Source organism: Phaseolus vulgaris, unplaced genomic scaffold (assembly GCF_000499845.2).
Source record: "Phaseolus vulgaris cultivar G19833 unplaced genomic scaffold, P. vulgaris v2.0 scaffold_15, whole genome shotgun sequence".
NCBI classification, from domain to species: Eukaryota; Viridiplantae; Streptophyta; class Magnoliopsida; order Fabales; family Fabaceae; genus Phaseolus; species Phaseolus vulgaris.
Genome location: NW_027174084.1, coordinates 581,034 through 712,450, shown reverse-complemented (window position 1 = coordinate 712,450; position 131,417 = coordinate 581,034). Strand labels below are relative to the sequence as shown.

Below are 131,417 nucleotides of genomic sequence, written 5' to 3'. Positions count from 1 at the left end.
GGTCAATTCATGGTTTGTCATCATGAGTCGACCGATCACGTGTCATTGCGTGACCTTCTTATCATAATCGAGTGGTTGAGTTCCTGAACGAATCCCCGAGAACCGACCAATAGTGAAGATGTATGATTAAGTGAAAGAGTTTAACATATGAATGGGTGGTCACACGTGTGATGAAACATAAGCAAACAAAAGTAATTTAGAAATAGCAGTAAAGAGTGTTAACAAAATGAATTGGCCGTACGGTAGTCACATGGGAGCTTGAATACCCTGTGCTCTTGCTTCATGTTGGAACCTTGTCATCCATTCTTTTATTGGATTTCTTTCTTTAATTAATGGAACAGAACATTTCACTCACACTTCCTCATGCTCCTCTCAATTATTAATTACCACTATCTCAATAAATCATACACTATATCTTTCAAATATACGATTTGCCCTCTCTCTTGCACTTATCAAATTGACTTTCCATTCATCAAATTTAGGTACATGTACGTAATTTATTATTTGCTACAACAAGTTTTCCACTCAGAACCCTTCTTTTGTACTCACACCCTTCATTGGTAATCAATTATACATCATAATTCAATGTTCTTTGTCCTTTTCAATTCCATAGATCTTTATCATAAAACTTTTTATTCTTATCGGGTCTTTTGAATATTAAGGTTCCTTAGTTGTATGAAACTTAATGTACGGCAAGACACTGCACGAATGCGAATTTTTAAATGGGTCGTGTATGGTTGGTACCTTAAAAATGAGTAAATAATGTGGAGTGGCATGGCCCTGTTGATGATGAATTAGGTGGTTGATGGTGAATTAGTGATGGGTTGATTGTCAAAAGTGTAGGCTTTGTGGCAACATAAAAGATGTTGAGATGCAAAAGATGGCATATAAATATGGTTGAAACAGATGAAAGGGTAGACAAGTGGAGGACAACATCATTATGCTTCCTTTAACATTGAATTGACAATATCATTTTCATTTTTCAAATCTTCTACTCCAAACTCTGATCTTGAGATCAAAGATATTTACCCAAAGGAAACCACACGTATGAAACAAGTTATAAAGCATCAATTTTCTCTTTTTGTAGTTCAGTGATGAGGACTTGCACAATAACGTGGAATCGTGATTTGGGTAGAAGTTGGGTGATCTTCCGTTGGATAATATGCTTCATAACATCAACCACCAACTACTAAAAAAAAGGTTTAGAAATGAAAACAGGAATGTTTTAATCTAGCTCTAGTTGGTGGTTTCAGTTATTATTCCTACTCTATCCAAAATTTATTCTACTAACTCTTCAATCTTAGTCATAAAATTCAAATTTTTTGATATAATTTTCTTGTACGGGTCATAATAACTATGTTAGTCGAAAAAATAATTGAAATTCCGCATGTATAATGATATTGGATGTATTTTATCTTCTTCCTCACAAATACATCAACATAGCACCATGTTATCCTACAACTTCTAATATAATGTCTTATGTGTTTCGTCAAAATGAGGTTAGTTGAAATTCAGGTGGCTCCGAGTGGTCTTCATTCAAGCTCTAGTGATTCAGCTTGCAAGAAATGAGGGGAGCATCAAATGATGTGTATATAGTGAGTATTATGTCAATATATGAGTTAAGATTACTTCCTATATGAATGATCATCTATTTATAAGTTTTTATAGACTGACATTAATTTCTCTAAGTTTTAATGTGACATATTATATTATCGTCTAATAAAATTTGAATATCCTATATATAAATCTGAGTATTCTGTCATATAATTAGGACATTTATGAAATATAATAAAAAATATTACGTAAATAAATCAGAACATTTATATAATATAATCAAGAATATTGTAAAAGGAAATCAAAGTATTCAAGATTGGTTCTCATAATATATTTATCTAAATTAATGTTATTATATGATGATAATTTCATGGAGGTTGATCAATAAATAGTTTCATAAATCTTGATTATTTTTATTTCATCACGAATTTTTTCACCATTTAAATTGTAATGAAATACATCCCACTTGACTTTCATCCGTGTATATATATATATAAGAGATGAGATTATGATTACAAAGCAGATTATAACCACTCCTCATATATTTTGGTAGATGCTTTCTGGATTTTTAAGAACATATATATTGAAGGAATCCACCGATCGAATATTTTACAATTTGTAGCAAACGTGGTATGAGATCTGGGATAAACAGATATGGACTCAATAACTCCATTATCATACAAACCAATACTTTATGTACTAAGCTTTCTCGAATATGTTTGTTAGCATTCTGTAACATATTTTAGAAATACCCTTTCCAGAAAAATGAATTCAGAATATAGTTTGCACCTCTTACTATTATTTCGAATTGTGTTTCCAATACTTTTGAAAACACGAATCTAGAAGCCCATGTTTCTTTTTCTTAACACATTCCCAATTATGTCTTCAGGAAGCTTCACCATTTCAACTAACAGAACCATCTAAAGACAACCTTCTATACCTGAAACCACCTACCCCAAGCCTCAATGACTTGGACAAACCACCGTGACCTCCACCAACCCTTGCCGGAATAATCTCTTCCAAGGTTCAACAACCACCATAGAACAATGTCTCCATGGAGGAGAATGTTTAAAATAAAAGTCGGATGGACAAAACTAGAATTCCAAAAAATTATGGGGTGCAGTTAGAAATTAATAGGGTGCGGGAATAAATACTTTATTTTAAAATTAAATCAATAGTATGCAAGCTCAAACCCACAATACACCTAAGAACATTTCTTTGCGCACCCACGATTTCCACCTGCACCCTAATGGGGTTGGAAAAAAACCATTGTACCCTTAATTAAAAATAAATAAATAACCATATTTCCTTAGCCTTTTCATGTTTTTCATTTCTTTATTAGTCTGAAATGTGTTTTTTTTTTCTTTTGAAACTTATTCCAGATTACAGGAGGAAAGGTTGTTTCTTTCTGCAATAGCTTCTTGTGCCATTCCTATAATTTTTTGTGATAACCTATAGTTTTTAAAATACTAAAAATACCCTTTATTCTATTGATTTTTTGATTTTAGAATAGGTGATTTGAAAAAAATAAATTAGATTATAGAATTTAAAAAGTATTTTCATATTGTAAATACCATCTGAATTCTATAATTTATAATTAATTTCTTTTAAAAAAATTATAGATTATAGAATCTAGAAAGTTAAAAAAATACAATGAACTATAAAATCCATTTTTTTTAAGAATAAAATGGTCTTTTTGTTCAACGCCAGGAGAAGGCAATTGCTTTCTGCATCCAACACTTTTGAACCTGCACCCAACATAATTGCAAAAATTTCAAATATACCCTTTATTTTGGAAATAAAAATCCAGAATTAAAAATATTGCATTATGGAAAAGTAGATTCGGAAGAGATTATTGTGTTATGGATATAAAAATCCGGGAAAAAAAAAATCAAAATCTCATTATAGATAAAAAAAAATCAGAACTGAAAATAATACATTTCAAAATATTTATCCGGAAGAGATTATTGTGTTTCAGAAAAAGAAATCTGGAATGTAATTTTATATGTACTCCATTTGTTTAAGGGCATTTTTGTCTTTTCTCCTGTAATTGGGTGCAGTGATATGGTGCAGGAAACAATTGTCCCAGGAGAATATATGGAGGTACAATAAGAAAGAGTGATTGTAGAGTGGGGTTTTATTGGACAGAAAACATTACTTGGACTCAGGCCCAGCCCAATCAAAGAAACCTCTGGGTGTTGCTGAACGATGTAATAGAACTTTGACCAAAACAAGAAATCTGTGGGCGAAGACAATTTCCAGAAAACCTCCGATTAGGGCAAATTCACAATCCTTTCAATCTTTCTGCTGTTCCGCTCTTAATTCCTACACATTCCTATTTGGTAAGCTCCCAATTTTTCTCATAGCTCGCATCTATTATCACTTCGCTACCCTTTCATTCTCTGAATTTTTCATTTCTTTGATTGCCATAGCTATGTTTTGTTACGATCTGCCTCTTGATTACTCATTGTTTGTAACTAAGTTCGGTATTTGCTGTTATTCTGCCATATGTTTTGATTCTTAAACTGTTAATTTGATTTCTTTGATGTAATTGACATCTGAATTGAACAAGCTTGGTGGATGGATTGATTAATTAATCATTTCCCCTTTGAGATTGCACTGTTAGAGTGAAATTCCCCATTTATTCGCAGCTAAACACTAAATCAGAATTTTGGTGTGGTGTGTGTTGACTTAATTGAGTGAAGAGATTGCGTAATGGTGAAAGCATACAGACAGGAACACGTCTACAAGCACCCTTGGGAACGTGTAACTAGTGCATCTTGGCGCAAGTTTGCTGACCCAGAGAACAAACGCATATTATCCCATATTGTTGATGTTGACACATTGAACCATAGTCTTGACCCTTCATCAGGGAAGCTTTGCACAACTCGTGCCATCACGATCCATTGTCCTGGACCCTGGTTTGTCCGCAGAATTGTTGGTCAGGATATTTGCCACTGTGTGGAATCCACTGTAGTGGATGCACAGTCGCGCTCCATGCAATTAACCTCTCGGAATATTAGCCTCCAGAAGTTCATAGAAGTGGAAGAGAAGATCCGGTATGATCCGCACCCGGATAACCCGAGTGGTTGGACGGTTTGCCAGCAGGAGACTCGCATCCGGATTAAGCCATTGTCGGCCCTGGCATCCATGGCTGAAAAGGTGGAGCAGCGATGTGCTGAGAGGTTTCTTCAGAATAGTGTTAAGGGTAGAGAGGTAATGGAAAGGATATGTAAATATCTTGAGGCAGAATCTAGCAGCCTTGCTTTGTGATTCTGTCTTCTCTTTTCAATTTTGGGTTTCTGTAGTTTAACTTATTATATTTGTAAAACAACTGAGGGAACATTGCAAAATGAAAGGCAGGGAAGATGGTGAAGCTTGTATCTCGTCCCTGGGCTTTAAGAACTAAGAAGACTATTTAGATCTTCTCCAAATTTTGATCTGTCAAATAATTTTTTAAATTGTTGTAACATAACTTAAAGGATCATGCTGAATATCCTTTTATCTGAATCTTGATCAGTCCTTCAGAATGAGTTTGGGACCTAACTCTGTTATTTGTTTGTCACCTTTCCTTATTTTCTAAGGCACCTAGTCACAAGCCTTTGTTTTGTATCTATATCTTGACATAGAAGTGATTGTCGATAGATTTTCTTTCGGGCATGCCTATGATCGTGTTAATATTTTTTTTCTAACTTATTCTTATAATACTGACATCTAAGGTAACATTGTCATCACTTATATATTACAAATTAGTTTTAATTATAGATGATGTAGGATCTCAAATATTTTCAGCATGCAGAGACATGGACATCTGAGTTGGATAGATATTTTTGAGTAGTTTGACAGCGTTTGATAATGAATGATATAATTGGTCTAAATTTTTGTTATAATAAACTCTGATATTATATTAGAAATTAAGTTTAATTATAATTTATTCTTGCAAAATCAATTTGTAAGATGAGAATTGTCTATTCTTAATTACTGTAAACTGATCTTATATTTAGTATCTTTCTGAACTGATCTTATCTTTAGTATCTCGGTAACTAAATAATGTGTGAATGTGAAGCATAATGTACCCAAAAAAAAAGTACATGTTGTATGAAGCCTTGCCCTAATACTGAAGATTTTTTAGTACTTGTTTTCTAGCTTGATTTTATATCAGACACTTGCATGCTTGCCATTTCCAAATGTAGTAAAGCATTAGAAACATCAACAAAATTAAGGATTTCAAATTGAAACTAAAGGAAGTGTATGCTTTCTAGAGTCTTTGGGTATTTAGATAATCAACATTGTCCATGTCTCAGTTGAGTTTGATTTTTATTCAAAAGATATAAATATTGCACGAAATATTCCTTCCTCGTATTCATCCATGATGTTTAAAAATGCTCGACCATAAACATGCTTTGTGAGAGTAATTTGAATGGAATTGCTTCTTATTCGTTTGTTGTCCTTGACCTACTTTTTCTTATATCAGTAAAGAAACATATGTATATATAACAAGGATTTGAGAATCAATAGCGAAGACATGAATAGGCATGAGCTCATTATTGTATTGATGAACAAATATTAGATAAATAAAGCTAATTGTTATTTATAAATAAATATTGTAGAGGGAAAACGAAAATTGGGTTAAGTTGTGTAGCTATATTATATGGGATGAGTACAATATGGAGTAGGTGATGGAGTCTAAATTTATGGATTATGTATATTAAAATTTTCTTCTCATGGTTTTAAGTATAAGTCACCATGGTTAAAAAATGTTTTTACTTTCAGAGTGAGGTGTACCATTGTAGAAGAGATAAACACTTGATATGGAAATTATAAAGAATTATAGTGTGACTTAGAAGTCTCACATTTATTACAAATGAGCAAGATGAGTAATATATAAGATGAGTAATATATAAGAAATATCCATTAACATTTTGAATAAGAGGTGGTGTTTTGATTTATCATATAAGTTTGTTCAAGGCTTATTGATGTTCACTCTTTTTGATGTCTCCCCTTAGAGAACCAACCATCTTAAAACATTATGTCACTTGGTGAGTAAGTTTGACCAACAAACAATTTGAATCAAATAATGTATAATCAATAACTTTATAACTTTAAAGGATTTACTTAAGTAACCAATTTTAATGATTTATAACTTTAAAAAATCTAGTTCAACTATTATTAAAATGATTGAGTTTAATATTGTAAACTTAAAATGAGTAGCTGGATTAGTCAATTGAGGTCATTATAGTAAATAAGAATATAAGACAATGTTTAAATTATGTTATGTTAAGTTGTATTATAGTGTGATGTTTGCTTATATTTAAGTATAACTTGATGTGTAGTGTAGTTAAATATTTATGTTTTGCATTGTTTGATGTTATGGTTTGACATAACATAGCTGGATGCTTAAACTTAGTATACTTTTGATATTGTGACTTGATTGTTGAATTGTTGTAAAATTTGATGGTTACATTTGGTAAAACATAGTTCTTACCTTTTGAATTGATATATTGTAGTGTGTGATGCTTATATTAAGATAACTTAGTGTCTTTATTTATGTAGTTGAAGGCTTGTACCTAGTAAAATGTGATGTTTACCTTTTGAATATTCAAGCATAATAACTTGTTAATAAATTTTTTAAAGCAAGAGTCTAGTCCAAAAATTCTTAAGTTGTGGAGTTGAGCTAGAAATGCTTAAGACAAAAAGTTAAGGCTAGAGATGCTTCATGACTAAAGTCGAGCTAAAAATGATTAATGTATTAAGTCAAACTAAAGATGGTCAAAGTGTTGTCAGACATGAGACACTCAAGGTGTAGAGTGAACTTAAGGATGTTTGGGCTCAAAGTTAAGCTAAAAGATACTTGAAGAGTAATGTTGATTTAAAGATGCTCTAAGTTGAGCTAAATGTTATCAATGTATGTAGATGATGTAAATATTGTCTAAGCTTAAAGTCAAGTTAAATATGATCAAGGTATGGAGTAGATTCAAAGATGATCAAGATGAGCAATTGGACTAGAGATGTTCAAGGATTCGAGGGAGTGAAGGCTTGAGGTATGAAGGAGAGCTATGTTGCTTAAGGTATGAAGCCACACTAAAGATCCTTAAGAGGTTGGAGTTTATTTAAGATGGTTAAGAGTTGACAAATAAAGGTTAAACATCCAAGGATAAATAAATTGACAAGTTGTTAGATAGAAGTTGAAAAAAAAAAAGCATTGTCTATTTATGCAATTTGTTTAGATACTGAAAATACAAACACAAAGAAAAAAAAACTTATAATATAGAAAATGAATTAATTTGGTTTATCCACAAGAGTGTGAGAGATGTGTTAGAAGAACAAATTGTATGAAGCGTTACTTAACAAGAATGTGACTAAGCTCATATGGGTGGTTGAGACAAAAAAAACATAGTTATGCAATTTGTTTAAGTAAAGAAAATACAAATATAATAAAATAAAATTTATAATATAGCAAATAAATTGGTTTGGTTTGTCCATAAGGGTGTGAGATACATGTTAGAAGAAAAAATTGTATAAAAAGTTATTCCATATAAATGTGACTCAGCCCACATGGATGACAAAGACAAACTTGAAGAGAAAATTGCATTAGATATTCATTCATAAAGGTGTGTCTGAATCCTTCTCAGCTAAGACAAACTAATACAATACTACTATAAAATCAGTAAAGAAAAACTAATTTTAAAAACAAAAAGTAATTAATTACTTTATTAACTAAATTAAATATTATTTTATAAACTAAAAAATTATTGATATAAGCTATATAAGAAACTAGTACGAGACACCAAATCAATATTTTTAGTATAACAGTACAAGAAATTAAAATATAAAAAGGAAATGTTTTATTAGAAAAAAAGAAAAGTATAGTAATAACTAATGATTTTTTATATATATATATACTAGAAAAAACATATAATGCGCTAATTATTTAGTTTTTTATTTATTTAAAAAAATCATTTTAATCAAATATAAATAAATTGTTTTTTTGGTTTGGTTGAATTTTAATGTATAAAATTTTAATTGACTAAAATTTACACAAAAATATTTTATATTTTAATCAACTCAAATATACACATAAATCCTCATATTTCATTAATATATTTTCTATTATAAGGATAAAATTGTAAATTTATATTTTACACTTTTTAAAAAATTACAAATCAGCTACTAACTATCACATCACTTACACACTCCAATAAACTTTTCTCACAAATTTATTCTAAGACATCGCAATCCAAACGTACCAAACTTTCTTCTCAAATCTTCATATTTTCACTCTCTCACACCCTCACATTTCCACTTCACAATCCAAATAAAGCATAAGTGTAGAATGTACTAAAAAAGAAAATGACACCAAAAATTGGCATATATATTGAAGATACATCAATATAAAAATTATTTAAAAAATTCACTACATAATGTTGATAACAACTCACACAAGATTATACAAATATATAAAAATAATTGATGTGGTATAGATGGTGATTATATAGTTATAATTCATATTTATTTTTGTTCTATGTATAATCATGCTTGCATGTGAGCTAACAATTAAGAGATGAGATTGCCACACAAGGACAAAAATTCTAGATATTTTCTTCAATATTAATTTTCTCTTCTCCCTCTCCCAATATTAACTTTCTCTTCTCCTTATCCATGTTATCACTACAAGAAAATCATTACATAGAAATCAATTTTAGAGACAAAAGTAATTAATTTCTATATTGACTAAATTATATATTATTTTAGAGACTAAAATATTATTGGTATCTAAATTAGTTTCAATTATTGATGAATAGTTTTTAGATTAATATCTAATTAGTGACTAAAGTTTTAGCTACCAACTTTAGAGTTTAAATAATTAGTAGCTAAAATATTGGTAGTTAATTAGATACCAATTTAGAAATTATTTATCAATAATAGAAACTAATTTAGATACCAATAATTTTTTTAAGATAATATTTAATTTAGTGAATTTCTAAGATTGATTTTTATTTAATAATTTTCTAATAGATAGTGTTTAGGTAGTGTAAAAAATTAAAAATTTAAGATTTGGAAATATGTTGATATGAAATAATTTGAAGTCTCTACTCTTAAATAACATATTGAGTTATAAAAATAAAAAAAAAATAAAAATAAAAATACTTTTTATTTAAAAATATATAATATATTAATTAAAGTGTGAAATTTACCAAAATCTTATATTAAAAGTAATTTTTAAAAAAAAATTAATTAAATCACTTAAAACAAATCTCTTGCTCCACATGCATGCCCCCAATTAGCCCATATACACTATAACTAGTTTTGTTTGGATACAAATTTAAACACTAACTAGAATTGAGGCCTATAATTTTGACAAAATTTACTTGTACAACATCAACTTTATTCCATTGATATATAAGATTGTTTTTGCAATGGTCCTTAAAATCTTAATATTTATTACAATCTCATCATTGCACTAAAAAAATGTTTCAAGAAATTCATTTTAGTCCAATATCATTTGAAAAAGAAAGATAATTTATATACTCCTTTCTCATCTAATAATTTTAACAATATTATCTCTTCGATTTAAAGTGTGATAAAAAAATGAAATCCAAAATGTATATTATTGAAGGATATATGAATATATATATTTGTTGTGGCAGAAGAAGTTGGTTAGTTTGTAATAGTATGGAAGAAAAAAAGTTGATTTGATGAAGAATAGAAGAAGGAGTTAAGGTCTACAAGGTTCTATCACATCATTCTTTGTTAATCTGACAGCTTTGTGCTCATTGCGGATGTTGTGACAGATTGACGTTACACTGGACACCATGGATACATAACAAGAAAAGAATCACATAATTACTTATCATTTTCATCCACCCTTTTCACTGTTCTTCTGTTAAATACAAATCAAATAGATACAAATCTCTGCTGCCAATGCTCTTCATCTTCAAGTTCAACTGAAAAAAGAGAGAAAAGAAAGAGAGAATTTAGGCAGCAAAGGAGGAAAAAAAAGGGTTAATGAGGGAAATAGAATAGAGTGAAGTTGTGTGTAGGTAGCTACAATTCATTCACTGGATTTGTTGTACTTTGACATGACATATCAGAGAAACTCTGACCCAATTTCTATCATCTTAACAAAGCTGCCATCAACATCCAATGCATGCATTCCCTTTCATCTTCCACCTTTCAATTCCCAATGTTCAATATAAATGCTTCTCACTATTACTCAATCTTCTTCTTCTCTTTTAATTCATAATCCAACTTTTACTTTAATCACATTTAATTTAACTTCAACCAAACAAATATAACACTCATTATTTTTTATATTCAATTTTAAGTATCAAATTTTAGATACTATTTTAAAATTTAAATAATTAATAATTAAAATTTAAGTAATTAATTAAATATTAATTTAAAAATTATTTATTAATAAAAAAAACTTATTTGTATACTAATAATTTTTTTAATTTTAAAATAATATCTAATTTAATTACTATAAAAACTAATAATTTATTATTTTTAAAATTAGTTTCTATTTAATAATTTTGTAGAAATTAATGAAATTTAACCATGTTTATTTTTATTGTTAATTATTATATAAAAATATATTGTCCAACTGATAAGTAAATTATAATTCAATAAGGTTTGCCCCTTTTAATCAGAGAATTTTATGCTAATTTTCTCATAAAGTTGCATTATTATTTTTTTTGTTAAAATGTTTTTTTCCGGATAGGCGTAATTAATTTAAACCAAACCAGCCCGTTTCTGAGGTAGGTCAGGATTAAATTTTGATTTTTTAAAATATTTAAAACACTAAAAATTAATAATTTAAACCGATTAACAGACAATTTTTTTTATTTTATTTTATTTTAACATGCAGAAGACATAAGTTATTTACAATGTTTTAAGAGCTGTTCTTACTTTTTATAATTAAAATTTTATGTGAGTAAATTATGTAAGGTTTCTAGTACTTTCTTCAGTATTGTATTCATTTACATTCAAAATATAGTCCAATTTTAAAAATTTAAACGTGTCAATAAGTAAAAAAAATATGGTATATTATAAAATATTTTAATCATGAGACTTTAAATATATCAAAATAATATTAACAAAAACATTCACTAATTATATTAATGACTATATAATCGATTTTAGTTGTGTTTTTTCTTTCAATTTTGTATTTTTTTTCCATCTCAATTCTCAAATTTGTATTTTTTTCCATCACAAGTCTCAATTATAGTTAAGGAAAATAGTAGAGAAAAAAAAAAGAGAAAGAGAGAGAAAAGCAGACATTTTTTTGTTGAGAAGGTAATGATTTTGATGGAAATGATTATGGTGAGTGTAAACATAGTATTTGATCGGTCCATCATGGTGGACATAGCAAAAGGGAAATAGCAGCATCATATGAGTCATAAAGCTGATCTATGACAGACTCAAAAGCTTCCTTCAACTGCATTTGCACTTGTTTATATATAAAGATATAGTTACCATTCAAAAGCTAAACACAGTACCTGTAACATAGTTATGTTAGTTTTCAGAAACTTTTAATTACACGCGCTATAATAATAATACTTAGGTGTTGAATATTGGTCTACTTAAAACTGAAATTTAAACATGCATGCAATAAAGTGTATTCTTTTTAAGTATCAAGCAATAAATTTAGGTGGAAACTGACATGAGATTTTAACACGAGCATGTTCCCAAGAGAGAGAAAAGAAGGAAAAAACCAGAACCAAAATGAGAAAATGAGAAGTTACTGCAATCAAGATGAAGAAACAAGGAATTAAAGGAAAAAAGAGATAGGGAAGTGGAGAAGAAAGGAGAAGTGGTTAGTGGTGGCAGTCATAGTCAAGAATTAAATCCGTTGAAAACATGAGAATCCTCAATAGTCACACATCAACTATGAATTGAAACTAAAGATTCATTAACACTTTCTTGCTCAATTTCAGAGCCAGGTTCATCATCTTGATCAAGACAGTCGATTCCATAAGCTTTATGTCCATTCCCAAATGCCTTGATATGATCTTTAAGAGATCTTTTGTGCTTGAAGTCTGAGCCACAAGAGCAATACCATAGCTTCCCACAGTTCTTCTCGTGGGTCCTCCAATCACCCCTCACAGCAAATGCTTTGCAACATTTTCTACACATGAAGGGTTTGATTCCATGCTTTCTCTTGTAATGAGTTTGGAGGGTTCTGAAGTCTTTGAGTGGCTTTGCTCTTGGATGGTCAATGTTGTTCTTGCATCCAGCTGCACAACAATAGCAAGGGAGTCTAAGCATTGCAGTTGGTTGAGTTCCCCTTAGGGACTCTGGTCCCTTTCTGTATTGAGATCCATGCCCCCACATATGCATCTGTAGGTTAATTTTTGAACCAACATCATCATTCAAGACCAAATAGGTAAATAGTTGAAAAGGGGTGTGGGGAAGAATGAAAATCATTCACTCATTCACATTCACATGTAAACTATTTGGAACTATCGATAGAGTCCAAAAGCCTCACTGTGAAATCGCATTCCCTACAAACACTACCTTTGTTGCATTGCATGTAATTTTGTTAAGATTAAGAATTATTTTCCCAAAGGGGCCAAGATTTTGAGTCAGAAAGCCTAAGGATAACCAAGGACCCGCGTCTTTTTCAACATGTTTCAATACTTCTTAGTCACCTATGGTCTAGGAGTAAAGAAAAAAAGTGACAATGTAGGGCACCCTAATAAAGCACTAGCTCGGAAGCCCAACAAGGGAATATTGGACAGCTATTTTTGTTTATGTTTCTAGAGATGAAAATCAAAATTCACTCCATGCGTCTTGTACTAGAGTTATGTGAAATGAGAACTTAATTTATTCATGTTCTTTCACTTTATGTCACCTCATGTTGGTGTTATAACATTCTTCTATCTAACATATTTTTAGCTTAAGACTTAATAAGCCCTAGATATATCAATAGTTACTCCCTGCTGTTTTCTATTTAACACCAGTTAACACTTTGCAGGTCCACAAATATAGCCTTAAATAATACTGATATTTCATTGGAGAGGGATTTTTCCATTTTCTGTGTCTTGAGATAAAAATAAAGGACATGCAATAGTTGTTACAAAAACCCTAAATTTCACAATATACTTCAATGAATTGAAGACAATATAGATTATAGCTAGGTTAAAAATAAAGTGATGTTATAATAGTAAAAATTAGAAGAGCATATATATATATACAAATGGACATTTTCTTTTCAACAATTTTCCACAAAAGTAAAGATCTGGGAAAGTATGTGGTAGGATTGTAGGAGTAAGAGAAAAGTAATTAAAAGAAAGAAAGTCATTCTTTTTCTTTCTATCCATGAACCATCTTGAATTAATGGTTTCATGGTTTTAAATACCTGCATGTTGTTGTATCTGTTGAAGGTCTTGAAACAAAGGGGGCATGAGAACTGTGTTGGACCGATGAGAATTTGAGCAGGGGTAGGGATCCAATACTGACCCTTGTTAATTCTGGTAGGAGAATACTCAGAACCAACAGTGGCTTTTTCTTTGTCTGAGCATGTGTTTGAGGTTAAATCAGAGGAAGTGGTAGTGCTTGGAAGCCCTAAGTGCAAAGCCACCGTCACAGTCTCATCATCATCCAAAGAGCTATTATTACTAGACAACATGCTTAGTTCTATCTCCTTCTCTTTGTTGACTTTCATGACACTAAAGCAAGATTCAAGATCTTCACCTCTTGCAGGGCTTAGGTTAAGGAGAGGAAGTGCTTCTTTGGGGGGAGAGGATTGATGGGGAGTAAAAGAGATGCCACTTGGGAAGTTGTGATGATGATAAGTAGAAGGAAAGTAGAATGGAGGGTTGTTGGAGCAAGGTGATGAAGAAGAGGAGAAAATGAATGGAGAATTGAGGTCAAACCAGGCATTGAAGTCATTGGAGCAGTAGGGGTGAGTCATGATGAGAGGTGGGAAAGGAAGAGGAGTATGTGATCAAGTAAAAAGGATTAGGTTATTATTATAGCTAGAGAGAAGAGATATAAAGGGAAGGGTGTATGGTGGTGGAGTGGAGGGAGAGAGAGAAAGAGAGAGAGGTAGATAAATAAAGATAAGCAAAAGATAAGTTTGAGAGAGTTAAGAAATAATAAGCATAATGGAAGAGTGAGGTGAGAATGAAGAAGGAGTTAAAAGAGGTGTAGAAATCCAATGTTGGTAAAGCAGACCCAATAAAGTAAAGAAGGGGGAGACAAGAAATCACTTGCGAAGTGTGACATAACAAGGGGAAAAATAAATATAGAAAAGAGGTAGAGAGAGTGAGAAAAAGTGAGGTGCTAGATGATGAGATTACCTTGGGACTTGAAAGAACGTTTGCAAGAGAACAGTGAACAAAAAAAGGTTGCACAGATATCTCATAAAATAGTCTTTTGTATATAACATGTTCATTTCTGAAAGATAAATATGGTGACATAAACTCTACCTACCATTTCTCTAATCTGATAGTATGAAGATAAAGGGTTGAATGATTGTGTGAAGTGTGAAAAGAGAAGGAAGAAAAGCATTAATGAAGATGCGATGGAATTAATAATGAAGAATTAGTTGAGTTTAGTTGAATGGTGGGAAGGGAATTAAGAGTTGAGTGACAGAAGTGTTGGTTGTGAAGATGTTGGGAAACAAATAGTTTGGAGAAAAAGCAGCAAGTGCTTTGGGGTGCACGCTCTGGTCGGGTTTGGCTCATCTTAGGAGCAGAGAGACTCAGTCCGTGTCTCCGCTTCTGCTTTCACCTGTTACATGCAAACGTTCACTGTTGGATCTACCTCTCTTTCTCTTCTCCTCACATGTTTTCTTCAGTGCCATTTTCTTTGACTTAATTAAGAGAACAACAACAAACATTAACATTTGCTTTGGACTCACACAAACACTCAGACACAAATACTGTTAATGGTTAACTGCTATCACTGACCACCACCTTGTCACCCACATGATCGACACCCTTTTCTCTATTTTTTATACATATATAAGTATTATAAAAGATAATGTAACATATTGTATAAATATATAACTTTAGTACTTTTAGACAAAACTAAAACATATTCTCTTTTGAAATCAAACATATGTAGACTACATTATCCATTTTTAGTTGGTCTTTATATTGTACATATTTATTGTTTGGTACCACGTTAATGAAAACATTAACCTGGATAAGAAAGAGGATTGAAACTGATAATGAACAAAAAATTTCATTGAGTGAAAGACTTGGAATTTTTGTCACTGCTCATTTTTAATTACTTCTGGATTCCCTTTTGCAACTTTATTCTGATGAATATGCAGGCTTATATTTATTTGCATAAAGTAATCAAATTTTTTAATTATAAAGTAAAGTGGACGTACGACTAAAATCTCGTTATATTCTGAATTGATCAGGAATCACAGAGTGAATCTAAGCAATAACTTTCCCAGTAAAAAGTTCACCAAAAAGAAAGGTGAGAAATTATGGCAATAAGTTAATAAGAACTGTGTTTAAAATTTAGAAGACCAAATACTGATTTCAGGTGTTAAGGAAGAAGAAAAATATGTAATTAACTAGGAATGAATGGTTCAATTTTTTTGCCTTAAAAGAATGTTTGTTTGTTTTCACTTTTCTATTGGATGGTTAGCTTTCTCTCCATCTTTCAGTTATGCCTCTAGTTACTTTGCTTTAACAAGGTTGTTCCTTTCTCTCTCTCTATATTCATCATTGTTGGTGGTTTCAATCTTTTGATGTGTCTGTGTGTGTTCTTCCTCCATGGATCTTCTTTCTAGAGTGAGTAAATAATATAGTACTAATGTGGTAATTGATCTGATGGCTGCAGCACATACTTTGATGAGCTCCAATAATGCAGCATAGATAGCTAGCTGTACTATAGAGTCTCAAAATTGGTCTGACATATATAACCAAATAATTACCCTTAAAAGAACATTACTTCTTGGATTACATTACTGAGGGAAAATATTTGAATTTTTTTAATTTATGATGACTTTATTCCATATATGTTTCTTCATTTGAAAGGTCTCAAACTCATGTTCATTTCAAAGTTGCTTCTAAGGAATTTATAGGTTTATTGTTTCATGTGATCCCTATTACCATAAGGAGTGTGTGAATGGAATTGCATATTTTTCATAAATTGAGGTAATAGAAAAGGGCATTATGAGGTATATGTATGAGAATGGCTAGGCCATATGAACGACAATAAGTGAGTATGTTTGGCATATACTAGTTAATGATGCAGAAAGTTGTAGTACAACCTTCAATATTTTCTGAATAATGCATGATGGAACAACGTGGGGGCATGTCCCTATCATACTTGTCTGAAAAAAAAAATAGTTTGGGGTTGTTATCCACCTCATAAGAGGTACTTGCTTTGAGTTCCTACAAATTAAAGGACTTTGAGTTTGACTCTCATGCTGACTACCCCAGCCTTTAATTTTTTTTTTTTGGGAAGGAACGGTGAACCGACAAATAAATTAAATTAAATTGAAATTTCTTTTAGTGATATTTTTTATTTTTATCATATTAAAATCGCAAAAATAAGAAAAACACGAGATTGTTAGTCAATATTATTATTTTTTGATGTTAGCTATAAAGTAATCTTAAATTATTAAATAAATTATATAAATTAGTTATGCCCATTATAATCTTATTTTATTTTTAAATATTAAAAAAAATATCAAATTATACTTATTGTACGATAATAATTATTATATATTATTGTACGTAATTAATTTAATAACTATATAATCATATAATTAATGTAATAGTATAAGATAATTTGTAATTTATTTAACTAAAGATTGAAGTATAATATTCAAACCTTACTTTTCATTTAGTGAATTTTACTTGTGTAAATTTCAATAAATTTAAAATCAATAGTAAAAGGTGAGACTAACAATTTTGTTGTTAATATTTTTCTATCTTATACTCTATTAACTATCAATTTTTCGATGTTCATATTTAGTATACATTTTATTTTTTTTATAAATAAAAAAGTATCTAAGTTTTTACAAAAAATATAAAAATGTAAAACAATACAAGATATAAATGCATTTATATAGAACATAGAAATATTTTCTTTTGACAAAAAATAAATTTATCCTCTTCATTTAAAGAAAACAATAAGATTATTTATTTTATATTGTAAATAATATATGTAATTATGCATAATAGAATATACTCAATTATTTAATTTATATGCACTCTTTAATTTATATTATATTTTATATATATATATATATATATAATTATATATATATATATATATAATATACAACTGCAGTCCACTTTTATTTTCTTAGTTCCAAAATTGTTAATAAATGTCATACACCATGCATAATAAAAAAAATTGTCTCAATTTAATTAAGTGGTAGAGATAATTTGCTTTTAAAATTAAATTATTTCTTAAATAATAAATTTTAAATCTAATTCAACTTAAAAAAAATTACCTTGTACTTGAATTTTGCACAGATTTGTACTACTTTATACATTTATAATCTTTAGTGTCTCTAACCTTATTCTTATATAGAATAATTTTTAACTAAATTGAAACACTACTTATGAGATTAAAAATATATATTTTGAAGTAAGATGTTCATTTGTAATAACTCAAAACAGTTTCGAAAATTCAAAATAGTTTAAAATAATTCAATTTAGTTTACTTCACAGAAAACATATTGCACATATTGCAGCTTAGTTCCATTAGTTTAAATGATTATACAATTCAGTTCAACCATATCAAAATATTTTTAAAGTTCAGTTCAATTATAAAACAATTCAATTTAATTCAATAAAATGAGTTAAAATGAATTAAGCAATTAAGTTTATATATAAAAATCACACTTTAAAGAATGTGCCAGATAGATTAAAATTATTTCTCCAAACAAAATGGACGTGTAAGCTTATTCATACAATTCACTGTATAAAATAGTTGAGATTCTAACCCTAACTATTGTTAATTTATTATTTTCATCTAACAAAAAGTTGTGATGTTATTTACATTTTCTCTTTGTTTTGCTATTCTTTTATATGTATGTATACACTCTCGTATGATACTTAGTAAAGATTTTAGGTTTATATTTAAATTCAATCATCATAAAATGATAGTCATCTGACATGATTTAATATTATTATTTGTGGTGCATCAAATATCTTTAGCTAGTTAAATTTGAACCAAAAGTAAAATTATAAAAATTTAATGTTGATGGTATAAGAACAAATTATTCTAGTAAAAAGGTGATTTTAAGTTATTAATTTCAAGTATTGTCCTCTCAACTTAAAGATATGTCATATTTATAGGAGTTTTCCTTCCACTACAAGAAAATCATCAAATAGAAACCAATTTTTAGAAACCAAAATAATTAGTTGTAATGGTAACTACATTAGAAACCATTTTAGAAACTAAAACAAAAATTGGTTTCTAAATTAGTTTCTATTATTGTTAAATAGTTTTTAAATTGGTATCTAATTAGCACCCAAGGTTTTATCTACCAATTATTTAGTTTCTAAATTTAGTCTCTAAAACCTTGGTTGTTAATTAGAGACCAATTTAGAAAATATTTAACAATAATAGAAAACAATATAAACTAATTTAGAAACCAATTTTTGTTTTAGTTTCTAAAATGGTCTCTAATTTAGTTACTATTGCAACTAATTATTTTGGTCTCTAAAAATTGGTTTCTATTTCATGATTTTCTTATAGTGTTCTTAGTGTTCATTAAATAATTTTAAATATTGAAAAATGATTCAAGAGGCAAAAGGTGTAGGATACCAAAAAAAAATGAGTTTTGAAATCTAATAATTTAGTTGTTTTTCGAGTTTTCAAAATTTCAATAACAAAATTATCACTCTCACTAATCTCACTAGATCATCCAAAGAGAACCCTTTAACCAACATACTTATCACCTAAAAAACGACTTGTCGCTATTTAACACTTAGACTTTAAATTTTTCTAACACTTAACTTACTTTATTACGAGGTATCTCTTTTATAAGGTACTTAGTCAAACATGAACTGATATGTAACTTCAACACAATAAATAGTTTGTAAACCTCGAGTCAAATAGGATAAAATGGGCTTAAAAGATGTTCTACAAACCCTTTTATAAAATCCTAAAACTTCATATCCAAGAGTTTTCAAAATCATACCGTTACATAGCTTAAAACTTATATCTAGTGAAATGCTCATCCAGGTAACATTCTAGTTTACACATTGGATATTAAGAATTTTGAAACACCATTATCTTTCTTGAGTCATAATGTCATTTCAAATAGTTTAACATAAGGTTTAATTCCGATTAAAAAAATATTTAATATATTAAAGCTCATAACTTATGTGTTATTAAAAAAAATATCATTAAATAATTATTTTAAAAGAAAATTTACAAAGTAAAAGGTAAAAAATAAATATTTCTATGAAAAGGACCGAAAATGCTCTCCACACGACACCAAGTTTCGCGAGAGTAAAACTTTTTAACTATTGCCATTTATCCACGTGTCACTTTCTTGGGCTTACCTCATTGTCGGCTTTGGCCTATTAAGAATGATGCCGATAACACATTTTTCAGATCATTCAAATAGTCCTTTGTTTGTTGCTGTTTCTCATCCCATCTCATCTCTGCAACTCCAAACTCAATCAATCCATATTTTATTAACGGTTTTGCTCATCACTGTTCAATTAAAAGTCAAATATTTCAGTAAAAAAAACTACTTTAGGAATTTCTCATTAAATTGGTAATTAACAACTCAAAACTCCATTTAATTAATAATTGATGTAAGTCTTATCACAATTTGAGATGGAGAGGAAAATTAATCCAACTTATACATCAAGGAATAAACTCATTAAAGTTGGTTTAGTGATGAAAAAGTTAAAATAATTAGCATGCTTAGATTCAAACCTCAAGTCATTTAACACAGGAAAAATATTCATGAAGGAGTGGCTCGGTCAGATTCTTTTCTGTTCCATCCACAGATTCATAAAACCTGGTTAACATTTTGTTTCTCACTATTATATAACATTGGTTAGTTACTTGATAGAGTGCTGATAGTATCTAGTTCATGAACACTGGATTAAAATATAGTAGGGACATGTTAACTAGTGTTCTTAAAGCACTAAGCAAACAAAAATAGCACGATTCACTAGTTCTCTGTATTACTACCCTTTCAGTTTAATAAAATAGTTCCAGATTTCTTCAAAATAAAGTATACTATATTTTAAAACTATCATACTTAAGCTTTGCCTTCCAATTTTTGCATTTTATGTCTACATCTTGCGAAAACTCATAAACTCATATACTTTACGAATAATTCCAGGGTAAGAAATCTCCCAAAGTTTTGGAATGACTTTTTTTCCTCCACAATGCCCATTCACGTGTGCCAATTGGCAAGACAAACTTATTTTGCCACAAAGCAAGAAATAATCTGGAGTAGGATTTTAGAACGACAAGAGTAAAGATATAAATAGACAAGGCAAAAAACATGGACCTTCTTCTTAGGGTTCTATTAAATCAGTGGGTTGTATATCATGTGAAAAATCTAAAAATGTTATAAATTTATGAGTGTGAGATCTAAAAATCTATTAAGAAGTGGATTTTAAATTTAATTCAACTTTATAAAACTAGCTTATAAGGTTAAGTTTGCATTCACTTACCTACTATGAAATGTCATAATTTATAGTCAATGTGAGATCTCCAACACACCTCTCTCACGTCGAGACTACCAACTCGTGCATGAGACTATATATTATTAGTGATCCCAATAGTGAATGACCTAATAAACCCAACAAATAATCGATATAATAGACTCAAAATAATTATGATACCCTAATAAAACAAGGAAAACCATCTCCACTAAGCAACCGCTGAAAAATAGTATTGAAGTACTTCTAGACTATTTATTTTCTTTTCCCTCAATGTCAGTAGACGTTTCCACAGAAAACTTCGCTTTATAATATCTTTATTTGTAATGAGGTGGTCCAAATTTTATCTTGTCAATTAGGAAATCTTCACTCCAAAGTAAGTCACATTTTTTTCTAATACTTTTCTTCAATTCATCTTTTAAATCCTTTGTGTTTTGCTCAATTTCAACATGTGTAGCAGAAACGTTATTGACCAAAATTGACGAGTTTTTTGAATCTGGTGCCTTCTTAATCAAAAGAGTACAATCAAAAGTATCTCCATTGTCAAGATCCGAGAAACATTTTCCCTTAGTTTCTTCAATTCATTTTTTATGCAATATTTCGTCATGGTCTATATTTCTCATAAAAAAAAAAAAAGCACGGATGGATGATGTCATTCATGTCAACATACAATACAAGTTTATCATATTTCACTCCATTTGGGTTGCATGGCGGGTCTAAATCTTGCACCACCTTGGGATATTTGTTAGTCAACCATCTATACAACTTAGGCACCCTATAGCTATTACTTTGAGAAGGAAATCCTCAAGAATGAAATTTCATTGAGAAGGAAAGTTCTGAGGATTGACTTAGCAATGAAATTTAATTTCTCACTGCAACCCAGCAATTCATTGATCAGAAACTACTGGGAAAGTAATAGCTATGGGGGTGCCTACGTTCTATAGATGGTTGACTAACAAATGTCCCAAGTGGTGCAAGATGTAGACGCCGTCATGCAAGACCCAAATAGAGTGAAATATGATCAACTTGTATGTTGACATAATGCCATCATCCATCCGTGCCTTCCTTTTTTTTTAGGAGAAATATAGACCATGACTAAATATTGCATAAAAGATGAATTTAAGAAACTAATGGAAAATGTTTCTCGGATCTTGACAATGGAGATACTTCTAATTGTACTCTTCTGAGTAAGAAGGCACCAGATTCAAAAAACTCGTCAATTTTGGTCAATAACGTTTCTGCTACACATGTTGAAATTGAGCAAAACACAAAGGATTTAAAAGATGAATTGAAGAAAAGTATTAAAAAAAAATGTAACTTATATATGTTGACATGAATGCCATCATCCATCCTTGCTTTCACCCTGATGATCATAATAACAACGTTCCATCTCCAACTACCTTTGAAGATGTGTTCGGAAATGTGTTTGACTACATTGATCGACTTGTTGACACTGTTAAACCTCGCAGGCTCCTTTACATGGCTATTGATGGGGTTGCCCCACGTGCTAAAATGAACCAGCAGCGATCAAGACGTTTTCAAGCTGCTAAGGAAAATGAAATTCATGAAGCTGAGGAACAGAGGCTAAGGAAACAATTTGAAATGGAAGGGAAAAAAGTTATTCCTAAACAAGAAACCGAAGTAGCAAATTCCAATATTATAACACCAGGAACTGAGTTCATGCATGAACTTTCAAAGGCACTTAAAAGCTACATCTCTTCAAGGATAATTTGTAACTCATTATGAAAAGATATTATGGTAATTTGCTCGTATATCATATTAAAAAAAATAGATTTTAAGTTTAACTCAACATTATAGAACCAACTTATAAAATGAGATTAACATCCACTTATATATTATGAAATATCATAATTTGTAGTCGATATAAGATTTTCAACAGATCCATTCCCCCTGGTAACTACACATCAAATTAAAAAATGAGTCATTTAATCATAATAGATATAAGAACAACTCAAGGAGATCGAGACAGTTGAGAAATTTTTTAATCCAAAAAATGATACAGAAGTTTTTTCCGAATAAGAAAAAGGCCATGCAAGCTACAAAAGGATGGGGGGAGGGATTATATACAACGACCCAGAAGCAGCTAGTAGTAAATGTCTCCCGACATTTAATTTCTGTGCCCAACTCCAAAGTGAAACCTCCTCTCTTTCTTGTCGTTAAAGGCATATTCAAGGCGCAAAGGACCCAAAGGCGATTCCACACGGATGCCAAACCCATAGCCGTATCCGCTGCCAGGTTTCTTCCTTGCTCCAGCAGGGTCACCTAATATAATACCAAAACACCAAATATATGTCTTATTAATTAACAGCACGAACAATATCAGCATACATCTAGAGAAACTACCAACACGAAACAGTTGAAAACTCATGAACTGTTTAATTTTTGAAAAATGATGTTGTGGATATTGTCAATCAAAGGAGCCAAAGCACAACGATAAGCAAAGAAAAACTGTTCTGCTAGGTAAATGACTTCAGTCTTATGATTGTGTTGGTGTGCTTGGTTGTCTCCTTGACTGAGTTATATAACAGCCAACAAACTTCATAACATAGAACAAATTCCAAATTTATTAAGAAAGGTTTGATAGCTATGATCTTCATTATTCTCGTGAAAAACAAATAAGGAAGAACCAAATTAAAAAAAAAAAAAAGCAAAGAAAGAAACAAAATGAAAACCTACCAGGTACAGTTGGGCCTGATCCAAGATCAGTTCCATAGTCAGAAAATATAACACCTTCCACTGGCCCATACTGCAAACAGAAACACTAAAAGTGAGTGAAATTACAGGGACAAAAGCAATAAATTTTTCTATCATCCATTTAGATACATCACCATAACTATTTGCAAATTATGTGCGGCTGCATATTTAGTTTTGGGCTTAACCTGACCCGACAACCTATGGAAAGACCTCAAAGGGAGAGTAGACACAAAAACATGTTAGGTATCTAGTAAACTGTTAGGAATTAAGAAACTCTAGTCTAGCTGAAAAAGATTCAGTAATTTTATTGACTATACATGAACCTTGACCTTAATGGTATACAAAAACTCACAAAAAAGTTGAATACTAATTCTATGACAGACAAATTAATGGCTTAATAAAACACAACAGAAACTAAATAACAAATCCTCCCTTAAGCTGGATTTTCAACAAGACATTTAATTTAATCATACAAATTTATCATTCCCAATCTGCTTCTGAGCCTAAAGAAGGATTCCAACTTTAAAGGCTTAGTCATAATATCAGATATTTGCTCTTGGGAACTACAATGAATCAATTCGACAACTTCATCTTTGTTGAAGTCTCTATGAAAGTGAAAACTCATATTAATGTTTGCTCCTACCATGAGGCACAGGATTTTTAAACAGTTAAATGGATGAAATGTTATCATGATATACAGTTGTGGGCTTTTAGTTGAGGATGGCCAAGCTGTTCCAAGATTCTCCTTAGCCAAACACTTTTGACAGATACACGAAGCTACAGCTATAAACTCAGCTTCTGTGGTTGACAAAGTCACCAATAGTTGCTTCTTAGAAGACCAGGACACTGCACATTGAGGTACATTTCCAACCATTTACATCTCCTATATAGTCACTATCCGAGTAAGCTATCAGAGTACCTTCCTTTCCTCTTGTACATGTGACCCCAAATTCAGTCATACCTCTCAAATACTTGAAATTCCTCTTCACAGAAACCAGATGCATTTGGGTAGGTCTCTCCATATATCTGCTGACCAAGCATACAACAAACATCAAGTCTGATCTGGTTGCACTAAGGTACATCAAACTTCTGACCATTTACTTGTAGAAGGATGCATATACTGCCTCCCCATCTTCATCCTTTGAAAGTTTGCAACATGGTACTATAGGATTTGTCAGAGGTACTTTTCTCCCTGCAAAATCGTTCCAGACCCTCAACATTTTTTTTGACAGATGAAAAATCCACTCTGCATTTTGAGTTAATTCTATGCCAAGGAAACACTTCATCTTTGACACAATCTGTCATACCAAACTCCTCCTTCATATCAAACTCATACAACTTTCATTGTCGTATGATCATATCACTTATAAGCCTTAGACTTGTCACTCACTCCCAAGTTCACACAATTGATACTTTTGTCATCTAAATTCTTCCCTTGAGAATCTGGAGCATGAGCATAGGCAATACAGCCAAAGACTCTTAAGTGTTTTGACTGATGGCTTGATGCCACTGCATGCCTCCTCAAGTATGACCTTTTTCATTGCGAGTGTAGGAGTTCTATTGAGCACACAAATTGTCCATTTCAAACTTCTGGCCAAAACTGTTTATGACTCCTTTTTCAGGCAATAGATTTCTTACCAGTTCATGATAATTCTATTTCTGCACCTCTACCGGTTCTCAAACAATAAAGTTTCTAGAGTCCTTTTCAACCATAATCCTGAACTTCTTAAAGATATCAAATGCATCAGATTCTTCTGACATGAAATAAACCCAGGATTTCCTACTATAGTCATTGTCAGAATTGTGTAACTTTTGCATAGCTTCCCATCTGACCTGTATGGTAGGATTAGTCCTTACTTTTTCTAAATCTTTGATGTAATAAACTCCTATAAATGAATGGGTTAAGAGATGATACACACTCTTAAGCATTTTTAAATACTTTTATCTCAAGTTGGTATCAGAGTCTATCTCGCTCTGTTTGTCACTGTTCGATGAGTTCGCCACTGTATGCCACCATCCATCGCTGCCTTGCTCTCGGATGAGCACATGGATGCGTTCATTTCATTGAGTGATGCAAAAACTAGTAGTCATTGTCTGCCTCGCTGGCCAGCACAGATTTTTCGTCAAGCATCAGAACTAGAGTGCCTCTTACTAATATGGAACCCCCTCAGTCGGAACAACGGCGCTATCACTAGCTTCTCTTGTCCTTGTTCCAACCTCCTTTTCCACTGACTAGAGTTTGGTCCCCCCTTTCAGCACCCTGAAATTTCCTTTTTTATCCCTATGCTCTTTGTTTCTTATCTACAATGGCATCTGGACCTGTCCACTCATTTTCTAGGTTACCCACAATTACTTCAGATAAGCTTAATGGCAAAAACGAGTTGTCTTAGTCTACATCGGTTGAACTGTGATTTCTAACGAAACACCTACTTAATATATTTATGGAGACATTAGTCAAAATAGACCCAGCATATATTTAGAGTTAACAATTGGTAAATTGGGAGTAGTTGTTCAGAGTTTGATGTTGAGCAGTTTCTCCTAGTAATCTTTATGATTATAGAAAGTTTTCTCAGCGCAGCAGTTATCCCTAGTGAGGCTTATAGCTTCAATTATGTTTAATTCAAGGTAATTTCTCTCATTCTCAGGCATGTCTGGTCTAAAAAAACTACCGTTAGTTAAATAGAAATCATTGGAGGTGACAAGATCAGGTCAGTAAAAACAGGAGAAAAAAAATCCAATTGCCTGCTACAATTTGCAATGTTTAAATGACATCATATTCAACTTTTGGCAGATGAATAGGAATGAGGTTCTACAGAAATTTTTACAGAATATTCTATTTTCTGTTTTGCTTTTTGCCCATTTTTAACACCAGAAAATGACATCCTTCTTCTGTGTTTATACATAATACATACACACACATATATTAACACAATCAAATTCATACAATTATTTCAAATATTTTCCAGGCCATCTTCTATTAGTATTCTGAAAACATGTCACTCCAGTTCCCAGAAATTAAAACTCAGCAACAAATTTCAGATATGAAGTCATGAAAAATTAGGATAAGCACAATTCAGCCATAGGTGAACAAAAGATGCTTAACAAGATTGAGCAGGAAATGGCATGATAAATTTGAGTACCATGGGGAAAGAAATTTCTCCAGAGCCAACAACATATGATCGACCAGATCCCACACTACCTTCTTCATAGCCTCTCACACTGTTTGTTCCACCAATGGCAAAAGCTTCATAGGGAGGGAAATTTCCCACCACATGACCACCAGAGATACTACCAGTGAACCAATTAAAGTAGGTAAAACATAAGATTTTCTATATTGCTTTAATTTAGTGTAAACAAGGCATTCCTTTTACTTTCATTGACGAGGTTGGCTTGATGGTATGTATTTCATACCTTAAATGAAGGCGGGCAGGACCTATCTCAACACCTTTCCTAGCACGTGCATTCACCCTAGTGAAGGACAGCCATTCAGGTAAAAGAGGAAGTCCCTTTTCCATGTTAAGGACAAACTGCAAAACCAATCCTTGATAAGAAACATAGTATTAAATTTAAACAGAAGGACCTTAATCAATTCAGAGAATACCATAGAAGAGCCATGGTCGCCAGAACCAGTGTAAACAGTCTCAAGTTTAGCAAGCAACGTCTCATCATGAGTATTGCCACTACAAAGAAAGTTTGACAAAAGTTAGAAACAACCACACAAAGTCATGATAATCATACTGTCAGCATTACTTAGATTACAACCTTGCAGTAAGAGGACTGCTGAAGCAATCCTTAATGATAGGAATACCTTTCTCATCACGGACTCCAGCATGCTGAAATGATATAGAAATTTTGAATGGAAAAAAAATCAGTAGTATAAATAGATAGCGAATCTATATTACAGTAACATTTCATTTATGGCAGAGATAATCTGATTAGTGATTTCATAGTTTAACTAAACTAAACAAATCATCAATTTACAAGTGGTATTTAGAAAGCCAGAGTTGAAGGACTAAAATTATAAATAAAAAGATATCACACACGGAAAAGTTGTCAAAATTGTCAATGAAGCACCTGAAAAACAAGTCCTGCTGTTCCACTCCACTTTGGCCTGATTGGGCGACTAAACTCTATACCACCTGTGATGCGGCCAATGGTCAGGCTACCATTACCATCTGCATTACCATGAACAATGGTTCCGGGAGTTCTTGAATTCTAAAGTAAAATTATTTGAATATCAGAAAGTACAGTTTTTAACATTCAATCATCAAAAGTAGTCATTGTGTTCAGACAAATCAACCTACAGAAATTACCTGAATCATTATTGTTCGTGATGTTCGCCTATCATCTCCTTGAATCCAAGGGTCTGTGTAGTTTATACGATAGACCGAGTCAATCTGGCCCCTCTCTAAGGAAATATTGAGCTTCTGGTTTTTACCAAAAACATTCCGATGAGAATAGGCAAAGCTGCAATGGAATAAAATAGAATCGAATGGATCAGTAAAAGAGAATAAAGAAAACAACTAGTTGTAGTTGGACCATAAGTTAAATGAAATGTGAAAACATAAATTACAGCAAAAGAAAAAACATTATTGGGCTGACAATGGGGAAAACATACATAAGCACAGATAAGCCAAGATAAATTATCCAAAGTTATATCAACTAAATTTCAACCAAGCTTTATCCCAGGAACATTATGGATAGGACAGTGGTGTGCTTAGAGCTACAGCTACAAGTGGCATATTCACCACTTGCTCATACCATAAACACTGCATACCACTCAGTAGAGAGAGACAGCAGCAGAGGACCAGAGGTAAATAAACATTAAAACTTGGTTCCAAATGCACTAAAGTAAAAACTTGGCTATTAAATGGAGGAGGTAATACGATAGCAAGTCAAAGAATTAACTCATAACTTAGCTTGCACATAAGTATGAAATATACCTTCCAATAAGCCCTCTTAGTGGACCATTTGTAATCCTGCAAAAATAAATACCAAGTCAGATACTGAGATAAAGCAGCAACCAACAGAGTCAACCAGGCCCCTCTAATATTGGAAATAAAACCATCCATCTATCCGTTATGTGTAGTTATCACCAGCATGGAGCTGTACAAAAGACTGTATCGAGGGGGTCTAAAATATAAAAATCCATGGAATATTTATCTTCTCAAAATTAAAATTATGGGAGTTAACAGTATTACCAAGAATTTCATCAAACCTAAAGGAGGTAAGCTCGTAATGCCTGAAGACTAAAATCACTTACCCACTTGATATCCCACCACCAGCAGAAAATCCCCCACTTGGACGTTCCACCACATTCATCACCAAATCAACCTTCCCTGTATCTAGTGTGTGAAGACAAATAAAGGTGATTAAGTCAATTCTTCAATAATATATTTATTTTCCATTTGACAGCATTAGTTGAATATAGTGACAGAACATCAGTTCTCTGTTTTCGTTTTAGACATATTGACTTAATGTGTCACCTCTTCATTAACTGTAATTGTAAATCAGTCAACTGTGTTTATGATTGTTGAAACTGACAGATTGACTTCAGATAGGTTCTTGATCTCTGTACAATAAATATCAATTGTAAACTCAAACTCTAAACCTTAAATTCATTTACCTCATTTTCCAATATACAGAAAATTTCCCAAAATTCTCATTTTCTAGATATTCAACAAGGATCAGTAGGTATCATATATAAATAACACCTTACTGTCAAATGGCACTACATGAATAAAAAATATTAAGAAAAAAATTGGGACACTTGCAGAACCCTGCAACTTAAGAGTATTCCTTGTTAGGTCTAGTTAACTGTATAAAAAAGTAAAAAACTTATATTTGAAACTATTGAATGTTAGATAACCCCTGTAAGAAGTTTAATTATGATAGGTTAGTAACTCATTAGCTGTTAGATTGGTAAGTTAGTTTAGTTGGTTAAATTGTCTAAATAAGGCATCTTGCCTACAAAAATCAAGAGGGGGCAAGATACAGACCATCTTGTCATTTGTAAGAGAATTAGGGCCTTTGGCTTGGGAGGCGCAGTCCCTGAGGAACTGCTGACTGTTGATTGTGCTAGTGTTCTATTTTTTTTAGATTCGGAAGTTCAGCCCTATAATTTTGTAAAAGAATATACGTGATTTCTGTCTTAATAAAATCCTAGTTTCTTTCTTCATTTCTTTCTTTTTTGCCTTCTTCAGTTTTCATTAACTTAATTTGCTAGTTTCTCCCTAGGTTGGCATGAAACATTCTTCACTTTATTTTATAATCATTTACACGGAGTCAATTTTGGTAGGATAGAAAATGCTGAATAAAAAAAATTATAGCTTACTCAACAGCTTGGCTAGAACCTAAAACTGACATAATTTAACAGTTTATTTGCCATGACTTAAAGCCCATTCTTAGTATGCATACATTACCTTCTGGTTGGGGAATAATGCTAACATCTTCCATGATTCCCATAGTTAATACAGTTTCTACGTCTCTTTTTCCCTCAAGCATGCTGTAGACCTGACAATACAATGGATGATGCCAAAATCCTTGTTAATGAGGATGTGGATTGAAGGAGGCAGGTTTCCCGAAAGAGAAAAGGATACATCTGAAAATATCCCTTTGATGAGCTATGAACAATACTAGTGTTCAATTACCATCAAACAGACCAGAGAATATTGACAACCAAATTTGATAAAATAATGCCACACTCAACTTTCAAACTTACATAACAGAAATATTAAATCCTCATGCTTTATTTTGATTCACAGAAATAAATTCATATTACTACTTGATATAACTTTCAAAACACTAACTTAAAACTAAGAACCGTCATCAGCAGGAGTGGCTAGTGCTATATAAAGGAATTACCTGTCCCTTCTTTGTTGTTATTTGCCTAAGTATTGTTTCCGGCTTAGTCTTTCCCATAGTAATCTCACCTCTACAGATTGAAAACCAAGTTGGTAAAAAAAAAAACATCAGCATAAAACATAACAGAAGATTATGTTTGTCTTTTCATGAGTACTTTTGTTTGTCAATCAAATTGAAAGAAGGTGCTTACGTCTTCCTGTCAAGAAACCGTATGGAAATATTATTGACCTCAGCCTCTGATACTTGTAATCTAAGAATACCTCCAGATAGAATCTCAACAGCCGAAACCTAATGCAATGATCAAGAATGGAAAAGAGAAAGAAGACCATCCCCATTGAAACACTGGTTAGAGAAGGCAAGTGAAGTTGAATGATATAATATTTTGATAGTTACTGCAACATAGGCTACTAAAAATCTGAAACATGAATCCAAATTTTGGATTCCCACCGAACAGGAGCAATATATTATTAGCTGTGAAGTTTGACCAGAAGTTAAGGAGAATTTACCATGGCAAAAAGACCACGCTCCATGTACCAGTTATTAATGGAAGATATTGCTTCATCCAATCGTCTCAAATTAATAATCTTCCCTGCAAAATACAACATGTTAATTTGAATACAGTGAACGACAAACATGAGCTGCATGCACATGAGAAACAACTGCATGGATATGGAGAATGCAGAAAAAGTTACCATATCCATCTCGCATTGAGTTCTCTAGAAATTTAGCTGGAAGAACATTAGCTCCTTCACATACCAACCCTTGGAATTCTTGATTTGGTTCTACCTTATGCCACAAGAAATCACAACTAAGATTACAGAACTCAATACTTCAGACATGAATAAGCAACACTAGGATGCAAAATTCAATTCAAATAACATTAAGATCCTTATAAAATTTCGATTCCAATGCCTAACTGAAATTGTTAAACAGAAGACAACATGAGTTAAATACTAATTGGGCACTGTTACTCATACTCACATTGCATGTTGCAAACTTAAATTGTTGTAGGGTACATCAATTATCCGTGATATAGACATAAGCTAGTTGGGTCAAGTCACAATCAAATTGTAGTACTTGGACTGCTATGCAAGTAGAAAGAGTTGTGCTCTAGCTATCAGCTATAGCCATAGCTAGAGCTTTTGGCCTAATGGGAAGTTCTTGATCAAACAATTAGTATCAAAGCCAAGTTCAATTCTCAGTGGAACAATTGTTGAGGGGATGTCCTGTAGCATGGGAAGGGTGCGTAAAGTCATAATTGAATGGCTCATACGATCATGCTTACTAACATTACAGCACACAATTTTGCAGATTTAAACACACAACACTATAATGCGCAATTCTATTTGATACAAATTCCATTCCATTGCATAACCGCCATTGTACGACAGAAGAGAACGTGCCTGGAAGCTGACATACTAATTGGATACCATCACGCGTACTAACATTACAGCGGTCAATAGTGCTGCAGACTTAAATACATAAAAATAGAATGCGAAATTCTATGCAAAATCACTATAAACTCAATTCCAATGCCTAATTGTCATTATTCAACAAGAGAACACAGAACATACCTGAAACACTAGTCGGATACCATCTCGCGTATCAACCGCAACCGGCATGCATGACGAAAAATATCCACTGTTGATGATGCGATGCACATCCTCTTGTACCTCGCGCACTGTGAGAGCCGAGTTAGGTCTACAAGCCTTCAGAGCTTGCACCGCCTCCGCCTCGAGGTCCTTCCTCTCCATTTCCTCGCCGTCTTTGTTTCGAACCAGCACTTCGCTGATCAGCACTCTCTCCTCGTTCTGTCGAGCCTTCTGCTGCGCCTCCTCCGACAGAGACAGCGACGCCATACGCCGAATCGGACATGCTCTCTTCCTGTCGCCGGTCAAGGACAGAGTCGCGGAGCAGAGGAGCGAGGATTTTTGGAGGACGGAGCGAGTAAACTCGGTGGAGTGAGACGCGAACGAATTAACGAGTTGCGCAATCGAGTTTGTTGCGTTGGCGATGTGAGAATGCGCGGTTCGCATGGGACAGGTTGGGCGCTTGGACGGAAGAGGGATTTTGATTGCAGAGGAGACGACGCGGACGTCGTCGTTTCGAAGCATCGTCTTTAAAGGTGCAGTTTGGCTACGTGTTTCGTTGAAAAGGTGCAGTTTGAATCAGGAGTGAGTGAGAGAGTGAGTGTAGTGGAGTTCTTGCCTCGCCACGGCTAAAGCTTCCTCGAGCAGTCACACTGAACATCCGAAGAGGAGATCATTTTTCTTTGGGCCTTTCGATTCAGAATGGACAGGCCTGTCTGGGTAATTATACGGGCTGGGCTTTAAATTCTAACTGCAACCTACATTGGTCCTAACTTTCACTTTTTATCAACGGTTATGTTTATTTACTTAGTTTTTTTTATTTATATATTAAATAATGTCATTATTCATACACTTGTATTAACAATTGAAATTTGTTGTACATTATGAATAAAAAAAGTTCATTATCATCACTATTATGTTAAAAATCATTATATCTTAGTGTGAATTAACTTAACTAATGCGAGTGATTAATTATCCTTCTAAGTATTTCATTATTTACAAATTTTGTTTCCTACAAAAGAATGTCAATTATGAATAAATTTCAAAATACATATATATATGCAATATACATATATGGATAATTACTTGTGTGAATGTTTTGTGTTGGTATCTTTAATATATAATATGTTACCTTTAATGTATAATAACAAATAGTGTAAATAGAATATTTACATATACTTACATTTATGTGTCACACATAAACAAAATGAACAATACCTGATTTTTTAGATAACAATATCTTTATAAAGAACATTTTTTGTAAAATTTTCATCTTCTCTTCAAGTTGTCCTTTTTTTTTAAGAATTTTTGTTGAACCTTAAGAAACACATCTTGATAATGCAATATATAATTGACCATGAGGGGTACATATAATTGATCACATAAGAAACTTTCGTGTTGTACATGTTAACGTTGGCCTTGAGGGGTGTGTTTGGTAGTGATACAATCGACAAAGACGATGAACTCCTTAACGATGTGGTGTGAGAGTAATCAAAGTGATATTCATTGAGAATCATGGGATCATAACCTTCACCTGTGCAAAGCTCCAACAACGATCTTCATTGTTTTGTCTCTCGCTTTAGATTTTCTCTTTCTTACTCCCTTCTAAAAAAAACAGTAAAATTTAAAAAAGAATGAGAGAGAATAGATCAAAAACAAAAAAAAAATACACAAAATATTCAAATGTGTACTCGCATAATATTGACACGAAAACACATATAGGAATAATGAAAAAAGAGGAAAAAAAAGTGCATAAAGATAAGAAAGAACAAATTTGTAAAGAAAAGAAGAACAAATTTGCAAAGAAAAGAAAAACAAATTTGTAGAGAAAAGAGATGAGAAATGAGAGACGTAATGATATAAATAATATATAATCATAGTGTAACAAAGAAGGTGGGTAAAATGAATAAGAGAATATGCATACCGAAAAAGAATGAAAGTTCTTTTTGTTGAAAGCATGAAATGAAGAAGAAAGGGAGAAGAATGTGGTTTGAAGAAAAATGTTTGGTTGAATAAGTGAGAAGAGGAGTGACTCAAAACATTTTGAATTATGTTTACAAATACTCCATAATTCAAAATTTAAAATTCAAAATTCAAAAATTCAAAATTTAAAATTTATTTTTTAAAAATAAAAAGTCACAAAATGACATATATCTCCTCTCATATACTTTTAAAATAATAAAATAAAATATAGGTATAAAAATAAAAATAAAATAGAAGTTAAGACAGGAATCCTCTTTATAATATTTAAACATGTACGAAACTTTTTAAAATTAAAAAATTACTAAAATTTTAAAAATTATATGCACATAAATAAAATTATACAATTTTAAATACTAGAAAAATATTAAATATAAGTATATTAAAACTTAAAAAGATGAGTAAATATATATTTTAAAGTAAGCACGTGTTGTTTAGAAACTTTTGAAACCATTTGCATATATTACATTTTTCTCTCTCCGTAAATACTAATAATAATGAAGTAGCTATCTTAAAATTCATAAATACATTACAAAACATATTTATGAATATATAATTATTTAAAAATTATCAATCTTGCAGATGCAATACGTTCTTGATTGTCGATTAAAAGAAAAAAAAAACAGCAAACAGCATATGAGGGTATGCAGCGGAACAGTAAAGGAAACTTTGGATGCAAGGTTTACTCAAATTAAACGGTGAAAATGGATGTTAAACAGTGGAAAAGAAAATTGTGGAAACAAAAATAAACGGTAGAAGACAAAGAAAACAAAGAAAAACAATCAAGAACAAATGGAAACGGTGAGAAACACAAAGTTGAACAGAAAAAAAAATTGTGAAAACTTTGGCCGGATCTTGCTCTCATCCACATGATGTAATTCAAGTTTGATTGTTGATTGGAATGAAATGAGGTAGTGGAAAACTTTGGAAAAGGAGAAGAATCGAATAGAGTTGTTGAAGTTTGACAATGATAAATGAATGAAGGGAAGAAGATGTGACTAACCTTTCAAGATTCACTATTTCTTCTAAACTTACGGGCAAAGAGAGATTTGAGAGAGAATGAGATTTTTTTAATTCATAATACTTTATTCAATATATGTTAAATTTGAATTCAAAAGCTTTATGTAAGGTAGGTATTTGAAAGTAAGTGAGGGTAACTTGTTTTTTAAGCTACCATAACCCTAGTTAAGTAAGCTTAACTATGGTGATGTTTGGTAGTTTAAGGAGAAACATGTAAACATATATGTCCTCTTAAGATGGTTTAGAGATCGAGAATTTATAGAGGATCTTTAATTCATCTACAAAATACTAAAAATAATTAAATATATAAATTCTATACATGAGTATTCTACTATTTATACACATAGTTATTTTGACTTTATTCTTATGTCTGTTTGGATGATGCACTTTAATATTTTTGTTAAAATGACGTATAAGGTATTATATAAGTTTTGATAATGTTATATCATTTTATAGTTAAGAATTTTAAACTATGAAAAATTGTAATATCAATTATTTTTAATAATCAAAGAGACTTGTAATAGAAAAAAAGTCTAACGAGTTCAAATTTATCTTTCGAATTTTCAGTGTTCTTTTTAATATACTTCCAAAATATACTGAATTTAATGTATTAGAAAAACCTTTTAATATATTTTAAAATATCAAAATAATGTAATTTGGAGATATAATATAACCATAACAAAAAAGTTAATAAGGAATTCAAATACGTAACATAATTTATTTATTAAAAATCAAATAAAAGAAAAAATTCATCTTATCTAATACTATAAACTTGTTTGTAATTTATTTAATGGGAAAGATGATTTTCTTATATATAATTCTATTTTTAGAGGAAATTTTTTTTATAAATAATTTGAAAAACTTTATAATAAAACATGTTGTTTAAAAAAATAATTTTAAAAGGAAAGTAAAGATTTAAAAAATTATTTATTGATATTTTAAAAAAGAGTTTGTGTTTTTTTTTCACTCAATGTTAATGAAAATATTGTTAGTTCTAACATTTTTTTTTATTATTACTTATCATTTGTTATTAGTTAAGATTTTTTTGTTTGTTTTCAAAGTCAGTAGACTTTTTTAGTTGATAAACTTTTTATTTATTTTATATTTATAAATAATATTTTTAATTGATGTAAACTGGAATTGTTTTTTACTAACATTGATTAAAATATATGTCAAAATTATCAATAAATTTTAACTACAGTTTTATTAAATAATAATAAAATTATTTTTTATTAATGCTATTAAATATTTTTATTAAGAATAATAAGGTTATTTTCAATTAATATAAGGTAAAAAAAATTATCATAATTTATACAAATTATTTTATAATTGACATTATTAAAATTACTGATTTCTTATTTCTCTATTTATCTCAATTAATATTGGAAAGACTATATTGTTTTGAAGATTACAATTTTTTTTTTCAATTTACAGTAATTATTTTTTCTTCAAGTGAGTAGGATTGAAACATTAATGTCTGTATTTATATTTAATTGTTTGTATTTGCATTTAATGTTTGTATTTGTATTTAGTGTTTTAGTATTTCGTGGTAAATGAAATATTCTCTACCAATAATAAAATTAAAATTTACTGAATTAAAATTGTCTTATTTAGAGAAAATATTTTAAAATGTAAATAATTCAAATTTAATGTGTATATACATGTATTAAAAAATTATATATTTAAAATACATAATGAATTAACTAAAAAATAATTACGCAAGTCTAAATTATTAATTTCAATTATATCAAACATTATATAATATTATATAAAACGGTCCAGTTAATGTTTACTTTTTTAATAATATATTGGGTTCATATCAATTTAAAAAATAGCACACTCTAAACAGGTTTAGTTTACTCTCACTTTATAAATATGAAATATTGCTCTTTGGATTTAGATTAAATTGTGTGTGAAGAAGTTCTAAGCAAAAATTGAATAAGCTAAGATATTTTTTAATAAGTTTATTATCAGATTAACTTTTTTTGTTATTTGAAAGGTATTACCAGGTACTAATTTTAAGAGTTAATTTAGTGTTTGGTTAACAAAAAAATTATACTTTGTTAAAGTTTTGAGATTAATAAAAAATATTATTTAAATTAGTTTTAAAACAATTACTATAAAATTAAACATATTTATATTATATTGTTTTGTGTGATATTATAATTTTTAGTAAATAAGATAAAATATTTATCTGGTCTTCAAAAACAAGTTGTTTACTACTTTTCCACGACAAGGTATAATATTTATTAAAAATGGTGGTTTTGACGAAAGAGATAAAAAATAATGGAGTTTTTATCTGCTGCTGAATTGTAGAGGTGAAAGAGATAAAAGAAACAGTGAAGTTGGTTCCCCACTATCAAAACAGGGGAAAGCTCCCTCTTTCATGTCTTTTTCTTTTGCTGCTGCTACAGTGCTATGACCTTCGTCCATCAACAGGTAAGCCAAAACAAGATCTGTAATCTATCTCAGATATTGTCATCAACTTTGGTTATAATTCCAGTGAATATCAGCGTATATTTTTATGTTGGGGTAGATATTTGAACTCATGGGTATATGTTTTTGTCACAACATATGAAGCTTGTCATGATTATTTGCAGTTAATGCGTTTGTTAATTGCCTATATGCGGATTCTGAGCTTTATTTTATGTTTTAGATGTCGTGTGAGCACAAGTTTTGGCTTCCCAGTTTTGAGATGGTGCAGGCTTAGTCAACTGGTTGTAAATAAGCACTGTTCTGTGCACGACCCAATTGAGATTTAAGTTTTTGCTCTGGTCTGTTCTTGTGTCACCATCTTTGAGAATTAGGGTTTGTTTTTGTGTTTAAAGAATGAATGGTTCGGGTTTGGGTGGTGGCTTTTTGTCTGGCCCCAGTGGGGGGATTTTGGACTTGGAATCTTCATTTCATAGACACCAACAGACTCAGCTGGGTCATCCATCAATTACTGGTCAACAGCAGTTGAATATCATGAGTGGTCTTGAAAGTGATCACCCCATTGGCCTGATTGAAGTGAAAAATTTGAATGCGGCGTTGAATTTTGGTAAAGGAAAGGCAATTGCTCCTTCCGATAGTAATGAGTTGAGTGACGAGGATGAGCCTAGCTATGCAGAAGAAGGGAATTGTGAGAACCTGGATGGTGGGAAGGGCAAAAAGGGGTCTCCTTGGCAGCGAATGAAGTGGACGGATAATGTGGTTAGGCTTCTTATAACAGTGGTGAGTTGTGTGGGTGATGATGGCACTATTGCAGGCATGGATGGTCACAAAAGGAAATCTGGGGTTTTACAGAAGAAGGGCAAGTGGAAAACAGTCTCCAAGATAATGATAAGCAAGGGTTGTCATGTGTCGCCACAGCAGTGTGAGGACAAGTTCAACGACTTAAATAAGAGATACAAGAGGTTAAATGACATACTTGGAAGGGGAACTTGTTGTCAAGTGGTTGAGAATCCGGCGTTAATGGATTCAATACCTAACCTGTCAGCTAAGATGAAGGATGATGTTAGGAAGATCTTGAGCTCAAAACACTTGTTTTATAAGGAGATGTGTGCCTACCATAATGGGCAAAGGATACCGAATTGTCATGAACTTGATTTGCAGGGTTATTCTATGGAGCATGGGAGGGACTCAACAAGAGATAATAATGGATCTGAGGATGAAGATGAGAATAACAATGATAGCGAGGAGGATGAGTTGGATGATGACATTAATATTAATGCACACGAGGATGGAGGGAGGATGCAGGAACTCTGTGATAGAAATATATTAAGTGAGGAGGATGGCCATTTTGGCCCACAAGCTTCTCGGATGGACAAATTTGAGATTGAAATGGCAAGGGTTTTTCAAGACCCCACAAAGTCATTACGCGAACAAAGAGAGTGGATTAAAATCCAGATGTTGCAGCTTCAAGAGCAAAATATCAGCTACCAAGCCCAAACTCTTGAACTTGAGAAACAGCGGCTTAAGTGGTTAAGATATTGCAGCAAGAAGGACAGAGAACTGGAGAGGCTGAGATTGGAGAACAAAAGAATGAAGTTAGAAAACGAGCACAGGATCTTGAAACTGAAACAAAAAGAGCTAGAGGTAGATTTCAGTACATCTGAGATGTCTTTAGACCCTGCCTCTATAGGAATCAACCGGCCGCAGGGAAGGGAGCATGTCAGCTTAGGCAGACAACAGTAGCTGCTTCTCAGAAAGGATCAGCCACTATTGCTTAAATGAGGTATAAAATGAAACCCTTTCGTTTAAAATGTTTAATAATTTGTTGTTACAGTTATAGGGTTACATGGTAGGTAGTTTACTAGGTTGTAGATATAAAATTGCATTAACATAGTAAATGAATTATGTAGCAATTTGTTCAAAGCTTCCAACCATATTGTAGAGAAGAGAGTTCACTTGACAATATATATGTTTTTTTATACCTTTTGCAGTCCTGTGGCGCTAGCAACTGAGCTGAGATGCGTAAATTCATTTGGAATGTGCATGGTTTTGCTCAACTAGTTGTGTACTTTACCTCATTTAATCCCTATATATTGGCATGTGGGATTTTGCCAGTATGTGAGAAAAGAAGGATGTTGCTGCAAGACACTTAGCTCCTATTGGTCATCAATTTACCATTGATTTGGCTTTAACTTGTTTTTGTCAACTAATTGTAACTGTTACATTTGTATATTGTACACAAAAATAATTGTGCAACTCGGGGAAAAAGGTTACAAGCATCCCTGGGAGTATGTCACCCACTTTGTATTAATAACCTTTTTTGGTACAGAATTTGTTATAACTTTGTTACGTTAAATTGCCTCATGAAGAATGCTTGATTCATTTTTAGCTATGTATATTCCAAAGCACCTTCGTGAAAGCTTTTAAGTAATCTTTCAAAACTTAGTTGTTTCCGTCTACATTTTTTTTAAAATTGTCGCCGGCGCAGTATTGTTATTTGTTACTCCCCTTATTGTTATTTTATTGTCTGCTTCCTGTTTAGTATATAGGTTTTGGACCGTTCAACGGTATGGTGTGTTTGCCTTTGATTACTTCAGTAGAAATAATTTTTTTAAAGGTTTCTTCAAAAAGATTTTAACCATATGAAACAATCTGATAGGCGTATAGGCTTATTGGGTGTTTGGTTTTACCTCTAACAATTTAGTACTTGTTATCGGGCGCAACAATGTTGGAGATTCTATATCGACTAAAGATTAAAATGTTTCATAGTTTATAGGTGAGTGTAAGTCTCATTTATAAGTCGGTTTTATGAGGTTGAGTTAAGTTTAAAATTTACTTCTTAATATGGTATTCGAGTTTTCTAACAAGTATTTATTATCAGAACATTTTATAATTTATAAATGAGTGTAAACTTTATTTTATAAATCGTTTTTATAAGGTTGACATATTGTCTTATTAACATAATTTAATGTTTTAATAATTTAATGTCGAAAGCGTTTCTGTTAGTTTTTAATGTTGATCGCGAAATCAGGGCCAGTGCTTTATTCTGCATTTTTTTTCTTGTTAACTTGCCATTTTCGTTAATTTTAGGCGATTTTAAGTGGAAATGTTATATGATAAACAAACAGGTTTCAATTTATTAAAAGAAATGGTCCAACTTAAAAAGTCTTGTGCATACAAGTCTATGTCAGAAATTTCCATGAAACCTTCAATTTCAGATTTCACGAAGTGGAAGATCATTTTTCAGCAATAATTATTCCAATTTAAAATGCAAAATCAACCTGTTGCTCCAAAACCGTAGGATTTGTGCCTACCATGCTATATAGCTGTAAAATTTGCTGGTTCATACCAACTAGGGAGAAAGAATATTTTTAATTTATCAGAACGGATCAAGTCTCCCTGAGTTCACGAGCCTCGAAGGTTTTCATTCAAGAACCGAAGACCAACAATACAATTTCTCTGTGAGTGTTTGGGATGGCTTTTATTTGTGTTTCTCTCTATAACCCTGTTCGTGTTGATTTACATGTTAGTATCTGTCACTTATTTTGTTCTTTTAATTCTTGGATTATTGCTTAAGCTGGTTTGTTTATCTATTTTGATCGATTTATGTTTATTTAAGACACTCTGTTTACTTGATTCCATAGCTGATTGGTATATAACTGTGCTTCTGATTGTAGTGTGGTTCTAACTGCATAAATTTTGACATTTAAGTTTCATCAGAGTTGGACTGAGTATGGATGAATTTCTTTGACAAAGTAGTTTTCTATTGATCAAATATAGTAAGGTAATTGCAGCGGACAATGCAGAGTTGTTATCTTACCTATCATACCTCATTTATAGACTTAGTCCTATCCAAACTATATTAATTAGTGAAAAGCCAGCGTGGTGATTTTGGAGGTTATCTTTATTTTGGTCTGAGTCTGAGGTTTAGTCGGCTTAAGAATCCAACGCTTTATTTTTTTCATCCTGGGTTATTACATTTTTTTCACTGTTATCTACTTGAAACTTGATTTTGTGACAGTTTGAGACCCACACGTTTCTAAGTATGACTTTGAAACAAATCTTATTTCTGTTTAGGATTAAACTCTATATAATACAATGTTATAATTGTCTCTGGTATAAAATATATAGTGAGAAGGTTCTTGAGTCATGTAAATATGTAACATAATTTTGTGCCTCTATATTGATTGGTAGAGTGAAGGATGTTGATATTGTTATAATGTTGGTAGAAGGAAGTTTTCAATCATTAGGATGATTGTTAAAACTATGATAAACATTATGATTTTCTATAAGTATTGCTATATGTACTATCATGTTATGTTTTATCAACTATATGTAAGCAATGCATTTTTAGCTATAGACAAGAAAAATATGACTTTGAAGTTGACTGAGAAACATCTGTGATGAATACTACAATATGATAGAACTCTTACTTTTTCTTTAGTTACTTCACACCTTCATTTTCTTCCCCCAGTAATAAGCAGAAGCTGTCAATAAGCAGCTTAAATATAATTGGGAATTCAGTGTTACTCTTGAACTCAAATAGCCCAGTTCTTGATTTCATTTAGGTCCATAAATAGCTTGACATAATTTATTCTGTTGCAGTTTATAGTATCTCTAAGCACTCAACTACTCAAGCAATGATGATTGATAAACAACAGTACCCAACGATCGAACAAAAGTTTGCTGGGCAGCTTCACTTGAGATCCAACTCCAACCTTTCCCCACATGTTGGAACTTGTTACGGAGATTTGAAAAGGATAGCTCTGTTTCAGCAGCGATTCTCACTAGAAAATTATTCAAATGCAGGGTTGCAGTTCCCTGTCATGCCTGCATGCAAACCCACAAACAACATGCATTCTATAGGTTCACCAGTGTTCGTGCCATCGCCTTTGGAGAAAAACTGGGGAACCTTTGCCACTGATTTTCTCATGGGTGGAGTTTCTGCGGCAGTGTCCAAGAGTGCAGCTGCTCCTATTGAGCGTGTAAAGCTTCTCATTCAAAATCAGGATGAGATGATCAAAGCAGGTCGTCTCTCTGAACCCTACAAGGGCATTGGAGATTGCTTCGGAAGAACAATCAAAGACGAGGGGTTTGTTTCATTATGGAGAGGAAACACTGCCAACGTTATCCGTTACTTTCCAACACAGGTATACTTGTCATTCCACGTCAAATTTTGTATTGTTGTAGATCGCACATCGACTAAAAAGTAAAATATTTTATTCTTGATAAGTGAATTTTATGAGATTGAGTTAGACTTAAAATCCGTTTTTTAATCTTAATATGGTATCAGAACTGAGTTTATTAGGCCTAAAGTGCCACCCTCGGACCTACTATGTCTTCATGGAGATAAAATCATACTCCTTCATTAATATTTTTTTGTCTTGATGAGGGTTTCTATTCATTCTCTTGGTGACATTAAACAAATTTTCTCGTTTAGGTAAGAACTAATAAAACTCCTTGAACTAGGGTGATCTAAGACCATAAAATGATTTATAGTCCATTAATGGTTAAGCTTGTGACTACTGTCTAATGCTTTTATAGGCCTTGAATTTTGCATTCAAAGACTATTTTAAGAAGCTGTTCAACTTCAAGAAAGACAGGGATGGATACTGGAAATGGTTTGCAGGGAACGTAGCATCTGGTGGTGCAGCAGGAGCTGTATCTTCGGTGTTTGTATATTCATTGGATTACGCTCGAACCCGCCTTGCAAATGATGCCAAGGCTGGAAAGAAGGGTGGAGAGAGGCAGTTCAATGGCTTGATCGATGTCTACAGGAAGACTCTTCAATCAGACGGTGTTGCTGGCCTCTACCGTGGCTTCAACGTTTCTTGCGTTGGAATCATTGTCTACCGTGGTTTGTATTTTGGCATGTATGATTCTCTCAAACCAGTGCTCTTGGTGGGAACTTTGCAGGTGAGGCATCATTACACTGTACACCTTTTTTTCTTAATGGGTGTAAATCTCATTAAGATTACTGCTTTGTTTGTTATGTTACAAATTTTATATCAATTAGAGATTAAAACATTTCATAGTATATAAAGTTCAGTTCTTGATATGGTATCAAAGTCATTTTGAGCTGGTAACCTCAGCATGAGGGATGTTAAAGATCTCTATCGACTAGAGATTAAGACATTTCATAATATATAAGTGAATGTAATCTCAAGTCAGTTTTATGAGGTTGGTTTACGTAAAGTTTATTTTAACATTTTCATTTGTATTTTTCAGGATAGTTTTTTGGCTAGCTTTGCTTTGGGGTGGCTGGTTACTATTGGTGCAAGCCTTGCCTCCTACCCCTTAGATACGGTTCGCAGAAGAATGATGATGACATCGGGTGAAGCTGTGAAGTACAAAAGCTCTTTGGATGCATTATCGCAAATTGTGAAGAATGAAGGTTCAAAATCTCTTTTCAAGGGTGGTGGTGCAAACATCCTTCGTGCAGTTGCGGGTGCTGGTGTGCTTTCTGGTTATGACAAACTTCAGTTACTTCTTATAGGAAAGAAGTATGGTTCTGGTGGGGCTTGATTACAACAGTGTCATATAGTAAGAATTTGTGTGGTGAAAACTCATTCAAAAGTCAACTTTTTATTTATTTATGTGGAATTATATATAATTCAATTTTTGTCCAATAATGATCAACCAAATAAATGAATTCGTAATGCACTGAGAAAAACATAAAGAAAATAGAATTCGTATTGCATTTTTGCAAATTTGGTTTCCATGCTTATAAAAAAATATATTTGCTCACTTCTCAAAATTTAAGCTTGGACTTCTGTTATGATGTCATATAATTGTTAATTCTTTATATTTTTCGTAAATATTAAGTGATTGTGTCAACCACTAATAACGTGTCATTATAATAATATTTTTAGGTATATAAAGTATCAATTAACTTTTACTTTACCATGATTAATTCATGTCTGGAAAATTTGATTCATAATTTTTTGTGGAATTTTTTTACTTATCCCATTCTTTTAATTTCATAATCTTTTCCCTAATCTATTTAAAATAACGGTAAGGATAAAACCAATAAATTTAAACGGCGAAAATCCAACTATTTTACGAGATATACACCATTCATGTCTTCTATATTATATGACATGAAAGTACCAAAAATAATTATGGTTTCTTTATTTTTAATTTTTAATTTTTAATTTTGGTTTTTATTCTAAGATATTCGTAGTTAAAATATTAATCATAAAAAAACTAATTAGAATACATCATTTGTACTTTAAAAAACTGTATAGTATGTGGGTTAATATTAGTACTTTAGACATCAAAGTCTTAATTTAAACTATTGAATTAAAAAGTGACAAATTTTTCTTACACTTCCATTCTTTTCCCTCACCTCCATATTTTTTTTTTAAATTTTAACAATACTTTTTAATTTCAACAATATCATTTTGAGTATGGTAGAGAGTGTGATGTCTTATTCTTTATTTTCAAGTGGTGGTAGTGATGATTGTTTGTGATTGCTTGCCGTAGTTGGTGGTAAACATTGATGAAAGTCACAAAGTCCAAAAAAGAAATTTTAACGAGAAACTTCAGATTGAAAAATTAAAATATAACGAATTTTTTCACCAAAACTCTCTCACACATTCAAATGATAAAATTGGTCTTGTCAAATGTTAGGACTAAAAAATAATGGAAGTGTTATAACCGGAAATAATGAACGAAGTTATTTAAAAATGTAATATTATATTTATTTAAGCTTATTTAAATTTTTAAAGAATATTAAAACTGGTGAGATGAGAATTTGAGAAAAATAAAAGACTAATTTTTTATTTATTTTAAAAACAGAGAAACTAAAATTTAGGAATGGAAAAATGAGAGAAGAGATATTTGAAGCTAATAAAATATGGTTGTGACACGAGTCATGGCATTCCTATGCACACAACACAATCGTCCTATCCGTTAAGGACAAGCAGCGAATCTTTTTGAATTTAGTTTTTTAATTAGTTGGCGAATGTCTCGTGGGTATTCTTTATTTCTTCATCTTCAGGCTTCACCACTGCAGACAAAAGGACTGTGCTGTGATTCGAATATGTGAAGATAAGTTATACTTTTCGTGTTTCGCTTCATTTCCACGCCAGCACTTTCTTTCAACTCACCTTCATTTTCTCACATGCCTCGCACTATCTCTTTTCCATCTCTTCCTCTTATGTCTTCACTCGTCTCACTATTTTTTCACACGAACACTAAATGTGAAAAACAATCATTTTACTAAACCCCATAGTACATATAATAAATAAATATAATAGTTAAATAAATATATAAAAAAAAGAAAAAAAAAGAGAGAAAAACCGAAACGGTTGGAGAAGAGGTGCGATGCAGGTGATCATGATCTATCTAACGGAGTTGGCGTGTTCCTTCAAGGAGTGCTTAAAGGTGGAGAAAGCAGAGTTAAGATAGGCAGTTACAAAGCCTTTCATTCGTTCCTTCGTTCATTCATTTTCATTCGGCACCAGAAGCGATCAAGGTCAGTTTCTTCATATTCCTTCCATTCAATTCACTTTCTTCATCTTACACTCATGCATTCGTTTTTTATCTTCACTCTTCACCTATCGCGGTTTTTCTTGTTATGCTTCTAGAATCAATGCAACTGCGAGGCTAGGTTCTAATCCCCTGCTTCCGTCCAACTAAAGAGGTACTCGTCGTTGAATTTTTTTCGTTTATTCTCCGGAGATTGAAGATTTCACGTTTCCTTCTACGCGATCTTGTTCTTCGCTGCATAACTAACTACCTCGACAATTTTAAGCTGTTTCTTTTTTTTCCACTTGATTAGTGCGCTTTCAAGTTCACCTCATTTATGTCGTTTATATTCGATGGCTGTTTTTTTTATATAGTGTGTATCTGTTAGGATTTTAATATTGTTCAGTAATAAGGATGTTTAAAATTGTTGCTGTATCTTTATTGTTTTATTATTTTCGTGATCATTATTAACTATATGAGTAGTGATTTACTACTAATTATTGGCTTTCTTATTATTGTAATTAGAAAAACGTAATAGTTTTTTTTTTTCTCAAAATTCAGGTTAACATTTTAGAGTAGCTGAGTGATCTGGTGTTAAGTGCTTTACTTTTACTGACGAACATGCGGAACTGAATACGTGATTCACTCTACAGATTAAATGTATGTGAATTCATTCTGCACATTACCTTTTGGTGATTCACTCTGCAGATTACTTGTCTGTGAATTCACTATTTTCCGTAAATTCACATTACAGATTCACTATTTTCTTTGAAATTCACTCCACAGATTACTTGTCTGGCAGATAGAATTCAAGATTAGTTGGAACCCAGACATGGAGGTCCGTTACAATAACATCTGCTATCCCTACAGTACAGCAGGAAGCTTTATTGAATATGTTGAAGGTCTTACATACGAACATGTTAACTTCATTTTTTCTGGCGCTTCACTTCCTCAGGTACCTTTAGAGATATTATCTAGATTATGTTTGGAGATTAATAGATTTTTGCACCCCTTTATGTAGATTTGTTGGGATGACCTAGCTCGGTTTGATATACAGTGTAGAAATTTGCAAATATAGAATAAACTTCTGTTTTTAAAGGGTTTATATGCAATATTATTCATGTTATTTTTCTACGAGTAGAACTCTGGTTGAAAGTTGCAAGTAAAAAGTGTTTCCATATATATATACAGGAGAGTTTATACCCTTCAAGTTCAACTACAAACTTTTACAAATCTGGGCTATCTGAACCAGGTAGTACCTCGTACTATCAGGATAGTAATGGTTACGAGGTGAATTATTATGAACAATTGGTGGATGAGTATAGAAGGCACTCGGAAAACTCTGCAACAATCAATGAACAGATGACAACAGTATGTATAGAAAGGGAAGAAGGAGTAAACAATGTCACACTAGACAGTTCTATTGAATGTATGCTACCGAGTTTCATCTCTGGATAATTTTCATCAAATACATTATCCACCTAGTACCCTTTTTGCAGATCTGTAATTCGATACCCATTCGATACCCATGTATAAAATGTGTGCTCAAAATTAAAACAAATCCATCTCTTTTCTTTCAGGTCCACGAAGGCATCATAATGATTTCAATGATTATGAGGTATTTTTTATTAAATTTCTGGTGCATTAAATATTTAAATAATTAAATGGAAATTCTTTCAACATTGAAGAAGTTGTATTTATGCCTACAACACAATTCAATTTATTAGAATGAACTAAGCCATTTTTTTATAAAAAATTTCAGGTCAGTTGGGAAGACAATATTGATCCTGACAACATGACCTATGAGGTTGAACTGAAAGTATTAGCCTTCCTTTTGTTGCCCACATATACTTCTCCCTTATATTTGGTTTCCTAGAAAATGTTCTAGATGTATATAATGCTAAGGTTTGCAATTGTTTGATTTTTAGTCTTCGGCTTTACTCGTGCACAAGCCTTCCTCCTTCGTTTCTTCCAGCATAATGCATTATGTTATATCCACCATACAATTGCATCATTTTCCCAAAAAATGTTAAAAAGTTGTATAATGGTAATTATAATCCAGAAACTTGATTTTTATTATGGTTTTAACAATTGCTTAGAATAGTTACACAGGGGGGGACAGTTGTGGGATTGATTTAGCAATTAGGACCTTTTGTCACCCATTACAGTTACAAGTAAGGAAGGCGCTGCAAAACCTCTACCATTTTACAAATTATTTGATTTAAACAAGCAAGAAAGCATGATATTGATAACCCTTGCCTCCCTATAAAAATAGACTAACATGGTGGTGAAAGTTATTAAGGGTTCAAAACCAATGGATGGGTATGTGAGATACTAATGTAACAAACAATTATAGGGCCGACCCTTCAACTTAAATTATCACGGTTTACTGGTTGATGAGGGTTATAAGTTGTATGACGTGACACCTCGTGGTGGAAAAGGCTTGGTTAAGTGAAAATCTGAATTCCTTGTAATAGTTGGAAATACAGACTTTTTTTCACTTGGTTTTATTCTTTTTACTCTTTCTTCACATTGATATCATTTTATTTATCGCAGGAACTACTTGAATTAGGTGAGACAGTTGGAACTGAGAGTCGTGGTCTCTCCCAAGAACAAATCTCATCGATTCCAATATCAAAGTACAAGTGTGGCCGTTTCTTCTTCTTTAGGAGGAAGTCACGGGAGGAGAGGTTATTTTCCGTTTCTAGATTTTGTTTTAGTTTTTTCTTGAAGAAATTTACTTTATGTTTTTCTGTTAAGTATTTTTTTTTCAGAATTATATGTCTTCTTTCTTAGCTCGGGTGCCGTAGCAGACAAATGAGTTATAAATATATAGATCGGTAATGGATTTATTAGGTGCTCCAAGACTATCACTATTGGGAGGATTCCTTACATAGATCAACAATGTGCATGTGTAGATTCTACAACAATTTTACAAATACCTGAATTGCAACTAGAGTCCTAGTCTTATGTATTGTTTCTTGACAGAAGAGCAATTATGTGTTATTCTGACTCATTTTCCTGTTTAGATGCGTGATTTGTCAGATGGAATATAGAAGAGGGGACAAGAGGATGACTTTACCATGCAAACATGCCTATCATGCTAGCTGTGGGAACAAATGGCTTAGCATCAATAAGGCAAGTTGTTTAGGAATGAGATATCTAGTGCATAATAGAATCTATCAAAGCTAATGAAATAAAAAATACATGTTAAAATTTTTATAGAAATATGCCTTTTTACTTACAATTACTACTCCCAAATTTTCTTTTTGAAATGCATATTTTTGTCAGTTGATTCCATGAATGTATTATAATGAGTTCGTGTAGTGCTAAATTTGGCATATACTGAAATACCTCTTTTTTTTTGTGTGTTTTCTTCAGGCTTGCCCTATGTGTTACAGGGAGGTGATTGTGGACGTGCCAAAACACAAATAAGCACCCTCGAGCCTACCTGTATTCATTCGGTTTTTTCTTGTGCCTAGATATCTCTTTTTTTTTATCAGGTAGTAAATAATGTATTATATAGGTACAAGGCTACCCATTCTCATTGACAAAAATGAAAAATAATCAATCTTTCCTAGTACAACCTACCAAAAAATTGTGGTTAATTAATACTTAAGAGTATTAGCACTCTCCTTCTTAAACTAGAAGAATTGAGGATGTGTGGAGGAAGCGGTGCAGTATTGGAGAATGAAGGATGATGATCAAGGAGGAATTGTTTTAGAAACTCAATATGATTTTAAACCGATTAAGAATAGTATTCACTAGCTAGCTAGTCTTTGGAAAGAAAGAGGTGATCTGGATGGATGGTGAAGGGAGTATGGGATGTTGGCAGAAGCGGGATGGGGTCACATAAGGTGTGTAGCAGTGATGAGGAAGAGGTATCACTATAGATTTAACGTATTGGAGTATGTTGGGAGCCACTTTCTTATGAAGAAGAATCATGCATTTCTGGTGACTGTTTTGGTGCAGATTTATCCTGCAAAGTTTACAGCATAGCAACCCAATTACATTCCTTTGTGGAACACTCCTAAAATGTTTTTCTTAATTTTATTTTATTTTTTTATAATAAAAAAACTTAAGAATATTTGTCCTAATTATTTCATAACCATCTTACTAACATATTCCCACTCAAATATGTCCCACTCAAATATTCTATAACTTCATTTCCCAAAGACATACAAACCATGAAACCATGCTTCAGCTTTGGGCAGCTTTACAAATAAGACTTAAAAAATAAATCATAACTCACAATACAAAGCTTGACATAATCATAAACATAGATTCCCAATAAGAAAAAATTCATAACACATTCAAGAGGTCAGACAAAAATAAGGACAGAATGGCCATTGCCCACTGCATAAATGGTTGGCTGCTAAGAGGATGAAAGTAATGGAAGCTGCAGCGAGGATTCAAAACGCATAATGGTTTTATTGCAATGGATGAATAGTACTCTAATTTCACCAATTTAGTATTTTTTTTAAAACTTGAATTAACGTCACCTGCTGTGCTGTAAGTGCCGAAACCTAAAATAGTCAACATATAATATGTAGTATAAATGTCCATGTAAAATAGATTTACATACACATTTTCACTAATATTACGATTAAATAATATAATACTATTATATTCATGTGCACACCAAAATTATAATCAACCAGATTTTCTAGTAATCGGTAAAAAAATTAAAAAAAATTCAAAGTTCCTTATATTTATTTATTTTTTCAAATTTTAAAAATATGTGAATTAATCTATTTTTCCTAAGATATTGTTATGATTTTAAAGTTAAAATACAAAAGTAGGGTGTTTTTAAAATTTGAAGTACCAAATTCAAAATAAAAATACAGCTGAAGTTATGATATTTTTTATTAATGGGAACAAAAACAAAGAAAATCACACTTAACCGAGATTATATTTTAGAAGGATTGTAAGTTAAGAACAACGAGAACTAATAATATATTTAAAAACCTATAATTTTTTCTCTAATATTTATATGTGTATGTTTAGTTTGATATACCACATGTAACTAAACGTTATCTTTTTGTTAATAAAATCAAATTGTGTCTAAATAAGTAAAATATATGGACGAATACAAGTTTCTTTTTTAAACATTGTATTATAAAGTTATTTATTTTTATTATATTAAATCAATCAAATTTTATGAATATTCTTCTAGAAGATACATTGCCTTACTAGAAAAAATAGATGAAGTATATTTAAGAAATGCAAGTAACAATTAACAAAACACAAACCTTTCTTGTATTACCAATTGAAATATGTTCTTCATTTCAACTGGAAAACATTTCCTAATTTTGCATTCGCATTTAAACATTATCACATATAGAGTCGCGTTTAGTATTCGATTGACCAAAAAAGGAAAAGAAAAAAAAGTGACAAGTACAAATGAGTAGCTTTATATTTCTTGGTATAAGGGAAAAGAGAAAAAAAAAATTAGGATTTCATACGATTTTTTAATTTTTTTCTGAAATATATTTTCACTGGATATGTTTTTTTGTTTTTCTTTTCAAGAATATACTTTTTGTATTTTGGAATTTTTTTTCTAGAATGAGAGTTTGATTTTCCAATTTTATTCCAGAATTTCATTTTCATAACACAAAAATATATTCCAAATTTCTTTTTTTCAGAATATATTTTTTAATTCTAATTTTTCAATTACAGAATAATGAATAATATTGGAAATTCAAGAGTTGATTGGATGCAAGTGGAAAAATTATTGGGTGTAGGAAACAATTATCCTAAATTTCGCACATATGGTATAAAAGTTAGATAAATCTTTAAACCATTATTTTGAGATTAATTTCTATATACTCTTATTGTAAAACAAATTACACTTTCAATCAATAAAAAAAATCACCCAATAACTTTTTTAGTAGTTATTATTAAAATCAGCAACCAAAATGACAATTAATTATATCATCAATAAATTATAAAATATTACTCATTTTTTTATTTAAAAAATGAAAATAAGTTTATACTCGTGTTACTAAACTAACTATATAAAAAATTAAGCAATTTCCTTTCCAATTTAAAACCTTTTCATAGATGTATTTTGTTATCCTTCTTTAATACATGCATTAAATATGGGAATTCAAATATATCGCTATAATATCTATTAATTGTTATGATATGATAACAAAGTAAATTCTTAATAAATATGTTTTCCTGTAAAAGAAAAACGTGTTCAAAAAATATTATGAAATGGTCTGAAAATAATGTTCAATCGTGGATATCTTTTTGTTTTTTCTTTTATAAATTTACGTGAGAACGTGGTTTCGTGATAGATAAAACAACAATATTTTTATACTCAAATCTTGCATGATCTATAATAGGTAATAACTTTTTCTTTATTATTTCTATCAACTTAGTCTTTAAATGTTAATAATAAACTTTAAAAGTAACTTCCACCTTGTTACGTTCGTATCAAATTACTAAAAGTTAATAAATAAATAAATTTTGAAATTATAACCTTTATCTTTCACATTTATTATTAGTTTCAATAAAATTCTTACACAAAGTTCATTTTAATAAATTTCCCTTTTTATTATAACTGTAGGAAGAATATCTATCTGAAATTAAACATGAAAGTGAAAAATGAAATTGTTTTTAAGAATTTATTTTAATTTATTCAAGTCCTGGAACTAAATTGAAACTCTCATGGATCAAATTGTTCATTATAATATAACTAACAATATAATGTCAGGTCTTGTTAAATTTTGGTGTGCATTGAAACAAATTTTTGTTTTTTTTTTATTGAAGAATATTGATAAAGCTTAAAGTATTACACTTATATTTTCTTCTTATTTGTAAGAAATAATGCACACAAATTGAAATAACAAAATTCCTTTATAAAAAATTATTAGTGCGGTATAATATCATAATATAAAAAATACTATGTGCAGATAGTTCTATACTAATTACTTCTAAGAGAAAAAGTTAATAAAATAAATTTACATTATGCATAAAAGTTAAGATCAAACAATATATATTTTAATTTTACATCATTATTCAATGAATAATTATTGTATACGACCAACATTTATTCATTTTTTAAATAATAATTATCTAAAAATCATATTAAAGTGATTTTTTTATTAAACTCAAAAATCAAAGAGTTATAATTCTGATACATGCTTTGATCTCATTGTACACTAAAAAAAAATCATGAAATAGAAATCAATTTTTAGAGACCAAAATAATTAGTTGCAATAGTAACTCAATTAGAGACCATTTTATAAACTAAATAAAAAATTGGTTTCTAAATTAATTTTTATTATTGTAAATAATTTTTAAATTGGTATCTAATTAACAACCAAAGTTTTAATTACCAATTATTTAGTTTCTAAATTTGGTCTCTAAAATCTTAGTTGCTAATTAGATACTAATTTAAAAACTTTTTAACAATAATAGAAACTAATTTTTTTTAGTTTCTAAAATGGTCTCTAATTTAATTACTATTGTAACTAATTATTTTGGTCTCTAAAAATTAGTTTCTATTTTATGATTTTCTTGTAGTGGTATTTACCTATTATTGTTCTGGTTTAAAGTTTAGTATTTTGAATTATTATTTTTAACTGATCTTTTTATGATTAAAAATCTTATTTTAAGTTTTTTATTAAATAAAAATGAAGAACTAACATGGTTGAAGGACAATCATGCTTCTTAATAAATATGTAAGTGGACAAAGATTGGATCTCATGTCTGTCTGAACACAAAAAATATATAAAAACAAGTCAACCTCTTAACTACGACTCAATTTTTTTATTAAAAGATATCTCAAATTAAAAAAGAAAGAGAAAAAAAAGCAAGAACCCAACATATACCAAATTTAAAATAAAAAATAATGTATGAAATAAGAGCATTGATAAATTTAATTACATAAACAATTGCATTTTCAGTTCCTGAAATTATGAAAATTAAAATAATTAACGTTCGGGAATTAAGGAATTAATTGACCAATCTTCGTAATTTCCACATAAAACCTTATCCAACATATTGAATAAAGAAAATACAAAAAGTTGAAAAGCCAAAAATTATCTCTTTTCCCCAAAAAGCTAAAAAGTTTGTAAACTCCATATCACACAAAATTAATCTCAACTCTTTTTTTCCATGAAGAATATGCGTACCAGTGAATTGAAAAATAACATAAAAGAATAATCTTACCCCTCTATCCAAAATGGAATGGTTAAAATTGCTTCTTACTATATCAGAGAAGTTGCATTTTAGAAGATATTATCTATTTTCATGAAATTTACAGGGAAATAAATTAGGTTTAAGGAGAACCTGAGGGAGGGAAGATTATGGATGGATTTCCACAGCTGGCTACACCAACTCGTTGACAATGTCAACCTCAATTATTTGTGAACCCAGGTTAGATTAGAACTCAACTGCAATGGAATATGAAGCAATTCTCTTTCAGCCAAACACAAAGCAGAGGTTACCTGTAGCAGTACCATGTCAAACCTATACATGTTCATTACAATGTCTGTGTATTAATGAGTTTGATTAGGGAGTTGAAAATAGAAATACTAAACTAAATGAGATGAGTAATAATATAATTAAGTGAATTTAAAACTTCATGAATTCAGGGAAAATGTCTTATAGGAGAGACATCACTGTTCATCAAAATTTCAAAACTAAGATCGCTTTAATATAGTTGATGACAGATGATTGTTGTTACTTGAAATGTGAACAGAGATGTCAAGTTGCATAAATGCTTAACATGAAAGTTTTTATTAAAAAAAATAAAAAAAATGAGATATATATATTTGGATGCAGATAAATATACTAGCAGCATGTAATTTACTACCATCTATTATTTCTGACATCAAAACCTAAACCAGGTATTCTGATCGTATTCTTCCTAGTGTAACTCATGACTAATTTGTACCTTAACTTGATAAGAAAATGAATCTCCAATGTCTTTGGCATTGAGTCTACGACAGACACAAATAGTTCATTTTGACATGCATTAATAAATCTAATAGCTCCCTGCACGATGTCAAGGACATAATAAATCAGCAAGAGGAATAAGTGGAGCAAGTTGTGTTTTTCTATGCAATTAAATGACTATCAAAATGCAACTTGTGTTTATCTATGAAATTAAATGACCATCAGAATGCAACAAATGGATTATCTTATATATAGAATAAATGCCTTTGAATTCTTTCAAGTCTAAACAACACGAAGATGGCAGAGTAACAACAGTAGCAGCCTTCTCTAATATCTCTAAAACAGTACATATAGCAAGTATAATGAAATCACTACAAAAAAAATGGGTTCTACCTGCAGAGTTCCACTAGACCAGTAATGTAATGGAAAATTAGAATCGGATAGGGAAACCACTAAAAATGCAGCTAAGAACATGGACCTTCAGTCTTAGTTAGTTAGATGCTCAATGTTAATGTGGAAAAACAAACATTAGTCAAGTAACAATAATATTACATCAACAGTTAAACCTTGAAAACTTAGTCAAATGGGTAACTGATCAAAGGTTCATTAGACCAAATTTTGTACGGATGAGAAAAACCATAAAATGGTCTCTAAGGTAATTATACCAAGATAAAACTATAAGGATACTTTTCATTATAGTTATTGTCATGACTTGAGAATGTAAGTTTGCTTATTGATAGGGATGTCTGGTAGGTTTTTGTTTTCACCGACACCCTGACATTTGACTTCAATATGATGTTTGGTACTTCTGGTATGCTCAAATATAATCACCGGTTCTCTAAAGTTTAATGGAAATAATCATAGCTAGCTGCTTTAACGCGCATTTTCAAAATGTGAACCAATTTAACTAGTACTTACGTCCAACCATGTCATTGCCACCTTTCTTTCTTGACTTTGTTGCTGATTCATATCAAAAGAAATATGAGTTCACATAATGGAGGCCCGCAACTTCAACTCCAAATAATGATTTGAACAAAAGGGTAATGTGCAGCATGTATATTTAAATCCTTAACCAGTCTGTCGATGAAATAAACAAATAAATAGTATCAGCCATAACTGAAGGCTAACACTATATAAAGGGTTATGATGCATAGTTTGCAAATGCAAGCATAGAAGAGCATAGCTCATCTAAACAACGACTGCTACTGCATACTGACAGAAGATGAGAACATCAGCAGGGCCGAGGCACTGGCCTCGACTCATCTATGGATTGGCATTTTGCCTAATTGCTATCAATGTCGCTGGTGATGATCATAAGACTTACTATTCATCCCAGCCAACCTATTACTCTCCACCAAAGCATGCAGAACACCCACCCCACCATCACAAATCACCTCCACATGAATACAAATCTCCACACCACCATCACAAATCACCTCCTCATGCATACAAATCTCCACCTTCACCTTATGTCTATAAGTCACCACCACCTCCCTCTCCTTCACCACCACCTCCATACATCTACAAGTCTCCTCCACCACCATCCCCATCACCACCCCCACCATATGTTTATAAGTCTCCTCCACCTCCATCCCCATCACCACCCCCTCCTTATGTTTACAAGTCTCCCCCACCTCCATCTCCTTCACCACCTCCTCCATATGTTTACAAATCTCCCCCTCCACCATCTCCATCACCTCCCCCTCCTTATGTCTACAAGTCTCCACCACCTCCATCCCCCTCACCTCCTCCACCATATGTGTACAAGTCTCCCCCTCCATCATCTCCATCACCTCCCCCTCCTTATGTTTATAAGTCTCCACCACCTCCATCCCCCTCACCTCCTCCACCATATGTCTACAAGTCTCCCCCTCCACCATCTCCATCACCTCCCCCTCCTTATGTCTACAAGTCTCCACCACCTCCATCCCCCTCACCTCCTCCACCATATGTGTATAAGTCTCCTCCATATGTCTACAAATCTCCCCCTCCACCATCTCCATCACCTCCTCCTCCTTATGTTTACAAGTCTCCCCCACCTCCATCTCCTTCACCACCTCCTCCATATGTTTACAAATCCCCTCCTCCACCTTCTCCATCACCTCCCCCTCCTTATGTTTACAAGTCCCCACCACCTCCATCTCCCTCACCTCCTCCACCATATGTGTACAAGTCTCCTCCATATGTCTACAAATCTCCCCCTCCACCATCTCCATCACCTCCCCCTCCTTATGTCTACAAGTCGCCACCACCTCCATCACCCTCACCTCCTCCACCATATGTCTATAAATCTCCCCCTCCACCATCTCCATCACCTCCCCCTCCTTATGTCTACAAGTCCCCACCACCTCCATCCCCATCACCTCCTCCACCATATGTGTACAAGTCTCCCCCTCCACCATCTCCATCACCTCCCCCTCCTTATGTCTACAAGTCCCCACCACCTCCATCCCCCTCACCTCCTCCTCCATATGTCTACAAATCTCCCCCTCCACCATCTCCATCACCTCCCCCTCCTTATATTTACAAGTCTCCCCCACCTCCATCTCCTTCACCACCTCCTCCATATGTTTACAAATCCCCTCCTCCACCATCTCCATCACCTCCCCCTCCTTATGTTTACAAGTCCCCTCCACCTCCATCCCCCTCACCTCCTCCACCATATGTGTATAAGTCTTCTGAATATGTCTACAAAGCTCCCCCTCCACCATCTCCATCACCTCCCCCTCCTTATGTCTACAAGTCCCCACCACCTCCATCGCCCTCACCTCCTCCACCATATTTGTACAAGTCTCCTACATATGTCTACAAATCTCCTCCTCCTCCATCTCCATCACCTCCCCCTCCTTACGTTTACAAGTCCCCACCACCTCCATCCCCCTCACCTCCTCCACCATACGTGTACAAGTCTCCTTCATATGTCCACAAATCTCCCCCTCCACCACCATATATCTATAAGTCACCACCACCTCCTGCATCAGGCTATTAAGCTAACTAAACCAACGTATATTGTTTCAACAAGTTTATGCAACACATTACTGCGACAACTATTAAGACTTCGTCAATAATACGGGGATTACACTGAAGAGCCTTGTTATGAATGTAGCTCCATTGGGTCATTTATTAGTACCAATTCAAAAGTTTGTCTAATTTTAAATTTTATCATATAATATTATATACAGTAATTCGTTTTTGTTAATTTTCCATTTTGGCATTTCCTTGTTTCTACGATATGATCTTAAGGTAGTTCGTGCCCAGCTCCTTCAGTATAAAGATTTTATTCGATATCATAAAATAAACCTCATAGTAATCTATTGTCGAAACATTGGCTGTTTGTCTCTAGACTTACACGTGGAATCTTGAAAATGACGGGCTCTTTGAAAGGGAATATAATAACAATAAAAGAAAAAAACATGTTTTCTCCATCTGACATCCATGTTTGTTCAAACAATGCACTGGTGAAATTCATAAAGAGACATTTGGGTCAAATTGAGTACAGGGTTTTCGAAATGTCTCTTTTGCAGCATATTGGAAACGTTAATTAATTCGTCAGAAGAATGAACATAATGAACACCAACCCAAAATTTGATTACTCTGGAATTTACTACGCCAAATAACCCAACTGAAATTCGTCCAAAATTATGAATCACAGACTACTTAGACATGGAAAGAAATACCCTCCTCGGGACCAATAATCTAATGCAACATAAACACTATTAGGAAAGGGAGACACTGAAGTGTGAATATTTGGAAGATAATTAAAACAGTGATCATTTAAATTGAGCAATTAATTAATTAATTAATACGAAGCATGATAGATAGTTAAACATTGTAATTGTACAAGAGGCAGAGGAATTAGAACCTTACAATGTTTGAGAATCCTTCCATTCTTCAAAACAATGTTGGTGTGCATACCTTGAAATGAAGGGTCACAGAGACAACAAATAGAAAAGTGCAGAGAGAAGAGAAAGACTGTCACTGCAAAAGTGATACTTTATAACTAGTTATAATAATATATTAATATTTTAAGTTAAAAACTAAAAGTTAATATAATTAAAATATTAGTATATTAATTGTCAAGTGGTTTTTTATTAGTAGATGTCAAATGTTGGTTTACAATTGAACTATTTGACTGGAGCAACCAATTTTAAGTAAAACCAATGTGATTAACAAAATTGGTGGGACCATATTTTTTTTATAAATCCTGTTTTAGGTGGTTCCTTTTTTCCAAGTGACATAAAATTACTGATGTTTTTATATTACCAAATACCTGAGTCTCCTTTATTTCTTCAGTATATCATATCTGTTGATTTTTATATTTTTTAGAGTATGATGTGGGGAGATCATCTCTTGGTAAAAGGTTAAACCAAAACACTTACTCCATTATTTTGTTTAAATGTACAATAACATCAAAACTATAAAAAAATATTATTAACAGTTCCAATATATGTTTTTTCATAGTCGATTGTAGTTTTTATTGGTGTATTAAAATACCCAAAGCATACACTTATAAAATTTTCAGAATAACTTTTTTTACACAAATTTCAGAATAACTTGAAAAGTAATTCACATTTAAACTTCATTTTATCCTTTTCAACAATTTATTATTTGATTTGATGATAATTGTGGGAGTAGTTCAGATAAAGTAATTGTATTTTCAGCCTTAGACTTAGAGACAAAGCTGTGAAACTAAATTTCAAGCCAAGAGGGTAAAGGTTAATTAAAACTCTGTAAAGTAATAAAAAAACTGTATCTTTGTTTAGTGAACCAATATATACACCCAACGTATAACATAAACATTATTATTAATAAACATAAATCACATATTTTATTTTTTATTAGAATTCAAATTTCATGTTACAAATGTTTATTTACATGTTACAAAAATATGCATTCTAAAGCAATCAATAGTCATAATTTTTATTGATTACACTAGAATAATTAAACAATTTACTTTAAAATTTTATATTTTTTATAGATAAATTATTTTCTCAATATATTAACCAAAAAAATATTTTCTCCTAATAAATACATTTCTTACTTTCTATTAAATTCTTTATCATAATGCTAAATTTTTAAAAAAATACAAAGGTAGAGTCAGTAAGTTGCCGCTGCTATTATGGTGAATTGCTGCATCATATTTTTAGGTTTTTGGATATGCGAAACATTCATTATGACATTCTCATTTTGCTATGATAAGAAATTGACTGTGAAAGAAAAGAGCAGAGGATCACACACTAAGTTTGGGGTGGAAATCCGAGTTAACAAAGGACGTTGTTAATTCATCTAAACAAGCCATCCGAATTCTCTCAGGAGTTGCTGGACTGTCAAGAGGAAACCAGTCATAACACCCCATTTCAGCTCTGGCAGCTATGATGGCATCCTTGATGGCAAATAACACAGATGATGCTAGAAAAAATGGAGGCTCACCAACAGCTTTGGAAGAATGGATGGCCTTAACATTCGGATGACCCTATCAATCAAACAAGGTAAGTTATCAGACGTTGATATCTTCAATTTGTGATTATTGTGCATATAGGGGAATAGCTAAACAGCCAAGTTAATCACCAATAAATGGCTTTATGTCATGTGGAAAACCTTCAACATCTTTATAGAATTGTGATTATATGACTCTTACTACAATTCAAACGCTATATAATATCAGTGTTTTAAATCTTTGGCCATGGGTTATGGAATGGGTTAGGGAAATGGGAAAACAATTTTTAAGAAATTAAGAGGCTTAAGATAAACAGGTAGCAATGTGTTTCTATAAATACCAAAAAGAAAATGACAACACAGCTCTCACGATTTTAGGCATATTTAAATCAGATCGTGGGTATTTTATTCAGTTAGCAGAATGTTTTTATTCTGTGTTTGATGGGTGAGAAATAAAAAAAAGAGGGATAGATGAAAATAAATTTAACTTTCACTCTCTTTTTCATCTATTTCCACTTATCCTCTTTAGTTCTCTCCATTATACCAAATAAGATCTTAGATAAATTTATCGAGACAGTCAATATCTCAGACTCCCACTACAGTAATCAACTCTTTTTTCCTCTTCCAAAAAGACATGTAACACAAATGATTTTTTTTATGCAAAGCGTCAAATCTATTAGTTCCATATTTCCCTAGTATTAGAATTGGGCCAGTAATTTTTGTTAATTACAAGGATTATCTTTGTTCATTTTTCATCTTTACACCAGCCAATATCCTCCCTATGGCAGGGATTACACTCATGATTCCACTGTGCCACTGGAAAATGTAGCACATTGGAAGCATTTCAAGGTGAATCATCCACTTACCTCAAGAAAAGAGCAAAAAATTATTGTTCAGGGTTCAGGAATACCTTCAGAAGTGAGACGTTAAATTTGAAGGGAACATCATTTACAGAAGGAATTTTATAAGCTCCAGGTCCAGTTGTGTAAAGGCATCCAGGCGTGATCCATTTATGTGCTGCATCTCCCCATTTAAGTTCTTCCAAAGCTACCCAACCCAAACCTTGAACAAAAGCTCCCTCGATCTGTGAAAAAAAAGCAAGAACAAATATGAAACTATCATGAAAAAATACAACAAATCAAGAATAGGGAGAAACTTGTTATTGAAAGGAGTGTTTAATCTTGTACACAAGCAAAGAAGACAACTTTCACCATTTTCCCAAAACCGTCTTGGTAGAAAGAATCCAGAACCAAAACTCAATAAAGACTTATCCAAAAACAGTTTTTGAAAATTTCATAATTCTCAGAAAGTGAAACCATTGCATATTAACCCAATGTTATTTTATCACAATCAAACAATATATTGTAATTTCTCTGATCAACCCAAAAAGTGAACACAAGCATTTTGTTTTAAAATAATGCTTAAAAATATTTAACTTATTTACGAAAGCCAAATATTAGGAAACTGACTTAAGATCTTTTCTATCAAATTTTTTGATTTCCGTTTAGAGGAATTCCTGTCCTCTCTACTGTGCTAGTTCTCCATCCTTAACCTTGTATATTCAGAAATTAATAATAAACAATCATAGAAAAAAAAGTACCTGTCCAACATCTATTGCTGGATTGAGAGAATAACCTAGATCCAGAAATACGTTTGCCATTCTCGTGTGAAAATCTCCGGTCAAAGTGTCAATTTCAACCTCAGCAAATGCAGCCCCGTAAGTGAAATATCTAAAAGGTTTTCCTTTAGCCGTCACCCAATCAAAACCAATATCAGGCGTAATATAAAATCCATGGGCAGAAAGATCTATTCGCTCTGCATAGCACGCACAAACTAGCTGAAAATAACAAGAGCATAACAAAACAGGTTCAATAGTTTTCAATCACAAGACAAATTAGAACAGCAGAGACAATGGAAAAGTTCCTTGTAATGAAAAGACTTGTGGGCATAGTGTATGGTCTATATGACCTGTACACTTTAGCAGAATTCGTAACATAGCAGATATAATTTTTTATACAATCGTCTACCTAATGTAATCACTTTTATCTGTTTCATCTTGAAACCCAATATATTTACATGAAAGTATGTAAGATCTATTAAAGTGCCTTTTGTTTTTAACTTTTTAGAGATTCTAAAGAGCCTAAACATTTTCTTAATTTCTTCAGCATTTTTTTCATAAAATTTAGATTTAAATATATTTTTTCTCCGAAGTATGTTCAGAGTTTTGTTTTGGTTTTTAACAACCTTTTCCTTTTGTTCATCAATATTTCTTATGTTGTATTTCATCTATACCATTAAATTGAATCTGTTAATTTGACATGTCATCATATGATTAAAAAAAATGTGATAGAAAAAATAATTTCAAGGACAAAAAGAAAACTCACAAAATATTTTGCTGACTAAGAAAGAAAATCCAAAAATATTTCGAGGACCACTTAATAAATCAAATTTTTTTGAAGGATGAAATACTAAATAATTTTTTTAGGTACCAAAAGTAAAAAAGAAATATTAGGGACCAACAGAAAAATCCAAACATATTTCAGAGACAAAGTTTAGGGACCAAAAACATTTAAATCTAACATTCATATAAAAATACAGCTTCCATGAAATACAACGAACAAAATTTGCTTATTTCGTCATTTATTCTAACTAGATAGGTTGACTAAGAAACAAAGTTAAAAATTTGAGTACCTCGGCAAATGAGTTGAAGTTACGCTGTGAAGTAATAGGTTTCATGCGCGTCATTATCTGCTCACATGCATCTAAAACCGCTGCTCCATACATATCAGAACTTGCAGAAGCTGCTGTTGGAGAAGCATTAGGGACCTAATTTTGCAGCAAGCATGAGGAGATCAAGAAATTTAGCATCAGAAACAATAATCCAAGATTCAAGAAAGGGTAAAGAGGGGGGAATGGAAAAGGATAATCCAAATGAACCAGAAAATACAGAAGGATATTACTATGTTATTCAAAATATTTGTAAACAGCAAGGTTCCAAACACCAGTCTCCTTTTGCTAGCTTTAGTTCTTCTCCAAAATTACTTCGAAGAGTTGATCTAGTTTTATATAAAAGTGATTACAATGTTTCTTCTAATTATATTTTGCAAATCTGTGCAACTTTCTAAAACTACCAACTGGAGTTTGGAGTTCTAAACCTTGAATTTGACTTCACTGATTTTCTTTTGGAACAAGTCCACTTCACTAAAAACTAAAAAAAATGGCAAGGAACTGAGAAAAAAAAGAAAGTATTATTTACCTGGTAGTCTACTAATAGCAGACACTAATTTCACAGAAGAAAAACAACATAAACACATACAAAGAGTAACTTTAATACCTTGTCAGTACTAGTATCTGATATAAAAACAGAACTAAGAGGGATATTGAAAGCTGAAGCAGCAATTTGGGCAACCTTGGTATGCAAACCTTGCCCCATTTCTACACCCCCATGGGTAACTAAAACAGTTCCATCCGTATATACTTGAACCAGAGCACCAGCCTACAGTTATTAGGAAAATATGAAAGTACACCATTATTACTATCTAATAATGCACTCATTTCACAATAAAATAGGAATAAAATGCAAAAGAAAATTTTAAATGAAAGCACCACAAGAATATAAAAAATAAGCAAATAATGTAGGTCTAATTGAACTAAGAAGTCCTATGATTAGTATCATAGGAATTTGATTGGGCTGGGCTTCGTAATGTATACTTCTAGTATAAATATCCCTCCCTTACCCTTAACATGATGTATACTATTCAGATCATATGTTATGCTTTAAAATTTGATGTGGTTTATGTCCATACTAGATGCAATATCCCATGCATTTGCGTGGGAAAGAAGAATAATACAGTGAGAAATAAAAAAATATATATATGAAGCAACAGAATTCAAGAGGAAGAAAATGCAAGCAGCAGAATACGCCATGTGATCCCTGCATGGACAGATTTATTACATGTAGAGATAACCTGAACTCTCATTTCCAATCAACTGTCCCTTCTCTCAGTCGTAATTTTGTCAAGGAATTTCTCTTTATATACTTTCTCTGATGTAAGAGAGGTCTAAGAAAAAACATGATGCCCAAACCCCAAGCCCCTCAAGGTCCCTAACCCTTCTCTTTACACCTGAAGCCCAAGAATAATTAGGGCACATATTCCACTATAGGCAGCAGCAAGAAAAGGGGGGAGTTAGTTAAAAAGAGAGATTAAGAGTAGTTTGTTATCTAGAGCAGAGAAGAGAAGAGGAGCTAGAGTCTCATTTGGGAGATTCTGCTCGTTTCATTATCACATTTTGCAGATATATAATACAGAAAAATGCATTAACTGATAGCAATTACTATCAGAAAAATCCCACACTAATTGATAACTTCAACCTATTTTAAAGTATTGGCTAGAACTGAGTGCATCAACTTATTTTAGTTAAACAATTGTTCTGAGAAGTCTTGATAACTGATAGTAGAAAATGAAACACAGAATTTTTTTAATTATAAAATAAAATAAAAAAACAAATGAAAAAAAAAATCTATATTAGAAATAAACTCTGGACAGTCCCTAACAGCTGCTACCCAATCTTGTATGCCAGAAATTTCGTTACCACAAACAAAATAAAACAAACTTCACAAGATTTTGCTTATCTCCTAGAATTTCAGTTGAAAATTGAAATCACTTTAAATTTCATTTTAAAAAAAATTAAAATATCATGACAGAATTCAGATTTTACCTGGTTCATAAGCTTCGTTGTAAAGGATATACCAAACTTATTAGGAACCATAGCAATGCCACGCTTCCTCCAGCGATTATGCCTATTGAATTGGTCAACTTCTTCACGTGCCTTCGCAAAGTCACAAGATAACTTAAGCTCATTCCACAATGGGTCTAGTGTGCTGTACTGAACTTTCTGGCCATAATGCAGAATGGATCCTTCTCCTTGAAAGTTAATTTCCTAGAAAGAAACTTAGTTCAGGAAGATTGACTAGAGTAGCCAAAATCAAGTGAGATGACAGTGAAATTTCAAATGTACAAGACAGAGAAATCCAAAATTCTGCAACTTACCCTTATCTTTTCTGGACTCATCTTGAGTTCCACAGCAATCCTTTGAATCCAGTTTTCAGTAATCAGCATGCCTTGAGGTCCACCAAATCCACGGAAAGCAGTGTGGCTAGGGAAATTAGTGAAGCAAACTCTCCCCACTATTCTCATATTTGGTATTTCATATACATTGTCTGAATGAAACATAGCACGTTCAAGGATGGCAAGTGACAGATCCAGTGAGTTTCCACCATTGTTATAAATTTCAAGATCCACTGCAAGTACTTTCCCTTCATTTGTAAATCCAACCTGAATCAGATAATAACCCTCATTAATAACTCAACTACATGAAAAAAAAAATTGCTGTTACTGAAAACAATTGACAAGAACAAGAATGTACAAAATCACGGATTAGCAAGAAGCAAAGCAAGGTTAATTATCTCTTCCTGGTAAGATTTTTTTTTCCAGAATTGAGTTCAAATGGATGATGATAATCCTTTAAAAAAGGGAATATGTAAACCTATGAAAACATTTGGAGAAACCATTAAATATTGGTTTGAACAGTTTTCACAAATTTAGGTTATTGATAGAAATCAATGGAATTGAGTAATCCATGTAGCTGATCTCCATCCTGGAGGAACAAGATAAAAGGGGTGGGGGTTGTCCTCATTGTTGTAAGGAAGCAAAACAAGAGCCAAATGAACATCACAATAAGGAAAGAACAAAGGATGTCAGACAGTCAATTATGGGCTTGCAAAGCAAACACCAAGAGAAGATATTCTCGAAATCATATTGTGGCAAAAATAGGGAGCGCAAGTATCACATATATTTTAAAAATACAGAATTTCACAGGATTTAGTTTCAGTAAAACATTGATGTATAAAGAAAAACACCACTTAAACGCAAGTAAATAGTAGTCCATACCTTGTACTTCCCTAGGAAACTATGGCGTTGCCCAGTTATCATCATGTCTACATCTCGGTCCAGAGTGATTTTCACTGGCCGATTCAAGAGATAGGATGGAACTGAAGCTGCAGCAGCAATAAAGGCTGATCTTGTCTCCTTCCCCCCAAAACCACCACCAATTCGCTTTGTTTTGCAAACTACCTTTGACATGGGAAGGCCAAGAACATGAGAAACATATTTCTGGTGCTTCTGAGGGGCCTGCAACAACACAATGCGGTTATTTTCTTCAAGGTAACAACAAATACCAGCCAGCACCACTCAACACTAACAGACATGCATAACTACCTTCCATAGGTCTAGGCCTATCTAACACAACTGAATAAGAAAGTGAGACTGAAGAAAACAACACCAGCTCCCACAAAAATCTTGCAACAGAAAAACAGAGGACTAAATTTTTCTACCCAGTCAAAATGGAAGGAAAGGAACCATCTGAGCATGTTGATAATCCTCTTTATTTAGTCGTCTATCCTTCTCAATGCCAATACCATCATAAAATAAAATTTCAACGATGTCCACATAAGCACCATCTCTTAATAGTCTTTTTTGCTGCAAATTTTCATTTTTCTGTCCAAAGCTTTAGATAAAAAATGCTGACATAAAAACAAGCCTGTTTATTCATTATTCAACTAAAATTTCAGTATACCTCTATCCCATTTTGAGTTGTACAGCATATAAAACAACATGCCTTAGTAAAGAAATATTAATTATGCCAAAGACAAAGTTTCCAAAATGGAATAAGTTGTATAATTGAATGCCCTCCTATTTACTATTTGTCCATCGTTTAACTCTGCTATGATCATTATATAGATCTGCAGTTCTCAATACTTAATTGTATACAAATACTAAAGTGGTTCAGACATACATGAGTGAATCCTTCCATAAAAGCAATAGAGAGGATTAAACAAGTTAAATATTTCATACAACTTCAGTTTCCGAAATGTACATGTATTAAAAAATTGTGTAACTTACTTGAGTAGATGATATCATATGAACTTCATTTCCTCCATCCACTGTCCATATCAAACTGCTATGTGGCTCCAGATAAAAGTGTTCCTGACCTCCCATGTTAACTTCCCCTTCAATTATTCTATCACATAGACCTGATTGAAAACAGTGATTAACATCACCTTTACTCAAACACTTTTCTGTGTTGGGATGAAAACTTCTAGCATTGATAGCATCCTGTATTGAAAGGATAGCTGGAAGCTCCTCATAGTTAACGTGAACTTTTCTTGCTGCAATCTTTGCATTTTCATGAGTATCGGCCACAACTATTCCTATAACCTGGAAACGTACATGTATATCCCATTGACTAATAGTGGCAAAAGGCTAATGCAAGACTAAATATTCCATTAGAATTTATTACTAATGCATGCAAGTGCCATCCTTCAATTCAGAGATTTGGTCAGATGCGTACAGAAAGTGAAAGGCAATCATTAGGGGGAGGCTAAGTGATTATTTCGGTGTGATTGGGCAGGAAGCCATAGTTAATTGGGAAATTTTCATTATAATATAAGACCTCGAAGTACAATTCGTTGTATATTTGTATGATTAGATGATAAGCTAACTGTGAAGACTAGTTAACAGAAGATTGTGAGGGATGTAAAGCATGAAGAGTAAAGTGTGTAGATTGAAGTCAGAATTAATTTCCCTTAAATCTAAAAAATATAATAAGAAATCACTTGTGAGATACTATTCAGTAAAATAGGTACCTGGCCCACACAAGTGACATGATCTACAGCAAAAAGCTCCTCATCAGCAACAACTGGTCCAATTTTATTATCACCTGGTATATCTTTGGCCAGAAATAAGCTCACAAATCCAGGTGAAGATATGGCCTCTGAATCATCAATACTAATTATTCGGGCATGGGGTTTTCTACTCAAAACTAAAGCAGCATGCAAACCATTTGGAGGCATTTGTGTGTCATCAGCATATTCTGCCTCTCCTGTAACCTGAGTGCAAGTTATGTTAGCCGGGTAGCCAAGCGTTCAACAGAAAAGTAGAAGGCATAATTTGCAGAAAATGAATACATACGCCAAACATACGAGAAAGACGGACAAGACCTGAGGTAAAATGTGAAAGGTATGAAAGAGAGAGGGAGGAGAATGTGGGTAACAAATGATACAGGCAACTCATTAACACAAAATACTACAAAGTATGATTAGAATTTGCTGGATAAACCAATAACAAGGATCCCATATATTTAAAAAATTTAGAAAAAAAAAAGTACCCAACAAAAAGGCATATCGTTTCAAAGCTTATGTGTTTGTATATAAGAAACTAAATCCATGTCTATCATTGAATGGTCCCAAAAGGCATCAATGCCAATAACATGCCAAGACAGAGGAATGATAATGGGCAAACTAGATAAAAAGAGCATGGAAGTTGCATTTTGCATATAAAATATGGGGACAATGGGGATAATATATGTTTCTTCAGAGCATCTCAGGTTTGACATATGACTTCTTTATAGGGTCAAAAAGTAACAAATTCCTGCCACGGTTTAAAGTCCACTACAACGTAGAGATAAGTAATAGGATTTAATCATTCATACAATCACATTTGCAAATTAAACAGAGAGAGAAGCACGGAAAAAAGATACAACATTTTATAAATAATTTAGGGAAGAATATATAATGTAAACTTGGGATATGACTTTGTCAAATAAGTTCAACAAACCTGAAGTCTTGCAGATAAATGGACCTCTGGAGAACCCACTGAAGTCCCACGTTTCAAGATTTCATAGTCCTGAGATCCAGTGATTGGTGGGCGATGGACTGAGTGCACAGCAGATAGATGGGATAATGGTATACCCTCTTTGATGCTATCCATTTGTTGAGAAACCCAAAGAAAAAATTTAAAAAAGAAACTTAGAGTCAAAGATTTCCGGAACTCTATCATTCCACCAGGAGCATTGTCCTTGAGTAATATATCCTTTTGTAAGACTTTCAATGCATTTTGCAACAGATCTTGGTCCCAAATCTTTCCTATTAGAAATTCCTTAGTTTGTGTTGCTGCAAGTGAATATGGAGCCACCCCACCATAAAAAAGTGATGCATCAGCAACCACCCAGTTTTCAGTATGTTCCTGAAGATGAACACGAAAACCAGCATTTACAATTGCAATATCATCATCCCTTCTGTGAGACTGTTTAAACTCTTTCACAAACTCAAAAGTCCTATTCCAAGGCAGGAATATTGACAGCAAGATTTCACCACTTGCCAAATCAACTTTACGATAACCTGGGAGGAAGAAATTTTCTGCCAGGACTGTCCTTATGTGTCCTTTAGAATCAATAATTTGAAATTTTGCTCTAGCTGCCATCCATAGAGGATTCAGATCTGATATTGGACTGGCAGTACATATATTCCCACCAACTGATGCAGCATTCCTTATCTGTGTTCCAGCAAACCATTTCAATTGCTCAATAAAAGCCTTACAAGACAAAGTTTCATGAGCAGCTCGCTCATTTACAACCTTTTTTAAAAGAGTCATAAGATCAGATAGTCTTACTGCAGCACCTATCTCTATGCCATCATCCTTTGCATCCAAAACATTTAGTTCTGGCACATGCATTACAGAAATAAGAACCCGATACGGCATTCTCTTTAGCCTCATCTCAATTCCTACTTCAGTATTACCAACTAGTAACTTTGCATTGTCATATTTTGCTTTCAAATCCAATACATGTTGAAGTGTTAAAGGTCGATACCACATTAGCCCACCAAATCCAGTCAAGTTTAATGAGGTTGGTATTCTTAACAACAGTTCAGGAGGAAAAATAAGTTCCTTTTCTGTGTATTTGGTCCCATCTATTTCACTATAGGAAGTAGGTTCATATATATTATCACTGCCCATACATTTATCATTTACGTTGTTTAAATTGCACGAACAAGGTTTTCCTGTTGATGGGCAAACAGACTTGCCTTCTTCAAGGCTCAATGAGGAAACACCGGTATATAGGTCATTGCTAGTTTTTGCAAAGACACGGAATGCATCAAGAATGGGTCTGTAACCAGTACACCGACATAAATTTCCTGCAAGACATTCTTCTATTTGTTCTTCACTGGGTGGTGTTTGACTTGATCGCAATAATGCATACATGGACATGACAAAACCAGGTGTACAAAATCCACATTGTGAACCATGAGTTCGAGCCAGGGATTCCTGAAGAGATAAAAGGTTAAGTTCAAAGTATTGACAGGTAAATATAAATTTAAAAGGCTCAATTATATTTTTGTCCATGAAAAAAAAACTATTTGTGATCCCTAATAATTGTATTCATCCCTGATCAAAAAATTATTTTATTTTGTCCTATAAGAGCGTTATCTAAATCACTTCATTTGACTGTTCAAAATGTTTCTACACAAATTTACGGATAATTTTTTTTTATTGATAAAAAGGTAAAAAATAATAAGAACCACAAATAAAATTCAATAATTTATCAAAAATCAAAACCTTATTTAAGCCAAAGCCCGGAGATAAAGACATGACACCATGAGAACCAAACAAGACAACGATTCTCAAATAGCAGTTAACTAAACCACAAGCACGAAAAAAAGAAGATAGTACGAGCATGTGTCACCTGGACAGGGTGTAGTCCACGCTTGCAGCTTCCCAATCCCTCCACTGTAGTCACATGCATCCCTTCTACAGAATATAGAGGAGCTAAGCAAGCATTGATAGCATAGTGTCTGAAAGAACATTTTCAATTTTCAAACTACAATGAAAATTTGATGTCAACATACAAGAAAGAAGCGTTTCACATGAAGGAGCATCAAAACATCAAGGCACGAGAAAGAGTGAAAGACACACTTACGAGCATTTCCTCAATTGTCTATCATAATGAGAAACCATAACTGTGCAAGCTCCACAACCACCTTCCCCACATCCCAGTTTAGTCCCAGTCAGACCTATATCTTTTGTTCCAAAAAAAGTTGAAAAACCCATAATTAAGTTACCTTAAAACAACCATGGAGAAAAATCTACAAGAACAATCCAAACTCGAGCACCTATGAAATAAACGAATCATGAAACGCCTTGACTTTGCAAATAACTAACAACACATGAACAACACGCGTTCCAATTTTCTAGCGACCAATCAACAAACTCTAAAATAATAATTCTAGTAAAAAATCTTCAATTAATGAACCCAGCTTAAGAAGTTGCCATAACCTCACGCATGTGAAGTAAGCTACGGAACGGATCAAACAGGTGTGAATAAACAGCTGTGGAGTTATTCCAACTCAACCAGCGGTCTCAAATATCCAATTCGAGCTCCAATTGCACGGTCTACAACGAAAATTAAAAAAAAAAAAAAACGGAAAACGATACCTCTGAGATACTCCAGAAGAGTCAAATGAGCCAATCCATCAGCTAACACTCTACGAACTCCATTAACATACACGATAGCCTCATTCGAGACGTTAACATCGTGTTCTCCCTTTTCCTCCGTTTTCAACGATCCCATGGAAACGAACGGAACGGAGCAGCTTTCTTCTTTCAGTGATTCTAACAAACTCCTACGGTTTTTCACAGCACTCAGTTAGCTCCACTTCACACTTCTGATGAGAACGAAACAAATAAACAGCGATTCAAAGGTGTCTCCAACTCACCCACGAAAGACGATTAGGCAATAAACGAATAAACAAATGAAACGTTGCAGAGAAGAAAGGTTATAAAATTGAACAGGAAAAATTAAAAAAAAGTGGAAAAGAGTTTTGGCGCAACGGATTTATCTTCTAGTGAATAACGCCGATTGGCTTATCGTTGTTGCGAATAGGAACGTCACTGTCTCTGCTACGTAGGATTCTAAATCACACTATTTTTTTTTTTCAGTGGAAAAAGTTGAGGCGGTTATCCAACGTTTCTTCCTACACCATAAAGATGCATTTCATTTATTAAAACCATTAAAAGAAAAATCAGTGTATGATATTTATTGAAGTCCTAAATGGAAAAAAAATATTCAACTTTATAGCTTGGATATATGTAATTATTTATTAAATATGGTAATTTATTTTCAAACCAAACAGATGAAAAGTTTCTTACCCGAAAAAAGAAAGACAAGACGAGAACAGAGGTGGAACAGAGAATAGATGTGATGTGACGTTATTTTTCTTAATTCGTGTAATTAAAAAGAGATAAACAAGAGTAATGGTATACACGTGTGAGAGAAAGAAATGTGATAAACATTAAGAAACATGGGTGAATCATTGGTGAAGAAGGTTCTGCTTCAAGGGGTCTTGTGTGGGTAAAACCATGGATTTGGAACGCTCTGATTGAGACGAATGTATGAAGATTTCCATGATCACTGTTACCAGGAGCAAGAAAAGCACTGTGAATAAGATGCCTACCCACGAGGAGAGGAGTGAGGTCAATTGGAAGAATTCGTAGAGAAGAAACCCTAGAAGACATAACCAACAAACCACCACCTGCATAAACACCAAAACATGGCAATTTTTTTAGAAATCTAGGCAAATTATTTTGGTCGATCTTCATGTGATGTATCGAAAAAATATAATGAAACTCGACTACACATGTATATGTCGTGTTGTTGTGCTAGCTTCTTACCAAAACAGATATTTTAGGGCGATGAATTTGTTGAAGTTCTTGGTCACTGAATATTTCTGTAGTGTTATATTTCTCGAGCAAAGCATCCTGGTAGTTTACAAAGGAAGCATAGTTTGCAGAATTATCATAGATTATACAAAAGTTTTAAGAATCTGTGAATGGATATTTGAGTTGAGTCGTACAAAAGTTTGTGCACATGTGTAAAACAACCTTTGTAAAAACAACTATGACAAGCACCAAAGAAAAACTTAATTTAAGAGACTTGTGATACCTTGGCAACAAATGCGTCTTTGCACCATTGTGCAATGCCATCGTCTGTTTCTGGAAGTTCCACCATTTTCTGACGCTTAATTTGAACCTTCACCTGTGTAAAATCGAAGGAACTGTAGTAGTTTTTTTGTTAGGAGTATCAATAGGCATTAGGCAAAAAACACGATGAATTTATTGATTTTTATAATAACTTCTGAGAACAACTTTAATTTATAGTTGAAAATATAAAATCTGATATAGTGTCAATAAAAATACCAACAAATCATTTGTATTATTGTGAGTTTCTAGTATATTCAAGAGTTTGAATGAATGAAAAGAATGATGGAATCTTGGTAGAGAGATAGCAACAATTGTATAACATAGAAGACAGAGGTCTGATAAAACAGTTGATTTTGAAGATGTACTGAAATAGCGTTGTGTATTTTCTCTCATTTTGCTTTTGTCAAGGTTTTCAATTTTGGCTTACCGAAGAAGAAATGCCTTTAAATATTCTCAACAAAGTAGGTGAAGCTTCACTTTTTGGAACTGCATATGTACAATCATAAATGGCTGGAACAAACGTCCGAAGGTTGTTAACTGCTGTGACAAAACCCTGAAGAAAGATTACTATCAGCAAAAACACAATCAAAATGTGTCAATAGAACTTACTGTGTCAGCGTTAACATCAATTATTTATCATTTTAGGATTTTCTGCATGAACATACATTAAAGTTCTATATATTATGATAATTTGGTTCAACTCCAAAAGAGGATATAGATTATAATATATGAGTGAAAAGCTATACTGATATCCTAATATACTAATCACCAACTTTGATCACCTTAGTACGAGGAATCAAAACATTTCTTGGTATTGGCAACCCTTTCGAAGCAGCAAACTCTTGAGCTTGTAAAAGCTTTGTCTGTGTGAAACGAGTTCCTTCAACAAAAAGGGCCAACCAGAAAGGCAGTGGCATGTGCTCTAGATGCTTAAAATTTGACTGCCACTCAAAAGTCAAGACATGTATGAATCAAAATTGTATATGTACATCAGAAATTATTTAGATATACCTTTAGTGATGTTTCATCTTTTTTCCAGTTTCTTTCTAGAAATATATATTCAGCAAACCACATAGACCAACCTAGAACCTGCATAGGAATTTGTAATGTTGTTTATGTTTTCTTGTGCTTCAAACTCAAACTCTGAAGGGTTCTGGAGTAAATATCAGTTCTGCTACATGATCTAGATATGAGCAAGATTAAAAAGTACTTTGGATTGGATTACCAAATAGAAATGTCGATCTTACATTATGCAAGAACTTAAAGGATTTCCTACTTTATTCCCACATCATAGTCACTTATTTATAAAGATCAAAGGAAGAAGGATTTATAGAAACTCACTGGAAGGAATTTGATTTCTTTCTTCATAATGGCTACAGTGCTACCAAGGCAACCAGAGCGCTGTCACAGATAAATCATGTGTGTTCAAAATATATCAAAAACAAATACCTAATTTACTGATAACATAACCAAATGGCATACTTTTGCAGTTCAACAAATTAGCAAAAATAGGCACCTGAGCCAAGACCCATCCAATAAGCCAATCAATGTCACTTCTGTGGTTGCAGATGACAAGTGCATTTTCTTTGCCTAAAATTTTCCCAGATGAAAATGAAATTTTGTGACTGTAGTACACTTTTTTCAACAACAGAATGTAAATACAAATAAATATATAAATAAGTAAAACAAAGATTAATTGGTACTTAATATCACCTTACCCATTAATTGAAAAGTTTCTGAATCTGTGTGTAGTTCAATCTACAATTAATCCAGAGATTCAACTAGTTAGTGTGGATCATGTGACAGTGACACTAATATGCTTTACATAAATCCTCATTATGTCAAAAAGAAAAATACAAATCATGATGATAATTGAATTGCCAGAAAGTAAAACTATAAAAGAACAGCATTTCCTCTAAGTTTGGTACAATAATGTTTAGCATCCCAAGATGCATGTTGACATTTCCCTTCCCTTTTCGATCTATTTAGTTTTATGCTCTGTAAATTTATAGAAACGAAAAATAAGTATAGTGCATGCATCTTTTCTCTATTTACACTTTTTGCTTCTTTTCAGCCACCTCTTATACTATTCACAAGTTTTAGTTGCAGAAAGATCATTGGTGTTTTGAAGAATTACTTACAAACTACAAGACAAGCAAGAGGGTTAGAATTAATAGCAAATATAGATGGGGAATAAGATAACTAAGCACCTTGATTCCAGCCCACCAATCAATGAGCCAAATGAGCTGCAACCACAGTGATTCTGTGAGCAATTTGTTTACTCTTCTGTAACAATTCTTTGATATCGGACGGAGAAGCAGAAAGAAGATAGCCTACAAATGCATGCATCTATGATGACATTAGGTAAAGCAATGATCATAATCAAAAGTTCAAATAAAAAAGTGAGATTTTTGTAAATTGAGTTATACAGCCAAGCAATTTCTGCTGTTTCTTTCCTTGAAGACATCAGTACATAAAAAGCAGAAATAGTAGGCAGAGACATACATTGCATCCTACAATAATGTTTCATAATTCCTGAGTCAGTTTTATATTGTTATATTTTCCCTGTGACAGATCAATGTGCATGCAGATTAATTGCATTAAATAGCAAAGAGATAACTATGAAGAGAAAGATGCAAAGGCCATTGAATCGAAAACAAAAAGAGTAAGATTTCTGTGAATGTTATGTTACCTGAATTATATTTACAATTAGGCCAGAAAGGATGAAAAGAATGCCTATAGGAAGAATAACAATTGTAACTGGGGCCATGGTTTCCCTGTTACAGAGAAAAGAAAAAACAAAAATTGAAATGAGGGGAGAATAATTTTAGCTTTGTGAAGTTGAATGCGGGTGTAGGTTAAGGACCAATAAAGTAGCCATAAATATCGTTACAAATGAAAACCAAAGAAGCAACCACCATGTGAAATTGTTGAGTTCTTATATTTTAACAACCATCAAAATACAATCACAAAAGAAAAGAAAAAACCTTTAATAAAATACACACAAAAATACGAAAAACTAGAATTTTTTCAAAATTAATAAAATTATGAATTTCTATAAATAATTAAATTATGAAATCAAATTAATCAAAATGCTAAGTAGGGCTTCTTTAGTTTCTCATGTGGAATAAGTTGTTTAAACCACGTGGACGAATATACTAGGATATTCTATCGTTAAGAGATAAGTACAAATGAAATTAATATATAGTATGTGTTTTCTATATTAAATTATTTTGTGTAATGAAAAATAAATATTGTTTTGAATTCTAAAATCAGATTTTTAGATCTTGGATATATATATTAAAATTTCTCATGATGATGACATGTTCTCCTTTAAATTGATAATGATTTTTTTTTTTTTTTTTTTTTGTATATCTTCCACGTGAAGGTGTGAAATGAGGGTGAATCATATTTAGATTTATGGTGAAAATGGAGTAGATTGCTGCAAAGTTTTGTGTTGGGGAGAATCCTTTTTAAGGAAATATATACCCAAAGATTAACAGAGTATATGGGTGGAAAGGAAAATACCTTTCAGTGGGTGATAGAATTTGCCTCTTGATATCTGTGTTAAGTTCACTCTCATTGTTCTATTTTTCTTTAGAATGTCTAAACCCTAAACCCTAAATCCTAAATTCTATTTCTTTCTTTAGAATGTCTAAACCCTAAACTCTAAATTCTAAATTGCAAGGACACTTCTTATGGTGCTGGAGTTGAGAGAAAACGAAAATAGTTTGGATAGTTTGAGACAAGGTGTGTAGATAAAAGGAAAAACATAGGAATTTTGAGAGAAATTATACGATATAAGCATGGAGATGGAAGGAATTAAGGAACACAAATGAAAGTAACTTCTCTTTGGTAGAGAGATATTAAAAGGATATGAAATAAGGAGAAATGAGGAATAACTTTGAGGATAATCTAAAATGAAAAATGGGAGATGAGAAACAAATATCTTTTTTGGAAGATAGATGGTGAGATGGAGTAATACTTAGATAAATTTCCAAGATTATATTTTCTAAAGAGGCAATTTTATCTCAAGGAGAGAGCTGGCAAAACAATAATTGGAATTAGAATTTGGAATGGAGGAGAAATCTCTTGGTTTGGGAAGAGGAGCCAAAATTGAAGTTAGTGCAACAAGTGCATGTCTATTACTTAAGGGAGGAAGCACATGAAGTATGACATATGACAATGGATGGATGGAGAGAATATGGTGTACACTGTTAAAGAATCGTATACCAAATTACTCAATTCAATAAGAAGGGAAGAGGAAGATGGGACAGTTTTAAACTTATTCTGGGAGGTTAATGCTTTACCATTAGCACATCTATTATCTTGGAGAGTACTACAAAACAAAATGGCAATAAAGGACAATTTATCTAGAAGGGGATTAGTGTTTGATAATCTTATGTATGTATGTGATGTGCGGTGAGAAAGAGGAATCAGTGTCACATTTGTTATTCACTTGTAAGTTGACTTGGGTCGTATGGAAAATGTACTATAAATGGGTCAAAGAATTAATTGTCCAACAAAGTAGTTCAAAGTTACTTTTTTTTATCCTTTAGGCTATCTAGGTTATCTACACCTACAAAATAGAGTTTGAGGTTACTTGTGGACTATTCTTGTTTGGGAGATTTGAGAGAAACAATGTGGTTTTTAACAATGCACTGATGGATTTAGAGTGCCACAAGTGAAAGTTTCGTCATGAATTAAAAACAAAGATAAAATTATTTTATGTTCTTATGTTGGATGGTGTGTTGATCCACTGACCTTAGCGATGACAAAGTGGATTAGGAACCAGCTAGCTTATATTGTTTTGGCCCATCTAACCCAACCCAGCAGGTCACAAGTGGACTAGTCTGCCACCTTATTCTTTTTTTTCACTTTTAAAGAGGAATTTAATGTTTTTAGAATTAAAATTGGTAGTGATCAATGTTTTATATAAAATTTTAGTTCATTAATTTTCTATACACCATTTGATTCATTGAAGTATTGTTTATTTTACTTTATTTTGTTCGGTATTAAAAAAAATTAAAAAATAAATGTTCAATTCAATTTTATTTTATTTTTCTTACATTTTTGTTGTTCTGAAAGTTATATTAATGGCTATAACTAAATAAATAGATCCAAAAACAAAAATTACAAAAAAAATTGAAATATGACGAGTCGGTCCGTCAGTCTACCAACTCATCTTATGACAAGTGTGAGTTATCAATTTCAATCCGTGTGAACTTGGCAGACCACTGACAAGTCATACCAAAAGAGACTAGGTGGATTGAGAGGCTATGGAAGGGTTTGTTTCTTTGGTTGTGTCATTATAATACCTACTATGGTCGTAGTTTCTTTTTTCTTGTTCAGGAAAATATAGAAGAATTACCATCAACAACATTGAAAGCCGCAACATACAAGCAAGGGAAGAAGTATTAGGCGGGATATGCTAGTAAGGAGATCTTCAAATGAGGAACCAAGGCTATCTGTAAGGCTGCAAAAGGGAATTAGGCAAGGCAATGTTTAGTGTCATCTTCATCATGTGACCACACCATGTGCTGTGAAGATGATTGTTTTTTTTTAATGAAAATTTTCATGATTGTTTGAAGACTCTTGCTCCAACATTTTTACGCGGTCTTCTAAACATCTTTGCTGGTTACCAATGTATATTTTTTTTTTTGTTAGATTTTTCTTGGTTTACCTTTTTTGGTATAAACAGGATCTTTGAAAGTCCATGTTATTGTGGACTGTGTTTTGGGGGCTCAAATGTAAGATTCCTTCACTGGGATGTGTTTTTGGAGTGTTATGTGTAATAACTTTTTTATAAAGATTAGGATATTCTTAAAATATCCTTATTTATTCATTTTATTATTTGTGGATGAAAAAATAGTGAAACAACTAGGAATGACAAAGTGGACTAAGTCTCACGGGTCGGCCTATCGGTCCATATATTTAAGCGAGACGGGTTAACCTTTTGAACCTGCCAATTTGTATTGGTCCAGTCCACCTAACCTGCCAACCTGGTGGACTAAGGGCGAGGAGGACGAGCTACGCTAGCTCGTCCTTCTTTCCTTTTGACATTTTTAAAGAGGAATCTCATGATTTTAGAATTAAAATTGGTAGTGATCAATATTTTATATAAAACTTTATTTACATTAATTTTTGTATACATTATTTGATTTATTGAAGTATTGTTAATATTTACTTTATCTTGTTAAGCATTAATCCTTTTTTTATTAGAACATTAAAGTTTGATTCAATTTTATTACTATTCCTTAGATTTTAATTGTCGAAAAAGTTATATCAATGACTACAATCAAATAAATAGATCCAAAAGAAAAAAAAATTAAAAGTGGCGGGTTTGTCTATCATCCCACCCTATAACAAAGCGGCTTTTTCAATCCGTATAACCTTGTCGAGCCAACCCGCCCCACCCCACTTTTGGCGGGTTGGATTGACCCGTTTTTTCATCCCTAGAAACAACAAGGAAAAATTCTCCCAGGACCTTCATTGGTTCTTCTGACACCTACATATAATTTTAAAATTCCAAGCATATCCATTTGTGTGTACTAGATTGAACAATCGAAAGCTATAACAGAATCTGAGATTGCATACTAAACTGTAAAATATGGTTTATGAATTTAATTCATATAACAGATTGTACAATTTGGTACCTTGTTGTACAATTCAGTATGCAATATCAAATCCAGTTTTAGCTTCGGATTGTTCACTCCAGTACGATGGAGGACCATCTACCCACTACAATTTCTCTAGTCTTGTAAAAAACTGTACAAAATAGTGTACGCTTTTATTTTGGGCCTTATTTGGGTCGTGTATTGGGCTTATTTTCATGGGCATGTATTGGATCAATAAGAGTATGGTGTAAATAGAAAAAAAAACGACCTAGAGTTACAATAGGGCTTCATTAGACCTAATGCCACTTTAGACCATTTAGGGTGCACAAATAAATTACTATAGTGTAAATAGAAAGCATGGAGTGACAAGGAAGGTATGAAGATCCACATGTCATCCTCTCAATGGATAGGATTCTCACCAATGTCAAAACACTACTTGTTTTCGTGGGAATGAATAGGGTTTTCTCCAATTAGAGGATGACACTTGTCAACCTCTAATTTGAGAGGATTTGCTCAAATGAGAAGAAGTCATTTGTCATCATGGGAGTGAAGAGTTCTTAGGATTAAAACTTGCACTTTAGTTGCCCTTAACACTATAAATACAAATGTTAGCCCTCTTGTAAATAAGTTTATAATTAATTAAATAAATGTTGCCCAAATTTGTGCACAACTTGTCTTCTTTGCTCACTCTTTGTTAGCACTAATTTTGTGTCCATCTTAGAATCTTTTAGGAGTTGGCCTGACCTCTTCTAAGCATGTATATTCACCAACCAAATTCATCTTCTCCATTTAGTTTCTTCACTCATTTAACCCACACAGGACATCCATCAAATTGCAACATATAAAAAATCACAAAGAACTACATGGATTCAAGTTAGGAGAACATCATAGTACACACATTTAATTTATATTGCAAATATAGTATTCATTTTTCTAATAATATAACAAATTGTACAATCCAGTATGTATATCTCAGATCCAGTTATGTATAACAAATTGTCCAATTTGAGATGTTAATAAAAAAAAACAAACCGAATTGTATAATCTGATATCAATGCAACATAGCAAAAAAGAAAGTAAGGTCCACAAATGGTGTGAGGAAGATTCACATAACAAAAAAATTTAACTTAGTTTCAAAATAATAAAAGTCTTTCACACGAGTTGTTATAATTGTGACAACCTTGTATAGGAAGAGAAATTATACTTTTATTGATGTGGTTTAAATCATTCTTGGTAATAAAAATACACATTTATTAAGAGTAATTGTTCGACAAGGGAAAGAAAATGAAGAGTTGTAGTGTAATATTAGGAGAGAATTAGGATATTAAATTTTTAAGAAAAAGCAAAATAGGAATTTTATATTTATTGTGAAGGTGTAGAAAGAAGCAATGAAGAATGGAGGGAGAATTTGCAACAACTAGCACTGATAGATTCATACATAAAATTGAGAACACTTTTTTTTTACGGTGAAACAAGTTTCATGCATAATGGTATTCAGGATCTTGTTTTCGGATTATTCAAGTCTTGTAAGTTTTTAAAATATTAGATGGAAAACAAAATAATGGTTTAATCATTCATTTAATTTTTATACTTATTTTTTTAGTTTTGTATACTTCAAATATTTATTTTCATGTTTACATATACAATTTTTAATTTCCTAGAATCTTCGTAGATTTAGAGTTTTAAATTACATAGAGTTTAAAAAATATAATAAAACTAAATTTATACATAAAAGGATTAAATGATTATTTTTAAGTATTAAGAAAAAGTCTCTATGACTATATCAACTAAAGTATTAAAATTTACATATTTATTAAATCTCATTTCTTATAACTTCATAATCATTATACAAATAATTAACTATTTTGGTCCAAGAAATGTAAATGAATAAAAAATTATAAAGATAATAAATCTGATGTAGGGTAAATTCCCTATCTAGCACCATTTATACTTTTATTTCTCTAATTAGCATCTTTTTGTTTTTATTTCCCTATCTAGCACCCTTTTGTTTTTATTTTCCTATCTAGCACCTTTTTATTTTTTATTTCTCTATCTAGCACCATTTTAAAAATAAATAAATAAATAATAATTTATTTATTTTTTGATAATTTTAATTTTGAATGCATTAAAAAATAAATATTTTTAATTTTTAAAATAGTTATAAATATAATTAATGAATAAAGAAATTAGTTTTTATAAAATAAAATATAAAAAAATAAAATGTTTAGTTTAAAATTATTTTTTTTAAGAATGAAGAAAATAAAAAATTAAACCCTACAACAACATAAAAGTTGAATTTATAAACATAAATTATTATTTATTTTTACTATTATTGACGATGTAATCATGTTAATTTCAAGTAAAAAATACACGACATAATTACAAAAAAAACAAAGTCAATTAGTATTAATTAATAGTGGATACACAAGTGTCCATCCTAAATGCAAAATCCTAAACAAAAACTAATGCAAATGTTACACTTAATGCTTAAAAATGAGAAGCAAAAAATGAAAAAAAAAGAGTCTAGAAAATAAAAACAGCAACAATAAAAAAAAATGGTAGAAAAATAATAATAAATAAAAGCATAAAAGATATAAAATAAAGACAAAAAAAATTAAGATAAAGATAAAAGATATAAAAATAAATCCAAATAAGATAAATATAAAAGATATAAGACGATACTAAATAAATATATGTTGATCATAAGAATGAAAATAAAAGAAAGATGATAATTCATTTAATATTTTCTTCAACGGTACATTAAATAGTTTGTGCGAAATGAAACATAATTAATGACTAGAAGTGCACAATCCAGTAATGTTGGGATATATTCTTTATGTGTGTCTTGGTTTGACAATATGAACATTTTTTTTCCTTGTTTTTTTATGTCTATATCAGTCTTTATTTAACTTTGTTTTTTTATAATTATGTCCTGTATTTTTCACTTGAAATTAACATAATTACATCATCAATAATAATAAAAATAAATACTAATTTATGTTTATATATTCAACTTTTATGTTGTTGTAGAGTTTAATTTTTTATTTTATTCATTCTTAAAAAAATATTTTTTAAAATAAACATTTTAAATTTATTACTTTTTTATTTTTATTTTATAAAAACACATTTCTTTATTCATTAATTCTATTTCTAACTATTTTAAACATTAAAAATATTTATTTTTTAATGTATTCAAAATTAAAATTATAAAAAAAATATATATATTTTTAATTTATTTTTGAAATGGTGTTAGATAGGGAAATAAAAAATAAAAGGGTGGTAGATAGGGAAATAAAAACAAAAGAATGTTAGACAGGAAAATAAAAAACAAAGAGGTGCTAGTTAAGAAAATAAAAATGTAAATGGTGTTAGATACGGAATTTACTCTCTGATGTACTCTTTAAATATATATAAAAAACATGAATTAATTATTAGTTTTTCAACTTGTTATCAAAATTCATCCTTTAAAAATATAATTGAGAGTAATTTATTCCGAAACGTTACCCAACGATAGTAAATTTTTTTTAAGTCATCATATTGTTTTATACTTATTTAATGATTAAATAGTAATTGTTGCAAATGAAAAAAATAAGTAAATAAGAATTCTTGTTATTTAACAAATAAATTCAAGAATAAAAAGAATATTAATAATACAATAATGTATATATATAAGAAAGCAATGTTAGAAGTAGTGTTTAGTTAATATTTTCTTTTAAAATAAAAAAAAGAAAATCCAGTAGCAGATCGAGTGAGCGGTGTTCTTCCTTACAGTGGTATCGGTGAGGAGGCAGAGCAGAGGAACGATGGCGGCGGCGTCGCAGGGGTACCACCAGCCTTCGACAATCGAGGAAGTGAGAACCCTATGGATTGGGGATTTGCAGTATTGGGTGGACGAGGCGTACCTCAGCCACTGTTTCGCCCACACCGGCGAGGTCCTCTCCATCAAAATCATCCGCAACAAGATGACGGGGCAACCCGAGGGTTACGGTTTCGTCGAGTTTGTTTCCCACGCGTCAGCGGAGCGCGTGCTCCAGACCTACAACGGCATGCAAATGCCCGGCACCGAACAGACCTTCAGGCTGAATTGGGCCTCCTTCGGCATCGGCGAGCGCAGGCCCGATGCGGGCCCAGAGCACTCAATCTTTGTGGGCGATCTTGCGCCGGAGGTAACCGACTACCTTCTCCAAGAAACCTTCCGGGCCCATTACCCCTCCGTTCGCGGCGCCAAGGTCGTCACGGATCCCAACACGGGCCGCTCCAAGGGCTACGGCTTCGTCAAATTCTCCGACGAGAGCGAACGCAACCGCGCCATGACCGAGATGAACGGGGTTTATTGCTCCACCAGAGCCATGCGCATTAGCGCCGCCACGCCCAAGAAGACCACCGCTTCTTACGCCGCGCCCGCGCCTGTACCCAAACCGACGTACCAGATGCCGGCGTACACTGCGCCGGTTCAAGTTCAACAACCGGAGTATGATGCTAATAACACTACCGTGAGTTAGTTATGCAGAAGATGGACCAAAGAATAAAAAAGAACACACCCACACAAACGTATACACATATATATTTGTGATTTTCATTGTCAGTGCAATGCCTCACTTGCACGATTTGTTTTGCAGGTTTTTGTTGGTAGTTTAGATCTTAATGTGTCTGAGGAGGAATTGAAGCAAAACTTTCTGCAATTTGGGGAAATTGTCTCTGTTAAAATTCAGGCTGGCAAGGGATGTGGCTTTGTTCAATTTGGGACTAGGTTTTCTTCTATTTCCTTAGTCTTTTTAAACATGTTTTTAGTTTGAGAAAAAGATTGTCATATTTTTCATGTGGCATCAATATTTAGTTTTACTTATTCATTGCATTGCTTTGCATTTGTTTACCCTTCTCATATCTTGTGTCTGCTGCAGAGCATCTGCTGAGGAAGCTATTCAGAAAATGCAGGGAAAGATGATAGGCCAACAAGTGGTCAGGATTTCTTGGGGTAGGACTCTAGCAGCTAGACAGGTGATTTTGCTTTCAGAAATGGCCCCTTTCTAGATGAAATTGTAATCTTTTTGTTTGAAAGCTTTTCATGCTGTAGCAGGCTGCATTTGTGATGCATTGTGCATTACAATGTCTATAGTCTTTCAGAATATCTAGGTTGTTAATATGGCATGCACTACATGGTTTTAGATTCTCCTGAACATTCGTGAGATTGTGAAGGTGATAAGTGGTTATGTGTGAATGGCCTAATGAGGGACTCTGAACTTCTAAAATGGACTGGTAGAAAAGAATGAAATAAAAATTACTTTGTAGAAATCATGTGCATATATTGTTGCTAAAAGGGTTAGTTAAAACTTTAAACTGTCGTGTAGATCTTATTTGGGAGAGCAATTATTTATTTGGAGGATGACAAATAAGTGTTTCATCAAATGTGTTGGACAATTGTTTATGTTTGTAATTTAGTTCTTACCTCTTTATATATGTTTTTAACTTTAGCTACTACCATTTAAAAACCCCACGAGACACCTATAAAGTTCCATTTTAGCTTTTACCTAAACATTTTTACTCCTCGAATGTTATAAATCTGAATCATCATCCTTGAATGAAAACATTTTAGGAGCTATAAATGAATGATGATAGCATTTTATGAGTTATATGGTTAAATGAGACTATTTTTTAGGAGTTATTCTCACTCTCTTTGAGTATCAGGCTTATCCTTATTTGTATATATTTAGCATTTAATTTTGTTATTTCTCTATTTTTCTTAATTTGATTTGATTTCACAGTTAGTCCAAAATAATTTTCTTCTTAATCATCCCGAACTACTCTCTATTTCAAAAAAAATTGAATTCACTATTTTAAAACAAATTATCAACAAATAAAAAAACCTTGTATCATGATGTAAATTATTGTTATGCTAAAATACAATTTGTGTTTAAAAATATTTATTTATTACAGGTTTTAATTATAATGTAATTTATATATTAAAAATATTTATTAATTATAATTTAGTTACATAAATAAAATGTTAACCCTGTACAAGTACAGCTTAAAAAATTACTACTAGTTACCAATATTGAAGGAGTGAAAGAGTTCAATATCTGGAGAAGTTACTCAGATATGGAGTATTATTGTATATGCCCCTTACACAATTTTGGCCCTAAATTGTTGTAGGACTTACCTGGTGGCTGGGGACAACAGATGGATCAAAGTCAATGGAGTGCCTACTATGGGTATGGACAGGGTTATGAAGCATATGCTTATGGGGCTGCTCAAGACCCTTCATCTTATGGATATGGTGCATATGCTGGCTATGCACAATATCCCCAACAGGTAATCCATTTAATGTGAAACTTAGTTTAGTTTAGTCTACATAATGCATTGATTACGGTTTTGTTGATTGTTTATTTTTAGGTTGAAGGTGTGCAAGACCCAACGGCTATGTCTGTGCCTACCATGGAACAAAGGGAGGAATTGTATGATCCATTGGCAATGCCAGATGTTGACAAGTAATTATTCTTCCTGTGCTGTAGATGAGAACACCTTTGCTTCTTCTATGTTTCTGACCCATCTTTGATTGTGTTGGGCAGGTTAAATGCTGCATACCTCTCAGTACATGGCAATGCCATTTTAGGGCGATCGCTATGGCAAAAATCCTGTTCATCATCATCATCATCCTTACAACAAAATTAAGATAGATTTCTACTACCTGCTCAATGTGCATTATATGTCAAAATACTGTGCAACTGCAACCAAAATTTAATCGGCATAGGTTTAACTCTTGTTCATACATACTGAGTTTATCCCAAATGCATTTTTCTTAAAATCAGCCTTTCTAGAGTATAGAATGAAAACTAATATATCAGACAAGTACCATTCATTAAATCAATCAGCGTTATTAGTGCTTCACTATAGACTTAAAATCATTTTTTCTTTTGTATAGGTTATCTTGGGGGTTGAATATGTTTCTGAAAAAAAATTGTATTATTTTCATCTTTTAAAAGTTTGAATGTATATTAGGCCTTTTCAAAATTTAAATATTTTTTATTTAGTCCTTATTGATAGAAGGAAAGCTTACAGTAATGGTGTTCTATTAATTATATGTTTTATCGTAAAATTTATTTGTTAAAACTGGTTTTTTTATAAAGAGGATATATACCATTTTTTACATTTTAATAAATAATTAGTAATTTATTTATTTATTTAATAAATAATAATATAATTTTTTTTCTTATTTTAAAATAATTAAATAACTTTTTCTTTTACATAATGATTATATAATTGTTTAATATTATGTTTACAAAATATATATATATATATATATATATTAAATTGTATTATTTCTAATTTTTAATTATGTAGTTTTTTATAGAAATAATAAAATTTTATATATATATATATATATATATATTAATGAAACAAAATGAGAACACACATCCCTTCCTTATCGTTTGAACTTTAAAATATACTTTTAGAGAAATAAAAATAATATGAAATTATATAAAGGGAATTGACATATACTTTTAGAGGTACGGACAATATACACTTGATTCAATTTAAAATTGTGAACGTTTGCTCCTTATTCGTTTCCTTGTTCGTTCACTGCAACACGTCTCATCTACAATCATAACCCAATCCACCAATAAATTTTGTTCCAATAACCTACATAAAACCCAAATCAAATATGAAGCCACAAACAACAGAAGTCCCATAAAACAAGGAACACAAATAATGCAACTTCTTCCCGCTGCATATCAAACATATCAATGTACCTTATTATTTGCATATCAATGTATCTTATTATTTTTTTAAAATTTCAAAATCATCCTTATTTTGAATTTGAAAATCTGGAATAATAAATATAATTTAAAACTTAAAAAATACATTTCGAAAAAAAAATCAAGAATATAATTAAAACTACATTTCAAATAAAAATTTCCAGAATTCAAAAATGTGTTTTAGAAATCTAAATCCAGAATATTTTCAAATAAAAAGTTTTGAAAATAATTTTTATCTACATCTTTATTTTATTTAAGATTATTTTCGTTATTTTAGAAGGAAGTATTTTTAATAATAGAAATTGACATTGGAGAGAATTTGCTCACAAATAAACCAAACATCTGGGTTAAACTCCTTACAACTTCACCATTGTTGAGATAGATCTAGTGACCAAAACCTAAGTGGGTATTAAAGCTAAGTGTTTTTTTTAAGAAAACGAAATAAATAATATAAGATTAAGTAAATATAATTTTACAAGTAATTTGCCCCGATTTCCTAAGACCATTCAGATTTTATAATTTCAACCTAAAGATTTAATCACTTTAATTATATTTAATAATTCTACGTATCTTGATTACAACATTCCATCAACATTCACTAACATAAAGACATGTAAGAGACATTCAAAACTTTTTATTTTCATGAAATAAACATATAATGATTTGTCAAACATATAATGAAGTCATGAAGAATTTAAAATTAAATTGTGGGCAAAATTGTGGTATAAAGACGTAATTCTTTTCTGATAAGAGAAGGTAAAAAGTCTCCCCTTGGCACTAAAGAATAAAGTAGTCTGAACAAATATTGTGACTTGTCCAGGGGTCATCCCACAACCTTCGGTTGAACTATTCTGTAATTCTCATTCTCCTACATTAGATACTTTGATAGCCAAGGTAGATCTTTGCAGTCTCTCAGCGCAAAGGTCACATCATCACTGCCAAAAGGTGAAATTAAACTGGTCAAATCAAAGAAACCAACTTATATGTAGATCTTAAATAAATAGATAAGAAATTTATGCCTAAAAACATCATTTGAAAAGGCTAATTCCTTGATTATTGAACTGTGGCTACACATAAAACTATGACTCACATCACATGCAAAAGAAAGCACAATAGTTCAGATAAAAACTGCAGGAAGTATGAGCTTCGAAAACTAACCTCGGGAAATTAAGCTGCAATTTTTGCAACTTGTGCTTGGAACCTGCTTCACATAAAATAATTCTGCATTCACCTAGCTTGCAGCTGCAGAATAAAAAAAACATGTCAGATTTAATAGAACTTTATTAGCATGGATCACATACACTAACTGCCTGCAGTTCAATATTGTCTTCCAATATCAATGCTATTTCGAATAGAAAGAAGGACGCCATATAACAATAGAAGTCTTACCCAACTTGCAGCAGAGTATCATATCCAGGAAAAACTTCTCCATTGCTGATACATAGGCATGAAACCCTCATTGCCAACTGCATTGTAAAGTAAAACCTATACGTAAGGACCACAATACAAATGAACCTTTTACGTCAATTTTCATGAATACAAATGAACCTTTTACGTCAATTTTCATGAATATAGATTTGGGGAAGGGACAGTATGGCAGAACATAGCATTGGTGAAAAAAACAAAACAAAAACTTAAATACAGATTCATAAATTTTTTAAAGTTCTTTGATCAAAATTGAAGATATTGTAATCTTTTACAATCCTTTATTATATGAATTACCAACGTGAAACTTTAATTTTGATTAGAGATTCTAAGTTCTGTCAGGAAGGTTATTGGTTAATCAACACCAATCAAATGAGCTTTTAATAAATCATATTTGTATAAAAAAACAAATATCAGAATACAAAACCTCCAAGGCACCTACATTTTATAACTCGTCAAATATGCATGCATAAAAAATACTAGGATGTGATTTTTTTTCTTTTGTTCAGATTAACACCTGGTGACTGAGGCTTAAAGGTGAGGTATACTTATGATCAGAATGCATTCGAGAACAAAATAACATGAAAAAACTTCAGGAGCTTACCTTTTCAAAAGTAGTTTCTCCCATTCCAGTATTATAAAGCTCGTGTACCATAGCTGTCAGGAAAATTTTGCTTAATCTGGAACAGCTTTTCATCATCTTCAAAAAGAAATAATGAGATAAATGTAAGGCTGGTATAAAATGTTAGCATTACTCTGCCAAATGAACGAATGTAAAGGTTCTTGAGATTGTATTAATTATTTAAGCTCGTGCATTTTGGAAGAAAATATGCCTATATATAAAGAACAGTGCTAAAATTGATTCCCCATTTTACCTATTTACTATGTCCTATAATGAATGGTCCCCCCAAGTATGACACTAAAACAACATTCAAATTGTTCTATTGATAACTCTAACCCACAATCATATAAAACAGAATAAGTTCTTCGTTCATGTTATAATCCTTAATTGAAGAAATAGATATTTTTGGTATTTGTTAAGTTGCGCATACAAGTTACACTAGCAACATTGTATTAGATGTCACAGCTAGCTTATACATCTCAAGACTTTCGTTCCCCGTCTATGCCAAATAATGGCACTTCGAGCACCAAGAAATAAAGCAGTACATAGCAAATTTCAACTCACTTGAATATGAGGTGCTTGGAACATTTCTTGAATGGCTGCTTCAACATCTACCATTCCAACAAGTCCCTTTCCTAGAGAGCATATGCAAATGAATTAGTGGGCAGAAGCACTCAGACTAAAGTCAAAGGAGTTCATGCATATGGTTGATGATCATAGTTTATAGTTAATAAAAAGTAATTCAGATACTTCATTATAGAAGACGGAAGATGGAACAATGTCAGGTTTGTAAATCCATATCAAGGATGCACACCTAGCAACAGAAAATATTTAGTCTGGAATAAAAATAAGGCCAAAATAGAGTTCACATTTCATAGTAATATCAAACACGTAAAGCATGGAGAGGACAAAATGATTTTACAGCCATCATCCAACTAACTAGTCATTAACCAATGCATTAGAAGATCATCAGGTATCAATGTAATTAAGATTTATGATGTAAAGTATATGCCAGGACCAAAATTAAAAGAAGAATTTAAGTATATCTCAAACTGTTAATATTTCCACACCTGCAATTGCAACTGCAATTTGCAAATACATTTAAAAGAAATTGACTTAAAAAAGAGATATTACTTGAGATTGTAGACAAAGCCCAAAACTAACACAGAAGAAAACATACCATTTCACACACAGTACAAACTTCAATTAACAAAATCCAAAATGCAGGAAACATTTTGTACCAACCCCTTTCTACTGTGATGACAGTAATGGTAGGAAAATTTTATATAAGACATGCTCAAATACCTGCAGTGACGAGATCAGGATTAGGAATTAACTTCTTCATTCGATAATCTGCAATTTCAGCTGCACGTCTGCATATCTCCAAAGCACGACGTGCATCTCCCGAGATTGCTGCAACCTGAATAATCAAACACCATCTTGGATGTTAACCACTAAACTAAACACAAAAAACTAAGTGTCCACTTCTTGTGAAAGATCAGAGAAAATCAATCTTCAAAATGTAATAGAGACTAACCTTTCTTGAAGCAAATTCTACAGCTTGCTTTTCAAAAACATCAATTCCCATGAGGCGACTTGAAATGATTTCTTGAAGCTGGTGATAATTATATGGGCCAAAGCAAAGCCTCTGAATTCCCATTCGGCTTGATATGCGAGGAAGTAACTTCTCTGGAAGATCCATAGTATTTGCTATCCCTGAATTGATTACATTAGTACCGAAGAATAAATTTGTGCAATCCACACTAGAAGATCAAAATACTGAAAAAACAATCCAAAAGAGTATTATCTTACCTATGACTATTAGTTTGGAATGTGGCTTAGTGGGCCAGTCAAGAATATTATACAGAACCTGTGAAAAAAAAATGTTCAGCACAATGTCATTACATATTTTAAAGAATGTTACCAAGTGACAAGTTTCCCTTAGTAGAATTTGTAGATTACCGATTGGTTTCTGGTTACAAGAAGATCGAGTTCATCAATAAGCAAAATACATGGTCGGTCAGCCTCATCTCTGATTTTCTTCCCTTCTACAAATCGCTCATTCAACAAGTGGAGAGCCTTTTTCCAGCTGACCCTGTGTCCATTAAGTGCCTCGTATATGACCTGAAAGAATATCAAAACTATAAGAAAATAACCAAGAATATGTATGTTATACTAACTAGAAAAAAATTATGATATACTTCATGAACCTTACCCGATAAATATTCTCTGGTGATGCCAACTTCAAACCATTAATCTCCACAAAGGTGTATGGTTTGATATTTCCTGCATCAACTTCTGACTTCAAACTCCTCATTACTGATAGTACACTCATTGTCTGCAGTTACACATGGAGAAAAGGAATAAGAAGCAAGAACTGTTCGGTGATAGCCAAGTTAATGCCTCATTGTATAGTAGACTCAAGAAACAAAATAGAAGATCAAACAAGGATACCTTGCCAGTTCCCGGAACTCCATGAATGTAGAGGCAACCCCCCAGACATTGATCATCAGAAATAGCACCTTTGACGAATGTAGTTATCTCCTCCATTTCTCTAAATAATATCATTTTTTATTATTAACTTGACAAAGAGATATAAAATGCTGAAATTCATGTTCAAACCTCACATACTTATTTCTACATGGTAAAGATTTAGGCAGTGATGCTAACAACAGTGTAGACTTTGCTCTCTCAAGATCCGTCTGCTTGTGAGACCTTACATGCTGTGGAATTCTTTTTGTGCCTATCTTCTGAAGTCCGAAGAACCGTCCCTTGTGAAGATTCTGTATCATTTACACATTTATTTTCTGAAGGAAATCACAAATACTAAAAAAGAAAAATATTGCAAAATGCACAATAATATCCATACTGCAGCTAAGTGGTGGCCTTTTGATGGCTGAGATAGTCCATCTTTAATATTTTCTTCTTCATATCCAACATCTTCATCTGTATCAGAGTCTGACTCCTTGTCAAGGCTCCAGTCTTCATCACTGTCAGTCGCTTCACCATTCTATCATACAAGAATAAACTCATCAATACTAAAACTGTTAAATAGTGAACTTTTTTCTTTAGGGAGAAGGATCTTGCTACTACTCTAACGTTATTACCTCTCTTTCATTGTCAATATCAGCAAGACGTTTGAAACTATGCCAATTGATGTCATACTCATATTCACATAAGAAAACATCATCTCCCTCATTGCTAGCTTTAGCATATTCTTTAGGGGCCATAACATAGCAATGCCTAAGGACAGATTCCATCTGCAGTAAATATGAGAGAACATGACAAAGTAAGAACGATAAGCTTGATAGACCGGAAGTTCAACTAGAAAACCTTCATGTAAATTAGCAGTCTACTATAAGTATGCAACAGCTAACAGAACAGCTAAGGCGTGGTACCTCAATGTCAGCAAAGTCATTTGTTCGGTATAGCTCCCTTCTCAGGTTATGTGGCTGCCTCCCAACAGAAGTCTCTTCGGGGATAGTATACCACCGCACCCGACACCAATAGTTGCCGTCTACCTCTTTCCATATGCTACTCAAATGCCCAATTGACACAAACCTGATTAGTATTCAACAAAAGAAAATACAATGCAAGGTTTCAAACTCCACAACAAAATGTATGTCATACCTTTCAATATGAGCAGCCCACAAATCACTGGAAAGTAATTTCTCCCTCATAGATCTAACCAGTTTCTTACCCACGGGAGGCTTTGGACGATTAACCTCCTTACCGATCCTCCGAGCCTCACAGAACCCACATATCCAATCCCCTTCAGGAACATCCTTCAATGGAGGTCTCAAACATTTCAAGTGAAACCCACCCAAACAATCGTCACACTCAATCATGATCTCATTGTTTGTCAAGAAACACATCCTACACAGCTCAACTTCGGGATCTTCATCGTCGGAGGTAGCATCTTCTCTCCTCTTGACGTAAACGTCACCCCCCACTTCAAACTCTCCTCCATCAAAAATAACTTTTTTGTAATACACGCGCCTCGCAGGCAACTTTGAACTCCGTTTTGAAATTTCCAATTTTGCCCTTTTAGCTCTGGTAACCACACTCCTCTCACCTTTCCTCTTCCTCCTTGAGCTCTTCTCCGAGGAAGCCGGCGTCACCGGAGCGTGAGAAAATTCAATTGAGCTCTTCCTATTCTGTTCCTTGGATACAACATTTTTCTTCTTCGCGGAATCTTTAGCGGCGACTCTGACATTGCCAGAATCATGTCCGACGTAATCGTTGATTCGTTGAGTTCTCCGCTTGGGAGTTGTGAGGGGGATTTCAGAAGGTGAGTTGGAAGATTTGGGAGAATCGAAGAGAAGGGACTTGGCGCGTGGGGATCGGCGCAGATGTAGGGTTTGTGGAGTGTGTGGGGTTACAACAGGCGAGGATTTAGCATTGGATTGGGATCGGAATATGGATTTGGAAGGAGTTGCAGCCATTGAAGAGTAGAAAGATTGAGAAAGAAAGGAGCTAGCTAGGGCTTTTGATGGAAGAAGGAGTGAACAACAATGGTGCTTACAATTATCAAAATTGGCGCCAAAATCTTATCTTTTTGTCCTTTCTGCTTTTATATATAGAATAAGGGGATTTACTTTTGCACCCCATAATTTACTTCTTCACTTCCATAAATAAATGGGAACTCTTTTCTAACCTAACACTATTTCCACTTTTATATAATACTATTTCCACTTTTATGTTTCTCTAACGTTATTTTATTTTTATTTCTCTATTTAGTACGTTTATAACTATTTTTCCTAAGCACTATTTTCATTTTAAATATTTATAAAATTATAATAAATTTAAATATTTACAAAATTAAAATAGAAAAAAAAAATTAAAAAAAAATGAAAATAAGTAATAGTAAAAATTAAATAAATTTGTTTGAATATTTAAAAAAAATATATTAACTGAATAGATTAAAAAATAAAATAAAAAATAAGTTATTTATTAATAATATTTATGTAATAAAAAAAAATTAAGTGAATAAATTTTATTAGGTTTAATAAAAAATGTATAAATTATAATTTCAAAATAAAATTAAGAAAAAAAATTATATTTAAATTAAAGATTAGGTAAATAATGAAGTTATATGTAAATATATATATATAAATTATAATAACAAATATAATTATATAATATTTTTTATAATTTTTTACGATTTAAGATTTAGAATTTATATTTATTTTATTCATAATATTTACTTACATCAAAATATCTATAAAATATTTTATTTCATTCTCTTTGTATTTGTATTGATATTTCTTCATAAATTTTTATATATTTAATTTTTAATTTTTAATTTTCTTCTATTTTAATTTTATAAATATTTAAATTTACTATAATTTTATAAATATTTAAAAGTGAAAATAGTGTAGAAAAAAAAAAGTAAAAAACAGACTAAATAAAAAAATAAAACCAAAAAAATGTTAGATTGAGAAATACAAGTAGAAGTAGTGTTATTTGAGAAAAAAAAATTACCATAAAATAATTATAGAGAACGTGTAAATGGTCATTGCACTGTGATTTCACTCCTATAAAATTTGAAATGCTAATTTTACCCTAGTAAAAAAAAATCATTTTTACAAAAATGAGTAAATTTTTACAAAGTTGCAAAAATGGAAAAGTCATGGAAATAGATTGATTTTAATTTGAAGAAGTGACTACTTCAAAAAAAACTTCCAATTTTCTTTAAACTGAAGGAAGTTGTGAAAGCATAATTTCTAATTTTTTTAGATTTTTGTTTTTAAAATTTTTTATTTTTTAATTTTTGGTGAAATAAAATAAATTATATTTAAATTTTTATGTTATTTATTTTTGCAATTGTATGTTTAATTATTTGTAATTGAATATAATTTAAATAAATATTTATTTAGTTTAAGTAATTTATTTATTTATTTTTTAAATTGTGTATTTAATTATTTGTGATTCAATATAATGTATACATTTTATTATTATAATTTAAATAAATATTTAGTTAGTTTAAATAATTAATTAATTTACTGTAATTCAAACAAGTATTTAATAATAACATAATAATCATCAAATGACTGTTGGTTGAATTGATATATTAAAAAAATTATAGTTTCAAGGAGAAACATGATTTTTGTAATAAATTCCTCACTTTAGAAATTAAACTTTAAAAGTTGTGGTACTAATTAATTTTTATTTCTTAATTTATTTTAATTAAAATCTTATTTTAATATTGTGGGTTACACTTGCTTAAACTTTGATGTTAACCCTTTCTATATAATGTTGTAACTTTTTCAATATATAGAGTCAATCAAATTTAACTTATTTAAAGAGTGGATTTATAATTTATTTATAGTTCACAGTTCAAAATAACCATTCTAATTATCTATAACATTGTAATAATGAGATTGGATGTTGTAATTTTTTTCATAGACACTTGTTTTTTTTGTTTTTTTTCATTATCTAAAAAAATACCAATAAAAATTAAAAGTTTTTTTAATGTATAATTCTAATCCTAATTTTTTAAATGAAAAATAAATATTTTATAACTATTTTCTATATTTATTTTTCACAATTTCTCTTTATATTTTGTTGAACATTTACAAATATTTCAATCATATAATTATAATGTTACATAAATTAATAAAAAATATTTTATAGTTATTTTTATGCATATAATGTTGTATAATATTTAATACTTTTTCATTACTTTTATTATAATAATTATTTTTAATCATATTTTTTTATCATAACAAAAATTAACGTAAGTTTCATACAATTTGTAAAATCAGTGTAATTTGCTTTGTGGCTATTTTTTATACATGCTCATGATAAAATGTTAAAATACTCATAATATATATATATATATATATATATATATATATATATTTGTTTGGATTTTAGTTTTCCTCTTAAATGAAGGATAGTTTAGGTAATTTATAATTTTTCATTTAATGAATATTAATAAAAGAGTACGTTTAGTTCAAACAAAAATGACCTTTTTAATAACGGAAAATCTAAAAATACACATATTCATATCTATTGTAATTATTTTATAATATTTAAAAAAAATTGTCACTCTAATATTGATATATTATTTTCAGTTCTTTATTGATTGGTAATTATAATATTTAGTTAGAAAATGTAACTCTAATAATATTGATACATTACTACCACTCCTCTAGTTTTATTTTCTTAAATAAGTATAAATCTTATCAATCGTATTGGTTTTAACCGAACACTTCTATTAAGTGACTTTTTTTTTATTAAAGATATAATGATCAATAGGTTTTCTGTGTTTTACATTAAAGGAAATAAAATTATTTTTTATATATTTTTTAAAGATTATTAAATTCTTCAAAATCACCATATATGATGATACTTCACATATCATAATAAAAAATAAATTTAATTTGATTTGATTTGTATTTATATTTATATTTGTTTCAAAAGTCCATCCCAAAAATGGTTGAACCGTAGAAAATGTTTTTGTGGTGAATAAAAATTCATAAAGATCTAAAAGAGAATGATTATTCTTTTATTCGTTTTGTAGAAAAATAGTTTATGAATGTCTCATGATGAACATCACATGTTTTAGAGATGATAAAGTGGATCAAATTCTATGGGTCAATCCACTATCTGTCAACTCGTATTGGACTGATTTGCCTAAATCGTCAACCCGACAGACCACGGGAAAGGCAGGGCCCTCCCTTCTTTATTTTTTGTACTTTCAAAGAGGAATCTTATATTTTTGAAATTGAAATTGGTGATGATTAATGTTTTATATAAAACTTTATTTATATTTATTTCTTTATACATCATTTGATTCATTGAATTATTACTAATATTTACTTTATTTTGTTTGACATTAACCTTATTTGATTAGAATATTAAAGTTTGATTCAGTTTTATTGTTCTTCCTTACATCTTTAGTATTCAAAAAGTACAACTAAGTAAATAAATTCAAAAAAAAAAATTTGAAAAGTGGTGAGTCATCTTCAACCTACCAACTCACTTTATTTTAACTTAAATCATTAACACTTACAAATTAAATTTCAACTATAAATTATAATAAATAAAGTAATTTAACATATAAGAGTAGTAATTTGTTTAATTTAACACACACAAACACAATACATAAATATTATCTAAAACAAGTAAAGGCAACAACTAGAGACATTTTGATGATCAAATTAGAAAAATAATAAAATGTTAAAAAAATACTCTATAGAATAAGTATGAATGTAAGATAATAGTTCCCTTGATAAATATATTGTACAAACTTTATTATCATAGATATTAATATGATAAAATATTTATAACTACAATATTTTTTTAAGATTTGTTATAGTTCACATTCAAAATAAAAATAAAAAACAATTTAGTTATTGATACATGATACCAGTTAAATTATTAGAACTGGTTAACTTAAAGATTATTAATAAGATAATCCACTGGTTTTGATTGATAATATTTATGTGAAAAATTCTGATAAATTTGGAATTTAAAAGAATAAGTATTTAGATGGGGTGGTGAGATTGGAGGCAATAAACAATTAACTATTGTACTTGGTGATGGTTTGATGGGGTTTGGAATGAGTAGGTGTAGCTGATTCCTTTAATTGAATTTTACTTCATTTGGTTATTTGGTTATGAGATAATAAACATGGTGGACCTAATACATGTTCTATGCACTTGCTCATAGTTAATACTATGTACTGTAATATTGATTTTGAACTATATTGCTGTTGTGAGTAGTCCTTGGCATAATTGCACTGTAATAAAGAATTTTCTAGTGAAGCTTTTCCTGCTGTCATGTCCCTTTCTGTTGTTGCAGCCTTGTGCTTCATTTCATCTCTGAATTTAATGATACTTACCAATCCACTAATTTTTAACTTCTTGTTTCATGGTCTTTCCAGAACAGAACAACAAAAGTAGAATCAAAGATCCTTCATCCAAACCTTACCTTAACCAAAGGTAAATAGACATAACAACAGATGCAGAACCAAATAGAATACACTTATATAAGCATAACAAACTTAGAAATTCACACTTGGTAGGAATAACTCCTATAACCATCCTTTTAGGTCTCATTGAAAATAGACAAATGAAGGAACACAATACATACCAATTAGAAGTCTAATCTAAGGACCTTTTTGACCTCTTTAAGCCAAGCAGAACTAGAAGTATCCCAAGATAATCCAAGTTGTAGGACACCTCAAGTAGTTGTAGCTTGTTAAGAGTCCATGGAGGAAACCTATACCAAAAATCAGTGAAGTAACTTCTTCTTGCCACAGCCTTGTGGTGACTGAACGCGTCAAAGGAGAACTTTCCATGGTACTTGCCAAACCCACATTCACCAACTCCTCCAAATGGCAAGGTATCCACTACGTACTGCACAAAAATACATTTTTTAATTACAATCAACTAATACAAAATGTTGATATGTTCACAACGCAGCATCATATTACAACTCGAAAGGAATTAAATGATTTTTGACAAGTGTTGTGAACATGTCAACATTTGTATAAGATAATGCAACTTGATATAATTTATCTTATCAGATAAGCAAGTTTCATTCATTGTACTTTCTAAAAATCATGTGTCCACTTAGTACAATAACAATTCCTATAATAAACCTTCTTATAGTTATAGAATTTGGTCAGACCAAAATCTTATTGCTGAAAACAGTATCTAGCACCATCTGTGACCTTGAACACGGGTAAGTAGATATTTCACACTCGTGCATCTAATCAAGGTTGATTTAGATTTTTAAAAATTACTCAACTTTATTGAACAAAGACAGAGAAAGAGACAAGAAGCAGACTAATACCTGTAGAATTGCATCGTTGAAAACAAGACTTCCGGATGATGTTTCAGATAGCAGTCTTTTATGCAGAGTTTTGTTTTTCGTGAAGGCATAAATTGCTAATGGTTTAGGCCTTGAGTTTATGAACTCTATACTGTCTTCAATCTTCTCCACCTGCAAAAAGCCCGGAAAATCCAAATGAAATTTACTTGCCAAATTCCATGACTATTAATCTGAAAGGAGCAGTAAAAATTTATGCATCCTACAGTGATGATTGGAAGAACTGGGCCAAAGATTTCATCAGCCATGATTGGTGAATCAAGTGGGGGATTCAGCAATATCGTGGGTTCAATAAATCTGCACAAAATTGGCCAGGTGAAAACCATGCAAAGAAAAGTGTTCTGTCTCGTTGTCAGAAATGGGAAGTGAAGTTCGCAGTATCACATGATGGATAAACATAGAAGCAGCAACAACTAAGAAAGGAGAGTGCTACTTACAAGTCCTTCTCGTTCATTGAACCACCATAAACCACCGAGTCTTTGACCCTTGGATCAGTGAGAAGATTCTTGAGTCTCATGAAATGTTTGTGGTTAACTATCCTTGCAACAGTGTTGGACTCTTTCGGATTTTCTCCAAACATTTTCTTAATCCCAGCCTTCATCAATGTCACCTAAAGAAAGAGAGAAAGTAGACATGCTTCAAAATCAAAACAAAAGGTCCAAAATTCTTTCAAACTTCTTACCAATGTAGAACTGAAACTCTTCTCTACAAGGACATAATCGATTGCTATGCATGCTTGTCCTGCACAAGCCCCGAATTTTGCCACCAAAACTCGTTTCACAGCCACCTTGTGTTTCAACAAAAACTACTACAGTAAGAATTTTTTTTGTGACACATAATTATATGAACATATAATCAACTTAATTCAGCAGCCACAAGTTTATATATGAGTATATAATGTATATAATCAACTTGATTAACCCCCAGCCACAAACACAGTGAGATAAAATAAACTTTTTCTCTTTGATTTGCCATGTGATTTGACATAAATTGAATGAGGATTCACCTCTCTGTCCCAAGAGGAAGTAAGAGAATCAACCAGTGCTGGACATTTTCCACCAAGCTCCAAAGTCACTGGAGTAAGATGCACAGAAGCAGCAGACATAACAATCCTTCCCACCCTTGCACTTCCTAGTATTGGATAGAATCACAAGTTAAAAAGAAATCTCATAACAGTTTATGAGTTATGAACAAGAGTTAAAAAACAGAAAGATGGTGATTGAGAAATGTTAATTAACCTGTGAAGAAAATCTTGTCCCATTGTTGCTCTAAGAGTAGCTTCCCCACTTCTGGTCCACCTTCTATGACCTTAATGGCATTGTTGTCCAAGTAAGTTGGGAGGACAGTGGCTAAAAGAGAAGAGCAAGTGGGGGACATCTCTGAAGGCTTTAGAACTACAGTGTTTCCAGCAGCTACTGCTCCTATCAGTGGCTCCAAGGAAAGTCCTGTTTTGTAAAACCATAACATAACATAGCCTAGTTCATCACAAAACCAACTTTTACAAAACCTTGTGAACTTCAACTTGCATTTTGAATCGACTCACCAAAGGGGAAGTTCCATGATGAGATTATGAGAACAAGACCAAGTGGCTCAGGAACTATCTCAGCACTTGAAAGCAGTGCTATTTTTGGCAATTTAGCCTGTGAAAAAGCATCAAAATGTAGTTATCCAATAATGAAAGTTCTACTGCATAAGGTCTGCGAACCTCACCTCTTCCCCCGCCATCCATTTCTTCAAATGCTTTTTGGCGAAGTTTAAGGCCTTTCCCAACGTTCCTACCTGCGAGTAATCATCATGGAATATTAGCAAAAGTCCCACGTAGAACTTCATAACAAGACAAGGAAGATTCATGATTCTGATTCACATCAAACACACACCTCATCTCTGAAGGCCTCCACATAATGCTTTCCCAAGTCTTTCTTGAGGGCCCTCAGAATTTCTTCCTCTCTTTCAACTAGAAAATTTTGCAACCCTTTAAGCTGTGATTCTCTCCATGATTCTTCCTTTGTTTTTCCACTCCCGAAGTACTTCCTCACGCTCTTAAGATCTCTTCCCAAAGATTCTGCAGAGTACTCCATGACATAAACAAAGAAAACAACTGCGATCCTTACTTCTCTGCAACTAGTATATATAATCTCTACCACCACCTACTGTCTATTTTGTTGTACAATTATCACTGTAAATCAATTATTCTCACCTTACACTTTCTATTCTATGGTTAACATTAAGATAGACAGATTTGTAATTATTTTCTTCAAATGTTTCCAGACTGATAGAAATAGAATTGGAAAAAAGCCACAAAGTTTAAGAACTTTTTTTTTTTGTAATTTTGATTCTTTTAGACACTGCAGTTGTCTCCAAGCTTTGGATTCTCCTGGATTTGTAATTGTGAATGTTAGTTTTTCATGATTTAATTATATCAATTGGTTTTCCAAATATGAAACAGTTTTTTTTTTAAATTGATCAACATAATCATTATTTATCTCGTGACCTGGTATTTACATAATTAAAATATGAGATACTAAAATCAAACTATTATTATAACCATTGTTATAAATGTAATTGAAATCAAAAACTAAAAAAGCATAATTATAGATAAGAATTAAGAAAATTAAATATAAACATTATTAGAATTATATAGATATGTTAGAATTCGAAAATATGGGAACAATGTTAGGATTAATTGATGATATTATGATTAACTGTAAATTTATGTTATTAGCTTTATTTGAATATTATGTAGTCCAAATGGACTTTTTTTTAATACATTGTCTAGAGCATAATGAGAAACTAAGTTTATTTAGGTATAATGTATTTTTTTTAGACTAGGGATATTTTTTAATTTCTGTATTTTTACTCGTCTTTTACTGTTTATCTTCGAATTACTCTTTATCATTGGAACACCTATTAATGTCAATATTAGTGTCATCAATGAAATCATTATTTCATATTAGTAATGATGTTCATCACAATAATCATTGTTTACTATCATCCAAATTATTATTGGCTAATTATTCTCTTTGGTTGATTATCCTTTATTTGGTTGATTATTCTTTATTTGACATAATATTCTTTATTTAGACGACTTTTTGCATTGTTTAACTAGTTCTTTCTCTTTCTCTTGCACTTCTTTCAAGTTTGATTCATGATGACCTCAAAATTTAATTTTCCAATTTTTACAAACTTTGTCATTACTCCATTTTTTTCATTACATGTTGGATGGTAGTAACTATGATTTTGACATCAAACATCTTGATCGTCTCACAATCAATGAAAATTGTGGTTAAAATTAAGAGAATCATGAAGTAAAATTGATTCTCAAATTTGTGTGGTTATCAAGTCTACTATTCATCTCTTTGTCAAATAGATCTTTCGCTCTTGTAACATGTATGAATTGGTTTCGACATAAGCCAATTCAATTTATATTAGTAACAAACAAAATTTATATAAAGTAAGTTAATACCTCACGGATAAAATTGCAACAAAGGCATTTAGATAAATCATGTAGACCTATTTGAATCATATAAGTGATCATTTTCATGATTTTAATAAAATTATACTTTTTGTTGTGACCCCTATAAAGGAATTGGAGGATAGACAAACATTTTTTCAATGTACTAACTTTGTATGGTTACTTGTAAAATATTATCAAGTTTAGGACCATGTTTTAGCGTCTCATATTGCCTATATTGTGAATACTACTTAGTCTTCTTTGTTTCGCACTCATATTAAAACAACCATTGGCACAACAATTAGTCTGACTCATGTGCCATCTAGCCTATTGACTCTTTAGCCTTAACCTTGATAGAGGACCAGCCAACCATCACGCCTTTAGCTAAGAAGAAAGGAGAAGATAAAACCTCATAAAGAAAACTTTGTATTGAAGAGTAGAAATGAAAGGAAAGATTTTATTCATTCTTCTTAGTCTTGTAAATAAAAATGTATAGGAATAGCCTTGTATAAATATAGGAGCATAAATTTTGTATAAGAATAGTGTTTTTTTCTCTTGTAAAAGTAGAAGCATAAAAGAGTCTCCAATTAGGGCTCAATTAGGGTTGATTAGGTGGTCAAAACCCTAACGTACAAAGTCGAAATCATCCAATCTCAATCCAATCCCAAATAGGGTTCAATTTGAGAGTCAAAACCTTAAGAAAACAAGTTAACTCACAACTCCATGGATGGTGCACACAACTACACATAAATAACCAAAGCTTAGAAGATATAAAGGCTTGAAAATACAAAGAATTGATGGATGTGAGACTTTTATAATTTAGAGGGGAGGCACCAAACTTGAAAAAATGCACTTTGTATAATTTAGTCCTTCATTCTTTTGATAAATAATTGTAAGAGACTTATATATATATATATATATATATATATATAAAAGTAAGACCCATTGTCCTATCTTGTAACTTACTTTGAAATTGAATTGTTATTATGCATTCTTCTAGTTCTTTTAAAGTCTTTAAAATGAGAGTATTCTCCTTATAAGAGGAACCTTAGCTTTCAATTTCTTTTGAGGAACTTGGGAAAAGTTCAGGTGTTGTTCTAAGTATTTCACTACTTTGAAGATGCTACAACTAATGTCGTAAGCCTTGTTCCTACTTATTCTTCTACAAAATCTATTTTTCATGGTATAGAAGTCGCCAAGCCTCTTGTCCAATTGCTTATGTTGCATATACTAGTGATTCTTTTATTGACATATCTCACTCTTTGGACCTTAGGTCCTAGGCCATTGATCATATAATTGATAATAAATCATTTTTTTTCCACTTTTGGTTATTTATCTTCTATCACTATGACAAATGGTTCTCAAACATAATCTTGTGCTGGTGTTGTCCATCCTCTTTCCAATCTTTTTATTCATAATTATCCTTATGTCATTGGAGCTCTCTTTAATCTCTTGTCGATTAATAAATTTACAAAGTCTCTTGATTGTGTCATTTATTTTATTGACTTAAGATGTGTACATGTCTTCTATAAACTGAACACATTTTTTATTGTTGGAATGGGGACAACATCCCACTCTTACTCGTTTTGTGAGTCATGTCAGTTATGTAACATCCCAAAAATATATTTAACTATTAGAATACAAGTTCTACATGTTTCTATATAAGCTTAGAGTTTTTCAAATAATTCCTAATACAAGATTAAAACTTATAGAAATACAAATATTTACAATCACATTGACTGCACATGAATCCATCATCTTCTGAAAGATTCATTAAGTATGTCCCTATCAGAGACTAACATATAATCCATACATCAAGAATCAGGGTAAGTTCAAACATCTAATACCGAGTGTCTACAGCGGGACACGGTGTATATGAACTCACTCGTCAACTTTTCACCACCTGATATCTTAGTCTATATGACTTAGATCATTAGTGAATCTAGATAGGTTTTTCATACTTAATGTACCATCAAACTATAACCCATACATTATCCAAAATATATGACATTAATTTCATACAATTTTCGTCATTCATATATAATGCATATCATTCAAGCACATAGCATATAAAAATTCATAACATTCAATAACTTTTCCAACATCAAAAACAATATTTGACTTTCAAACTATCAAAATGTGATATTTTTACATGTTCGCACAACATAAAGTCAAACAATTTTATCAAATAACATCATTGAAAGAGAAATTGAAACTTGGGACCACGTCTCCTCAACATTTGGATCTTCCAGCTTAGAGTACTATTGAAAGTTAAAGTTACTTTCTCTTACCTGAAATTTTTTATTCCGATGAAAATTTTCCCTCAAACAGAGGATTCACTCGAAAATTTAGAAACATAAAGCAAGTTATCCAAACATTACCAAATTTTAGTATAAGCTTAATCAAGTTGGGAGAAACATTTTTCTCAAGTGATTTCATTAAGATTGATGACTAAATCCTAGAGAAAAAAGAGAATAAGAAATATTTTGAGTAAAAATGAACTTACTTTATTCAAAAATTTGATTAGGTAGAAATGTAGGTTGACTCCTCAACTACTGCAATGTGTGATTAGAATTGGAAAAAAATAATTATGAAAGAGAAATTCATTAAACAAAATAAAAATATTTTCTTGAAACCACCTGAACTCTTCTTCTCCGTTCTCATATTTTTATATGTGCTCTTTGTTCTAAACATTGGCAAACTCTCTCCTTTTGGTCTCATAAATATTTTTGCTCGAAATAAATGGTACAAGTATTATTACCTTAGTGTTTGTAGGTATTTCATCTTTGTTGATGTCACGTTCTTCAAAATAATTTCACTTTTGGACCTACATAGTATATATTTGAGACTTTTTCTTTAATTTAATTTTTATCCTTTAAATGAGTCTCTATTCCCGACTTTCTCTAAAAATTAAAATTTGGAAAATTACAAGTATATATAATAATTGTATTAACTATATAGGTAACAAGTTTTGATCCATCCCATCTACATGTCTCAACTTAAAAGAGAAATGTCAGAATATTGAAAAAATATTATTATAATGTAGTACCTAATTGAATATTATGTAATTATGTTTCATTTCCATAAATTAAATACATTGAAATATAATTACGTTTCCTCTTTCATAAATTAGATACCTAAAAATAACTAATTATACGATAAAAAGGTGTAAAACAAATAAAATAAAATAAAATTCATAAAAAATACAGTAAGTAATTATACGATAAAAAAAAGTGCAAAACAAATAAAATAAAATAAAAATACTAAACAAGAGAAAGATAAATTACTTTTTGCTTTGAGATTTAACCTTTTTCAACAATGTTGTCAAAGTAAAATTTTAAGTCAGTAACTAAGTTCTTTTAAACGTGTGTTTGGTAAAAAAATGAATAAAAGAAGACAAAATAAATAAGAAATATGGTATATGGATTTAACATAATAATTTTGAATATATTTTTATTAGCTATTGTATATATAGTGTTTGATTAGTCTTTTTATGACATGAAATAATGAAATCTTCATATTATTTTTATAATATAAAATTTCAAATACATTTTTGTTAGTTTTTAAGGAAAGAAGTCATCAAAATAAATTCAAATAGTAGAAGTGATACATATATTTTAAAAAACAACTACTTAATAGATAGTCCACTCAATTCGTTTCCGTTTAACGAATTAACTTAATTTTTCTTTATAATATTTGTTAATAAAAATTAATATATTTCAATATATAACAAATATTATGTTACTTCAAATTAAGTTTAATAAATTAAAAAAACTTAATGAAAATACGCTCAAAACGTAATGACACCTATATTTTCACTAGTATAAATAAAGAATATTTGATTTGAAAATAAAATTTTCGATTTTATTTTTTCTTTAAATGTATATGAAAATAGAAAATGACAATAATTTGTCATAAAAAACCTTTTAAGAAATAGCTGTGTCAAATAAAATATATTTGGTACATTTGGTACTTGTATTGACATTGTGTCTCTGTAAGTCAGAAATGTATTGAAATTATATTAGGTATTCGTCTTTATTATGAAAAGGTAATAAATGCACATGAAAAATAAAATATCTGTCTAAAGAGAAAAAATGTTATTATCTTCATTATAAAACTTATAAAATAAAATAATTTTCAAAAATAAAATAATCACAATATGAACAAAATCACTGGTTTTTATTCTACACATTATATAATGCAACTATATATAGATTATTTAAAACGACTAACTGTTTACTTAACTTTTGTTAAATGTTAACTTAAAATTATTTTCAACTATATATCACTCCTAATATGTACCTTTTAAGAATTTTTAAAAATAAAAATAAAAATAGGAGATGAAAACTAAATTAGAGTATATTTTCAGAAAATTTGTAATAAAAATATCAGAATTATTTTATAGAAAAAAAATGATTATGTTGAAAACTTTATTAGGTTATAAATATTTGGAGAGTTAGAAAAACTTTGAAGTTACTATACAAGTGTCATCCTTATTGCATTTATTATTATGTTGTCTTTTCACCAAACATTTCATCTTATTTGAATAGACATATACACTTATATTTATATGGATTAGATTGTTGCACCCATTGGCACCTAACCAAATAAATGAATGGTTAATGCTGAATTTTGAAATTTGCAACAACATAAAAAGAATCTCACTTTATAAATTCCCATATCTCATTATCACCAATATGTACAAATATTATCTTTATGTTCATATTCCTATAATATAACTAGATTATAGAATAATAGTTTTATAAAAATTATCATATTAAACATAATTTGACATCAAAATTTGATTTACACTTCAAGTAACAACAATCATCTGCTATCACATGGAAATAGACTCATAGTTTTAACACAGTTAAGGATTTATAAAAGATTTTAATTTTGTTAACATCACATTTACACACTAATGATTTACCTAACTAACTTAGTAGAAGATTAGGTGCATTTAAAAAAAAATGGTGAGTTTAGGTTTAGATGGATACAAATCAATAAAAATATTTGTTTTTCATTTTATAGGAACTAAAACTGTATTTCTAAGATAATATAATTGAACACTAAAAACATATTTAAATAACAAAACTAATTTTAGAAAAGTAACATTATAGTTACTTTTATTAGTTATATTAAATTTGTCTTATGTTAAATATATGAAGTAAGATGTCAATTTCACCCAGCACTTGTAGAATAATGAACTGTTACCATCTGAACTATATAAAATATTAAATGAAATATATTTTGACAAATTGATAACATCACTTTTTTTTTTCTTTAAATAAAAAATAGCTATATTTCCAGGTGGGATATGGCCCTCCTCTAAAGGGAACAACTAAATAAAATCAAAATTAAGAAAAACTGAAAAAAAAAGTTATAATTAAACCTAAATTTAAAAGATGAAAGACTAATTTTAAAAAATAAATTAAAACATATAAATAAGATTAAAAAAATACAAAAAATATAATTTAGCCAAATATTTATAATATTTTTTTTAGAAAAATCATTAAATAAAAATGAATTTTAGTTAAAAAAAACAATTAATTGATATATTAATTCAATTAAATACTATTTTAAATATTAGAAAATTATTAATATTTAAATTAATTCTTATTATTAATAAATAATTTATAAATTGATATTCAATTAGTTATAAAGATTTTAACTATCAATTATTTAGATATTAAAATTAAAATTGGTAGCTAAAACATTAATTTATTAAATAATATCAATTTAAAAGTTATTTATTAATAATAAAAATTAATTTAAATATTTTAAATAATATATAATTAAGTTAATATAATAATTAATTTTTTTTATTTTTAAAAGTAATATTTATTTTATAATTTTCTAATATTGAATACATTTATATAGGAAAAGTTTGATGTGACCTTATTCTCTGATATGAAACATGAATTAAAGTATGGGACTACCCTTTAAAGAGCTTGATTTATAATCTTTTCCTATGATTGGAATTGTGATATCTTTTCCTTCACAAATTGAAATGCTTTATCATATATTAGACAAATAGACAGTTGGTTTTATGTTTGGTCCTTTTCAATGGCATATATTTCATCTTTTAGGTATCACGGTATTATTTTTAAAACAATAAAAGTTAATGATTAAGTGAATGTTTGATACAATTTTTTATTAAGTGCATCACAATGATTGATCTTTTATTTAAAAACATAAAATATACTAAATGACATCAAAGACCCATAAGAGAAAAAAATATAGATTTTTATTATTACATGTGATAGGAAGAAATAAATAGAAATAACAAATATTGTGAAAATCCATCATAGTTTATATACCATTCCCTTAACTTTTTTTTTTTTTTTTATGATGTTAATTTGTTATTTAAATTTGTCTACCTTTTATAATTTTAATGATGCAAACAAAAAGTTCAGCATATGCCACGTGGACTTTAGGCATTGGTGGTTGCATTTCCTTAGTAGTTAGGTTTGGAAAGAAAAGGTCATGCTTATAATAATTACAAAAATATTTTTTTATAATTCATACTCCATCCTGCACCTTAATAAATATTAATATTTTAATTATTTTTAAAATGTATAATAATAATTAATACAAACAAGACTAAGATTTGAACCCATAACAGTAGAGAGAAAGCATAGAAAAAAAAGGCCAAGACCTTTTTGAAAGAAGTGAAACTATAGGCAACAAAGAAGAAGGATAGGGAGAAATATAAAATAAAATAAAAATGTATTATTCTTTAATAAATAAATAAATAAAAGAGTGGAAAAATCATATTTAATAGTTGGAAGAATGGAAAAGTGGCCAAACAAAATAAATAAATTACACGAAAACTATTTTTACATTAATTATAAATTATTTTTATTTCATCAGATGTATTATGAAAATCATAAACGACCGGTAAGGGATATTAAAACTTTGTTACAAGCTAAATTTTCTATAATGCATAGAATTTTAACTATAAAGTTTACCATATCAATAAGGTAGTGTCTAGCACTTTCACACACTATAGGAATGAACTAGTTTAATTTTAAATCAATTTTAGTGTTAGAACTAACAAGTGATTTGTTTTTACCCATATGAACCTTATTCATGGGATCTCCAATCACAAAAGTTGAGTTTTCATAACTTGCTTGTTTGCAAGAGGATTGAGTCTTAGTCCCCTTAATGTTTCTAACATCATGTTTCTCCCTAAGGGTTTTGTTAGAGTACCTTCTAAATTTCGTTATGACCTAACATAATCATTGAAAACCATGAAAAGGGCTTATAGAGAAGGGATACTTGAAAAGTAGGAGTTAAAATTATGAAAAATTATAAAAACGAGTTCTAGAAGGTCAACCTTTTGCTGGAAATAAGTAGTAGACAGTCAAGTAGTAGTAATTGGCTAGATACCCTCATACTCTCGGGTTAGGTTCATAAAATTCAACAACTCATAGGGTGTTTTACTAGTTTTTTTTTTTGTGATATCTTATTTTGTAAAAACATGTTATAAGAAGTGTTTTACCGCAAAGATTATCAAGAGCACTATAACTTTCATAATTTTTTATTATAATTTGACCTAAATTTTAAAACATGAAAGACTAATTTAAAAGAAATTAAAACTTATAAAAAAGATAAAAAAAAATACAAAAATATAATTTAGCCAAATATTTATAATATTTTTTTCAAAGAAAACCACTACAAGAAAATCATTAAATATAAATTAATTTTAGACACCAAATATAATTAATTGCTATATTGACTAAATTAGATATTATTTTAGATACTACAAAAATTATTGATATCTAAATTAATTTTTATTATCGATATGTAAATAGTTTATAAATTGATATGTAATTAGGTACAAATGTTTTAGCTATCAATTAGTTAGATTCTAAAATTGGTAGTTAAAACACCTTAATAGTTAATTAGATATTAATTTATAAAACATTTATTAATAATAGAAAATAATTTATATATAAATAATCTTTTAATATCTAAAATAGTATTTAATTTAGTCAATATAACAACTAATTTTGTTATTTTTAAAATTAATTTTTGTTTTATGATTTTTTAATAGTAAATATTTGGTTGGGAGAACTTGATGTAACCTCTCGTATGTAACACGAATTAAAGTATGGGACTACCTTTAAAAGAGCTTGATTGATAATCTTTTCATATGATGAGAATTGTGATTAATATATTTTCCTACTTAAATTGTCCCAACTACAAAATTTAAATGCTTTAGACAAATAGACCGTTGGTTTTATGTTTGGTCTTTTTCAATGATGTACCTTATATTTCATGTTTTAGTTATCACGGTATTATTTTCAAACAAATGATTGATATTTTATTTAATAACATAAAATATACTAAACGAAAGCGTTTTTATAAATAAAAAAAAACATAAAATATGCTAAATGACATCAAAAGAGAAAAAACATAGATTTTTATTATTACATGTGATAGGAAGAAATAATAAATATTGTGAGAATCCAATCCTATTTTATATATCATTCCTTTAACTTATAGATTTTAAATCTTACTCAATCTTATAAAATATCGATTTATAAAAGAAAATTTGTAGTTATATAATATAAAATATTTTAATTTTTAATTAACACGAGATGCTCAATCATTTAATATTTCCAATATTGTCATGAAAATGATATTAATTTGTTATTTAAATTTGTCAACTTTTTTATTTGAATGATGTAAAGAAAAGTTCAGCATATGCCACGTGTCCTTTAGGTATTGGTGGTTGCATTTTCGTAGTAGCTAGGTTTGGAAAGGAAAGATGATGCTTATAATTACCACAAACAAGGCTAAGATTTGAACAGAGAACAGTAGAGAGAAAGCATAGAAGAAAAAGGCCAAGGCCTTTTTGTTGTTTGGATTAGAAGTGAACTTATAGGCAACAAAGAAGAAGGATAGAGAGATATAAAATAAAATAAAATAAAATAAAATTTATTTTTTAATGAATAAAATTAAAAAGTGGAAAAAATTATGTTTAATAGTTGGAAGAATGGAAAAGTGGCCAAACAAAATAAATAAATTAAATGAAAAATATTTTTATATTAATTATAAATTATTTTCATTTCATTATTTTTCTCTTGATATAAAATTATTTCCTATATTTTAAAGAAATATTTTTAAGAATAAAAATGGTTTTATCTTTAATAATGAAACCAATTTCATGTCTGAATTAGAAGGAATGGAAGCAATTTTTTTTTTCTTTCAATTGATCCCTTCCGTTGTTTTTATAAATAAACAATAGAGTTGTCAATTGAGAGTAAAATTTAGGTAAATATATTTTCTAAAATAAATTATAGTTAATTTGCACAAGTTAAATAAAAACGTTTGTTAAAAATGTTAAAGAACAAATTTGATTTCAGTAATAAAAATTCATTTCATTTTTTTTTTTGAGAAAATCTTCAAAACTGAATCTAGTTTTAACTAATAATATCCATATATATAATATAACAATTTTCATATTAGATCATTGTAAAACATGATTGAAAACATAGAAAAGATAGATTATCTAATGTATAGATAATTATTGTCTTTAAATAACTTATTCATGTTGCGTAAGCCGTTCGTGATATAACATAGCAGAGAAACCCAAAATCTAATTTAATTTTATTTCTATTTTTTATTATTGCATGAAAAAGTATAAAATTAAGCTAACTGCTGAACAATTTGCGCCAGTTTTATGATTGTTATAAGATAGTTGCTATGTTTAATCTTTAAAATCCACTTCTTTCTTAATATATAGTAGTTTTTAATATAATTTGATAGTTTTAATAACTTAAAAAAATAGGTAAATTTGTATAATATGAATATGAATTTATGAAAGTTTTTTTTATAAAATAAATAAACAAATAAAGATACTTAAGGTTACTCTACCTTCTAGAGTCTACAGAATCACCAATAAGTGTGATTAATGATTATATTATTTGAGGTCAAAGTAATATAATCCATTAGTATATCGATATACCAATGCTAATATTCACCCCTTCCTTTATTATATATGTAACTTTAACTTTATGAATTTTTTTTATTATCTTTTGTACCTACAACCAATCAAATCCAGCAATGCCACTTCTACAAGTACATGATTTGATGACTAATATTGCATTGTTCGTCCCTGCTTACCCATTTGGTCCCTCTAAAGGGGTGCCACCACTTTATTAAATTCAACCATTTTTCAACTTTTCTCTGTACGATCTTCAAACTTTTTGAGGATAAAAAGAACAATCATAATAATTTTTCTCCAGAATGAATATGTCCATTTTGCTTTATTCAAGTTCATTCTCCTTTTACTGTTGAAGGAAGGAGTCTGTTATAGTATATCAGATTTGGCAGAAGAGTTTCAGAAACTAGGGTAAAGAAATTGTTCATAGGTAGGTTGGTGAAAACGTAATAAGAATCATAAACAAAGTAGATTTTGGTCTCCCCTATTCAAGTTTGTTGTAATTCTGCACAAGTAATTGTCAATACATTTTGTCCTTCAATCAAAAAGATGGTCTGAGAAGTCAATATTCTGTTGCACCATTTCTTTCATTCTTTTTCTCACATGATTCACCTTTGTTTAAAGAATGTGCATGACAAAACACAGAGAAGGCTTAAAGTGCTCCACTTCCTTCAATCACAATTTAGTACTATACCCCTTTTGATTACCATTTAAGAAAGTATTAATCTTCATACACCTTCATCAGCTTTGGTTGGTAATCCATAACCGTACTAGACTATATACAAATTAATTATAAAATCAAGTATTTTAACACTGATTTTTATTTTATTTTAAATTTTAGATTTTCTATTAACTTTGTAGTAAGGAAAGGGTTGGAATTTGTTTTTACTAGTATTTTTTTATGTAACAAATCAAATTTTCAATATGGACTATATTGAAAATATGTTTAAGACATAGATAAAAATTGACTAATAGTTTTCTTACAAGTACTCATAAGGTTTAAAGTTTAAAGTAGGATCAAAATGCAAAACCAAAAAACATATTTAATCCTAAAATCAATTATTTAAATGCACGACTTACTCTTTTTTTATCAACAAGAAAAAATAAATAAATATGAATCAAAAGGGTGATTCAATTCTTATATATTTTGAACATCAAGCCTAGAAATGTTCAAACAAAAACAACAACCCCTTACCGACAATAGAAAAAAACTCTCACCCAATTTAAAACAAATAATTTGTTTTTAATCGAAAACATACAAACCAATGGATCAAGACACCAATCTAAAAAGGAAAAAGAAACTGGAGAAACTTTAAAAATAACCCAAAACTGGACCTTCAGTTGAGTTAAGGAGAAAATTTCAAAATAATGAATCGGTCATTCCCCAAATATGTTATTTAATTTTTGGTTAGTGATTTGTATACGGTCTAATAAAGCTCGAAAGTTCTGTCACTTAATTTTCATCAGGGAAAAAAAAATGGGTGTGTATAGATATAATACATGGATGATCACACAAATATTTGAGTCTGTTTTACCTTTTCTTTTTAAATGGATGCAACATAAGCATGTGGATCTTATGCTAAGAATTCAAAGAACACAACACATAAATTATGCAGTGGAGGCATTATAATATTGTATGGTGCCCTAGGTTGTTATTAATTATATTTGTTGTTGTATATCTTGAAGTACACGTGTGGAGGGAGAGAGAGGAGATTATGTGAAGTGGAAGCAAATAGCTTTGGGTTGGTCATAAAACAAACTGGTACATACGTTTAACATATATTTTGTCTGGCCCCTTATGATTGATGTGTGTGTGATATGATAACCTTGTGAGTGAAGAAAATATGGAAAAGAAAAAGACAAGGCCATGGAGTCAAAGACAAGACTACCACCTATCTTTCTCAATCCCTTAGGTCACTCTCCAAACCGTTTTCTGCTAGACTCGTCAACCAACATCTCTCTCTCTCTTTCTCTCTTTCTCTTTTCTCTCACTCTTCCCTATTTTGTAAGCAAACCCTTAACCATCACCATCATCATCATGGTCATCATTAGTTGCCTCCCCATGAAGCTTCTTTCTGATCTTTCAACCTTTATAAACCCTTCCCTTGTGCAGATATCAGAGCAGTTGATCCAATGAGGAAGCCAGAAGGGTGCAGTGGTAAAGAGAACAAGTTCAGAAAGGGGTTGTGGTCACCAGAAGAAGATGAGAAACTGATGAAGTACATGGTAAACAGTGGACAAGGATGTTGGAGCGATGTGGCAAGAAATGCTGGTCTCCAAAGGTGTGGGAAAAGTTGTCGGCTACGATGGATCAATTACTTGAGGCCTGATCTTAAGAGAGGTGCATTCTCACCCCAAGAAGAGGAACTCATCATCCACTTCCATTCCTTTCTTGGAAACAGGTTCATCTTCCATTTCCACTCCATTACTGTCTGTATAACTTTACCCATCTTTGTTAATATTAATTACCAATTTCAGATCCATGCATCATTAACAACTGGTAATTACAACACTTCTGCTTTATGGCAAGTAGTACATATATAATGCTTTTCAATGTTTTATTTCTTTTAAGTACCCTGCACTTTCATAATCATGTCTTTAAAGCTAAGCCATTCATTCATTCTATATTGAAGAATAACTCTAATTAAAATGCCACTATATACATACACACACACACACACACATATATATATATATATATATATATATATATATATTTGTAAGTTGCATACCAGACAATACAGCTTTTCTAAAATATCCGAAGTTAATTTTTAACTGCGAAAACCTAGCTAGTCCTAGAGCAATATTAATTAGTATTATGGAATTGTTAATTAATATTATGAAATTGGTTGTAACGGTAGAGTATTCTTTAAATGTAAAATTTAATTTTATTAATTCTTTGCAAATTTACATGAACTCAGAATAGCCATTCAATTTGTTGCTTGGAATTTAGATGAAAAGAGAGATTAAAAGCCACGACCTATAAATTTATGATACATCAAATTCTTGAGCATTCGGATAATAATATTTAAAATAAAAATAAAAATATCTTTAATGTAATCTTTTTTTACTTTCCTTTCCAAACAGTTAATAAACGCAAACTATACTGTGAAAAACAGACATGAAAATTAATATATTAATATTTTAATTATACTTTCTTTCATAATAAAGTTGTTTATCATTTTTTAAAGAGAGAATCAATTTTTTATATTCTCATTCTTATTTTCACTTTACAACTTCATTTAATAATAAAATATTCTATTTAATTAATAAAAATAAATACAAACAAAATTTTTAAATAAAATAATAATATATTTAGTTATCAAATGAAAAAGTGTAAGAGAATATTCATGTCAAAGTATCATTAACTTTTTTTAAAGGTGTCAAATTTTCATTTTTCTTTAAGAAAAGAGGAATATTATGTTTTCACATATTATTATTTTGGTATGTTACTTGCGTCTTGTTTTTCTCTATTTTCCCTATTTATTATTTAGATATTAACATCGACCAATGGTTAAAAAGGAGCTTTAAGAATCATTTCTCAGTAGAAAAAAAAATGTTAATATCCATTTTATTTGTCTTGTATTTTTTTTTTACTGTGGTCACATATCACTTATTACCTTCTTTTTCCTTTGTTTCATTTTCTCCCATTATTTATAAACCCTAAATGCAAAGTGCATTGTAGGTTTACGAGGTTCTCTTCTCCATTTACTATTTAGTAATATTTAATCAGCAAATCCATAATGGAGAAAATTTAGGAAGGTCTTTTCATCTGTCAAAATCTAAATTTCATTAGTCCAACATACGGCACAGTACACATATTTTGAAGTTCAAATAACGACAGCACCATGAATACACACACACGCGCAAAGCAAGAACTTCGAGTTGAAGTCACTCCATGTGTTTTCTTATACTTTCTTTTAGTTTCCCTAAGAAGCATTCCTTTCAATAAACACACGATATAGCTATGAACAACAACAACAAAAAGTGCAGACATCAATTTCTAGTTAATTTTGTGGTGCATATGTGAATTCATTGACCTGATATTACGTGTGTTTCACTTTTGAAGATGGTCTCAAATTGCGGCGCGATTGCCTGGGAGAACCGACAATGAGATAAAAAACTTTTGGAATTCAACGATAAAGAAAAGACTCAAGAACATGTCGTCTGCAACCACAGGTTCAACCTCAACAAATGCTAGTGAGACCTCATCTGAACCATGTAAAGACCCCAAAACAGGAGGGTTTGTGCCTACACAACATCATCAGCATGCAAGCTATGTGCATGTGTTTGGTTCATCTCCATCACAGTCAATTCAAACCACAGCTCTGAATACAATGATTGAAAGGTTGCCTATGTTGGATCATGGACTAAACATTGGGCCATGGTTTTCTCAAAGTGAAGTTGAGAAAGGTTGTTATTTAGAAAACCAAGTGTTTGGGAGTGTGGATATTGGGGTTGAGGGGGATATGTTTGATCCTCCCCTTGAGAATCTAAACACCAGTATCAATCATAACCTGAGTAAGAAAGAAACTAACAGCAGTTACTTTGATGACTTAAATAGTATCCTTAACAACTGCAACATTGGCATAACCAGTGAAAATAAGGAAGGGGTGGAGAATTTGTTTCAGCAAGAGTTAGCAACGGCAGAATGGGATTTTGAGGAGTTGATGAAAGATGTTTCCTCCTTTCCCTTTGTTGATTTTTCATTCTGATTTTGAATTTTCTGGGGATTCCATGTTGCCAAATCCAAGCCTCTAGAACCCTAGCTATGAACCTTATTCGAGTCTTGTAAGTTGTATTATACACTCTTATTTTTTGCCCTTATACCGAATTCACAATCACAAAAGTTAGCAAACAGGTATAGGTCTCAAATAAAAGAATCAATTGGTGATCGTGTAATTAGTCTTGAAGGTTAATTAACTTCTGCCCTAACAATTTTTATAAGATCATCACTCCTTTGCTGCTGTGGAAACCTGTGTAATCTGCCATACTTGTAAACAGAAGGATGTGAATAGATTGTTCTACATTATTTTTGTTTTCCCTTGTTCAAGCTTTTTGCAGATATATATATACACATAGTACTCATTGTTATATATATTAATACTTGGTTTTATATAATCTGAATCCTGAGATGTGCAAATGAATACTGTTACTGGCGACAGGTTTGTAGTAATCATTGATTCCGTTCTTAAAATCTTTGAAGCAATCAGATATATATGCTTTCATGATTGTTTACATATACTTTGGAAAGGTTAATTAATCGTAAAAAAACTCCACTTGGTAGAAAATGAGGGTTAATGGGCATCAGTTGTGGAATTCATCATACTATATGGAAGCTAGTTTAAGGTAAATGGTTTAATTCAAAGAGTAATTATAAGCTCAGCATTGATCATTTCAAGCCTTGAAAAAGGAGTAAATATAATTATTATATTGACAAACCAAAAAATATGTCATAGAATATATAATCAAGAAGTGAATGTAAAGCAACTTTTAAATTTGAAATGGACATGAATAAAGATAAGAAAAAAAGTAGTGCCCTACTCTTTTCTTTTGCCATTTTATTGTAAAGAGGTTTTGATCTTATATAGATATCACGTATGGCTATTTTATTGTAATTTCTACACTTTTTGACATCGTTTTCGTCATTTTTTATTTATTTTTTACAGTAAAAATAAAATAACGCATATTCTGATACACCATTTGCCTGCCATTTTATTGAATATGATAAACATTAAAAAAAAAAAGAATTGATAGAAATAATTAACGATGAATTTACACAAATTCTTCCTGCACCCCGACTTTTTTACCTGCATCCTATACATTTTAAATTTCCAAAAATATCTTTCATTTCAGATAAATTAAAAAAAAAATACATTCCAGTAAATTAAATCTTAAATAAATTATTTTTTTCTGGAAATTAAATTTTGAAAACGTATTTTAGAAAAGAGATTCTGAAATCCAGAAAAATGTTCTAAAAATCTAAACCAAGAGAAGTATTTCTGAATATTCTGCTATCCGCACCCCGTTTTATTTAAGGTCATTTTTGTCCATAAAAATAGGGTGGGTGTAGGAAGTAATTTCCAGGAATTCATTGTTTATATGGGCCACGCTTCGCGGGTTTGTCGTAAGTCAAAAGCCCAGCCCATTTGTAATGATAAAATAGAATATTCAGTCAGGTGTGAGACACACACTGCTTCCAAAAACGGCCATGCTGCTGATTGACACGTGGATATGATGGAATCATGTAGATTCTTCTTTCCCCTCAATTATTGAGTAAAATCAGAATATTCTGGTGTCGTTATAAATCTGATGATAATTTTTTTAAAATATTTTTAAGATTTAATTAATTATAAATTGAAGTATTTTTAATTAATTTTAATACAATTTCCGTTTTATTTAAAATTTAATTAATGTTTTAATGTAAATGGTGAGGGAAAATTAAGAGTAGAGTGTTTTTATGGCTATTATAAATGTGAGCTTAAAGATTGAAGATGAAAAGGGTTTAGTTAGGGTTTGGTGGAGTATTACTCAGCAAAGCATTATGCAGTGATGCTGATTATGAAAACTGTTATTTCACTTTATTTGCACTGCACTTTTTAATATAAGTTTATTATTATATGCTTAACTTTCATAACAATGGTGATTAAAAAGAAACCAGTTGAATTGCAAGACTTCTTGATAATGTTTTTTAAAAGTGTAATTTGATTTTGAGATTAGTTCTAATGCGATGTTAATCATTGGATCAAATTATCTTTTACTGCAATTGTCAAACACTAAGATTCAAGTTCATGATGTGCCAAAACCAAATTATAAAAATTACAGTAACTATTCATTAGTTGGTTAAAATATATAATATTAATATTTTCTTTTTTAAGTACAATAAAAATAAATATAGAAAACACTCTTAATAATAGATAATTCGAAAAATTTGCATGCGATCCAAACATTGTATAGTCATTGTAAAAAAGATTATAGGATAAAATATTGGGAAGAAATAGTGATAAAAATATAGAGATTTTTTTATTTATTTACAAATTGGTTTTTCTACCGTTATTTAAAATCTCGTGTGTGAGAAAAATAGTTATGATTATCTTTTTTTTTCTTCTAAAATTATGAATTTCGTACACAAATTCCTTATTAATTTTTTTTATATATAAAGAAACTATTTATAAGTATGTAACATTTAACATGTAAGCACAACTTTTGTTTTATATTTGATACAAAATAACTTATATATAAACAAATGAATTCTTTTGAAGATATTAAAACATTACAAGATACTTATCAATAATTGTATTTTTTTGGGGGGACTAATTTGAATATTTGTTTTTTTACTGTTGAAATGACATTTTAATGTTATTTAGAGTTTTATATACTAAAACAGTACAAAATTATTATTAATTCTAAATATAACAGGATTATCTTAGAAACAAATATTTTATCAAATTTAGGAAAAAAGTGAGCAATTTTTTTAAATTAACATAAAATAAAATAACAAATAGGAAATAAAATAGCTCCTTAAATGGATTTTATCACTGTTTAAGACTTTATACGTTAAAAATGATCGAAACGTATTTGTTGTTAAATATATGAATTTTCGTATTTAACTTACTTTCATTTTTATTCCAAAAATTAAAAATATTTTCCTTTTTTAAAACACCATAATTGGATACTAAATTTATAGTAAATAAAAAATACAAATTGTCATGTTTTTTTATAGTCTATCAATCTGCAATAAATTTGACATGCGTGCATAAATGTCGAAATAATATCACAATAAAGGGATTTACTAAATTGTATCCTACAAAATTAGTTAATAATTAATAATAATAATAAAATTGTCAATATATAATTTGATAGTCATAAATAACTTTGATTTACTAAATTAACTAATACACAATATATTCTACAAATAAATTAACTAATGTGTATGGAAATTAAATTGACACAACTTTAATATTCAAGAATGAAATCATAATTACTTGTTAATTTCTATTACTAAAATCTTTTGACCTAATTTCAAAGATTGAAATGGCTTATACTTATGCTTTTAGATGGTTTACTTTATTATAATTATTTGTTTCAGTAAGAGTTAAAAGAAATTAATTTGATATTGTAATAATAAAAATAAATAAATATATTTGAGAGAGCTAAGATTGGAAGAAGAAGAAATAATAAAACAAGTTTCAAAATAGTTTTAGTTTTTCAAATACAAATAGAAATTTTAAGAGAAAGAAAAGTGATTCTCAACAGTGAAAAAAACACAGTGAATTTATAAATAATTTTATATAATTAATTACAAAACAACATTATTCAAAGAAAGGAAAGTGCAACGGAATTTCCCCTTAGGAATTTCAGTGGACCACGCGCTATTATTTTGCCTGTGGATTCTTCCCTTGTCAATTCCGCTCTATTCCAAACGCAAATTACATAATATATGTGACAAAAAGTGATATAGAAAACAAAATTAAAAATTAATAATATTATAAAATATTACATGTTCCTATTGTTCAATTTTATGTTTGAAGAGATCAATAATAATTTATTTATATTTTTTCACAACAAAATTAAAGTCAAAAAATTAAATAATAAGATTATTTGTGTTTAGACTGCTTTTGTTTCTAATTAGTCAGTGGTTGTTGAAGGTTTTCATGTTTCAATCAAAACATGAACTGACTCAAACTTTATAAAAGACTAAAAGATAATTATTATTTTTTGGTCAATATCACTTTTTGAATGGTTCAAATCTAGTCTTCTTCACCACATATTTTCTCCATGGAGCAAAATTCCAGTATTGACTGGAAAATATATGACGTCTTAATTTATGAGATGAATTTAGGATTTAGGGTTTGTTCTGTATTATTTGATTTTATCTTTTAAAAATTGGTGTTACCATTAAGACATGAATGAATTAAAAAAAAAATAAGAATATAAATTATTTTTGAACTTGACTCCTATGTGAAAATATATTGGATTCTTAAATTTACGTGAGACTATACTCACAATACCAAAACACTTCTCAATGGTAATATTTGCGTAAATTTTGTATTTTTAAATTCTGATTTTGAGTTATTGTATGGTTGTTTCTTTCTACATCTCCATAAATTATTCTCTCACCTTCATAAATTTTTATATTTCCAAAAATATTTTTTTATAAGTCTTTTTTAAATTCGTAATTAGCTTCTGCATTAAGTCTTTTTTCATATATAATGTAATCCAAAAATTGACTTTCAGATTACATAATTTAAAAGTTTTTTTTTAAATACATATCTGAATTGCATAATCCAAAAACTAATCTATAAAAATATACAAAAATAATAAAAATATATTTTTACGTGTCGTAAAATATGAAAAAAAAAAAAAAGTGAAGGAATAAACACTCTTATCATATTAGCCTAACGGTAATAATGGCGGAAGCTTTTGTGGTTTTAAATTCTGATTCTGAGTTATCATATTAGCCTAACTTTACATGGAAAGCGAAAACACAATCTTTTTTGTTTTATACATTTTTCATGGGACCCAATATCTATTAGCTTTATATTACTACTAATAATTAATTTTCCAAGAAACTGGTTCACTATTTTCAGTGACATCATCTATAAAACTGAAATTAGAGATTAATACATCTTCAATACATTTTAAAAAATAATAAATTTACTAATTAATGTTTATTAAAATTAAATAAAATATCTATATAATTTTGAATGGATTTGAATAAAAAATATAACAGAGTCAGTAGTTGGACACGTGGTGGTAAGCATGCATGCAGTGGGAGTTTGAGACTTTTGATGTTGATGAAGCATTGTCTGGAATATAGTAGTGCCACATGTTTTAACAATTCATGGTAAACAAGAGGTGCCGATTGAAATAACATCATTCACTTTCTCACCTTCTCTTCTCTCACGTTCAACCTAATTGGGCCCACATTTGTCCCTGTTCTACTTTTTCTCCTCTACCACATTCTTTCTACTTCCAACGTTTTTTGTCTGTTCTCTGTGTTCCATTATCATTCTCGCATGCATATTTTGTGACACGCATCATGCAATGGTGTGCTACCTCTGTTGTTGTTCGCTTCAAGTTATTGCTGCTTAATTTCAAAGCTACCTTCAACTGTCTTAATGCGGAGTTTCAAACCTTTAATTTCGTGTAACTATGGTACCTCAAGCAAGTGAATCACCTTTTGGGTACTAGAAAAATCTGAGTTGTAGTTTGCTTCTGTTGCTTATAATTGGTTGGTTTGGCTTTCTTTCAAAGCCCAAATGTCCAAGTTTTGAATTTTAGGCTGAAGCAACCGAATTTAGGTGGTAATAAATGTCTCTTGTTCTTAAGGGGAACTCACCTGACCCTATTTCATGTGGGTGACCCTTTTTTGTTAGCTTTTTTTAGTGTGTTTTAGTGCTGTTTGCATTCTTTACTGTAATTAGTGGCTTTGCTCATAGTGACTGAGAAGGACTATTCTGTGCAATTGGGGGAGAATATAAAAGGGCATCTCCTTTACCAACTTTTTATCCCTGTGGAGTCTATCCCTATTCCATTTTGATTTGACTTGATTGGTTGGTGTGTATTTAATCGCATAGATACCAAGATATTACGCAGCCTATACTTAGGGACCGAAATTATGAAGTCTTTAAGCGTTAATGTTGAAGGCAAAAGGTTGGCGCATGTCTGATATTGGAGCTCCTTCAGTGTCTCTTCAGTTATGTATCACTAGCCTCAATAAGTGGTCTTGAAAAACAACACAGTCGATTTGGCTTCTCGGAGATGGCTGAGAAAGAGACTATGTATTCATTAGGTGATTGGACGAGAATACCAATTTGTACTTTCTTTAAGGATGCAAGGTATGACATGTTTATGTTCTTATGGCATTTCTGTAGTAGTGGTACATATCTGTCTGAAGATCGCAAGTTCTAACTTCAAAGGCCAAACTGATAGTGTTGTTCATTAAACAGAAACTGCACATTTACATTCTTTTTCCTGAAAATTTCCATCCGTTGTACGTATTTGAATGATGTAAATTTGAAGGCGTGGTTGACAATTCCAGTTTTAAATCCATGCTGAGCTGTTAGGATGAACGCTTGATTTTCTTCTCATTGCAGACTGGTTTTTAAAGCAGACAATCTTGGTCGGGAAATTTTGTCAATTGCATTGCCTGCAGCAATGGCTTTGACGGCTGATCCTATTGCTTCATTGGTTGACACAGCGTTTATTGGCCAAATAGGTATGTTCTGTTATTGGTTTATTAATTTGAGCATATCATACACATTTCTTATTTCAAACAATAGGTGCGTGTGACTGTTTGAAGCAGTAACACTAGAATTTTTCTGTATCTATGGGCCGACGATGCTTCAACTGACTTGCTTATCAGCCTAATTGTATATATGAATATGACAACAGAACAACAGGAAACATGTTAGTCAGGAGTACTATACTGACATGTATTTGAATGCCTTATTTACTATTGGTTCGTGCAGGTCCAGTAGAGCTTGCTGCTGTAGGAGTTTCAATAGCTCTCTTCAATCAAGTATCAAGGATTGCAATATTCCCTCTTGTCAGTGTCACCACCTCTTTTGTGGCTGAGGAAGATACCCTTAGTGGAGCAAGCCCTCAGATAGAGGAGGGTAAATGCTTGGAAGCAGGTCCACCTATGGATACTGAAACCAAAGAGTTATTACCACAGAAAGGTATCATACCATCTGCCATTCTTTTGTATAGGTTTGGTTTCTGGCAAGTTTTCTTGGCTTCTGCTCAAGAGCAATGATCTATTGCTCTGCAGGATAACCAATAAAAGGTTTTGTGAGTTTCCAACAAGACCCTTTCATTTTCTTGGTGAGGTACAGGTGGAAATGTGCACAATTCAGATTTTGTTTGTGAATCTATTAATATAGTTCAGGAGGAACACAAGAAAAGGCATATCCCTTCAGCTTCAGCGGCATTATTTATTGGTGGTGTTCTTGGCCTCATCCAAGCAATATTTCTTATATCTGCGGCAAAACCTTTATTGAATTTCATGGGAGTAACTTCTGTAAGTTCCTTAGGTTTAAGGAATGTTACTTTTAGGATTATAGCACTTTGGTGTTTACTTTAACTTGTTCCTTAGTGGCTTGACCTTATTTGAGCATGGGATGATTGCCACATAATTTAAATTATTTATACAGGACTCTCCTATGCTACACCCTGCACAGCAGTATCTGAGATTGAGGTCCCTCGGTGCTCCTGCCGTTCTTCTTTCCTTGGCAATGCAAGGAGTTTTCCGAGGATTTAAAGACACAAAAACACCTTTATATGCTACTGGTATGCCTTGACAAACTTAAATTATCATCGATTAAGTGTCACAAATCACAATATCCTGCTATTATCTGATTATAATTACTCTTTCCTTGATGTATCTAGTGGCAGGAGATGTAACTAACATAGCATTGGATCCTTTATTCATGTTTGTATTCGGCTACGGTGTCAGTGGTGCAGCCATTGCACACGTTATATCTCAGTATGTTTTATTTAACTGTAATTCAAATGCTCTGATTATACCATTGTTAAAAGTATGGAAGACTCTGCAAAGTACTTTTATGCTGAGATATCTTGTAAGTTGCATAGTGTTTTCCTTTTGTTCATTTTGATCCTAATTATCCTTTATTTTCAAATTAACTGTGTAGGTACCTAATTTCAGGTATACTCCTGTGGAGGTTGTTGGAACAAGTTGACCTTATACCTCCAAGCTTAAAGCATCTGCAATTAGAACGTTTTCTTAAAAATGGTAAGAGTTTGTCTTGCCCTGCCAAATTATCTACAAGAAATAAGAACTGGGGAAGGATGAAGAAGCCGTGGTACCTGTATTAGGATTAAACCATAATGAAAATTATTTACTAAAGATGCAATATATATTTCCTAGCAGTACTAAATAATGAATACCTTATTTCATTTTATTTAATCATAAATTTTGCAGAGTCAAAATTTTCTTGTAGAAATTTCTATGGTGTTTTCTCTTATCTTTTTCATTCAAATTGATACTTCTACTAATGGTTTTCGTATAGATTAAGAACTAACACGTCATGATTGAGACTTGACACCTTTTTTGTTCTTTCGTATTTTATTGTTGCCAACCAGGTTTTCTATTATTGATGAGAGTCATCGCTGTAACATTCTGTGTGACACTGGCTGCATCATTAGCTGCACGGCAAGGATCAACATCCATGGCTGCATTTCAAGTCTGTCTGCAGGTTTGGTTGGCAGTTTCTCTTCTTGCCGATGGTCTGGCCGTTGCTGGGCAGGTTAGATATAACTACTTTGCCCAATAAATACCTTGCTATGTTACTTCATGATGGTTTCATACCAAAACACTTTCTAAAATATCAACGACCTCCACTTTAATAATGTGTTCTTGTATGAGAAAAATGAAAAGGTTTTGGATAACATTATCGATTGTTTGTTTGAATTCATTTCCAATGTACACTTTCCTGTGAAAAGGTAGGAAAGTGATTAAGTTGGAAAGAGGATTGGTTTGGTATGAAATGATCTATATTCAATGGCTAACTGAATCTTCAAAAGTGGAAAAATTACATGCTTATTATACTCCAAGTTCTTGGTAAAATGTCATTTACCATCATGTTGGTTTCAGGCTATTCTTGCTGGTGCATTTGCTAATAAGGACTTCAACAGGGCATCGGCAACCGCATCCCGAGTTCTGCAGGTGCTTTAGAATCTTAAATGAAATCCTCATCCTTTACAAGACATATTGTAAATGTGACACACTATTATACTGCAGATGGGTTTGGTTCTAGGATTGGTACTTGCATTCATTCTCGGAACAGGTTTGCACTTTGGTGCTAGAATATTTACAAAAGATGCTGAAGTTCTCCGCCTCATTCAAATTGGGATCCCGGTAATTAGTCATTTTCAAATTGGAAAGGATATTGGTAATCTATCTTTCCAACCCCCAGGGAGACTCACATTCATGTTCATTCTTTTACCAGTTTGTGGCAGTCACTCAACCCTTGAATTCTTTAGCATTTGTATTTGATGGTGTCAACTTTGGAGCTTCTGATTTTGCATATTCAGCCTTCTCCATGGTGGGTTTTTCTTCTATGTTTTAATGTTGATATTATGTTAAATATCCAACCTTCTGCACAAAATATTAAGGGCTTTACTTAATTATGGTAACTCTCAGGTTGTGGTGGCAGTTCTAAGCATCATTTGTCTGCTTATTTTGTCGTCCACTGGTGGTTTCATTGGTATTTGGGTTGCTTTGACCATCTATATGGGTCTTAGGGCATTTGCTGGCTTCTTGAGGTAATAATGAATTTCAAGGGTTACTATTCCTAATGTTTTCCTCCTAATTGACTAATGAATGAATACGTTGATGCAGGATTGGAACAGGATCAGGACCTTGGGAGTTCCTGAGGAGCTCATAATAATAGCATTCCATGAACCAAAGTTTCAGCTTCATAAGCCTATAGGTTGCAGTGGTAATTGCTAAGTACATTTAAGCGAGAAGCTTTCCCTGGGTTTTTTAGTCGCTTTGAAAATTCTTCAGAGAAAGAATAGGCACTGTTTGACCTCTGCTTCATAGAAAAAGTCTCTAACTGTACTCATAGTCTCGTATATGTATGAAATGAAATATAGAATCAACAATGAAAATGTAAGATTGTAGGGAACAATCACTGGTTCCTTTTTAGCTTTGTATATGGTGATCCCTACTGTAATTTGTCGAAAATCAAATTTTACAAAATTTTAATCAATACATACTTTCTGCTGATATGATCTAATATAGGGAAGTTCAATCCCATCTAAAAAAGAGAATGATTGTGTTATTGAACAAGCTATCAACGACCTTCTGTTTTACTTCTAAAAATTGAGATGAACTTTTCTGAAAGTTATGTTACAACTTACAATACCCTCTGTTTATTTTCAATACTCCCCGTAATTTCTTTATGTTTGCACAAAGCCACTTCTAAGGAAAAAAAATAAAAACATTAAATTGAAAATAATCATATTTATACCAAGTGAACTAGAACCCTTGATATCAGAACATCACGAGTTTTTGCTTTTTTTTTAAAAAAAAATGAGCTATTACTACATCTATCTGAATATATTCAGACATTTGATTTGAAAGCAAGTTATATGGTTTGAAATCGGATAGGAAACATTCCAAGTTTCTGACGGCATAATGCCGCAAAACGATTGGAATAAAAAACAAATTAGAAAAGAACAAAGAATTTAATCGACTAAATTACTTTTAGTGTTCACCTTTAACAACCTCAAAAGGCCATCATCAATTCCTTTCTTAACCAAATTGGCATCAAAATAGTCATGAACAAAAATAAAGACTTTGCATGGTATTAAATTAACGCAAACTATTAATATGGTAGATGTAGCTAACTGGTTGCTAACTGCAAACGGGAAAATAACCGTACTCTTGGACTACATCGGATGCTTCCCAGAACCAAGCAGCTGACCAATTAGATTAGTAACCTAATAAAAACAAGAAAACTGCTTAGACAACAAGACAATCACTATATTCAACATTTGCAGTCTCCCATGATTTCAAAAGCAAAAACCATACTGAAATCAGAACTTCCATGATCCATATATACTTAATTTGCCTTGCATTGTGCAAAATTATCAAGACAATTATAGTCCAAACAGGAATTTTATACGAGGAGCACAAATTTAACCAAGTACTAAAACCCCATTAAGATTTCATCCCATCTGAGAAACTAAAGCATAATATGGAATATGATGAGAAAAGAATAATAGACAACTCAAAAGGTGGCCGTGATTCATCAAAAAAATAAACATAGAATAGAAAAACATCTTACCTGCCAGTATTTTGAAACACAGCGATCAATGCAACTATTTTCACCCATATTTATCTCAGGCTCCTTGTACCTGAGAAAAGAATGTGATAAACAGATTATCATAACATTCACGTAGAGCCATCGTAAAATAATGCGACAGCAGACAACTCTCTTTGGGAAATAAGAAACTAATCTCCAAATTGACTGCATGACATTTGAAGAGCATCAAGCATGCTCAAGCAGTTTACACAATTAGAAAGAGCTCCTCTACCTATTCTCAACACATTTATTGAAACAGGTGTCGGTGATCCTGAATATTAAAAACAAAAAAAGTGAATTATTATGCCACCAACAAATCTTCTCGAAAAAAATGCAATCCAATTCTACGGTATACTTGCTAACAAAGCAAACACTATCAACGCAAGCAAGAAGGGAAACCTACTTATTGAATGATTCGACCCTATGTTCCATCTCCTTTTCAGCCATTCCAAATATCTGCTCCATTATAAAATTTAAACATGAAAAACTGGTGTTTCAAAAATACAAGGAAGAGAAAAGAACAAACACCTACCTGTTCTTTATCTAAAACATCCGGGGAGATGTTGGCAGCCATTTTACCCTAAAAAATATCAGATGATAAATTCAGATAATGGAAATCAAGGAGTACAAGAAAACATAAATTTTTCAGAATATTCTGAACTAAAAGGGATGAACCATCTAACTCATAAGAGCTACTGTTGACGTTTATGGTAAGCTGCTAATAAACCACATTCCAAATTATTCACTGAGATACATATCGAAGTTTGATTAAAGAGATTTTTGTCAACTAAGTGGTATTAATTTGTATACTACTCAACGATTCTCCATATTGATTAAAGAGATTATAGGCCATTGAATTGGATTAGTACTGAAGGATTGTGATAATTTACATAAGATGAAGGACATCACCAAGTAGATTTTCAATATTTCTATTTGAAAGTTTGCAACAATAATTTACAAACAAAATGTCAATTATTCCTGATAAAATTAAGGCATCATCTTCACCTGGAATAACCATATTATATATCACACAAATTTGTCCAATTCTGTAATCAACAAAATCGTAGCTACTATTCACATATCGAACCATCCAAATGCTTCTTTTCCAATTATACACCAGAGAATTACCAAAACTACATCCCTAGTTCAGTTTTTGAAGCAAAATAAAAGAGTGTGAAAGAAAAACGTACAATAATTTGTTGGATCGTTGAGAGGAAGCGCGAAGCAACACACAGACTCCAATGGCGGCACTTGAATGAGACTAGGTTTCAGGAGACAAAATTTGAATTTGAATTTTTCATATTTTTTTATTTGAATTTTAGTAGTCCATATGGTATATTTTAAATAAAATGAGATAAATGAGTATATTTAATTAAAAATATAGGAAAAATAAATCTTTGATTAAAAAATTAATAAAATGTAAAATTCATTTTATTGTCAAGCAAATGAGAATAACATTTTAAAACTAAAAAAGATTTGAGTATTATTTAATATAACTTTAAAGGAGGAAAATGTAATTTACTCTAATAATTAGTATGTGTGTGTATATATTGTAATTTGATTAATTAAATAACTATAATTACTATATGTATTTTGAGTCAAATTAATTTATGAGATTAATATTTTTTAATTTGAAATTATAGGAAACTATAATTATTTTAAGACTTAGATACACTTGTAGTCTTTATAAAAGTTTAATAGTATTTTTGTCTAGCAATTTTGTGAAAGTGAAGAATTTTAATCTATTGATGATGTGTTTTTTCAATCTATTACAGGAAACATTAACATATTAAAAAATAATAACAACGTTAGTTATTTCTTTACGTAAAATATTAATAATACTATTAATTATAAGTTTTAATATTATTATCACGGAAAATGCTTTTAATGTTTTGTGTTAACACTTAAACAATATATTATGTTAAACTAAAATTGTTTAATTTTGAAAAAAAAAATTGTGTTACTAAAATTTTATAATACCCAAAGTGAAATTAATTATTTTTTAAAATTGAGATAGTTAAATTATGAATGAAGGCTATTTATAGGTGGAGGGTACCAAAATTTGGACTTATAAGAGTAATTGTTTTTCATTTTCTTACTATATTATTTCTCCAGGGAAGTTTTTAACTCCTTCGTTCTTTTAGAATACATTTCTAAATATTTTTTAGTAATTGACTACGTCTTGGTATTTATTTTTTATTTCTGTGGATTTCAATTCATAGTTTTCTCCAAGTCAGATTTTTACCTTCTTATTCTTCAAATGATTTTTAGAAAAACCTAAATTTTGTATTTGAAATTTTGTTACTAATATATAAATTTTACATTTTTCAATTATTAGTATGAAGCAAAAAGTTTAAAGGTTAAATTGTAGGATTGTGAAGGAATATTTTCTTCTCATATGCACATTGTTTGTATCTGGAGATTATTTCAAATCCTTTGATTTAGGCATA

At 31.1% G+C, this 131,417-nt stretch overlaps 15 protein-coding genes, 1 long non-coding RNA gene and 1 other non-coding gene across 31 annotated transcripts; 8 read left to right on the top strand and 9 right to left on the bottom strand.

Moving 5' to 3' along the window:
- The first annotated feature begins 3,745 nt into the window (after window positions 1-3,745).
- On the top strand, window positions 3,746-5,100 carry LOC137817088 (uncharacterized). 3 transcript variants are annotated; one of them, XM_068620319.1, is made up of 2 exons: window positions 3,746-3,896; window positions 4,206-5,100. In XM_068620319.1, the coding sequence occupies exon 2, from the start codon at window positions 4,270-4,272 to the stop codon at window positions 4,825-4,827; it is 558 nt and encodes a 185-aa protein (XP_068476420.1). In that variant the 5' UTR covers window positions 3,746-3,896; window positions 4,206-4,269; the 3' UTR covers window positions 4,828-5,100. The 3 variants fall into 3 exon arrangements, with proteins under 3 accessions (XP_068476420.1, XP_068476421.1, XP_068476422.1); XM_068620320.1 differs by having other exon boundaries at window positions 3,767-3,896; window positions 4,255-5,100; XM_068620321.1 differs by having other exon boundaries at window positions 3,774-3,896; window positions 4,260-5,100.
- Window positions 5,101-12,351: 7,251 nt separating this feature from the next.
- LOC137817087 (zinc finger protein WIP2-like) lies at window positions 12,352-14,582 on the bottom strand. The gene is made up of 2 exons (XM_068620318.1): window positions 13,916-14,582; window positions 12,352-12,894 (listed from the first exon to the last, which is right to left on the bottom strand). Exons 1-2 carry the CDS (start codon window positions 14,468-14,470, stop codon window positions 12,439-12,441), a joined length of 1,011 nt encoding a protein of 336 aa, XP_068476419.1. The 5' UTR covers window positions 14,471-14,582; the 3' UTR covers window positions 12,352-12,438.
- Window positions 14,583-23,103: 8,521 nt separating this feature from the next.
- LOC137817086 (outer envelope protein 80, chloroplastic) lies at window positions 23,104-33,055 on the bottom strand. Of its 3 annotated transcripts, none has more exons than XM_068620316.1 (16): window positions 32,327-33,055; window positions 31,445-31,538; window positions 31,259-31,341; window positions 30,943-31,040; window positions 30,753-30,822; window positions 30,311-30,401; window positions 29,152-29,233; window positions 28,832-28,867; window positions 28,202-28,355; window positions 27,963-28,103; window positions 27,651-27,721; window positions 27,490-27,568; window positions 27,300-27,415; window positions 27,029-27,176; window positions 23,871-23,940; window positions 23,104-23,456 (listed from the first exon to the last, which is right to left on the bottom strand). In XM_068620316.1, exons 1-16 carry the CDS (start codon window positions 32,864-32,866, stop codon window positions 23,302-23,304), a joined length of 2,028 nt encoding a protein of 675 aa, XP_068476417.1. In that variant the 5' UTR covers window positions 32,867-33,055; the 3' UTR covers window positions 23,104-23,301. The 3 variants fall into 3 exon arrangements, with proteins under 3 accessions (XP_068476417.1, XP_068476418.1, XP_068476415.1); XM_068620317.1 differs by having other exon boundaries at window positions 31,445-31,534; window positions 32,327-33,040; XM_068620314.1 differs by lacking the exon at window positions 27,029-27,176 and having other exon boundaries at window positions 32,327-33,040.
- Window positions 33,056-37,552: 4,497 nt separating this feature from the next.
- On the top strand, window positions 37,553-40,166 carry LOC137817014 (uncharacterized). The gene is made up of 3 exons (XM_068620216.1): window positions 37,553-37,780; window positions 37,998-39,557; window positions 39,766-40,166. The coding sequence occupies exon 2, from the start codon at window positions 38,171-38,173 to the stop codon at window positions 39,515-39,517; it is 1,347 nt and encodes a 448-aa protein (XP_068476317.1). The 5' UTR covers window positions 37,553-37,780; window positions 37,998-38,170; the 3' UTR covers window positions 39,518-39,557; window positions 39,766-40,166.
- Window positions 40,167-40,900: 734 nt separating this feature from the next.
- Window positions 40,901-44,406, top strand: LOC137817013 (ADP,ATP carrier protein 1, mitochondrial-like). The gene is made up of 4 exons (XM_068620214.1): window positions 40,901-41,235; window positions 42,380-42,924; window positions 43,319-43,690; window positions 44,003-44,406. Exons 2-4 carry the CDS (start codon window positions 42,415-42,417, stop codon window positions 44,297-44,299), a joined length of 1,179 nt encoding a protein of 392 aa, XP_068476315.1. The 5' UTR covers window positions 40,901-41,235; window positions 42,380-42,414; the 3' UTR covers window positions 44,300-44,406.
- Window positions 44,407-45,748: 1,342 nt separating this feature from the next.
- Window positions 45,749-50,343, top strand: LOC137817054 (E3 ubiquitin-protein ligase BIG BROTHER-like). 10 transcript variants are annotated; one of them, XM_068620274.1, is made up of 10 exons: window positions 45,749-46,253; window positions 46,366-46,421; window positions 46,808-46,906; window positions 47,033-47,201; window positions 47,438-47,675; window positions 47,827-47,864; window positions 48,009-48,053; window positions 48,803-48,936; window positions 49,276-49,384; window positions 49,628-50,343. In XM_068620274.1, exons 4-10 carry the CDS (start codon window positions 47,079-47,081, stop codon window positions 49,679-49,681), a joined length of 741 nt encoding a protein of 246 aa, XP_068476375.1. In that variant the 5' UTR covers window positions 45,749-46,253; window positions 46,366-46,421; window positions 46,808-46,906; window positions 47,033-47,078; the 3' UTR covers window positions 49,682-50,343. The 10 variants fall into 10 exon arrangements, with proteins under 10 accessions (XP_068476375.1, XP_068476376.1, XP_068476372.1 ...); XM_068620275.1 differs by having other exon boundaries at window positions 45,803-46,253; window positions 47,049-47,201; XM_068620271.1 differs by having other exon boundaries at window positions 45,803-46,253; window positions 47,049-47,201; window positions 48,009-48,065.
- Window positions 50,344-54,443: 4,100 nt separating this feature from the next.
- LOC137817074 (uncharacterized) lies at window positions 54,444-59,138 on the bottom strand. Its single transcript, XR_011081916.1, has 3 exons — window positions 59,024-59,138; window positions 55,155-55,255; window positions 54,444-54,705 (listed from the first exon to the last, which is right to left on the bottom strand). It is a non-coding gene; the product is annotated as an uncharacterized lncRNA (long non-coding RNA).
- Window positions 56,110-58,355, top strand: LOC137817071 (extensin-2-like). Its single transcript, XM_068620296.1, has one exon. The coding sequence runs from the start codon at window positions 56,379-56,381 to the stop codon at window positions 58,143-58,145; it is 1,767 nt and encodes a 588-aa protein (XP_068476397.1). The 5' UTR covers window positions 56,110-56,378; the 3' UTR covers window positions 58,146-58,355.
- A 1,112-nt stretch (window positions 59,139-60,250) lies between the features above and the next one.
- LOC137817070 (xanthine dehydrogenase 1-like) lies at window positions 60,251-72,496 on the bottom strand. 2 transcript variants are annotated; one of them, XM_068620294.1, is made up of 15 exons: window positions 72,204-72,496; window positions 71,923-72,110; window positions 71,408-71,507; window positions 71,174-71,282; window positions 69,268-70,755; window positions 68,298-68,540; window positions 67,555-67,869; window positions 66,544-66,783; window positions 65,644-65,928; window positions 65,312-65,533; window positions 63,927-64,088; window positions 63,284-63,418; window positions 62,193-62,429; window positions 61,503-61,676; window positions 60,251-60,629 (listed from the first exon to the last, which is right to left on the bottom strand). In XM_068620294.1, exons 2-15 carry the CDS (start codon window positions 72,056-72,058, stop codon window positions 60,387-60,389), a joined length of 4,089 nt encoding a protein of 1,362 aa, XP_068476395.1. In that variant the 5' UTR covers window positions 72,059-72,110; window positions 72,204-72,496; the 3' UTR covers window positions 60,251-60,386. The 2 variants fall into 2 exon arrangements, with proteins under 2 accessions (XP_068476395.1, XP_068476396.1); XM_068620295.1 differs by lacking the exons at window positions 71,923-72,110; window positions 72,204-72,496 and having other exon boundaries at window positions 71,174-71,308; window positions 71,408-71,497.
- Window positions 72,497-72,670: 174 nt separating this feature from the next.
- On the bottom strand, window positions 72,671-76,353 carry LOC137817073 (1-acyl-sn-glycerol-3-phosphate acyltransferase 3-like). The gene is made up of 11 exons (XM_068620298.1): window positions 76,160-76,353; window positions 75,678-75,800; window positions 75,186-75,225; window positions 74,984-75,057; window positions 74,809-74,868; window positions 74,479-74,556; window positions 74,250-74,408; window positions 73,895-74,020; window positions 73,430-73,522; window positions 73,159-73,245; window positions 72,671-73,019 (listed from the first exon to the last, which is right to left on the bottom strand). Exons 1-11 carry the CDS (start codon window positions 76,235-76,237, stop codon window positions 72,798-72,800), a joined length of 1,140 nt encoding a protein of 379 aa, XP_068476399.1. The 5' UTR covers window positions 76,238-76,353; the 3' UTR covers window positions 72,671-72,797.
- A 7,421-nt stretch (window positions 76,354-83,774) lies between these two features.
- On the top strand, window positions 83,775-86,889 carry LOC137817072 (polyadenylate-binding protein RBP47B'-like). Its single transcript, XM_068620297.1, has 6 exons — window positions 83,775-84,577; window positions 84,704-84,834; window positions 84,986-85,082; window positions 86,235-86,393; window positions 86,475-86,569; window positions 86,651-86,889. Exons 1-6 carry the CDS (start codon window positions 83,888-83,890, stop codon window positions 86,751-86,753), a joined length of 1,275 nt encoding a protein of 424 aa, XP_068476398.1. The 5' UTR covers window positions 83,775-83,887; the 3' UTR covers window positions 86,754-86,889.
- A 1,563-nt stretch (window positions 86,890-88,452) lies between these two features.
- On the bottom strand, window positions 88,453-94,584 carry LOC137817045 (origin of replication complex subunit 1A-like). The gene is made up of 16 exons (XM_068620261.1): window positions 93,516-94,584; window positions 93,284-93,419; window positions 92,993-93,145; window positions 92,755-92,895; window positions 92,517-92,668; window positions 92,340-92,439; window positions 92,101-92,223; window positions 91,848-92,009; window positions 91,698-91,755; window positions 91,423-91,601; window positions 91,191-91,305; window positions 90,450-90,520; window positions 89,868-89,963; window positions 89,228-89,304; window positions 88,997-89,080; window positions 88,453-88,773 (listed from the first exon to the last, which is right to left on the bottom strand). Exons 1-16 carry the CDS (start codon window positions 94,328-94,330, stop codon window positions 88,707-88,709), a joined length of 2,529 nt encoding a protein of 842 aa, XP_068476362.1. The 5' UTR covers window positions 94,331-94,584; the 3' UTR covers window positions 88,453-88,706.
- Window positions 93,008-93,085, bottom strand: LOC137817093 (small nucleolar RNA snoR28). Its single transcript, XR_011081919.1, has one exon. It is a non-coding gene; the product is annotated as a small nucleolar RNA snoR28 (small nucleolar RNA).
- A 4,210-nt stretch (window positions 94,585-98,794) lies between the features above and the next one.
- Window positions 98,795-102,118, bottom strand: LOC137817061 (aldehyde dehydrogenase family 3 member F1-like). The gene is made up of 10 exons (XM_068620286.1): window positions 101,606-102,118; window positions 101,439-101,507; window positions 101,272-101,368; window positions 100,967-101,173; window positions 100,735-100,859; window positions 100,411-100,515; window positions 100,166-100,338; window positions 99,935-100,025; window positions 99,693-99,842; window positions 98,795-99,253 (listed from the first exon to the last, which is right to left on the bottom strand). Exons 1-10 carry the CDS (start codon window positions 101,804-101,806, stop codon window positions 98,999-99,001), a joined length of 1,473 nt encoding a protein of 490 aa, XP_068476387.1. The 5' UTR covers window positions 101,807-102,118; the 3' UTR covers window positions 98,795-98,998.
- Window positions 102,119-115,231: 13,113 nt separating this feature from the next.
- LOC137817080 (transcription factor MYB46-like) lies at window positions 115,232-118,184 on the top strand. Its single transcript, XM_068620310.1, has 2 exons — window positions 115,232-115,533; window positions 117,201-118,184. The coding sequence occupies exons 1-2, from the start codon at window positions 115,265-115,267 to the stop codon at window positions 117,844-117,846; spliced, it is 915 nt and encodes a 304-aa protein (XP_068476411.1). The 5' UTR covers window positions 115,232-115,264; the 3' UTR covers window positions 117,847-118,184.
- Window positions 118,185-123,530: 5,346 nt separating this feature from the next.
- Window positions 123,531-127,886, top strand: LOC137817006 (protein DETOXIFICATION 42-like). The gene is given in 14 exon segments (XM_068620207.1): window positions 123,531-123,858; window positions 123,860-123,972; window positions 124,231-124,352; window positions 124,606-124,815; window positions 124,972-125,156; window positions 125,290-125,425; window positions 125,525-125,621; window positions 125,788-125,888; window positions 126,239-126,402; window positions 126,750-126,821; window positions 126,897-127,013; window positions 127,105-127,200; window positions 127,299-127,420; window positions 127,497-127,886. Coding segments are annotated over 14 exon segments (1,668 nt in total). The 5' UTR covers window positions 123,531-123,771; the 3' UTR covers window positions 127,543-127,886.
- A 442-nt stretch (window positions 127,887-128,328) lies between these two features.
- LOC137817005 (mitochondrial import inner membrane translocase subunit TIM10-like) lies at window positions 128,329-130,289 on the bottom strand. Its single transcript, XM_068620206.1, has 6 exons — window positions 130,158-130,289; window positions 129,500-129,547; window positions 129,371-129,423; window positions 129,200-129,238; window positions 128,950-129,019; window positions 128,329-128,602 (listed from the first exon to the last, which is right to left on the bottom strand). Exons 2-6 carry the CDS (start codon window positions 129,539-129,541, stop codon window positions 128,552-128,554), a joined length of 255 nt encoding a protein of 84 aa, XP_068476307.1. The 5' UTR covers window positions 129,542-129,547; window positions 130,158-130,289; the 3' UTR covers window positions 128,329-128,551.
- Window positions 130,290-131,417: the final 1,128 nt, after the last annotated feature.

Bases quoted from the DNA above. Each gene is read 5' to 3' on its own strand.
- LOC137817088 (XM_068620319.1), top strand. From the start codon at position 4,270: ATGGTGAAAGCATACAGACAGGAACACGTCTACAAGCACCCTTGGGAA.
- LOC137817086 (XM_068620314.1), bottom strand. From the start codon at position 32,866: ATGCTTCGAAACGACGACGTCCGCGTCGTCTCCTCTGCAATCAAAATC. The intron at 28,868-29,151 runs GTAAGTGATTTT...TTATTTTTGCAG, and splicing joins GGTGGTGGGATATCAAGTGG to GATTACAAATGGTCCACTAA. The intron at 28,356-28,831 runs GTATATTTCATA...ATTCCATTGCAG, and splicing joins CTAAGAGGGCTTATTGGAAG to CTTTGCCTATTCTCATCGGA.
- LOC137817071 (XM_068620296.1), top strand. From the start codon at position 56,379: ATGAGAACATCAGCAGGGCCGAGGCACTGGCCTCGACTCATCTATGGA.
- LOC137817073 (XM_068620298.1), bottom strand. From the start codon at position 76,237: ATGGCCCCAGTTACAATTGTTATTCTTCCTATAGGCATTCTTTTCATC. The intron at 75,058-75,185 runs GTAAGGTGATAT...GGAAAATTTTAG, and splicing joins AGAAACTTTTCAATTAATGG to GCAAAGAAAATGCACTTGTC. The intron at 74,021-74,249 runs GTGATCAAAGTT...ATCTTTCTTCAG, and splicing joins TTTTGATTCCTCGTACTAAG to GGTTTTGTCACAGCAGTTAA.
- LOC137817014 (XM_068620216.1), top strand. From the start codon at position 38,171: ATGAATGGTTCGGGTTTGGGTGGTGGCTTTTTGTCTGGCCCCAGTGGG.
- LOC137817072 (XM_068620297.1), top strand. From the start codon at position 83,888: ATGGCGGCGGCGTCGCAGGGGTACCACCAGCCTTCGACAATCGAGGAA. The intron at 84,578-84,703 runs GTGAGTTAGTTA...TTTGTTTTGCAG, and splicing joins ATGATGCTAATAACACTACC to GTTTTTGTTGGTAGTTTAGA. The intron at 84,835-84,985 runs GTTTTCTTCTAT...TGTCTGCTGCAG, and splicing joins TTTGTTCAATTTGGGACTAG to AGCATCTGCTGAGGAAGCTA.
- LOC137817054 (XM_068620271.1), top strand. From the start codon at position 47,079: ATGGAGGTCCGTTACAATAACATCTGCTATCCCTACAGTACAGCAGGA. The intron at 47,202-47,437 runs GTACCTTTAGAG...ATATATATACAG, and splicing joins CTGGCGCTTCACTTCCTCAG to GAGAGTTTATACCCTTCAAG. The intron at 47,865-48,008 runs GTATTTTTTATT...AAAAAATTTCAG, and splicing joins ATGATTTCAATGATTATGAG to GTCAGTTGGGAAGACAATAT.
- LOC137817080 (XM_068620310.1), top strand. From the start codon at position 115,265: ATGAGGAAGCCAGAAGGGTGCAGTGGTAAAGAGAACAAGTTCAGAAAG. The intron at 115,534-117,200 runs GTTCATCTTCCA...TCACTTTTGAAG, and splicing joins CATTCCTTTCTTGGAAACAG to ATGGTCTCAAATTGCGGCGC.
- LOC137817045 (XM_068620261.1), bottom strand. From the start codon at position 94,330: ATGGCTGCAACTCCTTCCAAATCCATATTCCGATCCCAATCCAATGCT. The intron at 92,896-92,992 runs GTAATAACGTTA...CTTGTATGATAG, and splicing joins ATATTGACAATGAAAGAGAG to AATGGTGAAGCGACTGACAG. The intron at 91,306-91,422 runs GTTAGTCTCTAT...TTGATTATTCAG, and splicing joins TAGAATTTGCTTCAAGAAAG to GTTGCAGCAATCTCGGGAGA.
- LOC137817070 (XM_068620294.1), bottom strand. From the start codon at position 72,058: ATGGGATCGTTGAAAACGGAGGAAAAGGGAGAACACGATGTTAACGTC. The intron at 67,870-68,297 runs GTACCTATTTTA...GTACGTTTCCAG, and splicing joins ATGTCACTTGTGTGGGCCAG to GTTATAGGAATAGTTGTGGC. The intron at 62,430-63,283 runs GTACTCAAATTT...TGTTATTTTCAG, and splicing joins ACTTCAACTCATTTGCCGAG to CTAGTTTGTGCGTGCTATGC.
- LOC137817005 (XM_068620206.1), bottom strand. From the start codon at position 129,541: ATGGCTGCCAACATCTCCCCGGATGTTTTAGATAAAGAACAG. The intron at 129,020-129,199 runs GTAGAGGAGCTC...TTCTTTTCTCAG, and splicing joins AATAAATGTGTTGAGAATAG to GTACAAGGAGCCTGAGATAA. The intron at 128,603-128,949 runs GTAAGATGTTTT...TGTTTTTATTAG, and splicing joins GTGTTTCAAAATACTGGCAG to GTTACTAATCTAATTGGTCA.
- LOC137817087 (XM_068620318.1), bottom strand. From the start codon at position 14,470: ATGACTCACCCCTACTGCTCCAATGACTTCAATGCCTGGTTTGACCTC. The intron at 12,895-13,915 runs GTATTTAAAACC...ATTAACCTACAG, and splicing joins ACAGATACAACAACATGCAG to ATGCATATGTGGGGGCATGG.
- LOC137817061 (XM_068620286.1), bottom strand. From the start codon at position 101,806: ATGGAGTACTCTGCAGAATCTTTGGGAAGAGATCTTAAGAGCGTGAGG. The intron at 101,174-101,271 runs GTGAGTCGATTC...TTTACAAAACAG, and splicing joins ATCATGGAACTTCCCCTTTG to GACTTTCCTTGGAGCCACTG. The intron at 99,843-99,934 runs GTAGGATGCATA...GGCTTTTTGCAG, and splicing joins CAGTTCTTCCAATCATCACT to GTGGAGAAGATTGAAGACAG.
- LOC137817013 (XM_068620214.1), top strand. From the start codon at position 42,415: ATGATGATTGATAAACAACAGTACCCAACGATCGAACAAAAGTTTGCT. The intron at 42,925-43,318 runs GTATACTTGTCA...ATGCTTTTATAG, and splicing joins TCCGTTACTTTCCAACACAG to GCCTTGAATTTTGCATTCAA. The intron at 43,691-44,002 runs GTGAGGCATCAT...TGTATTTTTCAG, and splicing joins TCTTGGTGGGAACTTTGCAG to GATAGTTTTTTGGCTAGCTT.